This window comes from Oncorhynchus mykiss, chromosome 12, assembly GCF_057628025.1.
Source record: "Oncorhynchus mykiss isolate SJ-2025 chromosome 12, ASM5762802v1, whole genome shotgun sequence".
NCBI classification, from domain to species: Eukaryota; Metazoa; Chordata; class Actinopteri; order Salmoniformes; family Salmonidae; genus Oncorhynchus; species Oncorhynchus mykiss.
The window spans coordinates 55,681,564-55,825,742 of NC_143033.1; the positions used below are offsets into that span (position 1 = coordinate 55,681,564).

The 144,179-nt window shown below is 42.8% G+C and overlaps 4 protein-coding genes across 7 annotated transcripts in view; 1 reads left to right on the top strand and 3 right to left on the bottom strand.

Annotated features, from left to right (window-relative positions):
• LOC110537789 (RING finger protein 145) overlaps positions 1-6,870 on the bottom strand; it is a 25,829-nt gene extending 18,959 nt beyond the window's left edge. Inside the window, exon 1 of the mRNA XM_021624176.3 lies at positions 6,490-6,870. The gene's annotated coding sequence lies outside the window, so the exon portion shown is untranslated. The remainder of the gene's footprint in view (positions 1-6,489) is intronic.
• A 6,928-nt stretch (positions 6,871-13,798) lies between these two features.
• LOC110537791 (ubiquitin-like domain-containing CTD phosphatase 1) lies at positions 13,799-26,226 on the top strand. 3 transcript variants are annotated; one of them, XR_005035008.2, is made up of 12 exons: positions 13,807-14,017; positions 14,564-14,738; positions 14,990-15,081; positions 15,197-15,282; positions 15,449-15,564; positions 15,748-15,846; positions 15,934-15,971; positions 16,422-16,520; positions 16,632-16,748; positions 21,580-21,707; positions 21,856-22,104; positions 22,292-23,234. XR_005035008.2 is itself a non-coding variant. In XM_021624177.3 (11 exons), the coding sequence occupies exons 2-11, from the start codon at positions 14,585-14,587 to the stop codon at positions 21,881-21,883; spliced, it is 957 nt and encodes a 318-aa protein (XP_021479852.1). In that variant the 5' UTR covers positions 13,799-14,017; positions 14,564-14,584; the 3' UTR covers positions 21,884-26,226. The 3 variants fall into 3 exon arrangements, 2 of the variants coding, with proteins under 2 accessions (XP_021479852.1, XP_021479853.1); XM_021624177.3 differs by having other exon boundaries at positions 13,799-14,017; positions 21,856-26,226; XM_021624178.3 differs by having other exon boundaries at positions 13,857-14,335; positions 21,856-26,226.
• A 151-nt stretch (positions 26,227-26,377) lies between these two features.
• Positions 26,378-29,231, bottom strand: il12bb (interleukin 12B, b). Of its 2 annotated transcripts, none has more exons than XR_005035009.2 (9): positions 29,100-29,231; positions 28,837-28,927; positions 28,384-28,662; positions 28,117-28,222; positions 27,722-27,888; positions 27,369-27,520; positions 26,969-27,046; positions 26,803-26,833; positions 26,378-26,688 (listed from the first exon to the last, which is right to left on the bottom strand). XR_005035009.2 is itself a non-coding variant. In XM_036937824.2 (9 exons), the coding sequence occupies exons 2-8, from the start codon at positions 28,925-28,927 to the stop codon at positions 26,806-26,808; spliced, it is 954 nt and encodes a 317-aa protein (XP_036793719.1). In that variant the 5' UTR covers positions 29,100-29,231; the 3' UTR covers positions 26,378-26,688; positions 26,803-26,805. The 2 variants fall into 2 exon arrangements, 1 of the variants encoding a protein (XP_036793719.1); XM_036937824.2 differs by having other exon boundaries at positions 26,969-27,099.
• Positions 29,232-34,375: 5,144 nt separating this feature from the next.
• On the bottom strand, positions 34,376-98,873 carry ubtd2 (ubiquitin domain containing 2). Its single transcript, XM_021624181.3, has 3 exons — positions 98,555-98,873; positions 67,884-68,120; positions 34,376-38,014 (listed from the first exon to the last, which is right to left on the bottom strand). Exons 1-3 carry the CDS (start codon positions 98,622-98,624, stop codon positions 37,557-37,559), a joined length of 765 nt encoding a protein of 254 aa, XP_021479856.1. The 5' UTR covers positions 98,625-98,873; the 3' UTR covers positions 34,376-37,556.
• Between the last annotated feature and the right edge of the window lie 45,306 nt (positions 98,874-144,179).

The following is a 144,179-nucleotide window of genomic DNA, read 5'->3' on the forward strand; positions in this document are numbered from 1 at the left end:
GCATAAGTGACTCAGAAAGCGATTTAAAATGGCCACATTTTTTGATTGTGTAAACAACAGTAATTGTTTGATGGCGGGGATGCAGGGCTGTGTTCCAAACAAAACAACTAAAAGTGTGATTACTCTAGTTCCTTAACGGCACAGCTAAGGAGAGCTAAAAAAAAAAGCACTGTATAGTTGAAGACTCGTCTTGAAGTCAAATGTGCATTGAAATTACGTAGGAACTGTGCACACTTGGAGACACCAGTTAGTCCTCTCACTCAACCCATTTATTTGTCTCACATTTTAAGGAATATTTCTTATCATGTTGTTGAATGTATCAAATGCAGTGAAAAGTACAGTATATGTAAAATGCTCACAAACATTATATGAAGAAAATGTAGCCTGTTTCAGAAGAACATAATAGCATATTCTGGGTCTTCCTTGTTAGGCCCTGATCTGGCTATGCCATACAGCTGTGGGCTACACTAGTTCATTTAGCAGACAAGATTTCTAGTAAGAATACAATTGATATTTCCCACAAATGATTTAGAAGGGAGTGCATACATGTGGCTATTCTGTGTTTAACAAAGTGACCATTTGAAACAGGTCCTCCTATATGGTTAATTTAGAGTTATTTATGCAACTTTGGTTGTGATACAAACCTTAGAATCTATTATAAATCAATACATTTAGGCTAAGGCTGCATGAACAAGAAATGAGGATTTGAAAAAAAGTTGCATGAAATCCATGCGATCTGCTGTTTCTTTGCGCAAGCTGCACACATCAATCTCTGATTTATAATTTGACAAGCACTTGATAATATTCTCACCCATCAGACTATTCTCAATTTAATGTGGCCTTTACATATAGCCTACTAATATACGGTGTCTTCAGAAAGTTCTCACACTTGACTTCTCCCACATTTTGTTGTGTTACAGCCTGAATTTAAAATGGATTAAATGAAATCACTGGCCAACACACAATTTAACTAGGCAAGTCAGTTAAGAACAAATACTTATTTTCAATGACGGCCTAGGAACAGTGCCTGCCTTGTTCAGGGGTGGAACGACAGATTTTTACCTTGTCAGCTCAGGGATTTGATCATGCAACCTTTCGGTTGCTAGTCCAACGCTCTAACCACTAGGCTACCTGCCACCCCGGCATAATGTCACAGTGGAATGATGCTTTGATTTGTTTTTACAAATTAATACAAAAATGAAAAGCTGAAATGTCTTGAGTCAATAAGTATTCAACCCCTTTGTTATGGCAAGCATAAAATAAGTTCAGGAGTAAAACTTTGCCAGGTCACATGGGCTCCCAAGTGGCACAGCGGTCTAAGGCACAGAGGTGTCACTACAGACCCTGGTTCGATTTCAGGCTGTATCACAACCGGCTTTGATTGGGAGTCCCATAGAGCGGCTTATAATTGGCCCAGCATTGTCCGGGGTAGGCCGTCATTGTAAATAAGAATGTGTTTGTAACTGGCTTAACTAGTTAAATAAAGGTTAAATAAAACAAATATCTGCATGGACTCACTGTGTGCAATAAGTGTTTAACATAATTTTTGAATGACTACATCTCCACATAAAAATATCTGTAAGGTTCCTCAGTTGAGCAGTGAATTTCAAACACAGATTCAACCACAAAGACCAGGGAGGTTTTCCAATGCCTCACAATCCAAGCAGACATTGAATATCCCTTTGTGTATGGTGAAGTTATTCATTACACTTTGGATGGTGTATCAATACACCCAGTCGTCACTAAAGATACAGGCTTCCTTCCTAACTCAGTTGACGGAGAGGAAGGAAAGTGCTCAGGGATTTCCCCATGAGGTCATTGGTGACTTTAAAACAGTTACAGAGTTTAATGGCTGTGATAGGAGAAAACTGAGGACGCAGCAACAGCATTGTAGTTAGTCCACAATACTAACCTTAATAACAGAGTGAAAAGAAGAACACTTAAACAGAATAAAAATATTCCAAACATGCATTATGTTTGCAACAAGGCATTAAAGTAAAAATGCTAAAAATGTGGCAAAGCAATTCACTTTTTGTACTGAAAAAAGTGATGTTGTATTGGATTAGCTCCGAACACATTACAGAGTACCACGCTCCATAATTTTCAAGCTAGTGGTGGCTGTACCATGTTATGGGTATCCTTGCAATCATTCAGGACTGTGGATTTTTTCAGGATAAAAAAAAGATACAGAATAGAGCTAACCACTGGCAAAATCCTAGAGGAGAACCTGGTTCAGTCTGCTTTCCACCAGACACTGGGAAATTAATTTACCTTTCAGCAGGACAATAACCTAAAACACAAGGACAAATCTACACTGGAGTTGCTTACCAAGAAGACAGTGAATGTTCCTGAGAGGCCAAGTTACAGTTTTGACTTAAATCTACTGGAAAATCTATGGCAAGACTGATAACTTTTTAAAATTGTGGCCATAAAAACAGTTAACACAACGTTGCATTTAGAATTGTTATTTGTTGCGCAATAGATTAGGCAAAGAGGTCAATGGAACTCAACCAAAACAATGGAAATACCATGGAAACACATGGGAAAAATATTCTGTGGGGGAAAGATCACGAGTGTCCTCGTTGCCCTCCCGACAAAATTTGCCTAATTTGGCTATTGTTTGTGTATTTCAAACTATACTGAACAAAAATATAAAATGCAACATGTAAAGTATTGCTCCCATGCGTTTCATGAGCTGAAATAAAAGATCCCAGAAATGTTCGTTATACACAAAAAGCTTATTTCTCTCAAATTTGAGCACAATTTTGTTTATATCCCTGTTAGTGAGCATTTCTCCTTTGCCAAGATAATCCATACACATGACAGGTGTGGCATATCAAGAAGCAGATTAAACAGCATGATTACCCAGGTGCACCTTCTGATGGGGACAAAAGGCCACTAAAATGTGCAGTTTTGACAACACCACAGATGTCTCAAGTTGAGGGAGTGTGCAATTGGCATGCTGACTGTAGGAATGTCCACCAGAGCTGTTGCCAGAGAATTTTATGTTAATCTCTCTACCATAAACCACCATCATTTTAGAGAATTTGGCAGTACAGCCAACCGGCCTCACAACCGCAGATCACGTGTAACCACGCCATCCCAGGACCTTCACATCTGGCTTCTTCATCTGCGGCATCGTCTGAGGGGGTGCTGATGAGTATTTCTGTTTGTAATAAAGCCCTTTTGTGGGGAAAAACTTATTCCGATTGGCTGGGCCTTGCTCTCCAGTGGGTGGACCTATTCCCTCCCAGACCCACACATGGCTGCACCCCTTGCCCAGTCATGTGAAATCCATAGATTAGGGCCTAACAAATTCATTTCAATTGACTGACTTCCTTATATGAACTGTAACTCAGTAAAATTGTTGAAATTGTTGCGTTTATATTTTTGTTCAGTATATGTTGAGGTAAAAAATAGGATTATAAACTGGGTGGTTCGAGCCCTGAATTCTGATTGATATACCACAGCTTTCAGCCAGACTGTATACCACAGGTATGATGAAACATTTGCTTTTACTGTTTTAATAAACGTAACCGGTTTATAATAGCTATAAGGCACGTCATGGGTTTGTAGTTTATGGCCAATATACCACACCCACTCGTGCTTTAAGTATAATGCTTGTATGGATGTCAACCACAATAAAAGTTGATGTTATTGTCATCAATCAACTGCATTACAGTTAAAAATTACTGACTACCACACCACCGATTTCTGTATGCTAACTCTACTACCAGCTTATACGAACGGCATTTAGCAGTCACTTCTTCTAAACCTGAAAATGGACAACTTCTAAATGTTATGCATTGAAAACAGCCAAATATATTTAGAAATCGAACTTCATTAACCACATTGTGGGCCTATTACAATAGATCAATCATGACGGATTTGACAAATATTCACTTTGTTAGATCACATTTGTTGAATGTGAGCCAATCAGTCTTTGTAAATAAGAATTTGTTCTTAACTGACTTGCCTAGTTAAATCAAATAAAAATACCGCATCCATCTATTCCCTACTGTTTGCGCTCCACTGACCTCTTTATTGCATCCATGCGCAACGATTAATGGATACCCATTAACATCCCTATATCATTTGATGCAATATTTCATAATGGAAATAGAGATAATGGAAACAGACATCCAGTAACAGTTACATGGTAAAAGAGTTACAGACATGCAAAATAGCAATACAATGATCTCTGGATCGGTATTTCTAGGGCAAAAACGTATTCCGATCGAAGACGTAGTAAAAGTAATTAGCTGACAGTAAAAAAAAAAAACACATTGCTAGTTTAAGAGTGGAATTGTATCTATTTGCCACACAGCCAAGCATCCCAACTTGTACATGCATCGACCTGAAATACTGTAAGCATTCATGTCATATTGATGAGTTAGTTAGGTGGTGTATGGTCATGATGCTTGCCTTTGCCCTTTCACATGATCTGTAAGACAGGTTGGTTATATGTAACCTACCACATGAAAAACATGCTAATAACTAGCGGCCAATCAAAAATGCAGCTTTTGACCAATGGGTAAAATGTTAATTGTGTAGATAATCCTATAAAGAAAACCTCATGTCTCTATCATAATCCGTTCAAAAATGATTGGTGATTTTACCCTTGTAGGATAGACGGAATTAGGGTGACTAAATTAAGAGGCCAGAGAAAAAGTGGAAAATATTAAATAAATCACACCAGCTAGGCTGGATTCTGCGCAATAATTAATAAAAATGTAATTTTTAAAGATTTCTCACAAAAACAAGCATATCTCTGAAATGTCAACAGAGCACATAAAACAGGTTAGTAGCACCTTAATTTGAGAAGACGGGCACTTGGTAATGGATGAAAAGGAATAAGTGGAATGGTCTCAACATCAAACACATGGTTTTATGGATTTGATGCCATTCCATTCGCTACGTTCCAGCCGTCCTCCCATCAGCAGCCTCCACTGGCGTATACCAAGCTTTTTATTTCCCAAAACCTTTTACATTTAATACAGCTCGTCATGGTAATTTTGCTTTGAAGACGATGACCACAAAATGTAAAATACTCAAAAGTTGTTAGGAGAAACCTGCACTGCTACGTCGGAGCTTGTCGGATGGATTTGGTTATGAAATCCAACTTCTTGGAAGGAATGTTAACGAAATGTTAGAGACCCCACTGAACGATTCAGAACACGAATAATCATGTCTTGGTAAAATGTATTTTATAACATAAGGTGAAATGTTATCACCAATGTGTGTTTTCACCCACTCTGGGCAGAGTAGGTGGACACTCTATAAGAGGGATGGAAAACTTTGATGAGGGTGGGACACACACGAAATCTGAACTCAAGCAGGCCCCAGTGGTTTATGAAGTAAGAGCCAGTCTTAGTCTTTTGCGAGCCCAAAGTTAAAAATGTGTATTCTCCCCTCTTGACAGCGAGGATACTTTTGATTTAGAGTAATTTCCTGCTATGGGTCTGAGAGAGGCTGTGCGGTCCTCCATTTGCAGGCAGACACTGACGGAGTGGATATCCCATCCATTGAATTACATATAGAACTGATTCATACGAGCTCTGAGATCCCATCCCCCTGGCCCGCATTTTCAGATGGCCCTTTGAACATGCAATTATGAAACATACAGGTCCACTGTACCAAGCGTACAATTGTCTAGTTACATCACTTTGTAATTCACATTCATCTGCAATGCCCATGATGACTGGAAACGTAACGTTAGCTAACAAGACCAATTCGCATTATGATTACATAACCGAAATTGTGTGAACTATGGTTATACAGGCACCGGATTGCGTTATGTTGAGGGTTAAGTTAGCACAGCTATTCAAATCTAGCCCGACATCGAGCTAGTTACACTATATTAACGGTTTGTTGGGCTCCGAGCGTTCATGACATGAACTTTAATAACCTCGCCAAACCAACGTTTGCAGCGGCTAGCTAACCGTAATTAGTTGTGCCCTGCAAGAAGGGTGATGAATTGTCACATACTCTCAATCTCATATTCCAAAATGTACCAAACTACAACTACGTACATTTAGAGGGTCGTAAAACGAGACAATATGCTAAAAGTCAGTGGTTTAGCTAACTAGCTATGCATCACGTATGTTAGCAAACGCAGATGAGCAGAGTCGGGACGTGCGAAAAACTGCATTGATGACCCGCCTATATCAATGTAACGTTACCTGATGTTTTTAATAATGGAAACGAGCACCATGCATAGTTTAGCTAGCTAAAAAATAAAGCACGAGATCAACAGCTGCTCACGATTTAAAATAATCAAGCAACAGCTGGCTAGAAACATTGCTAGCTAACTACGCCTTATCGCAGAACTGCATGTATTGTGTCGCTAACCAGCCAGCTAAATAGGTAATGCTAGGTGCTAGCTAGCTAGCCCCTCGAGAGTCAAAACAATCCAGGTTAGCTAGCAAGCTAGCTGAGTAGCCAAGTTCGCGTTATCAACATTGCCCCACGGAAAAACAAAGAACCTACATTGCAAGAGCGACGTTGACGACGTTAAAGTGAGTTTGAGGATGCTTCTCCGGTCGAATATCAACCATTTTAACTCGGCTTCTCCCGAGTTAACGGTTGAAACGATGGGATTTCCACCATGGATCGAGTCTTCTGCTGCCGCCGCTTCTTTTCCTTATTCTATGGTATATTGGCGTTCGCACAATTTAGTGTGCATGCCGCCACCTACTGTGAGGGATGAAAACAGGATGAAAACGGAGCCTGTGTGTGTGTGTGTGTGTGTGTGTGTGTAAATAATAAGCTAAATCAAACTACTTTTCTGTTTAAAAAAAAAGTTAAACAGATCTGGAGAGCCTGGGAGGGCTAGCATTCTTATGGTGCCGTACCCTTTGCAAGTCTTCCGATGTAAACTCCTGGAGTCCCAAAAGCATTTCTGCCGCAACCACAATAATGTAGTTTCTATTACACTTGAACCATACCATTTATATCTGTGGCAATGAAAACCCCAAAATCCACCTTTTAACACACCGTTGACTGGCTGCAAAACCCTTGAGTGAGTAGGGGTGTCCAAACTTTTGACTGGTGATGAAATTGATCAAGTGGTTTGTGCACACCGACTGACCCGCATGGTCGACGGAGTGAAGAATCCCCCTCCTTCCATTCTATCGTTTTTTTAAAGAAGAGTCTCTCCCTTCTCAAATGTATTTGGGATTTGTGAAATACCCTGTAAGTGCCTTCGTGCCCAAACATTATGCCTTCTAATTGTAGTAGCTGTACTCATAATAGACAGGAAAACGATCGCCTTATGGTGAGGATAACCTTGCTGCAAGCCCAGCTTCAGACGCAATCGTTAGGCAAGGGTCATTTAAGTGTTGGAAAGGATGAAACCGCGTCTGTGTCACCAATAAGTACAGATAGTATTATAAATACCCTCGCACAGTACCCTCAACTGGACAATTTTCTCATGGCTTCTGGAAGGAAATGCTGTAGGAATGCTCAACCGGTGTCGCTCATTCGGCTGACATAAACTTCCAACCGGTTCTCCCCATTAAGTAATGAGTCTGAGGCCGAGCCTTCTCAGGTTTCTCCACCCGTTACGGGGTCTGAGACACCCGAAGCCTCCCACCATTAGCTCTGACAAATTGAAAACCCTAGTCAGTGGCTATTCCATTACCAGCAGTATTAGACTTAAAAAGAATCATCCAGCGATCATACACTGTTTACCAGTTTTAGCTCAGGCTAAGGCTAAAACTGTCAACTGTAGCGAGACTAGGGATATTGTTATCCACGTGGGCACCAATGATGTTAGATGAAACAGTCAGAGGTCACCAAACGAAACACAGCTTCAGCTGTAAATCAGCTAGAAAGATGTGTCGGCATCGAGTAATTGTCTCTGGCCCCCTCCCAGTTAGGGGGAGTGATGAGCTCTACAGCAGTCTCACAACTCAATCGCTGGTTGAAAACTGTTTTCTGCCCCTCCCAAAATATAGAATTTGTGGATAATTGGCCATCCTTCTGGGACTCACCCACAAACAGGACCAAGCCTGGCCTGCTGAGAAGTGACGGACTCCATCCTAGCTGGAGGGGTGCTCTCATTTTATCTTTGAACATAGACAGGACTCTAAATCCTCTAGCTCCACAATGAGATAGGGTGCAGGCCAGGCAGCAGGCTGTTAGCCAGCCTGCCAGCTTAGTGGGGTCTGCCACTAGCACAGTCAGTGTAGTCAGCTCAGCTGTCTCCATTGAGACCGTGTTTGTGCCTCGATCTAGGTTGGGCAAAACTAAACATGGCAGTGTTTGCTTTAGCAATCTCACTGGAATAAAGACCTTCTCCATTCCTGTCATTATTGAAAGAGATTGGGATATCTCACATCTCAAAATAGGGCTACTTAATGTTAGATCCCTCACTTCCAGGCAGTTATAGTTAATGAACTAATCACTGATCATAATCTTGATGTGATTGGCCTGACTGAAACATGGCTTAAACCAGATTAATTTACTGTGTTCAATGAGGCCTCTCCTCCTGGTTACACTAGTGACCATATACCGTGAGCATCACATAAAGGCGGAAGTGTTGCTAACATTTACCATACCAAATTTCAATTTACCCCCCCCCCCCCCCCCACCACCAAAAGACTTGAGTTTTCATATTTTGAGATTCTAGTCATGAAATCTATGCAGCCTACTCAATCACTTTTTATAACTACTGTTTACAGGCCTCCTAGGCCATATACAGCGTTCCTTACTGAGTTCCCTGAATTCCTATCGGACCTTGTAGTCATGCCAGATAATATTCCAATTTTTGGTGATTTTAATATTCACATGGAAAAGTCCACAGACCCACTCCAAAAGGCTTTCAAAGCCATCATCGACTCAGTGGGTTTTGTCCAACATGTCTCCGGACCTGCTCACTGCCACAGTCATACTCTGGACCTAGTTTTGTCCCATGGAATAAATGTTGTGGATCTTACTGTTTTTCCTCATAATCCTGGACTATCGGACCACCATTTTATTACATTTGCAATCGCAAAAAATTATCTGCTCAGACCCTAACCAACGATCATCAAAAGCCGTGCTATAAATTCTCAGACAACCCAAAGATTCCTAGATGCCATTCCAGACTTCCTCCACCTACCAAAGGACTACCAGAGTACAACAATCGGTTAACCACCTAACTGTGGAACTAAATTTAACCTTGCGTAATACCCTAGATGCAGTCGCACCGCTAAAAACAAAAAACATTTGTCATAAGAAACTAGCTCCCTGGTATACAGAAAATACCCGAGCCCTGAAGCAATCTTCCAGAAAATTGGAATAGAAATGGTGCTACACCAAACTGGAAGTCTTCCGTGCAGTATCGATCATCCTATTTTTTAAACTTAATTGAGGAGAATAAGAACAATCGAAAAGGTATTTTTGATACTGTTGCAAGCTAACTAAAAAGCTGCATTCCCCAAGAGAGGATGACTTTAACTTAAGCAGTGATACATTCATGAACTTCTTTAACGAAAGATCATGATCATTAGAAAGCAAATTATGTACTCCTCTTTGAATCTGCGTATTTCTCCAAAGCTCAGTTGTCCTGAGTCTGCACAACCCTGCCAGGACCCAGGATAAAGGGAGACACTCACGTTTTTTAATACTACAGTATATCTCTTGACACAATGATGAAAATAGTCATGGCCTCAAAACCTTCACGCTGCATACTGGACACTATTCCAACTAAACTACTGGAAGAGCTGCTTCCTGTGCTTGGCCCTCCTATGTTGAACATAATAAAAGGCTCCCTATCCACCGGATGTGTACCGAACTGACTAAAAGTGGCAGTAATAAAGCCTCTCTTGAAAAAGCCAAACCTTGACCCAGAAAATATTGAAAACTATTGGCCTATATCGAATCTCCCATTCCTCTCAAAATTTTTGAAAAAGCTATTGCCCAGCAACTCACTGCCTTCCTGAAGACAAACAATGTATACGAAGCGCTTCAGTCTGGTTTTAGACCCCATCATAACACTGAGACTGCACTTGTGAAGGTGGTAAATTACCTTTTAATGGCGTCAGACCAAGGCTCTGCATCTGTCCTCGTGCTCTTAAACCTTAGTGCTGCTTTTGATACCATAGATCACCACATTCTTTTGGAGAGATTGGAAACCCAAATTGGTCTACACTGACAAGTTCTGGTTTAGATCTTATCTGTCGGAAAGATATCAGTTTGTCTCTGTGGATGGTTTGTCCACAGAGGAATACATTTCGGTGTTCCTCAAGGTTCCGTTTTAGGACTACTATTGTTTTCACTATATATTTTACGTCTTGGTGATGTCATTCGGAAACATAATGTTAACTTTCACTGCTATGCTGTACATTTTGATGAAACATGGTGAAGCCCCAAAATTGCCCTCGCTGGAAGCCTCTGTTTCAGACATAAGGAATTGGATGGCGGCAAATTCTTTACTTTTAAACTCGGACAAAACAGAGATGTTTGTGCTAGGTCCGAAGAAACAAAGAGATCTTCTGTTGGATCTGACAATTAATCTTGATGGTTGTACAGTCATCTCAAATAAAACTGTGAACGACCTCGGCGTTACTCTGGACCCTGATCTCTCTTTTGACGAACATATCAAGACTGTTTCAAGGACAGATTTTTGCCATCTACATAATGTTACAAAAATCTGAAACTTTATGTCCAAAAATGATGTGGAAAAATGTATCAATTTTGTCTTTGGTCACTTCTAGATTAGACTATTGCAATGCTCTACTTTCCGGCTTCCCAGATAAAGCACTAAATCAAATTCAGTTAGTGCTAAACACGGCTGCTAGAATCTTGACTAGAACCATAACATTTGATCATATTACTCCAGTGCTAGTCTCTCTATGCTGGTTTCCTGCTAAGGCTAGGGCTGATTTCAAGGTTTTACTGCTAACCTACAAAGCATTACATGGCATTAGCATTACAAAAAGCATTAGCATTACATCCAATTTGGTCCTGCCGTACATGCTTACAAGTACGCTATGGTCACAAGACGCAGGCCTCCTTATTGTCCCTAGAATTTCTAAGAAAACAGCTGGATGCAGGGCTTTCTCCTATAGAGATACATTTTTATGGAATGGTCTGCCTATCCATGTGAGAGACGCAGACTCGGTCTTGACCTTTAAGTCTTTATTGAAGACTCATCTCTCAGGTCCTATGATTGAGTGTAGTCTGGCCCAGGGATGTCAAGGTGAACGGAAAGGCACTGGAGCAACGAACCATCATTGCTGTCTCTGCCTGGCCGGTTCCCCTCTCTCCACTGGGATTTTCTGCCTCTTACCCTATTACGGGGTCTGAGTCACTGGTGCGTCACTTGAGTGAAAAATGCATTCTGATCGTATAACATTTCAAAATGCAATTGTGGGAAGAACACAGCGTTGGAAGCTTAGTCCCCTCATCCCTGTCAAAGAGGCGAGGGTCTCAGCTTTCTGTAGGTATAATTTACATTTCTCAACTCTCAATATTCAGCTCAATAGCAACTATACAACCAAGATATTTGGTATGGCTTTGAGATATGGAGTTGAGTGAGGGAATAGGCCCATAGGTCTCATAGGTATTAGCCTACAACTGCAACAGTTTTTTTTCACATTATATTTACTGTTTGATGAATACATGGCTACTAGCAGTGGGTATTATATTTAGAGTTAGTGATCTAGTTAATACAAGTCCTTGCCGTTCTGCCGCTATTGGCGAGACCAAAAAATGACACACCCCCGCACAAAACTTACGTAGAAAAGATGTCGAAAATATATATTTTTTCCAGACGTAGAAGTTAGGTTCTGTTTAGGTTCAGTTATGTATACACCGGGAGTCAGAAAGCAAGTGCAGAAGATGAGTTTAATAATGAGAAATACAGATAAACAAAACATGAGAAGTGTACAGAATGTGAATTAAAACAATACTACCGAGTGACTGATGGCTACTGAGGGCTAAATAAAGGGAGAGTAATACGGAAATAATGATGTCCAGGTGTGCGTAATGATGGTTGCCAGGGCCGGTGGTTAGTAGAGCGGGGGGAGTGGGAGTCGGCATGACAGGTTCTGAATGAAACGTGAAAAATATATTTACCATATGTTTAAAATAAGGATTTCCCAGATGTTGAAATCAGGTTTGTTTTCGGTTCTGAATGAAAGTTGAAAAAAACGTATTTTCCTGCTGTTGAAAATACGTATTTTAGAGACGTTTGAAATATGTATTTTACAGATTTTGAAATCAGGCACATTTTGGGTTCTGAATAAAAGTTGAAAATAAGTCACTTATGTCATCTATGTTTGTGCAAAATCAAGGCCGGTCCAGACTGGACAAAATCTGAACTAAACATAGACGTCTATGATTGGTTCAGATTTGGTCGGGACCGGACCAAAAACCAATATCCGTGGATGTGGAAATCAAGGCCGGTACGGAACTGCATCAAAAAAAGACATACAAAAGGAGTCTGCGTCGATCCGTGCTTACTGAGGTGTAGCCTACAGTGGTGCCTGAAATGTTATTTTATGAATGCTCATCTATGTGGTAAGCATACCGTTTGTAAAACACCAAAAAACGATGTCAGGAAAGGACCAAAAAAAAGATGTCAGAAAGACGTCGGCTCCGGCTTACTGGGGTGTAGCCTACCATGTCGGCCGTTGTGGAATTTTTTGAATGCCCATCCATGTGGTAGGCCCACATGGATGGGCCTGTATTAAAAAAAATATATAAAAAAAAAAGGGCCATAGCATTGGCTTTATTAGACTTGATTCCTGTGACTTATTAATTTGGCTATTTAAGCTCTGAATATCAGCTAGTAGCTACCCAACTTTATCAGGAGTTATCGCAAGCCTATTTGCAATGTATTTTCTTTTTCGCTATGATCAGCTTGTCAAAGAGTTTATGATACAAACTTGGAACCACTGATCATGACAATGGGGTGAAACTCCTGTTACCTCCCGGTGTCTGTGACGCCCGCTGTTTGGTGCACAGCATACCCGGTGGCGAGAGGGGTGAAACAGAAGAGTCATCGTCTGTTCTTTTGAGTTTTGATGCAGAGTCGTTACCCGACAAAGTAATGATAGGATATATCAGTTATCCCGTACAAGCTTTTGTGCCGAATCCACTACGATGTTTCAGATGCCAAGTTTATGATCACAATGTAGCAGTGTGTAGGAGGGAGATTCCAAAATGTGAGTAGTGTGCAGGAGGGCATGGGACAAAGGGATGTGTAGAATCAGTGAAAGAAGTGGTATTTGTGTTAGCTGTAGGGGTGCCCATCTTGCTGGGGATCGGAAGAATCCGGTGCCAGAGAGGCAGGTTGAGGTTGACAGGGTCAGAGTTGCAAAGAAGGTGTCATGTGCTGAGGCAGTGAAGAAAGTAGAGGAAGATGGATGAAGGATGAGGGATCCTAAAATGCTCATGTGAGTAGTAGACTTTTTCCCAGTACAGAGTGATAGGCCTACAAATGAAATGTGCTTCAGTAAGGTTATCAACAGTACAACAGGAATGAAACATAAATCACAGAAAATAGGTGTCGTGGTGGTAGCTGCAAGTACTTGGGATTACGAGAATGGTGAACGTTGAATGGTAGTGTCCTATCCTCCCAGGCCGTTGGCCTGATGTAGGATCAGATAGGGTTAAAATAGTAGAATGTGTTTTGAGTGTAGGGTTAGTTGGCAGCGTAATTTTTTTATTTAATTTGTATTTCAAAGTATAGTGATTTATACTCCAGTCCAGTTGGTGGCGGTAATGCAACATTATACTGGATTCCACCCGCTGTTAAACCCCACCGAAGCAGAAGAATATTCCTTGCTAGTTGTCTCCATCTGTCGGTATTTTAGTAGGACAACACTCACAGGAAGGCGCAAACCAAGCGTGCTTGGTCACAAACCGGGCCGGGCATCATTGGGAGAAAGGAAGAATTGCTGATTAATCAACGCTGAATGAGTTTTCAGAAATCACCTACTTTATTAATTTATTCCCCATCGTAGCTAGTACGTGTTCCTGTACACCACATAAACGAAGGGTTTTGTGACACAGCGCAATTGTTTAGGTATGAATACGCATCGGATTGTCTTTGCTATTCTACAAATAGCCTAGCTAACAACAGTCCATGTATGGCAGGCCCTTGAATTAGCTTGCTAGCTAGCTTGAGTGGCTAGCTGGAGTTGGATGAATGAGAGACACGAATGCTGTGTTTTGTTACTACTGCCTGCTTGTTAGTCATGCCAGACAGTATGTGCGTTTATACAATAATCATTTAATCCGATTTTGTCTGAGTGATTGATTAGTTGCGGATAATTGCAAGCTACCTAGCTAACGTCTAGCCTACTTTACTGCATGGAATGGGCTGAATGTTGCAGCTACAAAGGTACTGCACTGATTCATTTCTGCTAGATAACCTAGTTCGCTATTTAGGTTAGGGATGGCCAAATATAGCTAGCTAACACATGGGAGCTTTATTAAACTTCATTTATCACTTATTTTCATTGCAAAGTAAACGAAGCATTCAATTTCCATTAGATTGCTATCCTGTCATGGTGTCTAGATGTAGGTAGGTAGCTAGCTAGCTGATGGATTTCATTCTGCTCTCGTGCAGGTGTCTGAGGTTTGCGCCAGCATGTCTGTGTCTGTGATCATTAAATGGGGTGGACAGGAGTACTCCATCAGTACACTCTCTGAAGAGGACACTGTGCTGGACCTCAAGCAGTCTATCAAGTCCCTGACTGGGGTTCTTCCAGAGAGACAGAAACTCCTAGGATTAAAAGTCAAAGGTAAGACCTAGCTGATGGACTCAAACGACTCGTCATTCGCTGTGATAGCCGTTGATAACAGGCTGCTATTTCGCCGTAAGCACGGCAATACCTTATTCATTCTCGACTTGGAAGACACCCGTGTCGCCTAAACTCCCATCGCTAGCTGCAAGTGGAACGTGTGATTTTTTTTTTAAATAGAAAATGTCACCATTGTGGACCTCTGCGTTGTCTTGAGTCATTGTGTTTTAATATTTCTCTCTCTATCCCAGGTAAACCAGCAGAGGATGACATGAAGCTGGGCTCACTGAAGCTCAAACCCAAGACCAAGATCATGATGATGGGCAGCAGAGAGGAGAGTCTGGTGGGTTCCTCTTCCATCTACTCCAGACAGAAGTATACCAGAAGCAATGTCGTCCTATATTTAGCATGTCAAAGACCTCGTAACACTCAATCACTTTGTGTTTTGTTTTGCGAAGGAAGACGTTTTAGCACCTCCCCCAGAGAATGATGACGTTGTCAATGACTTTGACATTGAAGAAGAGGTGATTGAAGTAGAGAACAGGTATAGTAGGACTTTGCAGAGACAACTAATTTATACTGTAGCTCCAGTAATACAAGTAATTGATTTGGCTCAAACGTTGCTTGACTCTATGGTAAGTTTTCTAAGACGTCTCATAGTTGGTTCAATGTCTTATTTTAACTGTATGCCATGCACTTTGCTCCTTTAGAGAGGAGAACTTGGCCAAGATAGCCCGCCGTGTCAAAGACTACAAAGTGGAGGAGATGAACCCACCCAGGGAAGGAAAGAGGCTGCTAGTACTAGATGTGGACTACACATTGTTTGGTGTGTAGGAAGATATCAAAACTGCCCTGAGAAAATCAGTTTTTTTCCTGGTTAAATGCATAATTACACAATTTCAAAATGTGATTTTTTTTGTTGTTGATTTTGTTTAAGAATTCTGATTATTATTGAAAGATAAGATTCTTCAAACTTTTGACTGTTTTCCTCTGATTTGTTTCATTCCAGATCACAAGTCATGTGCAGAGACAGGTCAAGAGCTCATGAGGCCTTTTCTCCATGAGTTCTTGACCTCTGCGTTCGAAGACTATGACATTGTAATTTGGTGTAAGTACCAAACTCCTTGTTTTTTGATTTTGGAAAAGTAAATGGAAAGTTCAAGTTAACTCGCCCTAATTAGTTTTCTTGTTCTAGCTGCCACGAGTATGAAGTGGATTGATGCTAAAATGAAAGTATGTATTCCCTTCTGAAATTTAGATTTTTGTATCTATCTCAGTGAAAGGGAATTTTCCAAAATGTTCAACTTCATGTTCAGCTCCAGCATCACCCCATCACCATATGTGAAAATGGCACGTTTCTATGTTTTGTAGCAAAAAAAAATTGAGGAAGATAAATGTTAACATTTTTTACTACAAAACATAGAAACGTGTAATTTTCACGTGGTGCTGAAGATGATGAAAATGAAGCAGAACATTTTTGAAAATTCCCTTTAGCTTGTTGACACTTTTCTTGGCCAGAAGAGGGCAATGTTTCTCCAAAATAGTTTTCACAGCATGTTTTCACAGCAAGACTATACAAATTGAGGATCAGTGCCTGTGTTGACCTGTAGTGTAGAGCATCAGATCAGATGTTGCCTTCCTGTTGTGTATGTGACTGTCTCACTGTACCCTCTGGTTTCTCAGGAGCTAGGAGTGACAGACAACCCTAACTACAAGATCACCTTCATGCTGGACAGTGCAGCCATGATCACAGTGCACACACCTAAGAGGGGTGTAGTGGAGGTGAGTCGTCCTACATTGGAGCATGCAACCTCATAAATCCCACTGATTCATGTCCCATTCGCCTGATGTAACTGTGTCTCCAGTTAGTCTGTCATGTTGGGTGTGTTTCAGGTGAAGCCTCTCGGGGTGATATGGGGCAAGTACAGTGAGTTCTACAGCAAGAGGAACACCATCATGTTCGACGACATTGGCAGAAATTTCCTCATGAACCCACAGAACGGACTGAAGGTAAGTTATGGTAAAACGTCCATTCATTTAATAGACCGGGTGTTTATTTTCTTCAACCGCGGTTGTTGGAGACAGACACGTATTGAAGACTGGCATTTATTACCATTCGAAATATGGAAAGTCCAGCCCACTGCATTATGATTTGCTCTTCTAGCTCTACATGTTGCTAAGAACCAGCTATTTGTCATCAATCAGTTCTATAGCCAGTTTAAAATGAGTGTATCCGCTGCATTCATTTAGCTGTGGCGGTGCGCCATGGCAAAATCATTGCTCACTACTTTGAACACCGTTCTAAAGGTTATTTAGCTGTATGCCAGCAGCATACCACACTGCAATAATACTGCTGGCTTGCTTCTGAAGCTAAGCAGGGTTGTTCCTGGTCAGTTCCTGGATGGGAAACCAGGTGGTGTTGGTAGGAGGCACTCTTTCTGGTCTAAAAAATATTACAATGCCCCAGGGCAGTGATTGGGGACACTGCCCTGTGTAGGGTGCCCTCTTTCAGATGGGACGTTAAACGGGTGTCCTGATTCTCTGAGGTCATTAAAGATTCCATGGCACTTATTGTAAGAGTAGGGGTGTTAACCCCGGTGTCCTGGCTAAATTCCCCATCCGGCCCTCAAACCATCACGGTCACCTAATAATCCCCAGTTTCCAATTGGCTCATTCATCCTCCTCCTCTCCCCTGTAACTATTCCCCAGGTCGTTGCTGTAAATGAGAACGTGCTCTCAGTCAACTTACCTGGTAAAATTACGAATAAATAAATGTGCCACTGCAGCAGCCAAACATGCCTGCGCACAAAACACAATGCACCCGTTCTCAAGACAACGCCAGTCACTGGTACGGAATACATATTAGGAACTTCATCATTCCTCCTCAGACCTCACCTAGTCAAGTCTCAGTACTGCACTAGTAAAGTCCCCCCCTCCGAAAGGTCAGACAAAACTGTTAACTTCTAATGTTTCTACATATTTTGCCATGGGGCAGAGAGGGAAGTTTTATATCTAAGCTCATGGTATTCTATATTTTTTCCCCCCCATGAGGCTGAGAGAAAACGTTGCAGTTTTAAAGCAAATCTACAGTAATTCTAAACATTTAACATTTTGGCATGGCTTATGTGTTTAATATGCTATCTGAAAGTCACCAGAGCTGACTGTTTCAGTCGTTCTACAATAAAATTACCCCCGGATCCCCCGAGCGGGAGGGTGGAAGGGGGTTCTGCACCCCTCTGTTACAAAAATGTCCAAAAATACTGAATAATACGGCTGGGACTTGCCAGGGACCTCATGATACAATATTATCACAATACTTAGGTGCCGATAGAATTAGAGATCGACCGATTAATCGGAATGGCCGATTAATTAGGGCCGATTTCAAGTTTTCATAACAATCGGAAATCTGTATTTTTGGACACTGATTTGACCAATTTTTTTATATACCTTTATTTAACTAGGCAAGTCAGTTAAGAACACATTCTTATTTTCAATGATGGCCTAGGAACGGTGGGTTAACTGCCTTGTTCAGGGGCAGAATGACAGATTTTTACCTTGTCAGCTCAGGGATTCAATCTTGCAACCTTACAGTTAACTAGTCCAACGCTCTAACCACTTGATTACATTGCACTCCATGAGGAGACTACCTGTTACGCAAATGTCTTAAAATCAATACACAAGTATATATTTTTAAACCTGCATATTTAGCGAAAAGAAATCCAGGTTAGCAGGCAATATTAACCAGGTATAATTGTGTCACTTCTCTTGCGTTCATTGCACGCTGAGTCAGTGTATACTCAACAGTTTTGGCCGCCTAATTTGCCAGAATTGTACGTAATTATGACATAACATTGAAGGTTGTGCAATGTTACACGAATATTTAGACTTATGGATGCCACCTGTTAGATAAAATATGTAACGGTTCCGTATTTCACTGAAAGAATAAACGTCTTGTTTTCGAGATTATAGTTTCCGGATTCGACCATATTAATGACCTATGGTTCGTATTTCTGTGTGCTATTATGTTATAATTAAGTCTATGATTTGATAGAGCATTCTGACTTCGCAGTGGTAGGCACCAGCAGGCTCGTAAGCATTCATTCAAACAGCACTTTTGTACGTTTTGCCAGCAGCTCTTCGCCATGCTTCAAGCATTGCTCTGTTTATGACTTCAAGCCTATCAACTCCTGAGATTAGGCTGGTGTAACCGATGTGAAATGGCTAGCTAGTTAGCGGGGTGTGCGCTAATAGCGTTTCAAACGTCACTCTCTCTGAGACTTGGAGTGGTTGTTCCCCTTGCTCCGCATGGGTAACGCTACTTTGAGTGTGGCTGTTGTTGATGTGTTCCTGGTTCGAGCCCAGGAAGGGGCGAGGAGAGGGACTATACTGTTACACTGGCAATACTAAAGTGCCTATAAGAACATCCAATAGTCAAAGGTATATGAAATACAAATGGTATAGAGAGAAATAGTCCTATAATTCCTATAATAACTACAACCTAAAACTTCTTACCTGGGAATATTGAAGACTCATGTTAAAAGGAACCACCAGCTTTCATATGTTCTCATGTTCTGAGCAAGGAACTTAAACGTTAGCCTTTTTACATGGCACATATTGCACTTTTACTTTCTTCTCTAACACTTTGTTTTTGCATTATTTAAACCAAATTGAACATGTTTCATTATTTATTTGAGCCTAAATTGATTTTATTGATGTATTATATTAAGTAAGTGTTCATTCAGTATTGTTGTAATTGTCATTATTACAAATACATTTTTTTTAAATATCGGTATCGTCTTTTTTGGTCCTCCTATTATCGGTATCGGCGTTGAAAAATCATAATCGGTCGACCTCTAGATAGAACGTGTTGGGATTCTTACGATTCTACAGTGCCTTCATAAAGAATTCAGACCCCTTGACTTTCTCCACATTTTGTTATGTTACAGCCTTATTATAAAATGGATTGAATAAAACAAAAAAATCTACACACAATACCCCATAATGAGAAACCAATAAACGGCTTTTAGAAATTTGTGCAAATGTATTAATAATAATACAATTATATACCTTATTTACATAAGTATTCAGACCCTTTATTATGAGATTCGAAATTGAGGGCATCCTGTTTCCATTGATCATCCTTGATATGTTTCTACAACTTGATTGGAGTCCACTTGTGGTCAATTAAATTGATTGGACAGGATTTGGAAAGGCAAACACTTGTCTACAACACACAAGTTGACAGTTGACAGTGCATGTCAGAGCAAAAACCAAGCCATGAGGTCGAAGGAATTGTCCATAGAGCTCAGAGACAGCATTGTGTCGAGGCACAGATCTGGGGAAGGGTACCAAAACATGTCTGCAGCTTTGAAGGTCCCAATGAACACCGTGGTCTCCATCATTCTTAAATGGAAAAAGTTTGGAACTATCAAGACTCTTCCTAAAGTTGGCTGCCCGGCCAAACGGATCAATCGGGGGAGAAGGGCCTTGGTCAGGGACATAACCAAGAACCCGATGGTCACTCTGACAGAGCTCTGGAGTTCCTCTGTAGAGATGGGAGAACCTTCCAGAAAGACAACCATCTCTGCAGCACTCCACAAATCAGACCTTTATGGTAGAATTGCCAGACGGAAGCCACTCCTCAGTAAAAGGCACATGGCAGCTCGCTTGGAGTTTGCCAAAAGGCAGCGAAAAACAAGATTCTCTAGTCTGATGAAACCAAGATTGAACTCTTTGGCCTGAATGCCAAGCGTCGCATCTGGATGAAACCTGGCACCATCCCTACAGTGAAGTATGGTGGTGGCGGCATCATGCTGTGGGGATGTTTTTCAGCGGCAGGGATTGGCAGACGAGTCGAAGCTAAATGGAATGCTGAATGGAGAAAAGTACAGAGACCCTTGATGAAAACCTCCAGAGCGCTCAGTTCCTCAGACTGGAGCAAAGGTTCACCTTCCAACAGGACAACGACCCCAAACACACAGCCAAGACGATGCAGTCTCTGAATGTCCTTGACTACCCCAGCCAGAGCGCGGACTTGAACCGAACGGACAGCAACGCTACCCATCTAACCTTACAGAGCTTAAGAGGATCTGCAGAGAAGAATTGGAGAAACTCCCCAAATACACGTGTGCCAGAATCGATGCTGTAATCGCTGCTAAAGGTGCTTCAACAAAGTACTGAGTAAAGGGTCTGAATACTTATGTAAATGTAATATTTCAATTTATAAATTAGCAAACATTTCTGGTGCAGGAACAGTCAACTAGTGCAAAAATAATGTTGCAATATTGTCAAAACAAATATATCCTGATATTTATCTATCGATTTTGTAAAAAAAAATAAAAAAAAATATCTATTACATCACAACTGAATAACACTGTTTTGGCTTTCGAGTGCATTGTAAATGTTACGAAAGGGGTGAACTAATCAGTTCTCCTCGCTGTTTACATACACAGAATTGCGTTTTGACATGCAGGGCTCAATCATTCGGCACATGGTAGAGATACAAGCATTTCCCTACACCCGAAATAACATCTGCTAAACGTGTATGCGACCAATGAAATTGGATTTGATGCTTGGACTGTTCCGGTAGAATTTCAAACAAAATGCATTGCAAGCGTAATTACACTTCATTGGGACCCAACGCTTATTAGAGACTGGCGTTTATTTGCTAAAAATGTGATGGCCGGCCCATTTATAAGAGACCAGCGTTTGTTTGAGACTCAGTATTACGGTAAGTTACCCAACCGAAGCCTACTTGAGGCTTTTGAGTTGACAGTTATTATGGCGTTAATTCTTATAGAAGCCATTTTCAATGTTTGTTTTCTTTTTTCTCCCCCTTTAGATTCGTCCATTCATGAAAGCGCACTTAAACCGCGAGAAAGACAAAGAGCTCTTCAAACTGTCTCAGTATCTTAAAGAGATTGCCAAACTGGAGGACTTCTCTTTTCTCAACCACAAGCATTGGGAGAGGTAACGTTACTGAAATATTGTTCTGTAACTAATTCAGTTTCCTGTTTTTTTTTTGCTGCTGCAATACTGACTTTTTAAAATGTTATCTGAGTGAGTCGTCGGTAGATGAAGATAGCTTTGTGACCATTGTCGTGGTGTATGTCTGCAGGTATCTGTCAAAGAAACAGAGCCAGTGAGAGCATTGCTGTGGATATGTGAAGGGATGGTCATTCCTCAACCAGGAACAGTGCTGGACACTGAAGCCCTCACCAAACTACTACTGCCTGTTTCTGACTGGGAGCTGTTTCCCATTGTATGGCTTGTTCTTTGATTTCTGTTCTTCCCCCTCATCTCTGAAATCCTTTGTTACCTTCAGTATAACAGTTCTGTCACCTATCCACAAACCGGGAGACACACGGTAAGTACTGTACACATACCGGTACACAGTTTACATTCAATGGTTTTTGTTAGGTTTCATCCAATCGCTCTTTCAGAGTAGTGACTCTTATCATCTGTAGCTATATGAACATGTTCTATACTGATACCGTTGCATATTCTCTTTCTCTCCCCCCCGGCTCTCTCCCTTATGGCACCATACCAAGTAGAGATGGTGAAGCTAGCACAGGAACTGACTTTTACTGAGTGCACCTGACACTGAGGTAGAGTTGATCAGACTTAACTAACCAGTGAGGTGGATTAGGCCTCTATTTGGATGATGTCCATATGCTGCTGCTTGTCACAGAGGTCGTTTCAGAAGGAGAGGGAAGATGTTGTCCAACAGGCAGTTTAGTTTATGTCATTGTGTACTGACATCAGCTATGCCTGCCTGGAAATAACATCTACAGTGCCTTCAGAAAGTCTTCACACCCTCCACATTTTGTTGTTACAGTCTGAATTTAAAATGGATTTCCGTAAAGATTTTGTCACTGGCTTACACACATTACCTGATAATGTCAGAGTGGAAATCTTATTTTTTAATTTTTTAAACAAATTAAAAATGAAAATCTGAAATGTCTTGAATTAGTAAGTATTCAACCCTTTTTATGGCAAGCCTAAAGTTCAGGAGTAAAAATGTGCTTAACAAGTTGCATGGACTCACTCTGTGTGCAATAATAGTGTTTAACATTATTTTTTGAATGACTACCTCATCGCTGTAGCCCACACATACAATTATCTAAAAGGTCCCTCAGTCGAGCAGTGAATTTCAAACACAGATTCAACCACAAAGACCAGGGAGGTTTTCCAATGCCTCACAAAGATTGGTAGATGGGTAAAAAAAAAGAGCAGACATTGAATTTCCCTTTGAGCATGGCGAAGTTATTAATTTGACTTTGGATGGTGTATCAATACACCCAGTCACCAAGATACAGGCGTATTTTATAACTTAGTTGCCAGAGAGGAAGGAAACCGCTCAGGGATTTCACCATGAGGCCAAAGGTGACTTTAAAACAGTGGCTGTGATAGAACTGAGGATGGATCAACATTGTAGTTATCTACAATACTAACCTAAATGACAGTCAAAAGAAAGAAGCCTGTACAAAATAAAAATATTCAAAAACGTGTCCTGTTTGCAGTAAGGCATTGCAAAAATAAAACTGCACAAAATGTGGCAAAGAAATGAACTCTGTCCTGCATACAAAGTGTTATATTTGGGGAAAATCCAAGCATGGTGGTGGCTTCATCATGTTATGGGTATGCTTGTCATCAGCCATGATTATGGAGTTTTTTTAGGATAAAAAGAAACTGAATAGAGCTAAGCACAGGCAAAGCACAAGCAAAATCCTAGAGGAAACCCTGACTGTCTGCTTTTCAACTGACATATGGAGACAAATTAGGACAAATACCTCAAACACAAGGCCAAATATACACTGGAGTTGCTTACCAAGATGACATTGCATGTTCCTGAGTGGCCTAGTTACAGTTTTGACTTTAAATCTGCTTCAAAATCTATGGCAAGACTTGAAAATGACTGTCAACAACCAACTTGGCAGAGATTGAAGAATTTTAAAAAGAACAATCCAGGTGTGGATGTATTGACTCAATGGGTTGAATACTTATGTAATCACATATATATATATATATATATATATATATATATATAATGTAGAATAATAATTTAAAAAAATATATATATATATATATATATATGTATTTTTTTTTTCTTCAAATGTTACAATTTGTCTTCCACTTTGACATTACAGAGTATCTTGTGTCGATCATTGACAAAATAAATGACAAAATAAATGACATTTTTCATCCAATTTTGTAACAACAAAATGTGGAGGAAGTCTACGGGTGTGAATACTTTCTGAAGGCACTGTATCTTTGCGTGTGGCTAAACAGTATTTTTTATTATTATTATGCATTTGACCGAATTTTGATTTGAGCTGAACACTTTTGTCATATACTCAGGCAAATGTTAAGGCCACTGAAGTTAATGAACCAAACTATACTTGCTGTAGAATGATTGAAAATAAGTTGGAAAAAGGCACTTATGATGTTTTTGAAGGTGGGTGGGAAAATTTGAAAGGCATTGTGTTAGACTCAGCACAAGCACTAGACACTAAACTTCTCAGATTTTGTATGAGGTTTATTTGGAAATAGAATTGTATTGTTTTCAGTTGGATAGTTGGAAGAATGGATATGGTTCTGAACATGGAATCAAACCCATTTGTATCTGTTACTAGTATTCTCTTTAAGAGGCAATTGAACAGTCTTTGACAGTATTTAGGTTAATTCAATATTTGCCAACATTTTTGCTTTATTGGCTCTAACGCTAGAGCATCAATGCTCTCACGTCATCCCGCAAAGTTATGCAATAATCTAAAGATCAACTGCTATCAGAGGATATGAACACGTCTGTTTACTCTGTTATTTTTCTGTTTTGGATTGTCAAATATTTATTTTACAGACCAACTTCTTTGTTTTCTTGTAAAGGACATGTTTTGCCGCCTTCATGTCAGGTGGCAAAGGTCAATTTAAATAAGCATTTCAGTTGTTAAATTAAAGTACTCTCACAGAGTTTCTAAACCCAGAGGCGCAACATCGCGAGCTTCCGGAAAACGCTTGCGAAACAGACCAAACAGACTAGGTGTTTGAGACGTCAATGGGAGAAGTGAAATAATTCTTCCTTAGCGGTACATGTTTTCTCAATCTAAAGGCACAACCTAGATTCGAGCCAATGTCTTAGGTAGTTGAACATGCTATTACTCCAACCTTGTGACAAACTGACACATTTTCAATTTTCGTCCAAAACTTTATATCGAAGGAGTGCCTTTGATTTGATGGCCTTTAGACCCGATGACGTGTTTCTAAACGAGCTTAGCTAGTCAACGTCGCCGTGACATCTTCTACGGATGTGATTGGGGATTTCTGTTGGAGAAGCTGTTTTAGCCTGTCTTCATACTGGACTGTCTTTGGTACTATCATTTACCAAGCTGTGTGCACTCTGTCTACATGCATCTTAGGCACTGAATACACACTTGGATAACCGACATTCAGTATGTATGGTAACTCATGTCTGTTGCTGAATACACACTTGGATAACCGACATTCAGTATGTATGGTAACTCATGTCTGTTGCTGAATACACACTTGGATAACCAACATTTCAGTATGTATGGTAACTCATGTCTGTTGCTGAAGCAGCACTTGTCAAACTATTATTTGTTTAGTTCTCAGCTTGTCATATTTGTTACCTCCAGTTAAGTTTGCTTCCCAGTCACATGGTTTGTAAAAGATGAGGAAACTGTGAGATGTCATTTGCAGACTGTTGTACACTCCCCTATGTATATATTTGGACAGTGAAACTAAAATGTTTCATTTGGCTCTATACTCCAGAATTTTGGATTTAAGATCATGTTTTATATGATGCAACAGTCCGTAATGTCACCTTTTTTATTTTGTGGTATTTCTATACATCTGTTTTTACTTTTTAGAAATGAAAGCACTTTATGTATCTAGCCCTCTACCCCGCCCCCCACCCACCCATTTGAAGGTGTCATAAGTAAGGACAAATTCACTTGTGTAGTATTTTGGTCCCATATTCCTAGCACGCGATGACTACATCAAGCTTGTGACTCTACAAACCTGTTGGATGTTTTTGGTTGTTTTGGTTATGTTGTGCACAATAGAAATGAATCAAATTCATCCAAAACGTCTGTACAGTCAAGCTTGATGTAGTCATGGCACGTTAGGAATGTAGACCAAATACACTTGACTATTTAATACACTAAGTGAATTTGTCCAAATACTTCAAATTGGGGGACTAGATGCATAAAGGGCATTCATTCCTAAACGGTAAAACAGAAAACACCTTAAAATAAAAGGTGACATTCTATGCTGTCACCTCATGTAAAACATTTGATCTGAAATACAAAATGCTTGAGTATAGTGCCAAATTAGAAGTTTAACTTTCACTGTCCAAGTACGTAGGGGGGTGTCGGACAGCGTGAACATGTTTTTTAACAAGCGGACACCGGATTCCTGTTGTGAACATATCCCGACTGTAAATAAAAGATGACACTTTTTAGAAAATAAACTTTTGTAGTCAGATTTTTACACCCAGTCGTCTCGTCAGTTTTTAATTAGTGTACCCATTGTAAACACTCACCTGTTCCAAGTTTCTTAAAGTCATCTAAAAATGATTTGCTTTGTTGATTCCGATGCAAACAAATGAACATGAGCGTGAATCAGTGTGCAGTAGCTTTTTATTTTTGCGTCTATTTAATCATTTATGCAAACATCTTCGTGCTACAGCAATGAAAACCGTCTTGGAAAAGAGATGAGTAACATAAATAAATGGTGTAATTACATTTCAGAATTTTTTACAAATAAATAAATAAAAATCCCAACACATGGTATACTAGCTACATTTCATAACATGTCTTCAGTATAATGTCAAATATTTGTTTCTGTACAATGACCAGCCTATTCCATATTTGGATGTTTTGGTTGAAGCTGAGTGATGGTATGTTGTCGGTCTTCATCTGGGTTTCCTTACCTTTTTACAATAGAGACAGAAATTAGACATTTTTCTACAAATGACAATTGAATTAAAAAATATATGTAAGTATTGGAATGTTTTTGATTTATGGGTGATAAGGAGCCATCAAACCTGTCAGTGTTTGTTAGGTTTATTCTTCACCCTGTTGTACAAAGACACACCAGTCACAAATCTTTCATCTTTGCACAGTTTAGTGCTGTTGATTTTTTTTACACTCTTAACTACTAATGAAGTTGTGTATTAGAGGGCAGGACACAGTGAAATAGTCTAGACTCACTCATAACGTGTCCACTGGCTCCATTGGGAGTCAACCAGGTCATCCTTTGCCCCGAGGCAGAAGCAATATTTTTTGTAGCTGGAACGAACAGTGAATTCTGTTGCATTTATGTTGGTTTCACTTATAAACACCTATCAAAGAGGAGAGATGGTACCATCACCTTATATTTACATCATTTAGCAGATGCTCTTATCCAGAGCGACTTAGAGCGACTTAACTTTAAGTGCCTTGCTCAAGGGAACATCACACATTTCACCTAGTCAGCGACCTTTCAGTTACTGGCTCAACGCTCTTAACCGCTAGGCTACCTGCCGCCCTACCTTAGACAGACCGGCCATGTATCACAGACTAGAGTGTAAATCAAGACATTGGGGATTCCAAGGATAAAATGTGCGTATACCTTTTCCTTAGAGTCACAGCTTGCCTCGTGTTGGACCACTTTGACTCGGAATGTGAGGGGGAAGTAAGGGCAGGGGCGGCTCCATGTCGCTGGGTACCCCCACTGAAATGTGTTCCCCTCCACCTTGGTGATGTCGATCTTGTCTGGTTTCACTGAGGAGGGAGGACCAGACAGAATCAATATTTCTGAAGGGTTGAATTGGATGAAGTGGGGGGCCGTGTGAATCCTATGATGTACTGAGCAACATACAGCAAGGATGAAATGAGATGTACTGTATATTAACTTATATATGATGTGACGTTGCTGTTTCCAGTGAATGAGTGTGGAGCACGTGAATCTTGGCCTTACTGTACCTATTTCTCGGATGTAGAAGGGTGTGATGGTGTAGTCCTCTAGGAGGTAGTTAGTCCTGAAGTATACAGTGAGTTTGATGCGGGACAACTCCTCAGCAAAGGGGCAACTATCCCGGTCCTGACAGGTCAGGCCTTCACCATCACTGTCTTCGGAGCAAGAGATGGTGCTAGATGAGGAACACAAATCTCCTGGTTAGCCTTGGAGCCCTCTCTCTGAGAGAAGCCTCAGGTCCAAACATAACAACAAATCATAAGCTCTTCACAGGGAGTCAATGAAGAGAGCATCTGTGCTGCGTTTCAACTTCATGCGACAAGATCAAACGATGTGAACACAAGTACATGAAAGCCGACTATTGTTTCTATTTACTATCCACTGCGTGTGTTTGAAGACTTACCGTCCTACTTGGACAAAAACAACAGCTGCTGACATCCGATATTCGGTCTTCTTCCAAGAGCAATGAAATATTCCACTATAATTTTTCGCCAAACATCTGATGTACTCTGTGTAAAAAGGTTAACCCAATAACAAAAATGATTATCTGATTCTGTCTTTCCCTCTCTCTCTCTCTCTCTCTCACACACACACACACACACACACACACACACACACACACACACACACACACACACACACACACACACACACACACACACACACACACCATCTGTGTCATGTGACTTCTCCAGGACGCGTCTCGTTCTGTTGGGTGATGGTATGTCCTGCACCAACACCAGCGTGTGGTTGAGGTAGTCTCCGGCAGCGTTGTGGCAGCTGTAGTTCCCTCCCATCATCTCCACCACTTCCACATTTATCTGGTTCCCTTTGTTTTCTAGACGCTCCTTGCCATTCCTCCAGATCACCTCTGTGTCCTGGTAGTCCCCACATCGCAGAGGGACCTGCGTCTCAGTGAAGACCTTTCGATCCACCATGACGACAAGTACTGGGAACCACATGACCACCACTGTTTTAGTATAGCCTCCATGTTAAAACACCTTTTATACAAGGTGTCTCCGAAATATGAATATTATGACAGCGGAAGTTATATAATCAGAAGTAGATAGTGTATCTGTAAAGAGAAGTAGACATAGGTAGAGATAAACAGATAAACAGTCACCATTTGGCATGAGAGTCACAATGGTCTCATGTTGGCTGCTCGATGCCATATGTAGGATGAGATACAGGATGTTGAGTAGTAACACGTTCATCTGGCAGAAAGAAAATCAAGAGCACTTTCAAGTTCTCTATTGATATTTCAAGTTCTCTATTGTCTATTGATATCTATTGGATCGAAATGCTAAGGACGTTCTCCTGAACCAGAAAAAAAGTCAGTATACTCCAATCAATAAGCTATACTGTAGTAGTATGTGCATATCTTACCTTGATAATGAGATACAAGCAGAGTGTGAGCCTGGCTGGAGTGTCGTGCTGACATGTGGACCCAGCCAGTATTTATATATCAGTGGAACAAGGAGTAAAGACAGACACGCTCAAAATAAAAAAGTCCAGCCTGTCAGGTTAGAGGAACTGACCTATTGGTATTTATTTAAATGGGATTTGAGAATGTGGTCAGTTGAAAGGTCCAATGGAGCTGTTTATATCTCTATATCAAATCACTTCTGGGCAATAATTAAGTACCTTACTGTGATCGTTTTCAATTAAAATGGTCAAAAAGAAACAAAAATAGCATCCCGGCAAAGAGCTTTTTCTCAAGCAATCATTTTGAAAGGACTGTCTGGGAGCAGGGGCGTCATGCACCCGCAAAAATCTGAGGGGGCACAAAATGCATGAGGATGGCTGGAGGGTGGTCCGTAGGGGGTAGGCCCCTCCGTCCGGAAGTTGGAGAATTTTGCATTTCTCAAACACCTGGAACAACTTTTTTCCTGCAATCTAGAGCCATAATCATTATGATTAATTCTATGTAAAAAAAAAAAAAAGTTTATTTTTCTGCATATCTAAGCATACGTCTTGAGTTGTCTGTCCTCCTGACTGGTGGTTATCTTTTAATGAAACTAAATATGCTTCTCTGTGTCTTATTTAGTAATCTCTTGCTTTTCTAAAGTCTACCAATCTTGCCAGAAAGCATGCCAGCTAAGATAGTTAGACAAGCTATCCACTCGAATTTTCACATTTTACAAACTCATATTGTGGAAATATATATAAAACACAGTAAAATCATGTTTTTGACTGCACTGGGCCTTTAATTAAGAACTCGACTACTGAATGGATGGGGGCTCTATTTTTGCAACTTCTGTGGTATGGTGACTGACGTCACTACCTGAGAGGGATGTAGCAGTGATGCAATCCATTCATCTGCCACGAGAGCGAATGACCAGGCATCTCAAGATCCCATACTGGTTTCTCTTTTTTGCAGGGGCATGACTTTGTTCTAACTTTGTGTGGGCTCCATCCTGGCTGTGCTATCATATGACAAGTCAGGTTTGCACCCCGACTTTAGACGACATTTGTGTGAAGTGACGTGAGGACAGGAATCCTGGACGTGCAGTAGGAGGCTGAGACTAAAGATGACACAGCGATGAAGGGGAACTGGAAATAGTTGGGCTGAGGTGGGAATCACGTAACACTGCCTACCTAGTATCTAACTACGCTCGAGACGTGTCATCAAGGAACTGGAACAGGGAACTGTGTCTGAGGTTCAAGCATAGCGCCTCAAGTTCATTGTGATGTAAAACATATGAAAGTTTCTGAGGGTTCCAGAGGGTTCCTGAATGTGTACCTAATAGCTATGTACTGAATCAAAAAAGAAACATCCTCTCACTGTCAACTGCATTTATTTTCAGCAAACTTAACATATGTAAATATTTGTATGAACATAACAAGATTCAACAACTGAGACATAAACTGAACAACAGAAATTTAATAATGTGTCCCTGAACAAAGGGGGGGGGTCCAAATCAAAAGTAACAGTCAGTATCTGGTGTGGCCACCAGCTGTATTATGTACTGCAGTGCATCTCCTCCTCATGGACAGCACCAGATTTGACAGTTCTTGCTGTGAGATGTTACCCCACTCTTCCACCAAGGCACCTGCAGGTTCCCGGACATTTCTGGGGGGAATGACCCTAGACCTCACCCTCTGATCCAACAGGTCCCAGACATGCTCAATGGGATTGAGATCCGGACTCTTCGCTAGCCGTGGCAGAACACTGACATTCCTGTCTTGCAGAAAATCATGCACAGAACGAGCAGTATGGCTGGTGGCATTGTCATGCTGGAGGGTCATGTCAGGAAGGGTATCACATGAGGGAGGAGGATATCTTCTCTGTAATGCACAGCATTGAGATTGACTGCAATGACAACAAGCTCAGTCCGATGATGCTGTGACACACCGCCCCAGACCATGACGGACCCTCCACCTCCAAATTGATCCCGCTCCAGAGTACAGGCCTCAGTGTAACGCTCATTCCTTCGACGATAAACGTGAATCTGACCATCACCCCTGGTGAGACAAAACTGCAACTTGTCAGTGAAGAGCACTTTTTGGAGGGATTGTGCTTTCTTGGTGTAACTTGGGCAGTTGTTGTTGCCATCTTATACTTGTCCCGCAGGTGTGATGTTCGGATGTACCGATCCTGTGCAGTGGTCTGCCACTGCGAGGACGATCAGCTGTCTGTCCTGTCTCCCTGTAGCGCTGTCTTAGGCGTCTCACAGTATGGACATTGCAATTTATTGCCCTGGCCACATCTGCAGACCTCATGCCTCCTTGCAGCATGCCTAAGGCACGCTCACGCAGATGAGCAGGGACCCTGGGCATCTTTCTTTTAGTGTTTTTCAGAGTCAGTAGAAAGTCCTCTTTAGTGTCCTAAGTTTTCATAATTGTGACCTTAATTGCCTACCGTCTGTAAGCTGTTAGTGTTTTAACGACCGTTCCACAGGTGCATGTTCATTAATTATGGTTCAAGCATGGGAAACAGTGTTTAAGCCCTTTTACAATGAAGATCTGTGAAATTATTGGGATTTTTTACAAATTATCTTTGAAAGACAGGGTCCTAAAAAAGGGACGTTTCTGTTTTTGCTGAGTTTATCTCGAATAAGCTAATGAAAGGTTTTCTTCATTTATACACTTCATATCATTGTGTAATTTGTTTTTGAATAGCTTATCCCCCCGATACTGTGCAAACCAATTCAGAGGCAAATGAACCTAATCAGAATGTATGTTTTTATGGTAAATGAAACTGTGATTGCCTTATGAAACGAGGGGGACAGAATCTCAATCTGTGTGCTCCTTTGACTCGGCCATGTGGGCTTCTTATGTCCGTACCGTTGGGATGCATGGTAGAGTTCATTAGCAGCAGCAGCATCCTCCCCCAGATAAGATGGCCTACTAATTAGCCTAGCGTTGGAATGTTGATTGTTTGGCCCTGTCCGGGGGTGTCCTCGGAGTGGGCCACAGTGTCTCCTGACCCCTCCTGTCTCAGCCTCCAGTATTTATGCTGCAGTAGTTTATGTGTCGGGGGGCTAGGGTCAGTTTGTTATATCTGGAGTACTTCTCCTGTCCTATTCGGTGTCCTGTGTGAATCTAAGTGTGCGTTCTCTAATTCTCTCCTTCTCTCTTTCTCTCTCTCGGAGGACCTGAGCCGTAGGACCATGCCCCAGGACTACCTGACATGATGACTCCTTGCTGTCCCCAGTCCACCTGGCTGTGCTGCTGCTCCAGTTTCAACTGTTCTGCCTTATTATTATTCGACCATGCTGATCATTTATGAACATTTGAACATCTTGGCCATGTTCTGTTATAATCTCCACCCGGCACAGCCAGAAGAGGACTGGCCATCCCACATATGCTCTCTCTAATTCTCTCTTTCTTTCTCTCTCTCGGAGGACCTGAGCCCTAGGACCATGCCCCAGGAATACCTGACATGATGACTCCTTGCTGTCCCCAGTCCACCTGACTGTGCTGCTGCTCCAGTTTCAACTATTCTGCCTTATTATTATTCGACCATGCTGGTCATTTATGAACATTTGAACATCTTGACCATGTTTTGTTATAATCTCCACCCGGCACAGCCAGAAGAGGACTGGCCACCCCACATAGCCTGGTTCCTCTCTAGGTTTCTTCCTAGGTTTTGGCCTTTCTAGGGAGTTTTTCCTAGCCACCGTGCTTCTTCACCTGCATTGCTTGCTGTTTGGGGTTTTAGGCTGGGTTTCTGTACAGCACTTTGAGATATCAGCTGATGTACGAAGGGCTATATAAAATAAATTTGATTGATTTTTGATTGATTGATTAGATATGGCATCCGTTTACAGAGGAATGGATTACACCATCAGACTAATTGCAAAGGAGAGGCGAGCTGTGAGCATTAGAGTCTTTCCCAATGACTTCCTCTTGGGTGGTGCTGTAGCTGTCAGGGCCTCTCTCAATGCCATACACTACAATTAATGTCACATTTGATGCATTCATAATAACGGGTTACATTGTTTGGCTTCCTGTAGTTGGATTCAGGGACATTATTGTCGCAGAGGATTGTAGCATATCGTAGGGTGAATGTGTCATGGCACGTGCTGTTTTGGGTCTACTGAGAAATAGACAAATGCCTTATTGTGAGCCCCACACCCCTGAATATAAGTAGCTAGCTGTATAACGTGAAAAGCAAAGACAAATCTGTGATGTTCCTACAAACGTCCTACATCAGCTCTGGGTTTCCCTCCCCTAATACATCATACCAGGCTTTCACATGGGCAGGGGAAATCCCCATGCTGTTTATCTGACAAAGAATTTGTAGTAAATGTATGAAAATATTACAAGGGCAAAGGTCCACAAGCTAAACAACTCATAATTGATGGCGGACAGCAGACTTTCCTCTAGCAGGAAAAAACAGGATTAGGTCCATGGGCTGCCTCATGGACAGGAGTGGATGGTGGTTTGCGTGCCATGGGTGGCCAGGCAAATGAGTATATGCACAGAATATCTAGTCTTCCTAATATGGCCATAAGGTCCCATCTCTCTCTCTCTCTCCACTGTGATAAAACCAAGTGATTTACTCTCTGTCAGCAGATGAAAGGAAATATGGAACCACAATCACAAAGCTGCTTCCCTGTTTTTCATTGTCTTTCCAATAGGTGGAATCCCACAGAGGAAGTGGAGGACATTTCTTCCTCCACAGCTGCAGACGTAGGTCAACATCCTCTAAACCCACAACAAAACGTCAGTGTACTCAAACTCTGAACCTCTATCGGGGTCGTGGTCATTAGGCACGAAATGGGAGAAACCTACATTTTACAGCTCATTCTATTTTCTATTTTAAAATCATGTTAATAATTCATATATTTTTTGGTGATAAGGCCCCACTGAGGGCCAGGATTATTACGGACACGTGATAATCTGAAGTACCCTAAAGAGCCACTAGATGTCTTGTGATAGATTACATCAAATCCTTGAAAGATACCAGGATTCTGGTAGTTTACTGATAAACCTAAGACGGTTTCCAGTAATATACCCTCCCTTTGCAACCCTATTCTTCACACCTGTGTGAAGTAGAACCCACAGCTAGTCTTCCATACAGAATAGGTCATATTCCAAATAGGCTGGTTCTGTTCTTCAAACATGACTCTAATTCCATTTAGTTCTGCTTTCTAACTGAAACCCCCAGAGGCTCTTCTATTTCCAACAACTGGTCCAATGAAATGAGAGAGAGATTGTGGAGTACAAATGTTGGTCAATTTAATTAAAAACATTCTATTTCAAAATATGCAACTAGGTTTCTGAAATGCATTTCTTGATGTGCCTTAAAACACTCATACACACAAAGACAGAAGCAGAAAAATGTTACTCAAAGTCTTAACAGCTACAGGTGTACAGGACAAGACCTCTGGTGTGACTTACAGTGCCTTGCGAAAGTATTCGGCCCCCTTGAACTTTGCGACCTTTTGCCACATTTCAGGCTTCAAACAAAGATATAAAACTGTATTTTTTTGTGAAGAATCAACAACAAGTGGGACACAATCATGAAGTGGAACGACATTTATTGGATATTTAAAACTTTTTTAACAAATCAAAAACTGAAAAATTGGGCGTGCAAAATTATTCAGCCCCCTTAAGTTAATACTTTGTAGCACCACCTTTTGCTGCGATTACAGCTGTAAGTCGCTTGGGGTATGTCTCTATCAGTTTTGCACATCGAGAGACTGACATTTTTTCCCATTCCTCCTTGCAAAACAGCTCAAGCTCAGTGAGGTTGGATGGAGAGCATTTGTGAACAGCAGTTTTCAGTTCTTTCCACAGATTCTCGATTGGATTCAGGTCTGGACTTTGACTTGGCCATTCTAACACCTGGATATGTTTATTTTTGAACCATTCCATTGTAGATTTTGCTTTATGTTTTGGATCATTGTCTTGTTGGAAGACAAATCTCCGTCCCAGTCTCAGGTCTTTTGCAGACTCCATCAGGTTTTCTTCCAGAATGGTCCTGTATTTGGCTCCATCCATCTTCCCATCAATTTTAACCATCTTCCCTGTCCCTGCTGAAGAAAAGCAGGCCCAAACCATGATGCTGCCACCACCATGTTTGACAGTGGGGATGGTGTGTTCAGGGTGATGAGCTGTGTTGCTTTTACACCAAACATAACGTTTTGCATTGTTGCCAAAAAGTTCAATTTTGGTTTCATCTGACCAGAGCACCTTCTTCCACATGTTTGGTGTGTCTCCCAGGTGGCTTGTGGCAAACTTTAAAAGACACTTTTTATGGATATCTTTAAGAAATGGCTTTCTTCTTGCCACTCTTCCATAAAGGCCAGATTTGTGCAATATACGACTGAATGTTGTCCTATGGACAGAGTCTCCCACCTCAGCTGTAGATCTCTGCAGTTCATGCAGAGTGATCATGGGCCTCTTGGCTGCATCTCTGATCAGTCTTCTCCTTGTATGAGCTGAAAGTTTAGAGGGACGGCCAGGTCTTGGTAGATTTGCAGTGGTCTGATACTCCTTCCATTTCAATATTATCGCTTGCACAGTGCTCCTTGGGATGTTTAAAGCTTGGGAAATCTTTTTGTATCCAAATCCGGCTTTAAACTTCTTCACAACAGTATCTCGGACCTGCCTGGTGTGTTCCTTGTTCTTCATGATGCTCTCTGCGCTTTTAGCGGACCTCTGAGACTATCACAGTGCAGGTGCATTTATACGGAGACTTGATTACACACAGGTGGATTATATTTATCATCATTAGTCATTTAGGTCAACATTGGATCATTCAGAGATCCTCACTGAACTTCTGGAGAGAGTTTGCTGCACTGAAAGTAAAGGGGCTGAATAATTTTGCACGCCCAATTTTTCAGTTTTTGATTTGTTAAAAAAGTTTGAAATATCCAATAAATGTCGTTCCACTTCATGATTGTGTCCCACTTGTTGTTGATTCTTCACAAAAAAATACAGTTTTATATCTTTATGTTTGAAGCCTGAAATGTGGCAAAAGGTCGCAAAGTTCAAGGGGGCCGAATACTTTCGCAAGGCACTGTATGTCCACACTCCACAGAACAACCCCCTAGAGACCTGCTAAGGTCGTAACCTCTTCTTGGTATGTTCTGAGGTCTGGCTTCTTGTCACCAGAAGATATTGTGCACGTGAACATAGCTGTACATCCAACACTTTCTCTCGACAACCTCTCAAACATGCATTTACTCTCGCTCTCTCTATCACACACACACACACATTGAATACACACTGCGCTCATAAGTATCTTAAAGTATAGTGAAGCAGAATTTCTATACACAGTGCTAGTAACACTTTGCGATGACTGACACCTCATCCCAGCACATTCAGTTCGCATGTTTTCCTTTTTTTTTTAAAAGTTCTGCACCTGTAATAACTGGAAACCTACTGTATTTCCATCTCAAGCAAATATCAGGTGCACACAGACAACTGTAGAGTGAGAGTGTCAAGTTTACACGATGGGATGTACACTGGAGAATGAGAAGGGAACTAATCTGACGCAGTGACGGCCTACTAACTTCACAAACCAAGACAGGAATTCAAAAGGTATAGTCCAGAGCATGTGATTCGTCTGCTTAAGAGTTGACTGGCAGAGCTACATGTAATGTCTGCAGAAAGAAGCTACAGGTCAAGACTGTTACAGGTAGGATGCATAACAAAGAGAGCAATAGAAGGACAGACAGCTGACTGACTAGAAGCTATAGAGGAGATGGAGAGCAGGCAGGCAGGTAAGAGGTTCTGGAACATTGACCCAGTCCTTCAAATCAATACAGAATCATCCTTGACAAAGACAAGGACTAAAATGCAACAGCAGTGAAATCAAAACAAGAGTAAAAACAATGCAAAATGAAAAAGTTGTTACTGTATATTCTTCCCCGTTCCTTATAGTTTCCCCAGATCTTAATTTTTTTGGTTGTTCAGTTTCCACTAAAAGCAAGACAAGTTTTAAAAAATAGTTTTTATAAAAGGTTGATTTGTTAAAAGTCAGGTTGGCAGGTGGTCGTGTCTTGTGGTTGAGTCTCTTCCTGCTCCTGGTTGGTTGTCTTCAATCGAGGAGGCGGAGTCTTCCTGTTCCGACTGAGACACAGACACGCCCCTGCTGCTATCCTAGCATGCCTTGCAGAATAACCTCGCCGTCCCGTCGAGGAGGGAGAAGAGGGAGGGAGGTAACACAGCTTAACAAACACTCAACTGTAAATAAACCCTTTCAATGGTTCTCTAGTCCTGTTTCAGCCCATTTGCAGACACATGTTTAATCTTCTACCTGCTTAGCTCCTTCACACACACACACACACACACTTCCACCCCTCTCTCGCTCGCTCTCTTAGACACAAGCTGGTCCTCCCATTGTGGTCCTCTCTCCTCCTGCATGCCCTCTCCGGGTGCCAGGCACTAGTTTTCCACGGGTGTGGGGTCCTGGGGTAGTGTGGCGGGCGTGGCTGGTATGGGGGTGGGCGGTGCCTGGGTGGGCAGGGGGGCGGGCGGCTGGCTGACGATCACCTGCACCACGTAGTCCCTGGAGATCTTCAACTCCTCCAGCTTCATCTTGTCCGTGAGTGGCCGGCCCGAGAAGAACCAACGCTGGGTGGCCGCCGCCACGCCCTCCACCGTCTGCAGCCGGCGCTTCATGTGCTGCACCGTGTCCGTGGTCCTCACCGCCAGACGCAGGTCCCGGCCCGTAGACAAGCGCAGGCGCAGCTGGCACTCCTGGCCCTCGCTGGGTGGCGGCTCGCTGACCTCCAGACTCTCCAGGTCACTCTTCTCCTCGATCATGTTGACAGGTGGAGACAGGCAGTAGACTGGCAGCTGGTAGCGGTTCCCCAGCTCGTCATAGCACTCAGTCAGCGCGCCTGCAGGGGGACACAGAAGGACAGAGGAACAAAGTCACTCACTCACGAAACAGAACAGACCATTGACTTCTGATTATTCACTCAGTCTGACTTAGTCAGTTCAAAATCCTTCCCTCATATTCAGAGGACTGTGAATATTGTCTTTTCATCCGTTTTGCTCGATAACGTTCTAGCTATTGCATTTCTAGTGAAATGATGTTTCCCGTACTCTCAATCTCTCGCCCCTCTGCTCGTTTTGATCAATTATGCCGTATGGGTGTTTTTTTTTATGTCATGATGATCATGATGGAATGTTGAGTTTGACAAAATAGATGAATGTGACCGAGTGAACCAGTGGAAGACTATACAGCCTAAACAGACAGACAAGTATCCCTCTGTCAACTGTAGTAGTGACACTGTGGCTGCTCCTCCTTGTGAATGGCCTGTCATGGGAAGTGAGAGTGGCGAGTGAGAGTTGGAGAGAGGGAGAATGGAGAGAAATTAGAGTTTAGTTTAGGATCCCCATTAGTTAATGCAGATGCAGTAGCTACTCTTCCTGGTGACCACACAAAACGTACAAATACCCAACAAAGTACAGAACAGTTATAGATAGACAAGAAAAACATGACATACATAAAATTCTAAATAAATTCTAGAGTTACATAATGGAAAGACAACAAAAATACTATTTACACACTATTCATAAATACAGTACATATTCATATTCTTATATTACAGTGCAGAAACAGATGAGATTTTTGCTAATGTATATATAAAAAAACAGAAATATCACATTTACATAAGTATTCAGAACCTTTACTAAGTACTTTGTTGAACACCTTTGGCAGCGATTACAGCCCCGAGTCTTCTTGGGTATGACACTACAAGCTTGGCACACCTGTATTTGGAGAGTTTCTCCCATTCTTCTCTGCAGATCCTCTCAAGCTCTGTCAGGTTGGATGGGGAGTGTCGCTCAGTTATTTTCAGGTCTTTCCAGAGATGTTCGATTGGGTACAAGTCCAGGCTCTGCCTGGGCCGCTCAAGGACATTCAGAGACTTGTCCCAAAGTCAGTCCTGCATTGTCTTGGCTGTGTGCTTAGGTGAACCTTCGCCCCAGTCTGAGGTCTTGAGCGCTCTGGAGCATGTTTTCATCAAGGATCTCTCTGTACTTTTCTCCGTTCATCTTTCCCTCCAGCCTGACTAGTCTCCGAGTGCCTGCCGCTGAAAAACATACCCACAGGATGATGCTGCCACCACCATGCTTCATCATAGGGATGGTGCCAGGTTTTCTCCAGATGTGATGCTTGGCATTCAGGCCAAAGAGTTCAATCTTGGTTTCATCAGACCTGAGAATCTTGTTTCTCATAGAGTTTTTAGGTGCCTTTTGGCAAACTCCAAGTGGGCTGTCTTTTACTGAGGAGTGGCTTCCGTCTGGCCACTCTACCTTAAAGGCCTGATTGGTGGAGTGCTGCAGAGATGGTTGTCTTTCTGGAAGGTTCTCCCATCTCCACAGAGAAACTTGGTCACCTCCTTGACCAAGGCCCTTGTCCCCTGATTGCTCAGTTTGGCCGGGCAGCCACATCTAGGAAGAGTCTTGGTTGTTCCAAACTTCTTCCTTTTAAGAATGATGAAGGCCACACTGTGTTCTTGGGGACCTTCAATGCTGCATACATGTTTTGGTACCCTTCCCAGATCTGTGCCTCAACACTATCCTGTCTTGGAGCTCTATGGACAGTTCATTTGACTGCATGGCTTGGTTTTTGCTCTGACATGCACTGTCAACTGTGAGACCTTATATAGACAGGTGTGTCTTTCCAAATCATGTCCAATCAATTGAATTTGTAGAAACATCTCAAGGATGATCAATGGAAACAGGATGCACCTGAGCTCAATTTCTATTCACATAGCAAAGGATCTGAATACTTATGTAAATAAGGTATCGGTTTTGTATTTTTAAGACATATGAAGTTTGAAAGGGAAGTGAATGAATTCCCCCGCGTGGTTCTTTTTAATAGGTGGGTGGGGTTAAAGTCTTCAATGAAACTGACATTAAATGTCCAGAATGATACATTTGTTTCTATTTGGGCGTAATGTAGCCTATTCATTTATATGCCATTGTAGGCTACTGATACAATACATATGTTGAAATGAAGATATCACTGGAGTCATTGCAAATGAATTTGTGCCACTTGTGTAGCCTACCGGGAGATGGCAAACGGATTAAATAAATAGCCCATAACTTTAACAGTTTATTGTTGCAGCCTTGTGTTATTATGAAATTATTAATGGGCATGTTTAGTTCATTCAATCGGAAGTTATCAAAGCTCTATCGCAATTGTCGATTAGAACGCATTAGATTGACGGTAACTAGTCAGATTAGGCTACAGGTAAAACAAATGTTTTTTATTAAACACTGGCCGTTGTTGACAATAATATTTATATGAATTGAATATGCTTAATATTTAATTCAGTGATTGCAATTATCACCCACTCCTCAGTAGCCTAATCCAGCAGGCTATTGGGAAACACAAGCACTTCTTATCTCGAAATTGACTCACTATTCATGTTGAATAACTTAGTCTGTTAATTGGAACTAAGCAAGCTGCTAAATTGTTTCGTTTAAATATTGCCTACATATTGCCTAGGCTACTGTAGACGATCTGAAATGAGATTTAGGCCTATCGGGGGCTATAGGCTACCTAGCTTTATATTAGCAAACCATGGCATAGTTGCAATCATAAACCCAGATTTTAGTCTGTAGCCTGTGCCTATTGAAAAGTCAATCTCGCAAATGGGCCATTTATAACGGTTTGTAGTCTTAACAGCGGGCACAATTGCCAGAAAACAGCCTAGCATACATTTTTTGACATTCGTTCTAAAAAAGAAAACATTTAAATGTTTTAATACATTAAAAGAAAACGTTTAATGTAGCTCAAGATTGTAGGTTCCCGTAGGAAACACTGACCAACACTTTTGGTTCCTACCCCTGTCACAATAACTCCTCCCTGGCATTTTCATTATTTTTCAAGTCAAACAACACTGGCTGCATTCCAAACATATAAAAAGACATCCTCCCGCCTCAGCCCTCAAATAAGGTGGACACTTCTGATGACGTATGATGAGTTGACACTTGCAGCGCAAGGGAAGAATGAATTAATTCATTTTAAAATGGATAGCCCTTGCCCAGAAATGTGTCACTCGTTCGTCCCACGGTTGTGTTTTCAGTCATCATGGAACCACCGGTAGCTATTGTGTGCTTTATATGCACTACAGTCAATTATGATCGCATTTAATATCTTGGCTAGAAGACATCCGCAGACACCGAATGTTAGCCATCCGACGATATCAGGTAAATCGAAAATGAGTGTGCCGTCAGAGATGCGCTAGCTAACGATTCCAAAAGCTACTCAAAGCAAATTTAGAACTTGTATTATAAAAACAAAACATAAAATACCGTCAAAATTGGAAAGATACGATGATATTTGGGCCATATTGCCCAGCCCTACAAACAGCCCAACCCTCCACACACCCCTTTGAATAGCACACACAGGCACACACAGCGCAAAGGCTGAGAAACAGCACTGTCGTGATAAAATGATCAAATGTGTGGAGGTGAGGTGATTCACAGATGTCTCGCAGACAGTGTAAATTTAGAGATAAAAGCCAGTCCTGTTTGGATAAAAGGTGTCTACTAAATGGCATAATATTATACGATTCACCTTATTTCCCAATCCCCTCGATCAAAGCTGGGATTCTCTGGAGGTCTCTCTTTATGTCACGCACTTTTCTGTCACATCAGCACACAGGACTAGAAAGGAAATACCAATGAATAACAAAGACTCAACGGTGTCAAGCAGGGTCTCAGTTGATCATTGTTTTATGTTGGGACAGGCCATGTCAATACTCCAGTCACCACTTGTCATACAGAGGCTACTTGACAATACGACACACTCAATAATGTCACCAGAATAAACAATGGTAACAGCACTTCAGAAGCACCACGAGACTCTCTGCAAGCATGTTGATTTGACGAGGATCATTAAGTACTGGCTTTCTACTCTCAACGGCTCTTATCACTTCATATGAGTGAGAGAGAGGGAGAGACAGAGAGGGGAGAGAGGTAGAGAGAGAGAGAGAACGAATGAAAGGAAAAAGGATTGATGAGGAAAGAGCAATCTTGAGGAGGGTGAAGAGTGTCTGTAAGGAGTTGTGTTCGCAGTGATTGGAGGGGGTGTGTTACAGTTAGCACCCCAGTTCTGTCACTCAAGATTGTGCGAGGGGCTGAGTGAGGGGGCATTGAGTGACGCATGGCTTTCTCCTCAGCGAGCAGTCAATGACAGGCAGAAGCACAACAATACAGCTTTCAGCAGTTTCTTTATCACGCCGTCTGATTTTTTGACAACACTATCCACTCTAGATGCAAATCACTTTCAAACAGCCTGCCTCTGTCTCTGTGCTGTGCAGTGGCAGAGCCCCACCTGTTTTGAACCCCACCTGTTTTGAACCCCACCTGTTTAGCTTTAAAAAAAAAGTGTTGTTGCCTGTTTTGCATGTTATTTTGGCATTTTGTCACATATCAGTTTGCAAACAATGTAAAAATAAATAAACAGAGTTAATAAAGCTGCATATAAACATGGTCCCTTTTTTGCTTTCTTTGTGTAAGGCAGCTCCAAAACGCAGGTGTTTCAGCCTAGCTCAGTGCTTTCTGTGGTGGAGGAGCAGACAGTGGAAAATACAGAGAGTATGGGGTTGGCAATTTTCTCTAGTTGCGCCGTGATTGGCTCAGTGTTCTGTCACTCATGGGGACACGACGTCGCCGCAAAATCTACAGGGAAAGCTAGAAAGTTCAAGCCCCCTTGGGTGCTGCCATAGATTTATATTTGAAGGCTCAAGGTCATTGGCCACAGATAAAATGACGTCAAATCACGTTATATCTACCGTGGCTTTGATTGGACTGATCATGTCAACATCATACTTTCAAAATCTAGCATAATGCTGAGTCCAAAAATGTATTGTATGCTGCTGCATAAATTATGTAATATGCCAGGGAGTGTAACGGTTTTCTTCCTGGGAAGGAGAGCTGGACCAAAACGCAGCGTGGTTATTGTTAAGCATCTTTAATAAAGACTAAAACGTAAACACTATACAAATACAAAAGAAGAAAACAGGAAACAACCACCCATAAAATACCCAAAGAATATGGATGCCTAAATATGGTTCCCAATCAGAGACAACGATAAACACCTGCCTCTGATTGAGAACCACTCTAGGCAACCATAGACTTACCTAGACAACTACACTGAACACAACCCCATAAATCTAATAAACCCCTAGACAAGACGAAACACAACAAATCACCCATGTCACAGCCTGGCCTAACCAAAATAATAAAGAAAACACGGATAACTAAGGCCAGGGAGTGACAGGGAGATGTGCATATTGTAGCTAAGAAAGTAATATTGTAGCTAAGAAAGTAATACTAAGTGTATGTTGTGGAGTTAGCTGTTAGTAACCCATGTGCCTCACTGTAATAATTTGGTCACTTTCTCCCCCATAACTTAGCCTACTATGTAGCCTATAGCCTGTTTTAGAGAAATGTCATCATCAAATATTGTAAGAGCTTTCATTGTCTGCTTATATGCCGCATTTATTCATCCTACGGGGAGAATAATGTAAGAATGGCCCATGTTCTGAATTCTGTCCCTGTACATTTCAAAAGTGCTAAATAAATAGTTATATTGACTACGTCCGTCTTTGCTCGCTCATTAATGTCGTAATCAAAATTACAGTTTGCCTTTTATCCACTCATTGTTCTCTTATGTATTTTTTACATTTGAGTAATTTAGCAGACTATTACTGAAATCAAACGCACAACCCTAGCATTGCAAGCACCATGCTCTACCAACTGAGCTACATGGGAGCATAGTTTGTGCATCTCAATTGTCAGTAGAAACCACATTTGTTTAAGCAAATCAGCTATGTTTTTCAAAAAGGCAGTAAATGAGGCTGAATGAACTGTTTCGCTGCCAGACAAGGCTCAGCTGACAGCCAGGTGTAGCGGTGGTAAGGATTCACTCCATGGTGTTGGAAAGAAAGCTCTGCTGTTGGGAAAGCTTTGTGTAGGCCCTAACAGTTTGTGGACACCGCTTGTCACAGTTAAAGTGCAATTAATGTATTGTTTAGTGTTGTGTAGTGGCTTTGTTGGTATGCATCCCCAATTTGTTTTTGAGTTTGCATTCTACAAACGGTGGAATAGGCAGAATATAATAACACAACAACTGATGGCAGTATCTAACTACTGTAGCTAACTAGCAGGCTAACATCTGTATCTAGCCTGCAAGCTAGAAAGCAACGCAAAAGGGATTGCAAACAGGTTAGCATAACTCTAGCCAAACAAAACATTGTTTTTCTAAATATTAGCTAGCTGGCTAGCATTTATGAGGCCAGCAACTGCGTTCCTCCAACATTATAATGAAAAGGTGCCTCTTGGTCCCAAATCAGAAGTTCTCTGGAAACTTGTGGGGGGAGTGCTGATGACGTCACCAACTGTATGCGCTTTCGGTAGCCTGATTGCGACCAGACTGAGGAGAAAACCAAACACAATGCATTCCTGACCACCTCCTGAAGTGGTCAGCCAGACCTGAACACAATCAGACCACAAGGCGACTTTTGTGCGTCCAGACTAGAGGTCGACCGATTAATCGGAATGGCCGATTAATTAGGGCCGATTTCAAGTTTTCATAACAATCGGAAATCTGTATTTTTGGACACCGATTTCAGATTTTTTAAATTATTTTTTTAAACATTTTTTTTAATACCTTTATTTAACTAGGCAAGTCAGTTAAGAACACATTCTTATTTTCAATGACTGCCTAGGAACTGTGGGTTAACTGCCTTGTTCAGGGGCATAACAACAGATTTTCACCTTGTCAGCTCAGGGGTTCCAATCTTGCAACCGCACAGTTAACTAGTCCAACGCTCTAACCATTGCACTCCACGAGTAGCCTTCCTGTTAGGCGAATGTAGTAGAAGCCAAGGTAAATTGCTAGCTAGCATTAAACTTATCTTATAAAAAACAATCAATCATAAATCACTAGTTATAACTACTGATCCAGTCTAAAAGGCAATATTAACCAGGTGAAATTGTATCATTTCTCTTGCGTTCATTGCACGCAGAGTCAGGGTATATGCAACAGTTTGGGCTGCCTGGCTCATTGCGAACTAATTTGCCAGAATTTTACGTAATTATGACATACATTGAAGGTTGTGCAATGTACCAAGAATATTTAGACTTAGGATTGTCACCCCTTAGATAAAATACCGAACGGTTCCGTATTTCACTGAAATAATAAACGTTTTGTTATTATGTGTGTTATTATGTTATAATTAAGTCTGATTTGATAGAGCAGTCTGCTTGAGCAGCAGCAGGCCCATTATCTTTAATTCAAAAAGCACTTTCGTGCGTTTTGCCACAGCTCTTCGCAAGCACAGCGCTGTTTATGACTTCAAGCCTATCAGCCTAATGGCTGGTGTAACCAATGTGAAATGGCTAGCTAGTTAGCTGGGTGTGCGCTAATACTGTTTCAAACGTCACTAGCTTTTAGATTTGGAGTAGTTATTCCCCTTGCGCTGCAAGGGCCGCGGCTTTTGTGGAGCGATGGGTAACGATGCTTAGAGTGTGGCTGTTGTCTATGTGTTCCTGGTTCGAGCCCAGGTAGGGGCAAGGAGGGGGACGGAAGCTATACTGTAACACTGGCAATGCTATAGTACCTATAAGAACATCCAATAGTCAAAGGTATATGAAATACAAATGGTATAGAGATAAATAGTCCTATAAATACTATATTAACTACAACCTAAAACCTCTTACCTTGGAATATTGAAGTCTCATGTTAAAATGAACTTTCATATGTTCTCATGTTCTGAGCAAGGAACTTAAACGTTAGCTTTTTTACATGGAACATATTTTACATGGCACACATTTTTACATGGCACATATTACTTTCTTCAACACTTTGTTTTTGCATTATTTAAACCAAATTGAACACGTTTCATTATTTATTTGAGGCTAAATTGATTTTTATTGATGTTTTATATTAAGTTAAAATAAGTGTTAATTCAGTATTGTTGTAATTTTCATTATTACAAATAAAAATCGGCCGATTAATCGGCTTTTTTGGTTCTCCAATAATCGGTATCGCCGTTGAAAAATCATAATCGGTCGACCTCTAGTCCAGACCAGTCTTTAAAAAAAATGTTTTACCCCCTTTTCTCTCCAATTTCGTGGTATCCAATTGTTTTTAGTAGCTACTATCTTGTCTCATCGCTACAACTCCCGTACGGGCTTGGGAGAGACGAAGGTTGAAAGTCATGCGTCCTCCGATACACAACCCAACCAAGCCGCACAGCTTCTTAACACAGCGCGCATCCAACCCGGAAGCCAGCCGCACCAATGTGTTGGAGGAAACACCATGCACCTGGCAACCTTGGTTAGTGCGCACTGCGCCCAGCCCGCCACAGGAGTCGCTGGTGCGGGATGAGACAAGTATATACCTAACGGCCAAACCCTCCCTAACCTAGGCCAATTGTGCGTCGCCCCACGGACCTCCCGGTCGCGGCCGGTTACGACAGAGCCTGGGCGTGAACCCAGAGTCTCTGGTGGCACAGCTGGCGCTGCAGTACAGACCTGTCTTTTCAATGCGATCTTGTTATTCTGATAGCAGAAGTGGTACGTAAGTGTCAATTGTAGACACGACCTTCAAGGATCTTACATTATAGAAAGCCTGGGCTGTGGAACAGATGATGACTGGACTGTAGCCTATGTTGTAGGGCTGCAGCATCACTGTGTGAAGAGAAAACATACGGTAGTCAAATGGTGTCACTGATATACTGTACAGTCTTCAGGGGGTTGAAATGGAGATACAGACAGGTTAGAAAAATACTATCCGTTTACCTACATGCTACCCAGACTCCTTGCTCCGGCCAAACGCTAAGCCACGGCTACGGACATTAGTTCCTTCTCAGCAGTGAGTCTGGATCGGAGTATCTTTCCGACCCTTAGTCCAGAAACCGAGCCAGAACGCACGTGGGTAAAATGTGAAAATGAAAACGTGTCATTGGCTTTGATACTCTGATTGGTTAAAGACGATTCAACCGCTGAATACTTTTTTTCGTACAACCCCCCCCTCCCCTTGAGTATCATTTAAAAACAGCTAAGCGTTTCTCTCTGTTGAAAACTATAAAGCCCATCCACCTCATAGATATAAGACTTATTTGATCTATGTCAACATGGTAGTAATGGTATAAAAAGAGAGTGAGCGATGTCTGGCCTCTGGAGACACTATCATCATTATTACTCAGTCTCCCTGTCTTTACCGAGGCTCAGCAAACAGTCCATCTGGCCCCAGTCAGCCTCTCTAGACCAGACCAGTCACTGCAGTGCAGTCAGTCAGTCCCACACAGCCAGCAGGTAGTGGGGAGAGACCTATATAGAATTTTTTTCAAATAATTTATTGGGTAAAAAAAGTCGATACTATTCACTATGCAGAGTGTGTAGTATGCTACTGTTCAGTTATGGAGATTAACTACAGCCTCTTCACTGTCAGGCATCAATCAAATCACATCAGTTTAGCTTGAAGGCCACAACCATCGGGACAAGATGAATACCTATGTAAGAATGCTCTTCGTTGACTATAGCTCAGCAGTTAACACCATAGTACCCTCCAAGCTATCATTAAGCCCGAGGCCCTGGGACTGAACCCTGCCCTGTGCAATTGGGTCCTGGACTTCCTAACAGGCCACCCCCAGGTGGTGAAGGAAGGAAACAACACCTCCACATCGCTGATCCTCAACACTGGGGCCCCACAAGGGTGCATGCTCAGCCCCCTCCTGTACTCCCTGTTCATCCATGACTGCATGGCCATGCACGCCTCCATCTCAATCATCAAGTTTGCAGATGACACAACAGGGTGGTGGGGTCTGCACAACACATCACAGGATGCAAACTACCTATATATTTTTTTTTAATTTTTACATTTATTTGACTAGGCAAGTTAAGAACAAATTCTTATTTTCAATGACGGTCTAGGAACAGTGGGTTAACTGCCTTGTTCAGGAGCAGAACTACAGATATTTACCTTGTCAGCTCAGGGATTCGAACTTGCAAGTCCAAGTGGTTAGAGTCCAACGCTTTAACCACTAGGCTAACTGTCGCTACAGAACCTGATGTCACAGAAAGGCCAAAAAGCCATATCTCAGATTGGCCAATAAAAACAAAAGATTAAGATGTGCAAAAGAACACAAACACTGGACAGAGATATGGCTTTTTCTTTGCAAGGCCAGCATCCCGGGGTCGCCTCTTCACTGTTGACGTTGAGACTGGTGTTTTGTGGGTAATATTTAATGAAGCTGCCAGTTGAGGAATTCTGAGGCATTTGTTTCTCAAACTAGACACTCTAATGTACTTGCCCTCTTGCTCAAATGTGCCTCCCACTCCTCTTTCTATTAGAGCCAGTTTGCGCTGTTCTGTGAAGGGAGTAGTACACAGCGTTGTACGAGATCTTTAGTTTCTTGCCAATTTCTTGCATGGAATAACCTTAATTTCTCAGAACAAGAACAGACTGACGAGTTTCAGAAGAAAGATCTTAGTTTCTGGCCATTTTGAGCCTGTAATCGAACCCACAAATGCTGATACTCCAGATACTAAACAAGTCTAAAGGCGGCCAGTTTTATTGCTTCTTCAATCAGAACAACAGTTTTCAGCTGTGCTAACATAATTGCAAAAAGGTTTTCTAGTGATCAATTAGCCTTTTAAAATGATAAACTTGGATTAGCTAACACAATGTGCCATTGGAACACAGGAGTGATAGTTGCTGATAATGGGCCTCTGTACGCCTATGTAGATATTCCATTAAAAAATCTGCCATTTCCAGCTACAATAGTCATTGACAACATTAACAATGTCCACACGGATCAATTTGATGTTATTTTAAATGGATAAAAAAGTTGCTTTCTTTCAAAAACAAGGACATTTCTAAGTGACCCCAAACTTTTGAACGGTAGTGTATAGCCAGCCAAACATCTTTCTCTGTTTTACTCCTGGACATGTTCTATGTGCGCAGCATAACAGGATGTGGTAATAGACCGTTTTTCTTTCCTATATATGAATGTAATGCGTTCTCAGGGAGAATGAGGTAAGTGATTGTGAAGGACACGGCGGTGCGGTGCGTGCTGAGACTAGGCGGGACTGGAGACTAATGCTCTCCATTCATCTCCTCCTATGAACTGTAACTCAGTAAAATTGTTAATTGTTGCATTTTTAAAAATGTTATATACAGTGTATTCGGAAAGTATTCGGACCCTTTGACTTTTTCCACATTTCGTTACGTTACAGCCTTATTCTAAAATGGATTAAATTATTATTCAACCTACACACAATACCCCATAATGACAAAGAGAAAAATATTTTCAAAAAATGTTGTTTTTACATAAGTATTCAGACCCTTTGCTATGAGACTCAAAACTGTGCTCAGGTGCATCCTGTTTCCATCATCCTTGATGTCTCTACAACTTGATTGGAGTCCACCTGCGGTAAATTAAATTGATTGGACATGATTTGGAAAGGCACACACCTGTCTATACAAGGTCCCACAGTTGACAGTGCATGTCAGAGCTCCGAGACAGGATTGTGTTGAGGCACAGATCCGGCAGGAACCAAAAAATGTCTTCAGCATTGAAGGTCTCCAAGAGCACATTAACCTCCATCATTCTTAAATGGAAGAAGTTTGGGACCACGAAGAGCTGTCCACCCAGCCAAACTGAGCAATCAGGGGAGAAGGGCCTTGGTCAGGGAGTTGACCAGGAACCCTGTGGTCACTCAGTCAGAGCTCCAGAGTTCCTCTGTGGAGATGGGAGAGCCTTCCAGAAAGACAACCATTTCTTCAGCACTCCACCAATCAGGCCTTTATGGTAGAGTGGCCAGACAGAAGCCACTCCTCAGTAAAAGGTACATGACAGCCTGCTTGGAATTTGCCAAAAGGCACCTAAAGACTCTGACCTCTGGTCTGATGAAACCAAGATTGAACCCTTTGGCCTGAATGCCAAGCGTCATGTCTGGAGGAAACTGGGCACCATCGCTACAGTGAGGCATAGTGGTGGCAGCATCATGCTGTGGAGATGTTTTTCAGCGGCAGGGACTGGGAGACTAGTCAGGATCGAGGGAAAGATGATTGGAGAAAAGATCCTTGATGAAAATCTGCTCCAGAGCGCTAAGTACCTCAGACTGGGGGCGAAGGTTCACCTTCCTACAGGACAACGACCCTAAGCACACAGGCAAGACAACGCAGGAGTGGCTTCGGGACAAGTCTCTGAATGTCCTTGAGTGTATACTATATATGTGTGTATTATATTAGCACTGACCCCATTTTATTTGACTGGTGGATTATTTAGTCGATAGGCTGTTGTTCAGCTGAGAGCAGTCGCATATAGATTGTCATCAAGGCAATGGTTGGCTACTTTGAAGAATCTCTTTTTTTGGTTAGTACATCATTCCATATGTGTTATTTCATAGTTTTGTCTTCACTATTATTCTACAATGTAGAAAATAGTAAAAATAAAGAAATACCCTGGAATGAGTAGGTGTGTCAACTTTTGACTGGTACTTGCATATATATCGTATCAATAAGTATCCAATACAGAAATATAATAATGGTCAATGTTTAGAATGTAATTCAACAAATAAAATGTCAAATGACTGTTGGTACTTCTATTTCCTTCCTTGTGGAATTTTCCCCAAAAGTATACAACGTTTATCATTGTTTGATTGTTTTGTGAATGTAGAACTTTTCATTTTGAATTTGCGAAGAAGGAAACTTTAATTCATATATATTTGAGCCAGGTGATGTTCTCCACTTTCTATCTCTCCTGACCCCTCCTGATGAGTCTCTCCTCTCTGGCCAACCATGTATTTTGATGGTGTCCGGTTTCAATTGCCAGGCTATGATCACTAATTCTGTATTTGGTTAAGGTTTTTATTTGTTTGGGGGTATTTTACACTGGTTAACTATTCAGCTAAAGTGGTCTCTTTCCAATGTTTGGTAGCTCTCTCTCTCTCGCTCTCTTTCTCTTTCCCATTTAGAGAAAATTAGTGATGATGGGAGGAGAAGAAGAGGTGGTACTGTACAGTGGCCAGTGAAGAGAAACAATTTATCCTTCTAAAGAAAAGCAGAAGTAATGGGAGGACAGTAATCATGAAATCAGTCAATTGAAATAAATAAATTAGGCCTAATCTATTGATTTCACATGACAAGGCAGGGGCGCAGCCATGGGTGGGCATAGGCACACCCACTGGGGAGCCAGGCCCAGTAAATCATAATTTATTTTTCCCCACAAAAGGGCTTTATTATAGAAAGAAATACTCAATTTCATCAGCGGTCCGGGTGGCTGGTCTCAGACAATCCCGCAAGTGAAGAAGCCGAATGTGGAGGTCCGAGGCTTGCATGGTTACACGTGGTCTACGGTTATGAGGTCGGTTGGACGTACTGCCAAATTCTCTAAAATGACATTGGAGGTGGCTTATGGTAGAGAAATGAACATTACATTATCTGGCAACAGCTCTGGTGGACATTCCTGTAGTCAGCATGCTCTGGTGGACATTCTTGTAGTCAGCATGCTCTGGTGGACATTCCTGTAGTCAGCATGCTCTGGTGGACATTCCTGTAGTCAGCATGCTAATTCCACGCTCCCTCAAAAGTGGAGACTTCTGTGGCATTGTGTTGTGCGACAAAACTGCACACAAAACTGTACAAGGTGCACTTGTGTAATGAGCATGTTCTTTAATCAGCTTCTTGTTATGCCACACTTGTCAGGTGGATGGATGATCTTGGCAAAAAAAAAAAAAAAAAAAAATTGTAAACAAATTGCGAGAAATAAGCTTTTAGTGTGTATGGAACACTGTGATTTATTATTTCAGCTCATGTAACAGGGGACTGACAATTTACATGTTGTGTTTTGTATTTTTAGTTCAGTATAGAAAGATGGAGAATAGATAGATGGAGATGAAAAGGCAGAGAGAGAATAGTAGTCAATATCTAGTTAGAGGATGCAACATTGTCTCTGTCCCATTATGGCATCTGTGAGAGCATGGCCAGCGCCATTGATGCCATCTCCATGTCATTTTTTCTTCTTCTACGAGTTGGTAAACAAACGCACACTTCTCTCTTTAATACACCCCCCGGGAAAGCGTCCTAAAGAGCGATGGGTCTGGCCTCCCACCAGAGCCATTACACTCAGCGCTACAACAGCTCCTCAATGACACCAGATGGCTGGGAACAATTGGACCATCAAAACGCCAGCCAAGGCCAGACGACAGGCCCACTCAATTACCACCATGCATCAGACGTAGAGGCAGTGCTGGCATGTCTTTGAGATGCCCCTTTAATGTTCACCTGAGTGTAAAGGAGCAGCGTTCAGGGGCACACGATGCCCACGGTAAAGTGTGTTCTCTCTCTCGCACAGGCCCACTGACTTAACAAGATCATCGCTGACAGAACAGGAGAGTTACATTAACCCCCTTTAGAGACACATGGGTGCTGCTTATGAAATGACGCAGGAAAACTGGCCCTTGCCAAGTGTAATGTGTGATATTTCAGAGCTATTGAATGGAGTGTTCAGCTTGTACAGGCCTAATGGCTACATGTTGCTACAGTACTGTAAAGCAATGAAGTCTCCATGGACTGGTTATGCTATAGCTATAGCAGCACTGACCCTTCTCATTCCCACCCAGCTCCATGTCTCAAATGACAACCTATTCCCTATTTAGTGCACTAGGGCCCATCAGAGCAGGGATCATCAACTAGATTCAGCCACGGGACAGTTTTATCTTGAGTGGATGGGCGGGGTGCCGGAAGATAATTACAAGTAATTATAGACTGCAACTTGACAGCAAGACCCCAAACAGTTAGAAAAGGACCTGCATAAACTTGTTCACATTTTCTGGCTGGTGCTCGCGTCGCCTTCATTGTTGTTTTCATTACTACATGATAATAACTGTGGACATGGGTGAGTTTCTTTCAAAGTAAGGGCTCACTGTATGTATGGAGCATAATATGTGTTTGTATTCCCAAAGTGGGTGGGGTTAAATCCTGCCTGGTTGGCCCTGTCCGGGGGTATTGTCGGACGGGGCCACAATGTCTCCCGAACCCTCCTGTCTCAGCCTCCAATATTTGTGCTGCAGTAGTTTATGTGTCGGTGGGCTAGGGTCAGTCTGTTGTATCTGGAGTATTTCTCCTGTCTTATCTGGTGTCCTGTGTGAATTTAAGTATGCTCTCTCTAATTCTCGCTCTCTTTCTTTCTTTTGGAGAACCTGAACCCTAGGACCATGCCTCAGGACTACCTGACCTGACTCCTTGCTGTCCACAGTCCACCTGGCCGTGCTGCTGCTCCAGTTTCAACTGTTCTGCCTGCGGCTATGGAACCCTGACCTGTTCACCGGACGTGCTACCTGTCCCAGACCTGCTGTTTTCAACTCTCTAGAGACAGCAGGAGCGGTAGAGATGATTGGCTATGAAAAGCCAACTGACATCTACTCCTGCGGTGCTGACCTGTTGCACCCTCGACAACCACTGTGATTATTATTTGACCTTGCTCGTTATCTTTGAGCATTTGAACATCTTGGCCATGTTCTGTTATAATCTCCACGCGGCACAGCCAGAAGAGGACTGGCCACCCCTCATAGCCTCAAAAACTCATGGCCTTTCTAGGGAGTTTTTCCTAGCCACCGTGCTTCTACACCTGTATTGCTTGCTGTTTGGGGTTTTAGGGTGGGTTTCTGTACAGCACTTTGTGACATCAGCTGATGTAAGAAGGGCTATATAAATAAATTTGATTGATAACCGCAGACGCGCAAGGTAAGGTCACTCATTTCATAGCCTTTATGTTATACTCAATCGTGCTTATGTAGCTAGCTACATTCTTCTATTAGCGCTGTAAAACAATGCTAATTGCGTTAGAGAGGTATTAGCTTGTGTTGTCTTTTGAAGCTACCCTGGCCTTATGTTTTCATTTGGCCTGTTTAGCATAGCTCTGCCCTGCCCCCTTGTGGAGTTTAACAGTTACTGTTTCTTACTGTTATATAACTCATATTTGTGATTTTGTCAATGCAATTTGTTATTTTTATAGCAGTGTTATGTTACTTGCTATATCGTATTCTAATAATTCCTCTTTATTCTGTACTTTCAGAAACCAGACAACAGTATTGAACATTATTTGCCAGTATCACAACTGGAGCTGGACATCTTTGGAGCTGAAGATTGAGGCCAGCGTTTGTATGTTAGTGTACACTCCTTAACAGTTTTACTGGGTGAAAACACAGCAAGAAAACACACAGGACTATATGGAATTGTCATCCATTTTATTGAAGTATTGGGTGGTGGTTGAACAACAAAAACTTGTTTTACTAGAGGGGAAAAAAACAGCTAGAAAAGACTGGCAACTTATGAATATAACCCATATTTAACCCATATTTCATATTCATGCAGTGACTGAACAACAACTGCATTTCCACCTCTAAAAGGCACAGTATCATAGTATCATAGCAGATCACCGGTCAAGTCACCTGTCAGGTCAGTCAGTCAGTAATCGCTACAGATGTGCTCAATAGTACCTGAGCATATGGTACTCCCCAAAGCATGGTGAAACCCAGAGGTGTGTCATAAGCTAAACGCGGGTGCTTTGTCAACCTCTGCTTCCTCCTTCCGGTGCCAGACCGGCAGACTAGGCAGTGTCTCGTGTTCGACTACCTTGAGCAGCAGTTTGCAGGGACTTTGCAGGGGACATTCCATGCAGTGAGGCATAGGGGATTGTCTGCAGCAGGACTACCCCCATTGGATGGGCACCGAGGGGTGTGGTGCTCCTCCAGCAGCTCTCTCATGAGGTTCTCTCTGTACTTTTGGTAGGTAATTACTTTACCAATGAGGGAGTGGGGAGGATGAGGGAGGGGAGAGGATGATGAGGCAGTGGGTAGGTGGGTAAGATATTGTCACTATAGTTGCATAATGAAACTGTATGTGAACTGTACGTCCAATTACAAAAAATACCTTGTTCAGTAATCATCTCACCTGTTAGTTGGCGCTGAACTGTGTGGCCATTGAGGTCAGCAGTGTCGATCAAATGGAAAAAATATCTTCTTATACCACTCGTTTTCCTAGTGCATTTCACAAAGCTGTTTATCATGTCAGCCTTATCCACTGCCCCCATTTTGAGGTTATAGTCAAGCACACAGTCAGTCTGGTTTAATCTCTCTCTCCCGTCAGGTGGTCCACCTTCCCTGTGGCCGACATGGTTGCTGTATGGACAGTGGAGAGGACATGGACGTCTTGTTTGTCATGCACACTTTACTGCCCGCTGTTGACCGTTCTCCTTGAACTCCACCTCCCCTCTCTGCATCTTCCTGCATCCGAATGCCGGCATCCCCTTCCTGTTGACAGGCCCCTGTGCTGTTGGAGAGCAGATTCTGGAAGAGTGTGGGACTGCTGTACCAATTGTTCACATACAAAGTGTGTCCCTTGCCGAGATGAGGAGCCGGCGTGGGCATCACAGACCTGGACACCCCAAGCCCCTCATAATGTTGGATGTCAGTGGTGGACCCTGTGTAAACTATAATGTCCTGGACTAATCCTGTCTTCACGTCACACATGACAAAGAACTTGACACCAAACCTGTGCCTTTTGGAGGGAATATATTGACGGAACGCCAGTCTACCCTTCCATAACATCAGGGACTCATCAACCCATAGGTCCTTGTATGGCACAAAGACCAAACCAAATGCTGATGTCAGGCTGGTAAGAACATTTCTTATTTTGCATAACGGGTCATTTAGGATGGCAGTAGCATTGTTGACGAAATACAGGTATTGCAGCAGAACTAGGAAAAGAGGGTGGCAAAGAAGGGAGCTGCAAACATAGGATCTGTGCTCCAGTATTCTCTTAGGGAGTTATTCTTTCTGTCACCAGGAAGGTATACATTTCACTAATTGTGGTTGTCACCCATTTAGGGAGTTTCTCCCTCACTCCTGGATCCCTCTTCTCATGTAGCTGCAAGGCATAGCGATTGGTCTCCTCTACTATGTCTCCCACCAGCTCCTCTGTCCGAAATAGCTTGAAGCCCTCTGCCTCAGAGGGAAATGGGAAGGGGCTTTGCACTCCAGACTGGGACTCAAAGCAAACTGCAGGACCAGGAGGGGTGAAATAGCCGGCGGCCTTCCAGCTACCACAGACCTCCTGTACTTCATCCACTGTCGGTCTGCCTCCACCATCATCTTCAGAAGGGACCTGGGACTTCGTCAGTAGACAAGGGGTCCTCAGATTCAGGGTTCTCAATGGCTACAAGGTTGGTGGGGCAGCTCCTCACTGTCACTGTCAGAATCTGATTCCTGACTTTCATACTCATTTATAAAAATCTCCAGAATTTCCACATTTGTGAGTCGTCTCCCCTTGAAAGACATTGCTAATGCTACAGCTTAGCTCACTAGCTACATACATAAACAACAATACCGAATGGCTCAGAGTGGGAGAGAGGGGTTACGTGACTGACTGCCGGCACGCATTACTTGTATCAATAAATCCCTATCAGAAAATGTTTTGTGCGGTAATTATTTTTTTATTTACTTTTTTATTCACTCTTATCTAGGTGGGTGAGGACAGTGTGGAGAGCAATTGAGATTGCGTCGTCTATGGATATGATGGTGCGGTATGCAAATTGGAGTGGGTCTAGGGTGTCTGGGATTGTGGAGTTAATGTGTGCCATAACCAGCCTCTCAAAGCACTTCATGATTACAGAAGTGAGAGCTACAGGACAGCAGTCATTGTGTCACGAAGCCTTAAGAGTTCTTGGGGACAAGAATGATTGTGGTCATCTTAAAACATGTGGGGATTACAGACTGGGACCAGGAGAGGTTGAAAATTACTGTGAATATGCCAGCCAGCTGTTCTGCGCCTGCTCTCAGAACGCGCCCTTGGACATGAAGATGGTGCCGGAGGGAATGGCTGCCGTCTTATCGGCTCTTAACCAACCATGCTATTTTGTTTGTTTTTCCACATGGTTTGTAACTTGTTTTGTACATAATGTTGCTGCTACCGTCTCGTGACCAAAAAGAGCATCTGGACATCAGAACTGCGAACCGCAGCCTCTGGTAAGACACGGGGCGGGGGCCTATGCATACATGTAAACAACAGCTGGTGCAAGATATCTAAGGAAGTCTCAAGGTTTTGCTCATCTGAGGTAGAGTATCTCATGATAAGCTGTAGACCACACTACCTACCTAGAGTTTTCATCTGTATTTTTTTTTGTAGCTGTCTACATACCACCACAGACCGATGCTGGCACTGAAACCGCACTTAATAAGCTGTATAGCACCATAAGCAAACAGGAAAACGCTCATCCAGAGGCGGCACTCCTAATGGCTGGGGACTTTAATGCAGGGAAACTTAAATCAGTTTCACCTCATTTCTATCAGCATGTTAAATGTGCATCCAGAGGGAAAGAAATTCTAGACCACCTTTACTCCACACACAGAGACGCGTACAAAGCTCTCCCTCCATTTGGCAAATCTGACCATAACTCTATCCTCCTGATTCCTGCTAACAAGCAAAAATTAAAGCAGGAAGGACCAGTGACTCGGTCTATGAAAAAAAGTGGTCAGATGAAGCATATACTAAAACTACAGGACTGTTACAGGACTGTTTTGCTAGCACAGACTGGAATATGTGCTGGGATTCTCCCGATGGCATTGAGGAGTACACCACATCAGTCACTGGCTTCATCAATAAGTCCATCGATGACGTCGTCCCCACAGTGACTGCACGTACATACCCCAACCAGAAGACATGGATAACAGGCAACATTCACACTGAGCTAAAAAGGTAGAGCTGCCACTTTCAAAGAGCTGGACTCTAACCCAGAAGCTTATAAGAAATCCCGCTATGCCCTCTGACGAACCATCAAACAGGCAAAGCGTCAATACAGGACTAAGATAGAATTGTACTACACCGGCTCCGACGCTCGTTGGACCACAATAGTCCCTGTGCCCAATAACACTATAAGGTAACTTGCCTAAATGACTACCGACCTGTAGTACTCACGTCTGTAGCCATGAAATAATTTTAAAAGGCTGGTCATGGCTCACATCAACACCATTATCCCAGAAACCCTAGACCCACTCCAATTTGCATACCGCACCAACAGATCCACAGATGATGCAACTCTCTATTGCACTCCACACTGCTCTTTCACACCTGGACAAAAGGAACACCTAAGTGAGAATGCTGTTCATTGATTACAGCTCAGCGTTCAACACCATAGTGCCCTCAAAGCTCATCACTTAGCTAAGGACCCCGGGACTAAGCACCACCCTCTGCAACTGGATCCTGGACTTCATGATGGGCCACTGCTGGGTGGTAAGGGTAGGTAACCACACATCCGCCACGCTGATCCTCAACACGGGGGGGGGGGGCCCTCAGGGTTGCGTGTTCAGTCCCCTCCTGTACTCCCTGTTCACTCATTACTGCACGGCTCCAACACCATCATTAAGTTTGCTGATGACACAACAGTGGTAGGCCTGATCACAACAATGAAGCAGCCTATAGGGAGGAGGTCAGAGACCTGACCGTGTGGTGCCAGGACAACAACCTATCCCTCAACGTGATCAAGACAAAGGAGATGATTGTGGACTACAGGAAGAGGACCGAGCACGCCCCCATTCTCATCGACAGGGCTGTAGTGGAGCAGGTTGAGAGCTTTAAGTTCCTAGGCGTCCACATCACCAGCAAACTAACATGGTCCAAGCACACCAAGACAGCCGTGAAGAGGGTACGACAAAACATATTCCCCCTCAGGAGACTGAAAAGATTTGGCATGGGTCCTCAGATCCTCAAAAGGTTTTACAGCTGCACCCAGAGAGCATCCTGACGGGTTGCATCACTGCCTGGTATGGCAACTGCTCAGCCTCCGACTGCAAGTTTACTAGAGGGTAGTGCGTAGGGAAGACACGGTTTCCAGATTCACGATAAACCACGGTAAAATTCCCAACGGTTAATATTACAGTTTCAAATGTTAAATTATCATTAAAACCGTGTTTGATTATCACGGTTTGAAAAACTCACGGTAAATACTGTCCAGCATCAACAAAAGTAAGCGACAGTCTGACGCAGGCGCAGAATGCAACGTGGGTTTTGTTTTGTGTAAAAACATGGCGGAAGGCAGTGACAGCGATTGGGAGATTTTTCAGCCTTCCAAAAGGACCAAATCTAAAGTGTGGTCGTATTTTGGTTTTTTTCAAGAGTGCTGAGGGAAACTTAACTGAAGATGGTCCCACTGTCTGCAGAATATGCCCCCCCCCCCCCCAAAAAAAAGTCACTGCGAAAGGGGGCAACACTTCAAATCTCGAGTCATCTTCGTGACCACCACCCACTACTTTATAGCGAATGTAAGGTAAGTTAACTTTTAGCACAATGCATGATGTGGGGACTTCAGAATGGGGGAAAATGTCATGGTTTGTCTGTCTAACTTGCTAATAGCTTGTCAAATATGTAAACTGAACCTTTCAGTGTTCCCTACTCTTGTAAAAACACTACACGTTCTGCTGCTGTATGCATTGTGTGTCTGCAGTAGAGGTCGACCGATTAATCGGAATGGCCGATTAATTAGGGCCGAAATCAAGTTTTTCATAACAATCGGAAATCGGTAATTTTGGACACCGATTTAGCCTTTTTTTTTTTTTTACACCTTTATTTAACTAGGCAAGTCAGTTAAGAACACATTCTTATTTTTTGACAGCCTAGGAACGGTGGGTTAACTACCTTGTTCAGGGGCAGAACAACAAATTTTTCAGCTCGGGGATTGAATCTTGCAACCTTACGGTTAACTAGTCCAACGCTCTAACCACCTGATTACATTGCACTCCACGAGGAGCCTGCCTGTTACGCAAAAAAGGACTGTCGTTGCTCCAACTTCTACCTAACCATAAACATCAATGCCTTTCTTAAAATCAATACACAAGTATATATTTTTAAACCTGCATATTTAGTTAATATTGCCTGCTAACATAAATGTATTTTTAACTAGGAAAAATGGTGTCACTTCTCTTGCAACAGAGTCAGGGTATATGCAGCAGTTTGGGCCGCCTGGCTCATTGCAAACAGTGTGAAGACTATTTCTTCCTAACAAAGACAGCCAACTTCGCCAAACGGGGGATGATTTAACAAAAGCACATTCGCGAAAAAAACAGTCGTTTCACAACTGTACCTAACCATAAACATCAATGCCTTTCTTAAAATCAATATACAGAAGTATATATTTTTAAACCTGCATATTTAGCTAAAAGAAATCCAGGTTAGCAGGCAATATTAACCAGGTGAAATTGTGTCACTTCTCTTGCGTTCATTGCACGCAGAGTCAGGGTATATGCAACAGTTTGGGCCTCCTGGCTCATTGCGAACTAATTTGCCAGAATTTTACGTAATTACGACATAACATTGAAGGTTATGCAATGTAACAGGAATATTTAGACTTATGAATACCACCCGTTAGATAAAATACGAAACGGTTCTGTATTTCACTGAAAGAATAAATGTTTTGTTTTCGAATTGAGTTTCTAGATTCGACCATAATAATGACCTAGGGCTCGTATTTCTGTGTGTTATGTTATAATTAAGTCTATGATTTGATAGAGCAGTCTGACTGAGCGATGGTAGGCACCAGCAGGTTCGTAAGCATTCATTCAAACAGCACTTTCGTGTGTTTTGCCAGCAGCTCTTCACAATGCTTCAAGCATTGAGCGGTTTATGATTTCAAGCCTATCAACTCCCGAGATTAGGCTGGTGTAACCGATGTGAAATGGCTAGCTAGTTAGCGGGGTGCGCGCTAATAGCATTTCAAACGTCACTCTCTCTGAGACTTGGAGTAGTTGTTCCCCTTGCTCTGCATGGGTAACGCTGCTTCGAGGGTGGCTGTTGTCGATGTGTTCCTGGTTCGAGCCCAGGTAGTGGCGAGGAGAGGGACGGAAGCTATACTGTTATACTGGCAATACTAAAGTGGCTATAAGAACATCCAATAGTCAAAGGTATATGAAATACAAATGGTATAGAGAGAAATAGTCCTATAATTCCTATAATAACTACAACCTAAAACTTCTTACCTGGGAATATTGAAGACTCATGTTAAAAGGAACCACCAGCTTTCATATGTTCTCATGTTCTGAGCAAGGAACTTAAACGTTAGCTTTCTTACATGGCACATATTGCACTTTTACTTTCTTCTCCAACACTTTGTTTTTGCATTATTTAAACCAAATTGAACATGTTTCATTATTTACTGGAGGCTAAATAGATTTGATTGACTTATTATATTTCATTCAGTATTGTTCATTCAGTATTGTTGTAATTGTCATTATTACAAATATTTTTTGTATTTTGTATTTTTATTATCGGTATGGGCTTTTTTTGGTCCTCCAATAAATCGGTATCGGTATGAGCGTTGAAAAATCATTATCGGTCGACCTCTAGTCTGCAGACTCTATTCACCCATTGCACATGATAACACGTTATGGAGTTTAGTAACCCACCCAACATATTTTGTTCATTTAAAATCCTGCAGACATCAACTTGGTTGTAAAAGTGTTCCAACAGGAGAAACACCATAGAGAATGAGTATACAGTGTAATATATGACTAGTTTACACGACTGTACTTATGTCAATATTTGGCCTCATTGCAATTACTATCACTGTCTTAAGACTCATTTGTATTTATGTACAGTTGAAGTCAGAAGTTTACATACACCTTAGCCAAATCAGTTTTTCACAATTCCTGACATTTAATCCTAGTAAAAATTCCCTGTCTTAGGTCATTTAGGATCACCACTTTATTTTAAGAATGTGAAATGAGAGAATTATTTATTTCAGCTTTAATTTCTTTCATCACATTCCCAGTGGGTCAGAAGTTTACATACACTCAATTAGTATTTGGTAGCATTGCCTTTAAATTGTTTAACTTGGGTCAAACATTTTGGGTAGCTTTCCACAAGCTTCCCACAATAAGTTGGGTGAATTTTGGTACATTCCTCCTGACAGAGCTGATGTAACTGAGTCAGGTTTATAGGCCTCCTTACTCGCACACGCTTTTTCAATTCTGCTCACAAATGTTCTATAGGATTGAGGTCAGGGCTTTGTGATGGCCACTCCAGTACTTTGACTTTGCTGTCCTTAAGCCATTTTAACATTTATTTAACCAGGTAGGCCAGTTGAGAACACGTTCTCATTTACAACTGCGACCTGCCAAGATAAAAAGCAAAGCAGTGCGACAAAAACAAGTTACACATAAACAATAACACAATAGAAAAATATATGTACAGTGTGTGCAAATGTAGAAGATTAGGGAGGTATGGCAATAAATAGGCCAGAGGCGAAATAATGACAATTTAGCATTAACACTGGAGTGATAGATGTGCAGATGATGATGTGCAAGTAGAGATACTGGGGTGCAAAAGAGCAAGAAGATAAATAACAATATGGGAATGAGGTAGTTGAGTGTGCTATTTACAGATTGGCTGAGTACAGGCATAGTAAGTTGGGCATCATGTGTCTTAGTGACGCAGAATTAAAATCGCCAGGCAACCAGAACAGTAGCCTCTGGATGTAGGTTTCCTTGCTTGTTTATAGCCTTGTACAGTCCATTAAGTGCCAGCTTGTTATTTGTCTTATCCTGGAGGTAGAATATGTCTTGTGATGCAGTGTGTTATGCTCCCTGCACTGCAGTGCTGGTATGTTTATTATATCACAATGCGATAAGACTCCACAGAAAGGGAGGACTGCTGCAGTGTGGGAAAAGTTTCCTGTGTTGTTTACATACACTTTAGCCAAATACATTTAAACTCAGTTTTTCACAATTCCTGACATTTAATCCTGGTAAAAATTCCCTGTCTTAGGTCTGTTAGGATCATCACTTTATTATTTTAAGAATGTGAAATGTCAGAATAATAGTACAGATAATTATTTATTTCAGCTTTTATTTCTTTCATCACATCACATTCCCAGTGGGTCAGAAGTTTACATACAGTCAATTAGTATTTTGTAGCATTGCCTTTCAATTGTTTAACTTGGGTCAAACATTTTGGGTAGCATTCCACAAGCTTCCCACAATAAGTTGGGTGAATTTTGGCCCATTCCTCCTGACAGAACTGGTGCAACTGGTTTATAGGCCTCCTTGCTTGCACACACTTTTTCAGTTCTGCCCACAAATGTTCTATAGGATTGAGGTCAGAGCTTTGTGATGGACACTCCAGTACCTTGACTTTGTTGTCCTTAAGCCATTTTGCCACAACTTTGGAAGTATGCTTGGGGTCATTGTCCATTTGGAAGACCCATTTGCGACCAAGCTTTAACTTCCTGATTCCTGACAACCTTACTGATGTCTTGAGATGTTGCTTCAATATATCCACATCATGTTCCTTCTCATGATGCCATCTATTTTGTGAAGTGCACCAGTCCCTCCTGCAGCAAAGCACCCCAACAACATGATGCTGCCACCCCCGTGCTTCACGGTTGGGATGGTGTTCTTCGCCATACAAGCCTCCCCCTTTTGCTCAGATGTAACTCAGAATCATGGCCGGCATATAATATCACAAGACTTTGTAGTTCCAGCTGAGATCCATCCACTCATTGTAGATCAGAGCCCGTATCAATAAAGCCTCTCAGAGTAGGAGTGCTGATCTAGGATCAGGTCCCCACCTGTCAATAGCTCTAATTCTTTATGATCTATACTTTAAAAACTTGCACTCCTACTCTGAGACGCTTTGTGGATACAGGCCCAAGACTGGCGTGTCTAAAAGGAATGCACAGTAGCGGAAAACTGACACTGGAACACTGTCAACTACCCTCTCATAACCAAACATGTAACCCATATCTCAAACTGATCACATCACCTGTATTATGTTCATGAACTGGCAGTCAGAAATGTTGATAGCTACTGTAGTAATAGAAGTATGTTGACAAGACAAAGGAGGCCTGAATCTATGAACCTGGCAGTCGGACAGCAATGCCAGTGGAGTGCTGATATGGAGAGATTCTATATTGACTGAACCCTGGTGATTGATTTTCCTTTGTGTGTGAGAGACCGAGAGAGAGGAGAGCGAGAGAGGCCTGTTTGTGAGATTCCTCCCTCCCTGCCTGTCTGCCAGTGATTGCAATGTACTAGAGGGGTGTGTTTTCCCCTGCTCTCTCAGGAGACATTGACCGCAGGCCTCAGGAATCCACAGCTGCAGCTCCACAGCACCGCATTAAAGCAGCCAGCCAGCCCAGCTAATCTACCTCTAATCTGGACAGGGGTGGGGGGGGGGGGATACACAAGGCTAATTTACACCAACCCAGTGACACCCGGTCTGAGACAAAATGGCAGACGATTGGCGGGGGAGATAAGGATGTCTCAGTGTATTATGGAGCGACCGGGGGCCGTGAGAGAGAATGGGCTCAGGAGAGGTCTTACAATAACACAGGCCAAATCCATGTTCTGATGAGGCAGCACTCTTGTACTTTGTACTGTTGGTAACCTTGCTGAGAGCTTCCCAGACACCATCTAACAGCTTCAACCATGTCATGTCACTGGTCATATAACCAGACATATAGAACAGGCAAAGCGGGGGCAGTGTTTTTCCACCTCATGAAGGGGCGTGTGTGTTTATTAGGGCTGGGCGATATGGCCTAAAAATCTAAGTTTTCTAATTTGTGCATTCGGAAAGTGTTCAGACCACTTAACTTTTTACACATTTTGTTACGTTAGACTTATTCCCCACCCCAAAAAATCCCTAATCTACACACAATACCCCATTATGACAAAGCAAAAATAGTTTTTTCAGAAATGTTTGCAAATGTATTAAAACATAAAGAGGAATATCACATTTACATAAATATTCAGACCCTTTACTCAGTACTTTGTTGAATGACCTTTGGCAAATATTACAGCCTCGAGTCTTCTTGGGTATGCTTGGCAAACCTGTATTTTGGGAGTTCTTCCATTCTTCTCTGCAGATCCTCTCAAGCTCTGTCAGGATGGATGGGGAGCATCGCTGCATAGCTATTTTCAGGTCTCTCCAGAGATGTTCAACTGGGTTCAAGTTCGGGCTCTGGCTGGGCCACTCAAGGACATTCAGAGACTTGTCCTGAAGCCACTCCTGCACTGTATTGACTGTGTGATTAGGGTTGTTGTCCTGTTGGAAGGTGAACCTTCGCCCCAGTCTGAAGTCTTGAGCAGGTTTTTAAAATCAAGGCTCTCTCTGTACTTTGCCTCGATCCTGACTAGTCACCCAGTGCCTGACGCTGAAAAACATACCAACAGGATGATACTGCCACCACCCTGTTTCACCGTAGGGATGGTGTCAGGTTTCCTCCAGACGTGACGCTTGGCATTCAGGCCAAAGAGTTCAATCTTGGTTTCATCAGACCAGAGAATCTTGTTTCTCATAGTCAGAGTTTTTAGGTGCCTTTTGGCAAACTCCAAGCAGGCGGTCATGTGCCTTTTACTGAGGAGTGGCTTCTGTCTGGCCACTCTACCATAAAGGCCTGATTGGTGGAGTGCTGCAGAGATGGTTGTCCTTCTGGAAGGTTCTCCCACCTCCACAGATGTCAGTGTGACCTTCAGGTTCTTGGTCATCTCCCTGACCAAAGCCCTTCTCCCCTGATTGCTCAGTTTGGACAGGTGGCCAGCTCTAAGAAGAGTCTTTGTGGTTCCAAACTTCTTCCATTTAATAATGATGGCCACTGTTTTCTTGGGGACCTTCACTACTGCAGAATTGTTGTTGTACCCTTCCCCAGATCTGTGCCTCGACACAATCCTGTCTTGGTTTTTGCTCTAACATGCACTGTCAACTGTGGGACCTTATATAGACAGGTGTGTGCCTCCAAATCATGTCCAATCAATTTGATTTACCACAGGTGGACTCCAATCAAGTTGTAGAAACATGACAAGGATGATCAATGGAAACAGGATGGACCTGAGCTCATTTTCAATTCACATAGCAAAGAGTCTGAATACTTACAGTGCCAGTCAAAAGTTGACACACCTACACCTACACCTACTTCCAGGGTTTTTCTTTATTTTTACTATTTTCTACATTGTAAAATAATAGTGAAGACATCAAAACTATGAAATAACACATATGGGATCATGTACAGTAAGTAGTAACCAAATGTGTTAAACAAATCAAACCATATTTTATATTTGGGATTCTTCAAAGAAGCCACCCTTGGCCTTGACAGCTTTGCACACTCTTGGCATTTGCTCAATCAACTTCAACTGGAATGCTTTTCCAATAGTCTTGAAGGAGTTCCCACATATGCTGTTCCCACAAACAGACAATAAAAATAAAAAACTTTATTCTTGAGATACAGGCACTCTTTCTCGCTCTCCTTCTCTTTCTCTCTGGGCTCTGTGTTGGTGCATGGACTTTTAAAGGTGAGCTCACCCTGTCTGCCACTGTACAGATCAAACCACTCTCCCCTGCTGTCTCTATGGCTCAGATTCAAACCACTCCCAGAGCAGCGCCAAGGCAGGCACCACACAAACCTTTTAGCAGTGTTTTTGGTGAGAGACCAAAAAAGATGAGTAGAGGGTGGGGAACCTGACTTCAAAGCAGAAGTCAAAAGAGAAGGAGAGCAGAGGGCAGGTTAATATGGACAAACACAAGGCTGACCTTAACCTTGATGGCTCATTCCATCTATTCTACAGTATCTCAGCCTGCCGGCTGGCATCTGGCTCTTTGCGGCAGTGTAACTTCAGAGCAGGACAGTTGGACTATCTTCATAGAGCTAATTGGTTCTGTTCAACAGCCGGCCTCACAATCAGCAAGGCTGCATGGGGACGGATGGATGTGTTGGTCTGCCTGTCTGTGTGTGTGTGTGTGTGTCTGGGAGGAGGGATTAAAGAGATTATGTAATATTCCTCTCCACAGACCACGGACTGACAGCTTCAGCTGGTAGGGAAGTATATGGAAGCAGGGGCCTGCTGCCTCGCATGCAGAGAAATTGGATGACAGAACTGACTGAAGCAAAACAGAGACGGAGACAACGTAATGGTGTGACGAGATAAGAGAAAGGACTCAGGAAAGCCAACCGGCATACCACCCAGCCAGCTTTCCTCTGAAGTTAAACAGGATTGGGTCTGGTCGAGAGACCACCCGTGAAGACACAGTAAGGTTGGAGAACCAGTAGGGGACAGACACTCTTTCCTCTGCTCTAAGGAGAGTCCAATGCCCCAGGGGAGTGACAGGGACCCTGCCCTGCAGAGTCCTTAGGATGAGATGTTAAACCGAGGTCCTGTGGTCACAAAAGATCCCACGGCATTTCTCTCTCCAAAATGGACACCACGAAACAGCCAGGTGTGTTAAGCCGTCAGCATGCTTCAGCTAGCCGAACAAGTGTGCTTACATATTCTCTGAAAGGACCTTCAATTGAAAAACGAGAGAAAAAAGGAGCAATAGTACCATTTGTCCATTTTGAGAAGCCGTAGCCAGTATACACTTCCTCAAAATAGTCAGAAAAGTATGACACGGATGGTGTGCAGAAAAAGAGGGCTGTGTGTGTGTGTGTGTGTTGAATCATTGTGACAGACGTAGAACAGATAGAGGGCGAGAGCTGATAGATGTGTCATGTCTGCTGTAGAGAGATGGTGTGTGTGTTTCATAACGTGAGGCAGTGTTATGCTATAACAGTGAGGGGACAGTTGAAAGAGGGCAGGGGTCTATGGAATGTGTGACGTATCGTGTGGCAGTGTTATGTTACAGGCTAACAAAGAGAGGGGGCAGATAGACAGAGCTGATAAAGGAGTAGATATGTTTGGTGTGTGTCGTACCGTGTGGCAATGTTATGCTGGCCCCGTCGATGATGGCCTGGGCCAGTTCATGGTCGTTGCTCTCGAAGGCCTGGGCGGCGGCCCTGAGCGCGTCCCAGATCTCCTTGCGGCCCTCGAAGGCAGGCGCAGTGTCCCAGAACTCATCCCGCTTACTGCGCAGCTGGCCGTCCGTCATTGGATAGTCACTCTTCCATTTGGGCTTCTCTCTCTTCAAGGCCTGGTTACGCCCAAGAGCCACTGAGAAAGAAAGAGAGTTCTAAATTTGTTTGTGTATTCATTTATGTACAGTTGAAGTCAGAAGTTTACATACACCTTAGCCAAATACATTTAAACTCAGTTTCACAATTTCTGACATTTAATCCTAGTAAAAATTCCCTGTCTTAGGTCATTTAGGATCACCACTTTATTTTAAGAATGTTAAATGATTTATTTAAACCCTTCTTTCATCCCATTCCCAGTGGGTCAGAAGTTTACATGCTATCAAATACTAATTGAGTGTATTGCCTTTAAATCAAATCAAATTTTATTTGTCACATACACATGGTTAGCAGATGTTAATGCGAGTGTAGCGAAATGCTTGTGCTTCTAGTTCCAACAATGCAGTAATAACAAGTAATCTAACTAACAATTCCAAAACTACTGTCTTGTACACAGTGTAAGGGGATAAAGAATATGTACATAAGGATATATGAATGAGTGATGGTACAGAGCAGCATAGGCAAGATACAGTAGATGGTATCGAGTACAGTATGTACAAATGAGATGAGTAGGCATAGTGGCATAGTTTAAAGTGGCTAGTGATACATGTATTACATAAGGATACAGTCGATGATATAGAGTACAGTATATACGTATGCATATGAGATGAATAATGTAGGGTAAGTAACATTATATAAGGTAGCATTGTTTAAAGTGGCTAGTGATATATTTACATCATTTCCCATCAATTCCCATTATTAAAGTGGATGGAGTTGAGTCAGTGTCAGTGTGTTGGCAGCAGCCACTCAATGTTAGTGGTGGCTGTTTAACAGTCTGATGGCCTTGAGATAGAAGCTGTTTTTCAGTCTCTCGGTCCCAGCTTTGATGCACCTGTACTGACCTCGCCTTCTGGATGATAGTGGGGTGAACAGGCAGTGGCTCGGGTGGTTGATGTCCTTGATGATCTTTATGGCCTTCCTGTGACATCGGGTGGTGTAGGTGTCCTGGAGGGCAGGTAGTTTGCCCCCGGTGATGCGTTGTGCAGACCTCACTACCCTCTGGAGAGCCTTACGGTTGAGGGCGGTGCAGTTGCCATACCAGGCGGTGATACAGCCCGCCAGGATGCTCTCGATTGTGCATCTGTAGAAGTTTGTGAGTGCTTTTGGTGACAAGCCGAATTTCTTCAGCCTCCTGAGGTTGAAGAGGCGCTGCTGCGCCTTCTTCACGATGCTGTCTGTGTGAGTGGACCAATTCAGTTTGTCTTAAATGGTTTAACTTGGGTCAAATGTTTCGGGTAGCCTTCCACAAGCATCCCACAATAAGTTAGGTACATTTTGGCCTCTTCCTCTTCCTTGCTGAGCGGCCTTTCAGGTTATGTTGATATAGGACTCGTTTTACTGTGGATATAGATACTTGTACCCGTATCCTCCAGCATCTTCACAAGGTCCTTTTGCTGTTCTGGGATTGATTTGCACTTTTCGCATCAAAGTACGTTCATCTCTAAGAGAAAGAACGCGTCTCCTTCCTGAGTGGTATGACAGCTGTGTGGACCCATGGTGTTTAGACTTGCGTACTATTGTTTATACAGATGAACTTGGTACCTTCAGGCGTTTGGAAATTGCTCCCAAGGATGAACCAGACTTGTCTATAATTGTTTCCTGAGGTCTTGGCTGATTTCTTTTGATTTTCCCATGATGTCAAGCAAAGAGGCAAAATACCTCCACAGGTACATCTCCAATTGACTCCAATGATGTCAATTAGCCTATCAGAAGCTTCTAAAGCAATGACATCATTTTCTGGAATTTTCCAAGCTGTTTAATTCTCAGTCAACTTGGTGTATGTCAACTTCTGACCCAATGGAGTTGTGATACAATGAATTATAAAAGGATATGTCTGTACACAATTGTTGGGAAAATGTATTGTGTCATGCACAAAGTAGATGTCCTTTCCGTTTGCCAAAACTATAGTTTGTTAACAAAACATTTGTGGAGTGGTTGAAAAACAAGTTTTAATGACTCTAATGACTAAGTGTATGTAAACTTCCAACTTCATCTGTACTTTAATTCTAACCATGTGATATATGGCTATACATACACTGATATGAAATGAGATCATTAACTATTGGAATATCCTGGGCTTGTACTTCTTGACCTTAAGACCTACGACCACAATTCCAGTTTCTTAACACCAAAGGTTAAGACATAATAACACTTCTAGAAACATGGTGTCATACACTGAACAAAAATTTAAACGCAACATGTAAAGTGTTGGTCCCATTTTTCATGAGATAAAATAAAAGATCCCAGAAACGTTCCATTTGCACAAAAAGCTTATTTCTCTCAAATGTTTTTGCACAAATTTGTTCACATCCCCGTTAGTATTTCTCCATCCACCTGACAGTTGTGGTATATCAAGAAGTTGATTTAACAGCATGATCATTACACAGGTGCACCTTGTGCCAGGGTCAATTAAAGGCCACTCTAAAATGTGCAGTTTTGTCACAACACAATGCCACAGATCTCAAGTTGAGGGGGCGTGCAATTGGCATGCTGACTGCAATAAAGTCTATCAGCGCTGTTACCAGTGAATTTAATGTTACTCTCTACCATAAGCCGCCTCCAACGTCATTTTAGAGAATTTGGCTGTACGTCCAACCGGCCTCACAATCGCAGACCACGTGTATGGCGTCACGTCAGAGTGCCCCATGGTGGTGCTGGGGTTATGGTATGGGCAGGCATAAACTACAGACAACGAACACAACTGCATTATATCGATAGCAATTTGAACGCACTGAGATACCATGAGGCCATCATGAGGCCCACTGTCGTGCCATTCATCCACCGCCATTGGGGCAGCAGGTAGCCTAGTGGTTAGAGCGTTGGGCCAGTAAACCGAAAGTTTGCTGGATCAAATCCCCGAGCTGACACGGTATCTGTCGTTCTGCCCCTGAACAAGGCAGTTAACCCACTGTTCTCCAAATGCCGTCAATGTAAATAAGAATTTGTTCTTAACTGGACTTGCTTAGTTAATAAAGGTTAAAAAAATAAATAATTAAAAAACACCTCATGTTTCAGCATGATAATACACAGCCCCATGTCACAATGATCTGTACAGTATTCCTGGAAGCTTAAAATGTCCCAGATCATCCATGGCCTGCATACTCACCCGGACTGCATGTCACCCATTGAGCATGTTTACGATGCTCTGGATCGAAGTGTGCGACAGCGTGTTCTAGTTTTAGCCAATATCCAGCATCTTCGCACAGCCATTGACGAGGAGTGGGACAACATTCCACTGGCCACAATCAACAGCCTGATGAACTCTAAGCGAATGAGATGTGTCGCGCTGCATGAGCAAAATGGTGGGCTCACCAGTTACTCACTGGTTTTCTGAACCACGCCCCTACCTTTTTTTTGGTATCTGTGAAATCCATAGATTAGGGTCTAATGAATTTCTCAATTGACCAAATATAAACTGTAACACCGTGAAACCTTTGAAATTGTTGCATGTTGAGTTTATATTTTTGTTCAGTATAGATACTCAATGTCCTTCAGGCTATAGGGACATTCTACTTCCACCAGTAAAATATAAAACCGAACAGGGTCTCGGGAGGAATGATCATATGGTATTAACAGGTCCTTTCACTGAGCCAAATGAAAAAAGGAAAAAAAAAAAATTGGTTAAAACTCAAAATGCACATTCCTTAGTGACAATGATTTCTATATAGGTGCAGTGTATGCTTCTCTGATCATGTCCAAAGAGAGAACAACCCCTTTCAAGCTGAGCGAAATGTGCTTTTGTGTAGATATTTGAATACTAAAACCGGTTCTGAACTTGAATGTGTAGACCCTGAGGGTTATAGACATATATTTGGACATCCCTCCACATACCCATCCCTAGTAATAGAAATAGCCCAGACCAGGTAGTGACCGAAAATGGAAAGGAGTTGGTGCATCTACAGTATGTCGAGCCTTAGTCCTGTATTTTATTAATGGCATGATTAGAGGGGATTGTTTGGGAAGGTTCAGCTACTGCTCAGCTCTTCAGACCAGTGTTGTTGACTAAGCAATATCAGACTTGGACCCCTCCTCTGTTAGGGCATCCACTGTCAGACCACCGACACTATTGTTTTGAAAATACTTCTCCACCCAAAGACCACACTAACAGAGGGGTACACTGATTCATGTAAATAAAACATACATATGGGCCCCTGACAGTTCAACACACTTAAAACACAGCATTGCGCTGCCTAGAAATTACAACCTGTATCAATGATTTCCATTCAACTATATTCAGCCTAAACCTCCAACATAACTTTGGCTGTAAATAAATGTAATTAGATTATCATAAAGCAGCCACAAAACCACATTTATGCCCAATTTTTTTTTAACTGTTCTAATTGGAAACCTCAAAAAAGAAAAATTATTTGATGCTGAATGTACAGGCCTTGCGAAAGTATTCGGCCCCCTTGAACTTTGCGACCTTTTGCCACATTTCAGGCTTCAAACATAAAGATATAAAACTGTATTTTTTTGTGAAGAATCAACAACAAGTGGGACACAATCATGAAGTGGAACGACATTTATTGGATATTTCAAACTTTAACAAATCAAAAACTGAAAAATTGGGCGTGCAAAATTATTCAGCCCCCTTAAGTTAATACTTTGTAGCGCCACCTTTTGCTGCGATTACAGCTGTAAGTCGCTTGGGGTATGTCTCTATCAGTTTTGCACATCGAGAGACTTACATTTTTTCCCATTCCTCCTTGCAAAACAGCTCGAGCTCAGTGAGGTTGGATGGAGAGCATTTGTGAACAGCAGTTTTCAGTTCTTTCCACAGATTCTCGATTGGATTCAGGTCTGGACTTTGACTTGGCCATTCTAACACCTGGATATGTTTATTTTTGAACCATTCCATTGTAGATTTTGCTTTATGTTTTGGATCATTGTCTTGTTGGAAGACAAATCTCCGTCCCAGTCTCAGGTCTTTTGCAGACTCCATCAGGTTTTCTCCCAGAATGGTCCTGTATTTGGCTCCATCCATCTTCCCATCAATTTTAACCATCTTCCCTGTCCCTGCTGAAGAAAAGCAGGCCCAAACCATGATGCTGCCACCACCATGTTTGACAGTGGGGATGGTGTGTTCAGTTGTGTTGCTTTTACGCCAAACATAACGTTTTGCATTGTTGCCAAAAAGTTCAATTTTGGTTTCATCTGACCAGAGCACCTTCTTCCACATGTTTGGTGTGTCTCCCAGGTGGCTTGTGGCAAACTTTAAACGACACTTTTTATGGATATCTTTAAGAAATGGCTTTCTTGCCACTCTTCCATAAAGGCCAGATTTGTGCAATATACGACTGATTGTTGTCCTATGGACAGAGTCTCCCACCTCAGCTGTAGATCATGGGCCTCTTGGCTGCATCTTTGATCAGTCTTCTCCTTGTATGAGCTGAAAGTTTAGAGGGACGGCCAGGTCTTGGTAGATTTGCAGTGGTCTGATACTCCTTCCATTTCAATATTATCGCTTGCACAGTGCTCCTTGGGATGTTTAAAGCTTGGGAAATCTTTTTGTATCCAAATCCGGCTTTAAACTTCTTCACAACAGTATCTCGGACCTGCCTGGTGTGTTCCTTGTTCTTCATGATGCTCTTTGCGCTTTTAACAGACCTCTGAGACTATCACAGTGCAGGTGCATTTATACGGAGACTTGATTACACACAGGTGGATTGTATTTATCATCATTAGTCATTTAGGTCAACATTGGATCATTCAGAGATCCTCACTGAACTTCTGGAGAGAGTTTGTTGCACTGAAAGTAAAGGGGCTGAATAATTTTGCACGCCCAATTTTTCAGTTTTTGATTTGTTAAAAAAGTTTGAAATATCCAATAAATGTCGTTCCACTTCATGATTGTGTCCCACTTGTTGTTGATTCTTCACAAAAAAATACAGTTTTATATCTTTATGTTTGAAGCCTGAAATGTGGCAAAAGGTCGCAAAGTTCAAGGGGGCCGAATACTTTCGCAAGGCACTGTAATCTCATAAAGGGAAAAAAAAGACCTTGATCAAATAGAATACGTCACCAACCACAGGATAGAGACGTTCGGAGTATTTTGAGAACTCTGAAAGAGATTGAAGACCCCATTGATGGAAACCAGTTCTGAATGAAATGGTCTAAATTGAAAACAGAGGAATGACCTAGCCATTCAAAATGGCAACATTTGGAAGATTTATTTTTGAAAGTCTCTATGGAATAATACCATCAGACGACCCCAAAAATATGAGAGAAAATCTCAGCTCCTTTGAACACACAATTTTAAAAAAATCAAGAACCCAAATTGAACACCAAATTACACAGGCTAAACTGTCAAAGAAAATACAAAGGCTGGAAAGGCATGTGGTCCTGACAACATCAGGAATGGAATGCTTCAACACAGTACTACTGAGCTGCAGGATGCCTTATTAAAACTATTCAACATGGTTTTGGAGAGTGGCTGCTTCCCTGATATTTGGAACCAGGGGCTCGTAACCCACATGTATATAAAAAAAAAAGGTAACAAACTAGACCCTAATAACTATAGGATGCTATGTGTCACTAGTAACATGGGGAAACTGTTCTGCTGTATTCTCAATAACCAAATACAGACCTTCCTTACACCACAATGCTCTCAGCAAAAAAAATAGTATTTCTACCCAAACACAGAACAGACCACACACACACACACACACACACACACACACACACAAAGCATGTTTATCAGAAGAGAAGAGGAAAATAATTAGCATGTTTTGTTGATTTTAAGAATGCTTTTGATTCCATATGGCATTCTGGATTATACTACAAAACCCTCCAAATAGGGAAAAGTATACAACATCAAAATGTATTTACTCAAACACATATAGTATTAAACAAACACATGTAGTATTGAACAATAAAATAACATTGTTTTTGTTGCACAAGGGCAAAGGGTGAAACAAGAGTGCAGTTTAAGTCCGACCTTGTTCAACGTCTACATCAATGAACTAGCAGTCTTGTTGGAACGATCTGTAGCCCCTGGACTCACCCTCTACGCAGATGACCTCACTCTATTGGTGACAGTAGGACAATGTCTACAGGAACAACTTAACACTCTTTGGGAATACAGCATCAACTGGGCAATCAACATATCAACTTTCAGGAAACCAAAGTCGTGATTTTCCAGTAAAAGGCCAGGATTCAGAGCAGCAGACACTCCTTCAAATAACGAAATACCATGGTTGAACATGCCCAACTACCTTGGACTAAAAATCTGTGCCTCTGGTGGATTTGGTCTGGCAGTGAATGCACTAAAAGAAACAGCCCGCAAAGCATTGTACTCCATAAAAAAAACAATTCTCAATAATCCTATCCAAATTTGGTGCAAAATATTCAAGTGTAATTTTAACTTTTGCACTATAATGGAAGCGAGGTTTGGGGTTCAACCGCTAATTACGATTATAAGCATTGGGAGAAAAAACCCAAAGAAAATCTACATACAGACATCTGCAGAATAATCTTAAATATCAAAAAGAAAATACCAGATAATGCATGCAGAGCAGAATTTGGAAGATTCCCTTTAGAATTGTAAATATAAAGAAAAGGACTAACATTTTGGCACCATTTGAAATGAAGCCCCAAAACATCCTTACAATTCAAAGCACTAGAAACCCAAGACCTGAACCCTGAAAAAACACTAAACAAACCTATTTTTCATACACAGGGAAATCAAATCACATTGTTACATAAAAACCTATTTGACAAATTGGGAAAATTACACAAAAACACAGAATAAACTCAATTGCTATTTGGCCTTCAAAAACCCCTACCCCGGCCAACAGCTCTGCACCCTCCGCAGCAACTCGAATCCCACCGTACCTTCTCCGCTTTGCAATCTGGTTTCCGAGCTGGTCATGGGTGCACGTCAGCCACGCTCAAGGTCCTAAATGATATCATAACCACCATCGATAAAAGACAGTACTGCGCAGCCGTCTTCATCGACCTGGCCAAGGATTTCGACTCTGTCAATCACCACATTCTTAAAAATCGGCAGACTCAATGGCCTTGGTTTCTCAAATGACTGCCTCGCTTGGTTCACCAACTACTTCTCAGATAGAGTTCAGGGTGTCAAATCGGAGGGCCTGTTGTCAGGACCTCTGGCAGTCTATGGGGGGAGCCACATGGTTAAATTCTCGGGCCAACTCTCTTCTCTGTATACATCAATGATGTTGCTCTTGCTGCTGGTGATAATCTGAACCACCTCTACGCAGACAACACCATTCTGTATACTTATGGCCCTTCTTTGGACACTGTGTTATCAAACCTCCAGACGAGCTTCAATACCATACAACACTCCTTCCCTGGCCTCCAACTGCTCTTAAATGCTAGTAAAACTAAATGCATGCTCTTCGACCGATCCCTGCCCACAGAATATGTGGACAACTACAAATACCTAGGTGTCTGGTTAGACTGTAAACTCTCCTTCCAGACTCACATTAAGCATCTCCAATCCAAAATTAAATCTCGAATCGGCTTCCTATTTTGCAACAAAGCCTCCTTCACTCATGCTGCTAAACATACTAGAGGTCGACCTATTAATTGGAATGGCCGATTAATTAGGACAGATTTCAAGTTTTCATAACAATCGGAAATCTGTATTTTTGGGCGCCGATATCAGATTATTATTATTATTATTTATTTGTATACCTTTATTTAACTAGGCAAGTCAGTTAAGAACACATTCTTATTTTCAATGACGGCCTAGGAACGGTGGGTTAACTGCCTTGTTCAGGGGCAGAACGACAGATTTTCACCTTGTCAGCTCAGGGGTTCCAATCTTGCAACCGTACAGTTAACTAGTCCAACGCTCTAACCATTGCACTCCACGAGTAGCCTACCTGTTACGCGAATGCAGTAGAAGCCAAGCTAAATTGCTAGCTAGCATTAAACTTATCTTATAAAAAACAATCATAATCAATAGTTATAACTACTAATCCAGCTTAGCAGGCAATATTAACCAGGTGAAATTGTGTCACTTCTCTTGCGCTCATTGCATGCAGAGTCAGGGTATATGCAACAAAAAAAAAGAAATAAAAAAAAGTTTGGGCTGGCTGGCTCATTGCGAACTAATTCGCCAGAATTTTACGTAAGTATGACATAACATTGAAGGTTGTGCAATGTAACAAGAATATTTAGACTTAGGGTTGCCACCCGTTAGAAAAAATACCGAACGGTTCCATATTTCACTGAAATACAGTGGGGCAAAAAAGTAATTAGTCAGCCACCAATTGTGCAAGTTCTCCCACTTAAAAAGATGAGGCCTGTTTTTTTCTCTTCATAGATACACTTCAACTATGACAGACAAAATGAGAGAAAAAAAAATCCAGAAAATCACATTGTAGGAATTTTAATGAATTTGCAAATTGTGGTGGAAAATAAGTATTTGCTGGGCAACACGGACTTTCAACTCCCTCCAAAGATTTTCTATGGGGTTGAGACCTGGAGACTGGCTAGGCCACTCCAGGACCTTGAAATGCTTCTTACGAAGCCACTCCTTCGTTGCCCGGGCGGTGTGTTTGGGATCATTGTCATGCTGAAAGACCCAGCCACGTTTCATCTTCAATGCCCTTGCTGATGGAAGGAGGTTTTCACTCAACATCTCATGATACATGGCCCCATTCATTCTTTCCTTTACACGGATCAGTCGTCCCTTTGCAGAAAAACAGCCCCAAAGCATGATGTTTCCACCACCATGCTTCACAGTAGGTATGGTGTTCTTTGGATGCAACTGAGCATTCTTTGTCCTCCAAACACGACGAGTTGAGTTTTTACCAAAACTCATCTGACCATATGACATTCTCCCAATCTTCTTCTGGCTCATCCAAATGCTCTCTAGCACACTTCAGACGGGCCTGGACATGTACTGGCTTAAGCAGGGGGACACGTCTGGCACTGCAGGATTTGAGTCCCTGGTGGCGTAGTGTGTTACTGATGGTAGGCTTTGTTACTTTGGTCCCAGCTCTCTGCAGGTCATTCACTAGGTCCCCCCGTGTGGTTCTGGGATTTTTGCTCACCATTCTTGTGAAATCTTGCGTGGAGCCCCAGATCGAGGGAGATTATCAGTGGTCTTGTATGTCTTCCATTTCCTAATAATTGCTCCCACAGTTGATTTCTTCAAACCAAGCTGCTTACCTATTGCAGATTCAGTCTTCCCAGCCTGGTGCAGGTCTACAATTTTGTTTCTGGTGTCCTTTGACAGCTCTTTGGTCTTGGCCATAGTGGAGTTTGGAGTGTGACTGTTTGAGGTTGTGGACAGGTGTCTTTTATACTGATAACAAGTTCAAACAGGTGCCATTAATACAGGTAACGACTGGAGGACAGAGGAGCCTCTTAAAGAAGAAGTTACAGGTCTGTGAGAGCCAGAAATCTTGCTTGTTTGTAGGTGACCAAATACTTATTTTCCACCATAATTTGCAAATAAATTCATTAAAAAATCCTACAATGTGATTTTCTGGATTTTTTTCTCATTTTGTCTGTCATAGTTGAAGTGTACCTATGATGGAAATTACAGGCCTCATCTTTTTAAGTGGGAGAACTTGCACAATTGGTGGCTGACTAAATAGTTTTTTGACCGACTGTATATGATTGCCATAGCCTGAGGGACATCCCTTGACCATTAATTCACTGAAGTATTTACATTTTATATAACTTACAAGTAATACATAGTGTAACCATCATCCATGTACAGTTTATTTATTTGTTAGCCATTCTTTTTTTTAAATCTTATTTTTTACTTCATTGAATGTGTCAATAGAAGACTACACAGTACAACAGCAGTAGTGTTGTACCTGTATACATGATTATATATGTACTATTATTACTACTACTGAAAGGAACTGAAATGCTGTACCACTATACTGCTTTGGCAATAAAGCAATATGAATTTTAACACGAATTTGAGAAAGGGAGAGAAAGAAAAAAAAAAGAGAAAAAGAGAGCGAGAGAAATCAAGAAAGACAAATGGTAGTAACAAGAAAATTGTAACAATTGGACATCATTAACATTCTGGAAACATTCAGTATAGCAATTGCAGCCTATTTACAACTTTGCCTGTTCTACAATTTTGCTTAAATTCCACTAAGGTCAGCTAAAGCACGATTTAAATGGTTTATAAAAACGACTATTTATATCCATAATAACTTTACAATCATGTTGCTGAAGTAGGCATCTGGTGCACATAAAGTGAGTGGGCTACTGTGTTGCACAACTCCTGCCTGGCTGTTTGCATTCATGTAAAGCTGTGTGAGAGAGAACAAAGAGGGTAGAGACAGACAGAGACACTCCCTCCCCACCTCCTGTTTTGGAGACTGACTGAACTTAAATAATTCCATCCCCCCCCCCTCAGTCTGCTCTGCCAGTTTGTCTGAAGTTAGAGCTGGGAGACGCACACACACACACACGTGGTCACACACGCGCGCTCACCTGCCAGTGTGTCAACAGTCAGAGCCCACAGCTCAGCCCCTGCAACATGTTCATGCATGGAGGCACACTGTAAACACAGAGCTCCATCCCAACAGTCATGATCACCCTTAAGCACTGTGCTATCAGCAGACCCACACACTGGCTGAGCCTGAGCCCTCGTCAAACATGGAACCCGTGAGAGCCCTGGGGGTGAATAAGGTGGCAGGTAGCCTACCGGTTATAGAGACCAGCCAGAAACCGGAGGGTTGCCAGTTCAATCTTGGGTCTGACCGGAAAAATATGACGGGAAGTGAGCTGGCAACCGGAGGGTTGTGGCAGCCCCCTGCTCCAACCTCTCCTACCTGTATGTGTGTCTTTTAGAGGGGTTGGGATAAAGCAGAAGTAACATTTTGGTTGGACCTTGTGTACAACTGACAAATAAATTGAACTTCATCTTAAAAACGGCTGGTTTTAGGCCTGTTCCACGGACAGACAGGGTTGCCATCCAAGCCAAGATCTTAGGCAGCCTTACATCAGCGGGCTGCTGCGCCCGACCCGCCCCAGAGCCTGTGGAAAATAGAGGGAAGGTCGGGAGAGGAAGGTATACTGGGGAAACCATCTGTCTGCTATTATTCAACACCTCGGCTCTGGGACTGACAAACAATAGCTAGAGCCCTGCCCTGACACAGAGACCTGCTCTCCTTGGGTGCTGCTGCTTCCAGCCACATGTACCAACAGCACATCGTCTCACATAGTCTCCCTCACAGCACAGCAGACATGTGTTCCATAACCGTTGCCATGGGCACCCAGCCACAGACAGAGGCAGGCTGATGTGAGTTGTTTAACGGGGACTTAGCTTATGGTATTATCAGAGAGCAGCCTCCATAGGTTTAGGGTCTCAAAACACACAGCCTCTGAGGTTAGAGCTGGGAGACAGTCGTCTGCACGCACAGTGTGTGTGTGTGTGCACTGCACACACACATTTTGCTGTGCTAATAGGAACCCGATGGTCTGACAGAGCTCTAGAGTTCCTCTGTAGAGATGGAAGAAACTTCCAGAAGGACAACCATCTCTACTCCACCAAATCAGGCCTTTATGGTAGATTGGCCAGTCGGAAGCCACTGATCAATAAAAAGGCACGTGAAATCCCACTTGGAGTTTGCCAAAAAGGCACCTAAACACTCTCAGACCATGAGAAACAAGATTTAACTCTTTTTGGATTTTGCCAACCATCACATCTGGAAGAAACCTGGTGTGAAGAATCCCTACTGTGAAGCATGGTGGTGGCAGCGTCATGCTGTGGGGACGTTTTTCAATGGCAGGGACTGGGAGAATAGTCAGGATTAAGGGAAAGATAACCAGAGCAAAGTGCTGAGAGATCCTCGATGAAAACCTCCTCCAGAGCACTCAGGACCTCAGACCGGGGTGAAGATTCACCCTCCAACAGGACAATGATCCTGAACACAGACAATGCAGAAGTGGCTTTGTGACAAATGTCCTTGAATGATCCTGACAGACCCCGGACAAACATTTCTGGAGAGACCTGAAAATAGCTGTGCAGCGACGCTCCCCTTCCAACCTGAGAGAGCTTGAGTAGATCTGCAGAGAAGAATGGGAGAAACTCTCCAAATACAGGTCTGCCAAGTACTAAGTAAAGGGTCTGGATCATATGCGATTTCAGTTTGTTTTTAATAAATACATTTGCAAAAATAGATTGATGACGAAAAAAAAACTATTTTATCAATTTTAGAATAACCTAACTGTAACCTAACAAAATGTGGGAAAAGTTGAGGGGTCTGAATACTTTCCGAATGAGCTGTATATGGTGTACTGCGTGATAACGTAGTGCACATAAAAATACCTTGAGGTTCAATTCTATGTACCTAACAAAATAAAAAGTTATACTTTCATTGCATTTTCAACTCTACATTCACAATACATTTTGGGTTACATAGCGAGTCCTCCCACTCTGGTATTGGCACGTGACTGTAGCTAACAGCACTATTACATGATAAGATTATTATTATGGACAAAAGAGCGAGATTATTTTTATTGGTCAAATGGCAGCAAAGAATCAATCATCATTTCACCAGAATAAGACACTCAATATTTATTGGAAACCAAGCTCATCACCTTGCACATTCACCACCCTGTGAAGTTCATCATCACTTATTTCATGTGTAGCCTAATAGTCCTAAACTGCATGCTTTCCCGACAAGTAGTAGTTGGAGGACCACACACACAGCGTGACTCCAAGTATACTTCACATGTAAATGTGATGGTTATTATGTCAATATTTGCACATAAAAGCATTTCCACCGACATCTCGCATAATTAATTTTACAGACAAAAAAAGATCCCACATTGAATAGCGTATTTAGTTTTGTTGACATTTGGAAAAATTGTGTTTCCAACAGGCCTGTTATGACATTTTTTAACCGACATGTACTTCAAGGTTGGATGGAAACCTGGTTATTGACATTGAAAAATTGACGTGGTTAAAGTACTTTGAGCCCGTTTTGTCTATCTATGGGTAACAGGGTTGACGTGTTATGCTCGACCCGCTCAGTTATGCTCGACCCGCTCACTTGCACTTTATATGGGTTTTTAGACTATAGATGAGGAAGTGTATGTAATTTCCTCAGTTGTAAACTGCTTTGCGATCTACTAACAGCAAAGGTTGCATTAAATATTTTTTGGTGATGCCTTTTGTTCAATTAATTCGCACAAAACATAAACAAAATCATTCATTGTGAAAGTTAATGCATGTAGGCATTCGGGGAAGTATTCAGAACCTTTCACTATCTCCAAATTTTGTCCGTTGAACTGAGTACAGAGAGATCCTTGATGAAAACTTGCTCCAGAGCACTCATGACCTCAGACTGGGGAGAAGGTTCACCTTCCAACAGGACAATGACCCTAAGCATACAGCCAAGAAAATGCAGGAGTGGCTTTGGGACAAGTCTCTGAACGTCCTTGAGTGGCCCAGCCAGAGCCCTGACCTGAAAATAGCTGTACAGCGACGCTCCCCATCCAACCTGACAGAGCTTGAGAGGATCTGCAGAGAATAATGGAAGAAACTCCCCTTATACAGGTGTGCCAAGCCTGTAGCGTCATACCCAGAGACGCAAGGCTGTAATCGCTGCCAAAGGTGCTTCAACAAAGTACTGAGTGAAGGGTCTGAATACTTATGTAAATGTGATATTTCAGTATATTTTTTTTTATAAAATGTGCAAACATTTCTAAAAACTTGTTTTTGCTTTGTCATGATGAGGTGTTGTGTGTAGATTGATGAGGGGGAAATAAAAACAATCAATTTTAGAACAAGGCAGTAATATAACAAAATGTGGAAAAAGTCAAGGGGTCCAAATACCTTTCGAATGCACTGTATGCTATGCGCAGCACTTCATTCAATTTATCGAATCAGGTATTGTTTCTTAATAAAACCACGAGTAACACCTGTCAAACAGAGATTTTTCTCAAAAAACACAGATGTCGAATCACACGGGACAAGTATTATCAGAAGACCTTGGAGTAAAGCCAAAAGAAACAGTAGGTTATTCTGTCTGGACTTGTTAATCTCCTTGCCATGTAAACATGACTGACATGGCAGATTTGGACGGGACTAAAATTTACAGATGTGGTGTTTTGTGCTCGTTCACATTACCCAAACTTCAGAAAACTTAACATGTGTAAATATTGGCATGAACATAACAAGATTCAACAACTGAGACATACACTGAACAATTTCCACAGACATTTGACTAATAGACATGGAATAATGTGTCCCTGAACAAAGGTCAAAATCAAAAGTAACAGTCAGTATCTGGTGTGGCCACCAGCTGCATTAAGTACTGCAGTGCATCTCCACCTCATGGACTTCACCAGATTTGCCAGTTCTTGCTGCGAGATGTTACCCCACTCTTCCACCAAGGCACCTGTAAGTTCCCGGACATTCTTGGGGAGGGAATGGCCCTAGCACTCACCCTCTGATCCAACAGGTCCCAGACGTGCTCAATGGGATTGAGATCCAGGCTCGTCGCTGGCCATGGTAGAACACTGACATTCATGTCTTGCAGGAAATCACGCACAGAATGAACAGTATGGCTGGTGGCATTGTCATGCTGGAGGGTCATGTCAGGATGAGCCTGCAGGAAGGGTACGATCAGCTGACGATCAGCTGTCCGTCATGTCTCCCTGTAGCGCTGTCTTAGGCACCTCACAGTACGGACATTGCAAATTATTGCCCTGGCCACATCTGCAGTCCTCATGCCTCCTTGCAGCATGCCCAAGGCATGTTCACACAGATGAGCAGGGACCCTGGGCATCTTTCTGTTGGTGTTTTTCAGTCAGTAGAAAGGCCTCTTTAGTGTCCTAAATGTTCATACCTGATACCTTAATTGCCTACCGTCTGTAAGCTGTTAGGGTCTTAATAACCGTTCCACAAGTGCATGTTCATTAATTGTTTATGGGAAACAGTGTCTAAACCGTTTACAATGAAGATCTGTGAAGTTGGATTTTTACGAATTAACTTTGAAAGACATGGTCCTGAAAAAGTGACATTTCTTATATGTATATATATTTTCTTAGTTCACTTAAATTATTAGGTCACTTTAGCCCTTTACTTGGCTCATCGCGCTCTAGCGACTCCTTGTGGCGGGCTGGGTGGCTGCGGCTGACACATTGTTTCCTCCGACACATTGGTGCGGCTGGCTTCCGGGTTAAGTTGGCTGGTTTTAATAAGGAGCGCGACTAGGCGGGTCATGTTTCAGAGGACACATGACTCCACCTTCGCCTCTCCCGAGCCCGTTGGGGAGATGCAACGATGAGACAAGATTAAAATTGGGGAGAAAAAAACAAAACTATATATATTAAATGGGTGCAAAAGGGACTCATTTCATGGAATGACCCTACTACCACCACCACAGCTACTACTACTATTGATACTAGTAATACTTTCACCACGATCATAACAACTAATACCACCACCACTACAATAACTACTACAACCATGACTCCTACTACCACTACCTTTTGCTCCAGTTCCACATTCAATATTAGTTCCTTTGTTGTGTGAGAGCGCCTGCCTGCTGTGTTCCCTGCCTACCGGGGCTTTAAGATGAAAACAGTAGATAAGTGATTCCTCATTCGAAAGAGAGGCCAGGTTTACACTCCAGCTGCAGACACAAAATCCATGCTCTGATTAGCATCACAGGCGTATTTCCTGTTCAGTGACTAATGTACTGGAACTGAAATAAGATGGGCGGGCACATTAATCTAATTTATCAGAGCCACCGTTGCATTTACAAGTGCTGTTAGTAGGGTTGCAAAGGGTAGTGAAACTTTCTGGTAAATTCCATGGGTAGTTAAGCCGGGAATTTGTGGAATTTTGCATGAATACATCAAAAAAAGGTCGCTTATAACAGTGAACCCTTTTTTTGTGGGATACACAAGGCAATTTCAGGTCTTGTAGCATATTTTGGTTAAACTATCCCCAAGTCAATGGAATTGCTACCCTCTGCATGCCCATGTGCATTCTTCCATCACATGTACAGCTGATTCTCAAGATCTTGAACACTAATGAGATGCTATTGAGCCCACACTACTACACTGTCCAAGCCAAGGACTACAGTTGAAGTAAGAAGTTTACATACACCTTAGCCAAATACATTTTAACTCCGTTTCACAATTTTGGCCCATTCCTCCTGACAGAGCTGATGTAACGGAGTCAGGTTTGTAGTCCTCCTTGCTCGCACACACTTTTTCCATTCTGCCCACACATTTTCTATAGGATTGAGGTCACGGCATTGTGATGATCACTCCAATACCTTGACTTTGTTGTCCTTAAGCCATTTTGCCACAACCTTGGAAGTATGCTTGGGGTCATTGTCCATTTGGAAGACCCATTTGTGACCAAGCTTTAACTTCTTGACTGATGTCTTGAGATGTTGCTCCAATATATCCACATAATTTCCCTCCCTCTATTTTGTGAAGTGCACCAGTCCCTCCTGCAGCAAAGCACCGCCGCAACATGATGCTGCCACCCCCGTGCTTCACGGTTGGGATGGTGTTCTTCGGCTTGCAAGCCTACCCCTTTTTCTTCCAAACATAACGATGGTCATTATGCCAAACAGTTATATTTTTGTTTCATCCAAAAAGTACGATCTTTGTCCCCATGTGCAGTTGCAAACCGTAGTCTGGCTTTTATGTGGCGGTTTTGGAGCAGTGGCTTCTTCCTTGCTGAGCGACCTTTCAGGTTATGTCAATGTAGGACTTGTTTTACTGTGGATATAGATACTTTGCACCCGTTTCCTCCAGCATCTTCAAAAGGTATTTTGCTGATGTTCTGGGATTGATTTGCACTTTCCTCACCAAAGTACGTTCATCTCTAGGAGGCAGAACGTGTCTCCTTCCTGAGCGGTATAACAGCTGCATGGTCCTATGGTGTTTATACTTAAGTACGGTTTCTAGTCATCTCTCCTCTTTCCAGGCTTTTTCATCGTTTAACTTATATGGTGATTGCATCTAAACTTTCATTGTATTACCACAACTACTGGCAAAACAGTTTGTCTTTCAGTCACCCACGTGGGTACCTGCTTCCAATGAGGAGATGGCACCTGCTTCTATAAACCAATGAGGAGATGGGAGAGTCAGGACTTCCAGCGCGATCTGCGTCAGAAATAGGAATGAGTTCTATTTTAGCCCTTGGTGTCACAGACGCTCGTTGGCGCTCGCGAGCAGTGTGGGTGCAATAATTGAATAACATAGATTTCTAAATTTAATTTGCGACGCTCGCGCACGCGACGTGTCCGGTCTGGTCAGCATGTTAGTTTCTAGACTATCATTTCACAGATGTATGTTGAAAACATTTTTGGGGGGAGATGCGATGGATCATTGGGGATCATTCAATATTCTCTTTTTGTTGTTCAGTGAAATCATCCCATGTGAAGAGTCAACTCATTTAATTCGTTTTAAAAATTTCTATTGGAAGGATTTAATCATTTGCAATTATGTCTACTTATGATAAGGTAAAAGGTTTATGATTGTCTCCATATGATATGGTAAATATATCCAATTCAAAAATCATCTACATTTAAATGGTATTATTATTAATTTGCATATATTTACATTAATTCCCATGTGTTCCCGTTAATTCCCACGGAAAGTTTCCACCTCTGAATATTCCCCAAAATGTGCAACCCTAGCTGTTAGTCACCCTGGGCAGAACAGGCATAGCCCTCCTCCCCGGATCACCAAGCTGGAACATAGAGTACCGATCACAACAGAACCATCTCAACAGTATGGACAGAGATACAGCTGCATGGGACATGGGCTGGACTCAATAAACACAGGTTGGACAACACCTCTAATACACAGCAGGGGCCCATATGGGAACAGTCTGTGACCTTAAGAGGGCCCTGACGTAACATGCCTGTAAAGAGTATCTGAGGCCACGGGATGTAAGACTGACTGATTGGCGGTGGTGTAGTGAAGGAGGTACTAGGGCCTAGGGACCTGTAGAGATCAGAGAGATGGGGTAAATCACCATTCACATTGGGCCTGGCAGGAGTAAAGAGCAATTACTGTTAGACACCAGTGTGTCATGGAGATAAAAGCATGTGGTTTAGACAAAATACATTGTGTTCCACTTAAAAATAGACCCGGCCAACATCTGTGCCCCCTAGCATGGACAGAATGAACACTCTCCTAGAGGACGCAAGATGGCCAGCTCAATAGTAGAAATGCCGACACTACCACAGACATCTAAACCCTGAACAACAGAACAGCTTCTGAACATATGCAATGGATGTCTCATTACTGAAACACACAAAGTACTAAAGAATATGCTGTGCAGTTACTGTGCCATGACCCACTGAATTAGACATGTTTTTGCAGGATTAGAACATGCGAATTGAATTTTGACCAAAATTCCAATTGAGAAGCATCTGGAATAAGATCTAATTAAATCCCAGCTCCTGTGTGGGTGAGGATAATCACAATCTATACTAAACAAAATAAAACATGCAACAATTTAATTGATTTTACTGAGTTACGGTTCATATAAGGAAATTAGGCCGTAATCTATGGATTTCACATGACTGGGCAGGGGTGTAGGCATGGGTGGGCATGGAAAGCCATAGGTCCACCCACTGGGGAGCCAGACCCAGCCAATCATAATATTTTTTTCCCCACAAAGGGGAGTTCTTACAGACAGAAATACTTCTCAGTTTCATCAGCTGCAAACAAAACAAAAACTGCTACTTAGCTAACCAAGAACTGTAATGACGTATTTGAGAGACAAGTGCTCATTGTGCAAGCTTATGTTGTTTTCTATAAACATTGGAGATGACGTAGTTAACATGTTGTCAACAATCTAAGCCATCCCAGTAAATTTTGCCCCATACTTAAGCAACCAAACCGTCAAGGGTCAACTGTAGGCAGGCTATTAGCGCATCACCCACCACCTTGTTTTTATAAAATGAACCGAGAATTTAATCCGGACGCATTTTGTAAATGATAATTTGGGGTGAAAATGTACTCGTGGTCCCTAACTGTGCATAGGTCAGAGGGTGGTCCCTAACTGTGCATAGGTCAGAGGGTGGTCCCTGAGGTGGGAGCGCTTATTTGATGTATTCTTTTGCTGTTATTGCCTTGAGGAAAATCACCTCCGTTAAATCCTTGGGTTCCCCTTTCTCGTTGGGTCTAAAGCCAAAAAGTATCCAAAATTGGGGCAGTGGCATTTTTTGAGCCATTTTCCCACCTTTTATTCCCCATCTCTCTTATCTAACTACAAAGGTAGAAGAGTTCACTCCTTTTATCACCCAAAAAGTTAGTCGGCTGTATGACCCCCCCCCCCCCCTCATGTCAAGAGAAGTGTAATGACCCTTACTCATATTGTTGTGATGTGATTTAGCAAACAGCGCACATAAAGAAAAATGTAATAGATTACAAACGGTTCTAACGGTATTGAAAAACCAGACCGACGGTACCGTCAAACATCCCTGTTTACTGTACAAGCCCATATGGTATACCGCCCAAGCGCATTCGGAAAGTGTTCAGACCCCTTAACTTTTTCCAAATTTTCTTACATAAAAGTATTTTTGTCAATCATCAAGCTACACACAATACCCCCTAATGACAAAGCGAAACCAGGTTTAGACATTTTTGTACATTGATAAAAAAATAAAATAATGAATGCCTTATTTACACAAGTATTCAAGACCCTTTGCTATGACACTCTAAATTGAGCAGAGGTGCATCCTGTTTTGATTGATCATCTTTGAGATGGTTCTACAACTTGGTTTACACCTGTGGTAAATTCAATTGATTAGATATGATTTGGAAAGGCACACACACTTGTCTATAAAAAGGTGCCACTGTTGACAGTGCAAGTCAGAGCAAAAACCAAGCCATGAGGTAAAAGGAATTGTCCGTAGAGCTCAGAGACAGGATTGTGTCGAGGCACAGATCTGTGGAAGGGTACCAACAAATGTTTACAGCATTGAAGGTCCAAGAACACTGTGGCTTCCATCATTCTTAAATGGAAGAAGTTTGGAACCACCAAGACTCTTTCTTCCTAGAGCTGGCCGCCTAGCCAAACTGAGGAATCAGGGGAGAAGGGCCTTGGTCGGGGAGGTGACCTGGAACCCGATGGTCCCACTGACCTAGCTCCAGAGTTCCTCTGTGGAGATGGTTGTCCTTCTGGAAGGGTCACCCATCTCTGCAGCACTCCACCAATCAGGCCTTTATGGTAGAGTGGCCAGACGGAAGCCTCATGTCATGACGTGCCCTGGCAGGGAGGATCATGGGGGGAGGCTCTCTCTCCACAGTTTTATGACAGGACATAAATAGTTGGTAGAATAAGACCTAAAGAACTGATATGATATAAATAACAGTCTACACATTTAATGATCGTCACAGACGACACTCACCTCAGTAAAAGGCACATGACAGCCCGCTTGGAGTTTGCCAAAAGGCACCTAAAGGACTCGCAGACCATGAGAAACAAGATTCTCTGGTCTGATGAAACCAGAATGAGCTCTTTGGCCTGAATGCCAAGCATCACGTCTGGAGGACACCTGGCACCATCCCTACGGTGAAGCACGGTGGTGGCAACATTATGCGGTATTTTGGCATTTTATTAGAATCCCCATTAGCTGTTGGAAAAGCAGCAGCTACTCTTCCTGGGGTCCACACAAAACATTACTAAACAACAGCTCAAGGACAGAACTACATTTTTTTCTTCCAAAAAGGCACACAGTCTACCGTGAGGCGTTGTGCCACGAGGTGTTGCTTTATGTTTTTTTAAACCAAGTTTGCGGTTTACTTGACCAATATGAGATGGAACGGAGTTCCATGCATTAATATCTAATACTGTATGCTTCCTTGAATTTGTTCTAGATTTGGGGACTGTGAAAAGACCTCTGGTGGCATGTCTGGTGGGGTAAGTGTGTGTGTGTGTCAGAGCTGTGTGTAAGTTGACTATGCAAACAATTTGGGATTTTCAACAATGTTTCTTATGAAAAGAAGTGATGCATTCAGTCTCTCCTCAACTCTTAAAGAAGAGAGATTGGCATGCATAGTATTTATAGTCAGCCCTCTGATTACAATGAAGAGCAAGACGTGCCGCTCTGTTCTGGGCCAGCTGCAGTTTAACTAGGTCTTTCCTTGCAGCACTCGACCACATGACTGGACATTAATCAAGATAAGACAAACCTGCAGGACTTGCTTTTTGGTGTGTGGTGTCAAAAAGGCAGAGCATCTCTTTATTACGGACAGACCTCTCCACATCTTTACAACCGTTGAATCTATATGTTTTGACCATGACAGTTTACAATCTAAAAGGTAACGCCAAGTCATTTAGTCTCCTCAACTTGTTCAACAGCCACAACATTCATTACCAGATTCAGCGGAGGCCTAGAACTTAAGGAATGATTGTACCAAATACAATGCTCTTAGTTTTAGAGATGGTCAGGCGCAGTATATTACTGGCCACCCATTCCAAAGCAGACTGCAACTCTTTGTTACGGGTTTCAGTGACTTCATTAGCTGTGGTTGCTGATGGGTATATGCTTGAATCATCAGCATACATAGACACACATGCTTTGTTTAATGCCAGCGGCAGGTCATTGGTAAAAATAGAAAAAAAGAGAGGAAGGAAGGCCTAGAGAGCTACCCTGCAGTACACCACACTTTACATGTTTGATATTAGAGAAGCATCCATTAAAGAAAACCCTCAGTTCTATTAGATGGATAGCTCTGAATCCAAGATATGGCAGAAGTTGAAAAGCCATTACACATGTTTTTTCAACAACAGGTTACAGTCAATAATATCAAAGGCTGCACTGAAATCTAACAATACAGCTCCCACAATCTTCTTTTTAAAAATGCATTTCAACCAATCATCAGTCATTTGTGTCAGTGCAGTACATGTTGAATGCCCTTCTCTAGAAGCATGCTGAAAGTCTGTTAATTTGTTTACAGAGAAATAGCATTGTATTTGGACAAACAACTTTTTCAAGAGCTGGCATCAAGCTCATAGGTCTGATGTTAGAACCAATAAAGGCCTCTTTACCACCATTGGGTAGCGGAATTACTTTGGCTTCCCTCCAGGCCTGAGGAATAAGACTATAGCCATTCCTACCATCCTCAGTAGCTTTCCATCTAAGTTGTCAATGCCAGGAGGTTTGTCATTATTGATTGATAACGCTTTTTCCACTTCTCCCACACTAACTTTAAAACTTGCAATGCTTTTCTTTTTTATGCATGAATACGAAAGCTCAATGTTTGCCCACTTTGCCAATGACGCAATCATTAAAATAATTGGCAACAACAAATGGTTTGGTGATGAATAAGCCATCTGATTCGATGAACGATGGAGTTCAATTTGAATTTTCAAATCATTTAAAGTACTCCAAAGTTGTTTTTCTATCACTCATATTGGATTCATAATACAGTTTAGTCACATCATTTCTCAATTTGCAGTAAGTCAGCCAGTCAGAGTGCCAGCCAGACTCAGCCACTCCTTTTGCCCCATCTCTTTCAACCAAACAGTTTTTCAATTTCTCATCAACCCAGTTCTAACAGTCAGTTTCCTAACAGGTGCATGTTTCTCAATAATTGGAAGAATAATTTCAAAAATTCCTCAAGTGCAGCATCTGGATTCTCCTGATTAATCACATCAGAGCAACAAATATTTTTAACATCATCCACATAAAAGTCACGGCAAAAATATTTTGTATTATTTTTGGCTTTCCTGGATATAGTCACTACATTGTGATAACTGCATCTAATGGGTACGGGTACAGCTTTAGAACAAAGTTCTACAAATGTGATCGATACATGTGGATGATCTTGTTCCTGTAGTGTTTGTAAACACCCTGGTAGTTTTATTAATAAACTGAACCAGATTACAAGCACTGGTTACAGTGAGAAGCTTCCTCTTGAGCAGACAGCTTGATGAACACCAGTCAATATTCAGGCCCCCAAGAAAGTAGACCCCTTGGTTTACATCACATACTATCAAGCATTTCACACATTACTTAGATACTGACTGTTATCACTTGGTGGCCTATAGCAACACTCCAAAAGAAAAGGCTTTAGATGTGCCAAGTGAACCTGCAACCACAACACTTTAATAACACATGATCTTATCTAAGCATTACAGGGATGTGGCTCTGAATATATACAGCAACACTTCCCCCATAAGCATTTATGTCTCTTATATAGATGTTATATTTCTACTGCTGTAGCATCAAATGAATTATCTAACCAAGTCTCAGAAATGGCTAATATATTAATGTATCTGATGTTAGAAAGTTATTGATTTCATGAACCTTATTTCTAAGGCTACATATGGGCTATTTCAAGCCCTTTCCTGGGTAGCTTATCAGAGATAGATGGATAATATGGAAAAGAGAAAACAAAGCAAGAGAAAAATATATATACATTCAGCAGTGTGTGTGCTGCGGAGTTCAGCAGCTACGAACGAACCCATTGGCTTGGCTCTGTCATCCCTTCCGGGCTTCTGGGATAGAGGGTGGATAATGAGCCAGTGGGGATGTTTTTCAGAGGCATCGACTGGGAGAGAGAAAAATGAACGGAGCAAAGTACAGAGAGATCCTTGATGAAAACCTGCTACAGAGTGCTCAGGACCTCAGACTGGGGTGAAGGTTCACCTTCCAACAGGACAACGACCCTAAGCACACAGCCAAGACAACACAGGAGTGGCTTCGGAACAAGATTCTGAATGTCATTGAGTGGCCCAGCCAGAGTCTGGACTTGAGCCCAATCAAACATCTCTGGAGAGACCTGAAAATAGCGGTGCTCCCCATCCACCTTGACAGAGCTTGAGAAGATCTGCAGAGAATGGGAGAAACTCTCCATATACAGGTGTGCTCCTTGTGGTGGGCCAGGTGCCTGCAGGCTGACCAGGGCGCCAGTTGAACGGTGTTTCCTCCGACACATTGGTGCGGGTGGCTTCCGGGTTAAGCTGGCAGGTTTTAAGGAGCGCAGTTAGCTGGTCATGTTTCGGAGGTTGCATGACTCCACCTTCGCCTCTCCCAAATGACCATCCTACCCATGCTAGATTACAGAGACACCCGTTCTGCCAGTCACATTCTGTTAAAGGTCCCCAAAGCACACACATCCCTGGGTCGCTCGTCTTTTCATTTCGCTGCAGCTAGCGACTGGAACGAGCTGCAACAAACACACAAACTGGACAGTTTTATCTCAATCTCTTCATTCAAAAGACACAATCATGGACACTCTTACTGACAGTTGTGGCTGCTTTGTGTGATGTATTGTTGTCTATACCTTCTTGCCCTTTGTGCTGTTGTCTGTGCCCAATAATGTTTGTACGATGTTTTGTGCTACTACCGCGTTGACATGTGATGCAGCCTTGGTGTGTTGTTGTCTTAGGTCTCTCTTTATGTAGTGTTGTCTCTTGCCGTGATGTGTGTTTTGTCTTTTTATAATTTTTGAAATCCCAGCCCCCGTAGGAGGTCTTTTGCCTTTTGGTAGGCCGTCATTGTAAATAAGAATTTGTTCTTGACTGACTTGCCTAGTTAAATTTAAAAAATGGTGTATGCATGTGTGTTTGTGTTGGTATGCGTGTGTGTGTGATTGTGTGTGCTTGCGTATGTAGTGAATGTGTGTGGGTTGTGTGGCAGTGTCAATGTAGTGTGTGTACAGTATATGTATATGGTCTAGTGAGAGTGTGTGTAGGGTCAGTGCAAGATAGTTTGGGTACCATTAATAGACTATTTAGTAGTCTGGCTATTTAGTAGTCTTATGGGTTGAGGGTAGAAGCTGTCTCGGAGCCTGTTAGTTCAGTCCCAGGGTCCCTAGCTTGGTGATGAGCTTGAGGGGAGTATGGTGTTGAACGCTGAGCTGTAGTCTATGAACAGTATTCTCACAGTTATTTCCTCTCTTGTCCAGGTGGGAGAGGGTGGTGTGAAGTGCAATTGAGATTGCGTCATCTGTGGATCTGGTGGGACGGTATGCTAATTGGAGTGGGTCCAGGGTGTCTGGGATGATAGTGTTGATGTGTGTCATGACCAGCCTTTCAAAGCACTTCATCATTACATATGTGAGTGCAACAGGGCGATAGTCATTTTAGCAGGTTAAGTTAGACCTCTTGGGAACAGGGTGGTCAGCTTGAAACGTTGGGATTACAGACTGAGACCAGGAGAGATTGAAAATGTCTATGAAGACGCCTGCCAGCTGGACTGCACATGCTTTGAGAAAGGGCCTTGGTATTCAGTCTCAGCCCTGTGGTATTCAGTCTCAGCCCTGTGGTATTCAGTCTCAGCCCTGTGGTATTCAGTCTCAGCCCTGTGGTATTCAGTCTCAGCCTTGTGTGTTTACACAGGTTAAGGGTTTGCTCACAAATCGGCCACAGAGAGAGCTCATAGTCATCCGGGAAAAACAGGGGCATTCCACGCAAGGCAGACTATTATATTCCTCGAAGCGAGCATAAAAGGAATATAGGAGTTGCCCAGTGACGCAGAACTTGTGGCTGGGTTTCCCTTTGTAATCAGTTATCGAATGCAAGCCCAGCCACATACAACGAACGTTGGAGCCGGTGTAATAGGATTTGACCTTCCTCCTGTATTGTCCTTTTGCACGTTTGATGTCTCGGAGGTCAGAGGTCTTGAATACGTCCTTGTCCCATTCCTTGTAAGCGGTAGCTCTAGCCTTTAGCCCCGTGTGGATATTGCCTGTAATCCATGGTTTTTGGATACGTTCTTATAGTCACTGCGGGGATGACGTTGTCTATGCACTTTTTGATGAAGCCTGTGAGTATTGTGGTAAACTCCTCAATGCAATCGGATGAATCCCGGAACATATCCCAGTCTGTACTAGCAAAACAGTCTTGAAGCCACGCGTCTGCTTCATCCGACCACTTCCGTATTGAGCATATCACTGGTACTTCCTGTTTGAGCTTTTGTTTGTAAACAGGAAGCAGGAAAATGGAGTCATGGTCAAATGTTCCAAAGAGAGAACGAGGAGAGAGACCTTGTATGTGCTTCTGTCGGTAGAATAAAAGTGGTATTTAGCGCCCCTAGTGGCGCAGGAGACTTGTTGGTAGAAGCGATGTAGGGCGGTTTTAAGTTTCCCCGTGTTAAAGTCTCCGCCCACCAAAACATTGCCTCCGGGTGAGCAGTTTCTTGTTTGTTTATGGCTCCATACAGTTTGTTGAGTGCCAGAGTGGTGTTGGCTTGTGGAGGGATGTAGACAACAGTGATAATTACAGATGAGAACTCTCTTGGTAGATAAAAAAGGTCTGCAGCTTACCATGAGGTATTCTATATCAGGTGAGCAAAAGCTCAAGATTTCCTTCACAATTGAAGCAGAACACCAGTTGTTATTTATGAGGGGGAAAAAAAAAAGAAAAAAAAAAACACTACCTCCTTTTAACTTCCCTGAAGCCACCGTTCGATTCTGTCGCTGCATGAAGAATCCATTGAGTACCACGTGCATAGCGTTATCAACCAGCCACGTCTGAGTAAGACATAATATTGCAACTTTTCAAGTCTTGCTGATGGACAAGCTTCGGTCGAGAGTCTCCCATCTTATTCTCGAGTGACTGGACATTTGCCAATATAACTGAGGGGAATGCCATTTGATTCTCTCTTCGCCTCAATTTCACCAGGACTCCACCTTGTCTACGCATGTAGCGTTTTGGTAGCCCATGGAACAAAGGAATAGGGTCCGGTACGAACAGTGGAACAGCTGAGGCCGAGTTGTAGTGGAAGTAGAAATTGAGGTTAGTAACTAACTGTCGATCTGATGTCGAGAAGTGCTTGGCGGTCAAGTGTGATAATAGTATGAACTGTACAAAAAAAGTAAAGATAAACACAAAAGTAAATATATAGCAAAGTTGGAACTCGTAAGATGTCACCCTTCTCCGTTACTGTATCGCATAGGGACAAGTAAACCAAATATCTTGTTTGTATTGTCCTAGGATTCTAAGCCCACGTCGAGACTTGCTAGCGATTGCTAAAGTGACTTGTTTTAGCAATTTTAAAACCATTTTCCTGCAATTCTATATTGTTCTCAACAGGGAATCCATGTGTACTTGACAGAACACAACCTTTTTTCTTAGGTTTTTGCCACAATAAATTAAATTCAAAGCATAGATTGGACTAGTTTTTCTAGCTTGATTAAGTGATTGATTTGGTAGGGTTTCAGACCTGCCACTTTGACTCAAACATCATGCCCCCTCACTGACAATCCCACCCACAGTGATTGATTGAAAGGCCAGTGTTAAAAGGGATAGTTCACCCAAATTACAAATTGGTTGCCTTACCCTAAGTGTCCACAGCGTCAATAAAATACATCATTTGATGAACAAACATCATTGTGACAATTCATATCTTGCAGTAAAACTCTAAATATGGCTTTAATCTCAAGAGAAGACAGATTTAATGTTAAAAGATGATATTATCAAATAGGCCTGGACGATATCCAAAACACCACATTGAATTCAGTCATTTTAAATTATAAAAGTCACATCTTCCTACTCAATACTGCAACTCATTTTTTACCAATCAGGGAGATAGTCGTTAAAGTAGTATTCAATAATTTAGCTGTGTATTTCGGATGGAATCAAGGCATTAGAATGTACCACTAAAAGAGAGCTCGTTCTGATACATGGTTAAAACTGAATCATTTTGATCTCATGGATGGTCAGTCCTTACATCCATTGCCCTGTCTATGAATTTGAGAGTGGTTTTATTTCTCAAGTCCCTCCCTCAGCTATTTACCAAAACTAGGGGTGGAGTGATGGCTTTGTTGTTGTTTGAACTTTGGATTGGCCCTTTAAATAAAATAAAAAAGACATTTATTTAAAAACTTGGTAAAAAAAAAAAATCATAGAATATTTTGACAACCCTGTCTGTAAACTTTAAATTTATATAAAACTCAACTGTTTATATTTTTCAGTGACTAAGACAGATGTCTCATGGTAGGGTGGGATATGGAAAATAGGTCAACTTTGAGCACCTTTTTTTTTGTTGTTTGTTTTGGCGTTCAGGTCCAAAAAGTCACTTTCTGACCACTTCTACCATGGACAAACATGTTTGGAAGGTTCTGTCAAATCAAAAGGGGTGCAGTCAGAATGGGATTGAATTCATATAGAACAACCCCCCTGGGTTAAGCCTTTTCCTGGATGAATCCCTGTCTTGCTCTCCTCATCTCGCTCTACATTATTATGTAGAATCTTGACAGTTGCAAGTTACATTAGCTCCACAAACGTTCAGCAGTGTACATTTGGTTACAACACAAACATCACTAGCCTGGGTGCATGCCAGTCTGTTTCTGCGCTCTTGCCAACTCCTCATGGCAAGGAGTGAAATGTTAGCTAAACTAACAGGTACCCAGGCTAAAACTTTGCTTCCTGGTTATAGCAATATAACAGTGTGGGCCTAATAACATGTGGTAGGTAACACAGTGATACCAAGACACTGTTGCATCGGGAGGCCCACCTCAGGGACAAGTGCATTGCCTCGGTGTGCCATGCAAACATGAAGAAGATACCGGTTATCTATGCAAGGAGACAACATTTACACTTCTTATTTGTGTGCCGGTACAAGCCTCATCCCCGCAACCACAAGCTCAATCAAACCACGTTACAATCATAACAATAACAACATATGCAGCATTAGACACCGGAAATCCCGACTAGGTGAGGAAACAACAACGTGAAGTAGGGACCCGAGGGTCATAGGAGACCAACCAGCAGATTAATACCAGCCTCTCATTCACAAAGCCTTGGATACAGTGTGCTACACGGTGGCAACAAAAAAAACATTAACTATGCGTCATTGAGATATGCAGATATTGGTTAATGTTGAATACAGAGATAAAGTACAGTTAATGGAGACGTGAACGGGCCAAGCGGTGGCGTTCTCTCGAAATCTAGACCCACCACCACCGGTGTTTTTGGTGCAACCCCCATCCTCTTGAGTCCTGCAGTTAGTTGAGAATAAAAATTGTACGCTCCCCCACTTTAGAATGTCGACCCCCAAGAAAAGACACATGAAAATGAAACAGAATTGGGCTACAGGATTGCAAAAAAAATGCATCTGAGAACACAACAAAGCACTATTGTTGTTTGTGTTGACCATTATGATTTTATACATTCGTGAGCCAAACGGTGACCCACATTTGACGTATTATGTAGCAAGATAGCTAGCTAGCATGCTAACCGGCTGGCTAACTACAACATCAAACGCCTTCATTCAAAGCAGACAAAGGCAGTCATTTAACACCGAACAGTAGGCATCTTCAAGATCATAAAATGTTGCCTAGCTATGAAGCTATTAGCACGGGGCCAGATGGGCTATCGAGCTGAAAAGTCGTGGCCGCCACGATGTTCTAGGCGGCTGTAATAAAGGAAGACACCCGGAGGCAAGACGCATGAAATTGGCATGTACCAAAAAGCACCGACTACAGACCAAATACCACCCCGACGTTATGTAACTTATTTCCTACCTCCAGTTCCGTCAGAGTTTTCGTTTAGACTGCCTGAAGAATCATGGTGACTGCCCACACAACCACCCATGGATGTTTTAACTGCGCTACCCCCGCAGACCCTCTTATTTTCTTTTCCCCCTTCCTCAACTCTTCATCTCAGAAAATAAATTGACAGAGAGCGAGCATCCGCTGGGAAGAGGCGGAGTGAGCACACATCACAAGGTGACTGCTTCTCACGAAGAAAAGAGGGGGACTGAGAAAGGGAGAAATATAAGTAAGGAATGGGCGGGTGAGAGGGGAGGACAAAGGGAGAAGACTCTGGGAAACCACTCAGCATAGTGTAACTGAGATGGGAACAGGTTATCTATAAGGTCCAACTCCAGGTGTCATAAAAATTTAAAAAAACACCTCCCCACCTTAAAACATATTTACACATGAAACTCCCTTTCTACTGTAAAAAAAATAAAAATTGCTCCCCCTCCCCCCTTTTTTAAATTTAAATAGGCAAGTCAATTAAGAACACATTCTTATTTACAATGACAGCCTACCCCAGCCAAACAATTGTGTACCGTCCTATGGGACTCCCAATCACTGCCAGATGTGATTCAGCCAGGGACTGTAGTGATGCCTCCCTCTTGCACTGAGATGCAGTGCCTTAGACCCCTGCACCACATGGGAGCCCATTGAATTAAAGGTGCTTATTTACATTTTTGCATTGTAATTTCAGAAAATGTCCATAATATATTTGGCATTATGATAGTGTTAAACAGTATTACTTACCCGCCAGTGTTGTGATTGGTTGTGATAATCGCCTATTGATTTCTCCTGCCAGAGCAGCATCTGTAGTCAAAATCGGAAAGCTGTTCTGACTTCGTGGCTGTGTTATCTAGTGGAAATCATTCTATAATTTCCTGGTTGCTAAAATTCTACACTGTTTTCTCAATTTCAGTTTAGCCATAATGATTATGGCCCCAGATTGCAAGAAAAAGCTGTTCCAGGTGTTTTAAAAATGCATCCTCATGTACATTGTGCCCCCTCTAAAACAATGAGTACATGACGCCCCTGACTGTAGCGACACTGGTGTTTAAATGTGGATATCGACTTTTCCACGTAAACTAGCTTTTGTGGCACTGTCGATGCTACGCAAGGCTATGGGCCAGAAGGGTGATGGTTCGCCGACCACCATGAACAAGACTCTCCCTGTCTGTCTCATTACAATACAATCAGAGATGACTGCAAATAATTATCAGCTAGGGGTGAATCAGATTTTCAACATTTTGATGCTATATTTCTAATTATTATTTTAACAGGTTTCTGTGCCAATGCACCACACACAATCAATAAGCAATACATAACTCCATACTGATTACCGACTTCGGGCACTTCAACATCATGGTTTGAGTTTTCAACACCACAATCAAATAGGCCTAGAGTGTATCAATCTCAACAAACAGAAAGTACACATTTCCGTTGGACCTTGCATGCAATCGACCAATAAAGTGATCTTGATCTTAATGTCTCTTTCCTTTTCTCAAATGACAGGTGCACAGTTTGGATGCTAGAATTGTACATTTTAAAGGTTAAAGGAAAAATAGTTGGACTATATTGAGGCGTTATGGCTCTAGGTGCGCGAGAAATAGCCGCTCCGGTCAGAGAGGACGCAGATTGCGCATCCTGAATAACTGGGCCTGCTGGTAACATAGGAATATGGGGGGCACATTATTATAAAACGATTTGAGAGAATGATGGTACACAATTGACAGCGCATCTCAGTATCAGAAGTAAAAATACAACCAGACTGTCCTACTCCCGCCCAATATGCAAAGATACATATTTTAGTTTAGTAAGGTAGAGCACAGTATAGAGTACAGTCAGGGTTTGGGGAGTAACGGATTACATGTAATGGGTTACAAAAAAACGGTAACTGTAATCCGTTACGTCACCAGCAAAAATATTGTAATCAGATTACAGATACTTTTGAAGAACCAGATAATTATTTTGAGGATTACTTTTAAATTCAGAAAGGATGTTTGCGGAAAAAAATATTTGACACTTCTCTGTTTTCTCATTGACATTCAAATCAGCATTGAAACAAGACACATGTAAATTTGATCCACCTGAGCAAGTCTGACCACATATCAGAGACCACTATGATGACACACCAAATGGGTTTGATGGAAAAGAGCGGGAATAGGTTTTCGTAGGCTGTTCACACATCTAAATGTGTATTTGAACCCAATAATGGTTCAATTCAAGAAGTTTAAGCTGCCTGTCAATCATTGTTTTTTAAACCAGTGGACAGCCACTAAAAAATGCACTCTTTCAACAGCTGCATAGCGGGGATCCCAGCCGATGGAATATAAATGGGGCTTTTAATCTAATTCATGCAGATTAACACAAAAAAATCCACAGGTCTAATGGACACATGCTCAAACTCGCACATTTTTGATACACTTAAAGACACAATCTGTAGTTGCTACATCCATTTTTGGACTTATAAATTATATATACTATATATTAATATATATATATATATATATATATATATATATATATACATTGATTCTTGAAGAATATAACTTTTAAATGCCTCATGAGCTTAGTTCAACTGTCACTCTCCATGAGAACCCAAAATATAAGCATGTATTTATCCAATGTTTGTAAACATTGTAAATGTAAACAAACACTGTATAGACTCATAACATGGTTAAAACAACCATTTTGATATCATGGATGGTCAGTCATTGTATCCATTGCTCTGCCTATTAATCTGAGAGTGGTTACGTTTCTCCATGCCCATCCCTCAGCATTTTACCAAAACAGAGACCATTTTGTTATTGTTGCACCTGTGGGTTTGCCCTTTAAACAGCTGCATATTGTCAAGATATAAAGGGTCACCAACAAAAAGTTAAACAATAGGCCAATAGCAAATGCAGCATATGGCATTCATTGTTCACATGTAAATAGCTATTTTCAGTAGTGCTCAAAGCATGCCATTCCATGAGCACAGCATTTATTTTTAAACTTGAATCAATGATCCCAATCAGTCCTCCATGACAACAAAATCATAAACAACGGAGTAGGGCTGGCTAATAAGTATTTCGTTTTGGGGTCATGCTCAGGTAAAACAATTTGGATAATCTATACTTCCATATTTCCAAGTCCTATTCTTGAAGATCAAGGGGTATAACATTTATTGGAATGAGTGGAATTCTGATATACTTGGCTTTTAATGTAACAATATAATTTAATTGTATTATTATATGTAGTAGAAAGCGATGCTTTAAAAGAAGCCTACATAACCAACCCACAAAGGAAAATTTAACATCCATATATGGCCAGCTATGTAAACTTTAACATTGATTTATCCTGCAATAGATGTCGTTCAATTGAAAACATATATTTTTGTCTTCTTCTAATTCCTCTTAAGGGGAAAGTAATCTAAAAGTAACTGAATGTAATCGGTAAGTTACATTACTGATTACAATTTTGGACAAGTAACTAGTAATTGTATTGGATTACATTTAGAAAGTAACCTACCCACTCCTGACTACAGTACGGTATGGTACGGTAGAGTACAGCTTTTTCAGTACAGTACAGTACAGTACATTAGAGTTTATTCAGTAAAGTACAGTACAGTATAGTTTAATTTAGTAGAGTACAGTGCTGTAGAGTTTAATTCCATAAAGTAGAAGTACAGTACAGTTTAGTTCAGTAGAGTAGATTAGAGTAAAGTAGGGTACACTATACTTAACTTTTCTGTGCTCTTCTGTACTGTACTGTGCTGTGCTGTCCAAACTTGTCTATGATTGGTTTAGATTTGGTCCAGAACGGACCAAATCGTTGCCAACTTTAGACGTCTATGTTTGGGCCAAATATAGGCCTGCCCGGACTTGATGTCTGTGGATGCTGAAATCAAGGTCTGTCTGACCGGACCAAATCTGAACCAAACATAGACATCTATGTCTTTTGGTGTGGAAATCAAGGCCGGTCCGGACTGCACCAAAAAAAAGATGTCCGGTCCGGGCAGCACCAAAAATGGCGTCCAAAAGACGTCACCGTTGGTAAATGCTTAGCGGGTGTACCTTTCTAGATCTTATAAACTGTTAAGAGTAGACCCATACAACTGATCCAAATGGAGTGAAACAGGGCTTTTGTGCCATTATTCAAATGACATTTTCACTGCAGTTTACAGCCTAGAGTAGAGTTTTGTACTCACTTGAAAACAAAAATACAATTATTCATTACATTGTGGTGTTGTAGGCTAGTCTATGTATTGTCCCGGAACAAGATCAATAGGGGAGCTTTATGATCTGCGTGTCTCATGTCTTCACTGTTCTTTCATGCGCAAACGACGCAGCTGGCCTCTCCGCTGCCTATCAGCTATTCCTCTGTGTTCTTGTGGATTTATATAAAAAATTGGTGCAGCTTTGAATGATTTTACCTTTGGTCTGATTGCTAGTTAGCCTATTGCAGATCTGGACAAACTATTCACCTACCACTATTGTCACTATGATTGGTGTATAGAGGATAGACAGTATAGTAAACATGTGGAAAGGCTTAGTGCATATGGGGAGTACCAAAACACCTTGACAGGGGGAGGTGCATGCAAGCAGATGAGTATATTTGGCTACGATGGAAGACATTACATAGTAAAACCTGCAAAATGGTGAATGTAAACCAGGGAAAAAATGTACTACCCTCCCTTGTGCCCCATAAAAAAACACACACAACCCCCTTCCCATAAACGTAGATATGTCCCTTACAAAGAGCAGTATGTGAGTATGTATGTGAGAAAATACTGATGAGGCAGATGTTGTTGCAACATAATTACAAAAGAGCAGCCAGAGGCTGGAAAATCAGAATATTTAGAATAATCTACAACAACTCCAGGAAAATCCTGGAATGTTGGCTCAAAGTTTTCCAACCTTCTCTGAGCCAAGTTCACCTGATTATTTGCCATAGCAACTAAAGACAAGAGACTGTTGAATTCACTTGGAGATTCCATGTAAACGTTGGAATGTGGGTAACACTCCAAAATTGACACAACTGACAGGATAATGTCAAATTCCTTGAAGTGACCTACATTTACACTCCTTAGAGGTGCAACATACAGAATGAACAGCGGACAACAGAAATATGTTCCCAAGGTCTTCCCTTGCATTGCTTATTACAGTCTAAGCAATGAAAGAGTGAATGTGCACTGTAATTGAGTGCCATATCCATCAGGCATGAAAACATTAATTTGAAAATAATAAATCATAATGTTGTCTGCTCATGCTGTGGGTGCGGCTGGCATTCCTTTAGCTGCAGAGACAATGCCTCCACCCAATTTAAACAATAACTCATTACTGACTGAGGAAAACCCTCCATTACCACAGAAAGTAGACCAATACATGGAATGGATTCTGAACTTGTTATATGGCGCCCTCTTGTGTTGGTGTCCTGAGGCAAACATTGGTGATCGAGAAGGTCTCCTGCATGTCTGCCATTTATTGAAAGAAAAACCTGGATTGCAGAACTTTTCATCATAGAAATGTGTCAAACACTGGGCTTAAAACAAACATTTCTCAAGATGTTTGTATGTCAGCTGAAACCCATTGAAGAATACCAAGTAATCATTGTGGAAGTTGATGTAAAACGGACAAAAGTTGTAAAAACTCCACAGCCTGGCACCCTGCCTTCAAAGGATAACTCACAATACTTCAGAGACAAGTCCAGAAAGCCCAATCAGTTAATGGATTACATGATTAGACACTGATATTTGCAGACGATATACAGTGCCTTCAGAAAGTATTCACACCCCACTCTTCATATTCTCAAGCATGGTTGTGGCTGCATCATGTTAGGGGTATGCTTGTGATCAGCAAGGACTAGGGAGTTATTTAGGATAAAAAAGAAAAGGAACAGAGGTAAGCACAGGCAAAATCCTAGAGGAAAACCTGGTTCAGTCTGCTTTCCTAGAGACACTGGGAGACAAATTCACCTTTCAGCATGACAATAACCTAAATCACAAGGCCAAATATACACTGGTTGCTTACCTAGATGACATTGAATGTTCCTGAGTGGCCTAGTTACAGTTTTGACCTAAAATCTATGGCAAGACTTGAAATAGCAATAATCAACAACCAACTAGTCTGAGCTCTGAGAATTTTTAAAAGAATAATGTGCAAATATTGTACAATCCAGGTGTGCAGAGTTCTTACAGACTTACTCGAGAAAGACTCACAGATCACGTATTTACAGTATGTCAGTGAGATATTCTGTGTATCATCATAATCAAATTTCTACTAGAGTGGAGGCTGTTATTGCAGCAAAGGGGGGATCAACATCATATTAATGCCCACGATTTTGGAATGAGACGTTCAACAAGCAGGTGTCCACATACTTATGGTCATGTAGTGTATCTTAAGATGAATGCACTCAGTGTAAGTTGCAATGGATAAGATCATCTTCTAAATGACTGAAATGTCATGTTTTACATACAGATCTCATATTACAATACAAATACAAAATAATTATATTGATATCACAAAATGGATCATTTGTACATTTCAATATTCAAAATTTGTCAAATCTAGTAGTACTACTTATTTCTTTGAGAGTGAGGCGGATACTGTATAGCATTTTTTTTAAACAGGATTATTTGTCTCTGAAATGAACAAAGGGAAACATGTGTTTTTTTAATATCAGGTACATCTGTAATATTATTAGTATATTGTGCGTTGTAATTTTCATGTACTCCTGTTGTGGTACATTTTTGATTATGTTTTAACTGCAGTTACCCCAGTCAACAAGCCCCATACCAGCGAGCGTGCAGAGAGTAGAATGATCTGTCGTGGCTGCAATTGCAAGAGACACTTGTATCAAGCTGAAAAGAAGACGCACATGACAATCAGAGAAAAGGAGGCAGTTATCATTACGACACTCATTATTGTGACCAGATAACACAATCAATCTTCTAAGCCTCATGCTTGATCTTTGATTGAATCTTTATGCTTGGTACTTTAAAATCAGTTTTTGATTCAGTAAGCAGCTTATCCTTATCATATCCTCACTGCCAGTCATTATTCTTATTGCCTAGTCATATCCAAGGACATTATGGGAAGCACATATTCAGCTGTACAGAGATTAGTGTGAGTAGCGTGTCCCAGGACCCTGGGTACAGGAGCTGAGGGCTTACATCCATTGTTTCCTTTCAGTTAATCACTTCCTGTTTGATGATGAATGGCTGAATGAGTGTGGATAATGTGATGTCCACTCAGATGGCATTTGATGTGACTGGGTCTCTGTTACACTCTGAGAGTTTTCTGCTTTTTTAAACATTAAGAGAGGAAATAATAGTCGCCTGTGAATAGCCATGACATTATTTTGAGGACTAGAGAAACAAAAGGGGTAAAAAAAAATAAGTAAATCCATCCAATTGAATAGAGATTCTATCCATTACGTAAAGCAAGGGAGGACGTGAAGGAAGAAGAGAAGTAAGTAGCCTAGTTGGGGAAGCCACAGGGTCTTGTCAGACTACACCCTGTGTCAGACTACTACCCGAATGGCCAGAGATGTCAGTGAGTGTTGTTAGCTTTGCTCTCATTTCCCCTGTGAACGACACTGGGCAAAGCAAAGCGTGACAAACTGACCTGTTTGTCAAGGCGTAGGTGTAATAGGTGGCAGGGAAGTCAGGCACAGGAGAGTCAAATGGAGTATAAAATTGAGTCTTTTAATAAAGTCCACGGAGTATGCTCCATAACACTAAATGTACATAAACACACAAACATGGGTACGAAGACCCCGACGCGCACCTATACAACAATCACACTACACTGACAATAAAACAATCTCTGACAAAGACATGAGGGGAAACAGAGGGTTAAATACACAACAGGTAATGAATGGGATTGAAAACAGGTGTGTGGGAAGACAAGACAAAACCAATGGAAAATGAAAAAAGGATCAATGATGGCTAGAAGACCGGTGACGTAGAACGCCAAGCACCGCCCGAACAAGGAGAGGCAACGACTTCGGCAGAAGTCGTGACACTGTTTTAATTTTTTGAATCAAAACAACTTTATATCGAAGGAGTGACTTTGATTTGATGGCCTGCACATGCGCAGTTCGGCGAGAGAAAACCGTTAAACCCGATGATGTGTTTCTATGCATGCCAACATCGCCATGACATCCCATACAAGTGTCATCTGGGATTTCTATTGGAGAAGCAGTTTTAGCGTATCTTCATACTGTACTGTCTTTGGTGTAATGGTTTGCTACTTTATCTGTGAAATGCAATCAATGGGAGCATGATAGGACAGATAGGAGTCTATGTCCTCTTTTGACAGCTAAAGGGAAGCAAGTTTAACCCCATCTCTAGTTACATAATGTGTCCCCTTTGTGGGCCAAATTATCCTCATTTAACTAGTAAACATACGGTCATAAAGGCCTTCTCATGTCCTTTTCATGTTCTCATCAAGCGTTCTGACAAAGGGACTGTGAACGGAGCTTGCTTGTAGCTGAACACATTGATTGGTTAGCAGTAAGCCTGTTATATTGGGACTCTGTTCAACAGTGAAGTGTGTTGTTGCACGGTGTACCCACCATAACAAAGACACATTTCCATGGATACATAAATATGTGGTCAGGTAATTGAGAAGAATTTTGCATCTGAACACTCTGACCAAACATTCGTCATTAGTGGACGCCCACGGCTTTTCCTGAATTGCCCTGTTGATGCAGCAAGCAATCCAAACACCATAACTATGTCAGAAGATGTACAACCCACTGGTTGAATCAACGTTGTTTCAATGTCATTTTTCTACATATTGTGACATGGAATCCATGTGAAAAATACATTGGATTTGAAAAAAAGTAATCAACAAGTACTGTTTTCATTTCATTTCAAACAGCGTTGGGCCCTCGGTGTTGGGCCCTCAGATTCTCAGCTCCTACTGCTGCACCATTGAGAGCATCTTGAATGGCTGCATCACTGCTTGGTATGCCATTTGCTCGGCATCCTGACTGCAATGCACTACAGAGAGTAGTGCGTACGGCCCAGTACAACAGTGGGGCCGAGCCACCTGCCATCCATGATCTCTATACCAGGAGGTGTCAGAGGAAGGCCCAAACAATTGTCAAAGACTTCAGCCACCCAAGCCATAGACTGTTCTCTCTGCTACGGCACGGCACGTGGTACCGGAGCACCAAGTCTGGAACCAAAAAGCACCTGAACAGCTTTTACCCCCAAGCCATAAGACTGATGAAAATTTCATCAAATGGCTACCCTGACAATTTACATTGACCACGTTTATTATTTATTTATTGACCTTAATTGGAGTGGCAGGTAGCCTAGTGGTTAGAGCTGTCACGACTTCCACCAAAGTCGTTTCCTCTCCTTGTTCGGGCGGCGGTCGGCGTCGCCGGTCTTCTAGCAATCGTTTTGTCTTGTTTTTCTACACACCTGGTTTCCATTTCCCTCATTATTTGTTGTGTATTTAACCCTCTGTTCCCCCGATGTCTTTCTGTGGAATTGTTTGTTGTAAGTGCTTGTGCACATGTTTACTGCTTCTTCTCAAAGAAGCAGCACGCCCGGCGGAGCGAAAGTATGACGTGGAGGACAAGGGAGCTGTTGGCTGTCGTCAAGGCTCTGAAGGCGTGGAGATATTGGCTTGAGGGGGCGAAACACCCCTTTCTCATCTGGACTGACCACCGCAATCTGGAGTACATCTGGGCGGCGAGGAGACTGAACTCTCGCCAGGCAAGGTGGGCCATGTTTTTCACCCGTTTTGTTTTCACCCTCTCTTACAGACCAGGTTCCCAGAACGCCAAGGCAGACGCACTCTCCCGGCTGTATGACACAGAGGAGTGGCCCATGGATCCCACTCCCATACTCCCGGCCTCCTGCCTGGTGGCGCCGGTAGTGTGGGAGCTGGACGCGGACATCCTTACCCGTTCCACAATGGCCGTGGTCGCACCTGTCGGTGGATTTCCTTACTGATCTTCCTCCCTCACAAGGGAACACCACAATCCTGGTCGTTGTGGACTGTTTTTCTAAGTCCTGCCGTCTCCTCCCTCTGCCCGGTCTCCCTACGGCCCTACAGACTGTGGAAGCCTTGTTTACACACGTCTTCCGGCACTACGGGGTGCCTGAGGACATAGTGTCTGACCCAGTTCACTTCGAGGGTCTGGAGGGCGTTAATGGAACGTCTGGGGGTCTCGATCAGCCTTACCTCGGGTTTTCACCCCGAGAGTAACGGGCAGGTGAAGAGAGTTAACCAGGATGTGGGTAGGTTTCTGAGGTCTTACTGCCAGGACCGGCCGGGGGAGTGAGCGTTGTTCATGCCCTGGGCAGAGATGGCCCAGATCTCGCTCTGCCACTCCTCCACTAACCTCTCCCCCTTTCAGTACGTACTGGGGTATCAGCCGGTTCTGGCTCCTTGGCATCAGAGTCAGAATGAGGCTCTGCGGTGGACGACTGGTTTCGGCATGAGACATGGGATGCCACTCATATTAACCTTTAGTGCGCCGTGCTGTGCCAGAAAACCAGCGCAGACTGTCACCGCAGTGAGGCCCTGGTGTTCGCACCGGGAGACCGGGTCTGGCTCTCGACCCGAAACCTGCCCCTCTGCCTGCCCTGCCGGAAGCTGGGTCCGCGGTTTGTGGAGCCATTTAAATCCTGAGGAGACTGAATGAGGTGAGTTACAGGTTACAGCTTCCCCCCGATTACGGTATTAACCTCTCGTTCCATGTGTCTCTCCTCAGGCCGGTGGTGGCTGACCCGCTCCAGGTGTCTGAGGTGCGGGAGGTTCCTCCGCCCCCTCTGGACATCGTACTCCGTTCGATCCATACTGGATTTGAGACGTCGAGCGAGGGGCCTTCAGTACCTCGTGGAGGAGAGAGAGAGGGGAGGAGAGATGCTGGGTTCCATTGGAGGACGTGTTGGACCCTTCAATGCTGCGGGAGTTCCACCGTCTCCATCCGGATCACCCTGCACCTTGCCCTCCGGGTTGTCCCCGAGGCGGGTGTTGGAGGGGGTACTGTCACGACTTCCACTGAAGTCGGTTCTACTCCTTGTTCGGGCGGTGGTCGGCGTCACCAGTCTTCTAGCCATCGTCGATCCACTTTTCATTTTCCATTTGTTTTGTCCTGTTTTCCTACACACCTGGTTTCCATTTCCCTCATTATTTGTTGTGTATTTAACCCTCTGTTCCCCCCATGTCTTTGTGTGGAGTTGTAAGTGCTTGTGCACATGTTTAATGATGCACGTCGGGTTTTTTGTACCCCATATTCTGATGTATTTTTATGCCGTTGGGTTTTGGATTAAACTGCTCTGGCTACTACCTAGTTCTGCTCTCCTGCGTCTGGCTTCCCTGCCACCAGTTACGCACCGCTTTACAAGAGCTTTGTGCCAGTAACCGAAAGGTTGCTAGATTGAATCACTGACCTGACAAGGTAAAAATATGTTGTTCTGCCCATGAACAAGGCAGTTAACCCACTCTTCCTAGGCCGTCATTGTAAATAAGAATTTGTTCTTATCTGGTTTGCCTAGTTAAATAAAGATCAAATTACATAATTGTTATCTAGACTCTACTCACATATACTACACTGGCACTCTAACACACACTTTCACACTTCACATGCACTGCTGCTACTCTGTTTATTATACTGTATATCCTGATCGCCTAGTCCCTTTTAACCCTACTCACATGTACATACTGCATGACCTCAATTACCCCAACAACCTCGTACCCCTGCACATTGACTTGGTACAGGTACTCCTTGTATAAAGCCACGTTATTGTTTTTATTGTGTTACTATTAAGTAGTAAGCATTTCACTGTAAAGTCTACACCCGTTGCATTCAATAAAATGTTATTTGATTTAAGAAAAGTTAGAGGAGTTACTTTCTACTATTCAATGTTATTTAGGTAGTCTACTCAAATAGGTATGGAAGCTGATCAATGTCTAAATGGGTTGACATAATAGCTCAGCTGAACTGAACAGAGTACATACTGTAGCGATACGAATCTGGATGGTAGACTTATTCTCAATGAAGTGCATTACCCCTCATATACCAGTAGGAGTCACTGTTAGAGCAGAAATCATTGGACTGTGGCTTCACATTTTACTTCAATCTCTTTATTTAGGTTGATGGCATGACGTTGAAACTATGACGTTGGTTCAAACATACCATTTTATTATATCTACATTGAAACAATGTCAAATAACATACAGTATGTCGAATCAAATTTAAAATTCTACATAATTTCTATTCAATTTCTATTTCTGTCACATTTTCATGGTTCTGATTATTATGTTGAATTAATTTGATTTAACAACCTGTCAATGTATTTAAGTTTTAACGTAATATTTCTGTGGAAAACAGAATGTTAAATGTGTACACTAACCATTATTGATTATGTCTAAAGCATATTCAAAGTGAAAACTTAATCTGAATTTCTTCAGAGGGATCGATTTCCCTTGGTAATGTCAACAAAGGAGTCGATTATTGACTTCAGGAAGCAGAGGAGGGAACATAAAGCCATGGATTATGGCACTGAGCTAAAAGGTAGAGCTGCCGCTTTCAAGGAGCGAGACTCTAACCCGGGAGCTTATAAGAAGTCCCGCTATTCCCGCCGATGAACCATCAAACAGGCAAAGCGTCAGTACAGGACTAAGATCTAATCGTACCACACCGGCTCCGATGCTCGTCGGATGTGGCAGGGCTTGAAAACGATTACAGTGTAGAAAGGGAAGCACAACTGTGAGCTGCCAAGTGACACGAAACTACCAGACAAGCTAAATAACTTCTATGCTTGCTTTGAGGCAAGTAACACTGAAACAGCATCAGCTGTTCTGGATGACTGCATGATCATGCTCTCCGTAGCCAATGTGAGTAAGAACTTTAAACAGGTCAACAATCACAAAGCCGCAAAGCCAGATAGATTCTCAGGACGTGTACTCCGAGCATGCGCTGATCAACTGGCAAGTGTCTTCACTGACATTTTCATCCTCTCCCTGTCTGAGTCTGTAATACCAACATGTTTCAAGCAGACCACCATAGTCCCTGTGCCCAAGAACACTAAAGTAACCTGCCTAAATGACTACCGACCTGTGGCACTCACGTCTGTAGCCATGAAATGCCTTGAAAGGCTGGCCATGGCTCACATCAACACCATTATCCCAGAAACCCTAGACACACTCACTTTGAATACCGGCCCAAACAGATCCACAGATGATGCAATCTCTATTGTACTCCACACTGCCTTTTCATACCTGGACAAAAAGAACACCTATGTGAGAATGCTATTAATTGACTACACCTCAGTGTTCAACACCATAGTGCCCTCAAAGCTCATCACTAAGCTAAGGACTCTGGGACTAAGCACCTCCCCCTGCACATGGATCCTGGACTTCCTAACGGGCCACCCCCAGGTGGTAAGGGTAGGTAACCACACATCCGCCATGCTGATCCTCAACAGGGGGGCCCCTCAGGGGTGCGTGCTCAGTCCCCTCCTGTACTCCCTGTTCATTCATGACTGCAAGGCCAGGCACAACTCCAACACCATCATTAAGTTTGCTGATGACACAACAGTAGTAGGCCTGATCACCAACAATGATGAGACAGCCTATAGGGAGGAGGTCAGAGACCTGATCGTGTGGTGCAAGGACAACAACCTCTCCCTCAACGCGATGAAGACAAAGGAGATGATTGTGGACTACAGGAATAGGATGAGAGCTTCAAGTTCCTTGGAATCCACATCACCAACATACTATCATGGTACAAGCACACCAAGACAGTTGTGAAGAGGGCCCGACATAACCTATTCCCCCTCAGGAGACTGAACATATTTGGCATGGGTCCTCAGATCCTTAAAAGGTTTTACAGCTGCACCATCGAGAGCATCCTGACCAGTTGCATCACTGCCTGGTATGGCAACTGTTCAGTCTCCAACCGCAAGGCACTACAGAGGGTAATGCATACGGCCCAGTACATCACCAGGGCCAAGCTTCCTTTCATCTAAGACCTCTATACCAGGCAGTGTCAGAGGAAGGTCCTAGAAATTGTCAAAGACTCCAGCCACCCTAGTCGTAGACTGTTCTCTCTGCTACCGCACGCCCAGTGCGTTTACCTCAATTACCTCAACATCAGTGTCCCTGCACATTGACTCTGTACCCCTGTATATAGTCCCGCTATTGTTATTTACTGCCGCTCTTTAATTATTTGTTATTCTTATCTCTTACTTTTTTTTTTAGGTATTTTCTTGAAACTGCACTGTTGGTTAAGGGCTTGTAAATTAGTATTTCACTGTAAGGTGTTGTATTCGGCGCATGTGACAAATAAAATTGGATTTGATCAATGGAACTACAGTAGAGATAGTCAGCAGTTTTAAGTTAATCAGTATCCACATCACAGAGGGATTGACATGGTCTAACAACGTCATCACTCTTGTAAAGAGGGCGCAACAGTGTCTCTACTTCCTAAGGCAGCTGAAGAAATTTGGCATGCCACCCGGGTCCTCTCCAAATACTACCGCTGCACCATTGAGAGCGTCCTGACCGTTTGCATCACAGCCTGGTACCGGTATTACTCTGTCCACGACCGCAAGGCTCTCCAACAAGTAGTGAAAACGACCCAGTACATCACTGGGATCGTGCTCCCATCCATCCATCCATCCAGGACATCTACTCAAAACGGTGCCTGAGGAAGGACCGCAGCATCATCAAGGACCCCACACACAAGCTGTTCACTCTCTTACCATCCGGCAGACAGTATCAGGGCATGAGGTCTCAGAGACAGTTTCTATCTTCAAGCTAAACAGACTACTGAACACTTGAACTGGACTGACCACCTACACTGACTCTCCGTATCTTAGAACACATGCATCTCTCTCTCTCTCACACATACACACACACACACACACACCCTCAATCCCCTTCCCCAAAACACGTGTAAATAAATTGTGCCTTCCTGTAATATACTGTACTTATATTAAAATGTGATTCTATTCTACTGAGCCATTTACTTTATGTTCATATTCTTATATTTGATTATTTCTTATAGTTGTTGTATTGACGAAAAGGAACCTGCAAGTAAGCATAAGGCCATTAAATGTTTTTAATAATGTGACACGTTCACAGTCATCCCAGTGAAGGACTTTTCTGGAAACTTCACCTGTGTCAAATAAGAGACCTGCACCCCAGCATTCAGTTTTTTCTCTCGCAGCATCATGATATTAAACGCTCAACTCTTTTGGAGCTACTGTCCCCGCTGTGTTCCTCAGGGTGTACGGACACCGGGTACGCAGACGCTGTAGCTTCTACACTGACGACCACCGCTGCACTATGCGCTGTCGTGTTCAGGGTGTAGGGCGGCTAGCGTCTCCACTCGACAATTGGGATCTACGAGGCCTTCTCCCCAGCCAATTTCTGCGGCTCCTGTCGCTGATCGGAGATACGGTAGCAGGGGGTTCTGACCGGCGCTCATCATTGGAAGCTCAATGGTAAGGAACATCTCCTTGCCAGGGATTCGAACCCTATGCTATCCGGGTGCAAAAGTTAAGTATTTCACTACGCTACTTCCTGAAGCATAAGCCAAAAATACACAGACGGATACTGTTATAGTACATGTAGGATTTAATGACACTAAGTTGGCCAGCTCTGAACTGCTCAAAAGTGACTCCATGGAACTAATTGCAAAAATGGAGATACCTAAACAAGCGTCCCATTATAAACGGTCTCATACCCACGATAAGACGTGGATAGGGTAGATTCAGTAGGTTGCTATCACTTCAGGTCTGGCTAAAGAGTTCTTGTAACGCTGTCAATGTTGTCTTTCTTGATAACTTTTACACTTTTTGGAAAGAGAAAATATTCTACAAAGAAGATGGAATTCACCCAAACTGTCTCGGGGTTATACATTGCAAGGCCATTTTAAGGCTGCTCCAAGAGACTGACTGTAATATAACCCACATTCTACCCAGGTTATCCCAACCATCATCACACATCAAACTGTTTCTGATGTTAAATACTCCACTCCAGTCAAGGAAATCTACATTAACAACATGATTAGGATCGGGCCCTTGTTTTCAATTTCCTCCTAAAATGACATACCCAAATCTAACTGCCTGTTGCTCAGGACCTGAAGCAAGGATATGCATATTCTTGATACCATTTGAAAGGAAACACTTTGAAGTTTGTGGAAATGTGAAAGTAATGTAGAATATAACACATTAGATCTGGTAAAAGATAAATACAAAATAGAAATGTTTTCTTATGTTTTTCCCCATCTTCGATTTGCAAGAGAAGGGCTATACATTGAGATAGGATTCTAGGTGTATTTTACAAGATGACAGCCGTGTGTGTGCAAAGTTTCAGACTGATCCAGTGAAGAATTACATCACTACACAATATGTTGTATCAAGTCTGCCAGGAGTTTGCTCAAATGTGCCAAATTAGTCAATTTATACATTTGCAAGTACATAGCTATAGAGAACATACAAAAAGGCTATGGTAATAAACATTTTAAAGTTTACACACACCCAGGAATATCATACATGATGGGTCATTAGCTTCCCTACAGAAAATACACTAACCTTCAGACATCTAGATGGCCGCGAGGGGGTGGGGGTGGAGCCAAAGACAGCAGTGGGGTCAAACTGTAGACCCCAGTTCCTACATTTGAATAAAAAAAATGATTTTATCAAACAAAACTTTGCTATGTTTTATCTCTGGGACCCTCAGGATGATAAATCAGAGCAAGATTACTGAATGTAAGTACATTATGTACCTTCAGAGGCGAATGTATCAAACCAGTTGACGTGATAAAAGTGTTTTGTTGTTGTGCACTATCCTCAAACAATAGCAATGGTATTTTTTGTTGTTGCTGTAGTAGCTACTGTAAATTGGACACTGCAGTTAGATGAACAAGAATTTAAGCTTTCATGTCTATGACCTGGAAAATTGTCTATTGTTAACAGCGTCATTCTAGTAACGTTATCGCATATTGAGCAACAACTGTCCCGGTTTAGGGACACCGATCCCGTAGAGGTTTTAATTTCAATAGGGTTTAAGCAGCAGGTCCATCAGGGCAGGCTTTATTAACCTTATTTCTATTCCTAATGAAATCTCCGGACTCACTTAATGATCAAGTTTTAATGACCTGGTTAGGGTAAATGTGGATACCGCTGCTGTTTTTAAGTCTCGCAAAGTTCTGGGTTCGTTGCAATTAAAATATGCGAAGTATGATGTCAAAGATGGACTTGATCGATATCTGGACGCATGACACGCACACAGACATCCTCGTGTTAAATGATTCGATCATGGATAAGGGCATTGACTTTGCTAATTACAACATTTTAAGATGTTAGGGGTGTATCTGGCTCCAGCAACCTACTCTATCGTCGAACCAAATCTACGCAGAAACCCAAAACAGGCATTTATATCCTCTAAACCCCTCCCTTGAACAGACACATGTCCAATTTTTATTTCCAATTTATTTAACCTTTATTTAACCAGGTAGATGAGTTGAGAACAAGTGTGACGTAGATGTCCACGGGCAGCATTTGGTACTTTAACGCACGCACACATTCATCACTCCTCCCTGCTCCGTTATCAGATAACAATGTGGGTCGACACACAGGTTCACTTCTCTATCTTAGTACATACATTTCACACTTACTTCAGTAACCAGTTATGGGATAGAGAAATAAACAGACAAGTGGTCATATTTAATATAAGCAATATTTATTACACTTATCGATGCTATGGATGAGCGCGTTTGTTTGTTTGTTTGTTCTGTTCCTCTCTCTCTCCATCTCTGTAGCTTCCGGGTATGCTGATTAAGGACCTGAGCTAAGGGAATGGGCTGACTTTGTAGTGCCTGTCCCGAATGGCTCATTAATGTAAATGGGCATATTGAAAGACACTTTGTCAGTAGTGATGTAATTTTGTAAATGTTATATTGGGATATTGTTTCATAAAAAACGTGTTGCAATGTATATACTTTAGTATGTTTAGTGAATGGAAAATGTAGGTTTGAATAGGTAATTGCTTAATTAATTAGTGTTAATTATTCTGAGGGGAGGGGCTAGTCCTATAAAAGGAGCCTCTCTCAGTTCATGGAGAGACATTTTGGATTGTGCTGTGGATGGGGCAGCATTGTTTTTAGCTGTCCCATAAAGGTAAATGATTGATGGCAGTAGTGTTGTTTTTGTTCTGGAATCACTATGTAAATAAACACCCTTGCACAGAACTTTTGCGGCTCCTCCATCTTTTTATTTTGATAGAGGTTAGGTTTTCCAGTTTAGCCTTCTGGCCTACTCTACGTGACAACATTCTCATTTGCAACTGCGACCTGGCCAAGATAAAGCAAAGCAGTTCGACACATACAACAACACAGAGTTACACATGGAATAAACAAACAGACAATCAATAATACAGTAGAAAAGTCAATATACAGCATGTGCAAATGAGGTAGTATAAGAGAGGTATAAGGTAATAAATAGGCCATGGTATTATTACAATATAGCAATTAAACACTGGAATGGTAGAATGTGCAGACGATGAATGTGCAAGAAGAGATACTGGGTGCAAAGGAGCAAGATAAATAAATAAATACAGTATGGGGATGAGGTAGATTGGATGGGCTATTTACATATGGGCTATGTACAGGTGCAGTGATCTGTGAGCTGCTCTGACAGCTGGTGTTTAAAGCTAGTGACGGAGGTAAGAGTCTCCAGCTTTAGTGATTTTTGTAGTTTGTTCCAGTCATTGGCAGCAGAGAACTGGAAGGAGAGGCGGCCAAAGGAAGAATTGGCTTTGGGGGTGACCAATGAGATTTACCTGCTTGAGCGAGTGCTACGGGTGGGTGCTGCTATGGTGACCAGTGAGCTGAGATAAGGTGGGGCTTTACCTAGCAGAGACATGTAGATGACCTGGAGCCAGTGGGTTTGGCGATGAGTATGAGGCGAGGGCCAGCCAACGAGAGCGTGCAGGTTGCAGTGGTGGGTACTGTGATAGACTGCATCCAATTTGTTGAGTAGAGTAGAGTGTAAAATAGTGATTTAATGACATCACTATTTTAAATGACATCGCCAAAGTCGAGGATTGGTAGGATGGTAAGTTTTACGAGGGTATGTTTGGCAGCATGAGTGAAGGATGCTTTGTTTGCGAAATAGGAAGCCGATTCTAGATTTATTTTTGGATTGGAGATGTTTAATATGAGTCTGGATGGAGAGTTTACAGTCTAACCAGGCACCTAGGTATTTGTAGTTGTCCACATATTCGTAGTCAGAACCGTCCAGAGTAGGTATGCTGGACGGGCAGGCAGGTGTGGGCAGCGATCGGTTGAGGAGCTTGCATTTAGTTTTACTTGCATTTAAGAGCAGTTGGAGGCCACGGAAGGAGAATTGTATGGCATTGAAGCTTGTCTGGAGGTTAGTTAACACAGTGTCCAAAGAAGGGCCAGAGGTATACAGAATGGTGTCGTCTGCGTAGAGGTGGATCAGAGACTCACCAGCAGCAAGAGTGACCTCATTGATGTATACAGAGAAGAGAGTCGACCCGAGAATTTAACCCTGTGGCACCCCCATAGAGACTGCCAGAGGTCAGGATAACAGGCTCTCCGATTTGACACACTGAACTCTATCAGAGAAGTAGTTGGTGAACCAGGCGAGGAAATCATTTGAGAAACCAAGGCTGTTGAGTCTGCCGATAAGAATGTTATTGACAGAGTCGAAATCCTTGGCCAGGTCGATGAATAGAGCTGCACAATAGAGCTGCATGTCTCTTATCGATGGCGGTTATGATATCGTTAAGGACCTTGAGTGTGCCTGAGGTGCACCCATGACCAGCTCTGAAACCAGATTGCATAGCGGAGAAGGTACAGTGGAATTCGAAATAGTCGGTAATCTGTTTGTTAACTTGGCTTTCGAAGACCTTAGAAAGGCAGGGTAGAATAACACATAACTAATAGCCAATGTAACTGGCTTCCTCATAATAACCACATAATTACCTCATAATAACTCAAATGACACAGACAAGACATGACAAACGGAACTTTGACACATCGTGGGAAGTATGAACAAAGGAAAGTATTAATAGAATTAAACAAACATATTCTCTAACTCGTGAGTGTTTACAATGATTCTGTGCACCAAAACAACATTTCACTGTTGTAGGCAGGAAACAGGTAGCCTAATTAACTGCATTTATGTGTGGAACTGACTATTCGAAAATACTTTCCATACAAACATTTGCCTAAAGAACTGGGCATGAGCTACAAACAGTAGCTTACTGCTAACAAAGGAGCTAAAAGAAGAATATAGTCGTGCTATATAATGATTCTAGAAAGAAATGGAAAAATGTCTCATTCGCACACTGGCCCAAATTCCTGGAGTGCCCTTAGGCTCTACAGCCCTTATTGCTAATTCTGTCTCCTTCACCCTGTCTCCTATCCAAAGGTGATGAGAAGAGTTGAAGGAGAGATGAGTGTGGAATTCTTTCCTAGCCACCGTGCTTCTACACCTGCATTGCTTGCTGTTTTGGGTTTTTAGGCTGGGTTTTTGTACAGCACTTTGAGATATCAGCTGATGTAAGAAGGGCTATATAAATACATTTGATTTGAATTGAATTAACAATGGCAAGCAGTGAAAGGATCCTGATTTATTGCATGTGAAAAAGTGGACTTTATATACTTATTGCAAAGGTTATAAACTCTACAGCACAAGCAGAGAATACATTGGAGAACATTGGCATCATTGTGAGTGCAGAGTGCAGCTGAATGCTTTTTTGGTACCCGTGATTTCACAGCCGAAGCCTTGCAAGTAATCCTTTCTACGAATTTCCACCCTCACAAGTCTCTGAGACCGTGTAGTCAGATGTATTTTGTTTGTGTAATGCTGTTTCTCTTTTCTGCAATGGACTTTTATTTTTTCTCCAGTTCACTACCCGTACAGTAGATGGCGGCATGCACATAACATTTGCGGGTTCACCATTATACCAGAGAAGAAGAAGAGCCATCGACCACCCATCAGGCCCAGCTGCTTCTTGTGGTGCCTGTCTCAATTTTTTTTTCTTGCTCTTGTGTTAACACAGATGGCCTCAGATGTAGCCAGTTGCCCTTCCCATGTGGACCCTGTTCCCTGTTGAGGAAGGAGATTAGTTATTTACTTAAGAAATAGTTTTTCTTACTGCTTTCCCTGGCTTGTCGCTGTCTCAGTGCAGTTGTCCTTTGTGGCTAATGGTTAGCCTATTATTGTGCCTGTATGATATCTGGCATCAAAACCTTACACTTCTGAAGAAAATCCAAGAGAACCCTAGAAACAACAAAAAAGGAAGCTATACTGTTAGCCGCACACTAACGTCGGTTTCCCTGGTGCCGTTGGATCCGTATTTGGGCTCAGCTCAACAGCCAGGGTAGCTCGCTGTGTAGCGACTTTAGAAGGGGTGAGTGCAACAGCGTTAAGAACGTGCTGTAAACTCACTCCACAGCTAGCTTGAAATGTTGACGATGGAGCTATTCAGTTTCCTTTTGTGTAGCTCAAACGGTTGGTACGTTGCCAAGGACGGTCAAGTGTGTTTGTGAGCAGAGGATCACTGGTTTCAGGCCGTTGGGGACAGGGACAGTGGAGAAAGATATCCTGTGAGCCTGTCCTGTCCACATTTCAGTTGCAGGACCTGTACTGAGCTGCAGGCCTTTTGTGTCTGCCTGGAGCCAGAGTGCCAAACTTAATCTGACACATTTCAAAAGCAAACCCCTCAATGTCAGCGCTCTCTCAATCAAGCTTGATTATTAAATTCCTCAATTTATCCATCAGTGTGAAGGCCCTGGTGTAAGTGAATTGGGTGATAACTCACGAAATTAGAACAAAAAACAAACATGGTTTTGGCGATATTCATGACATTTAATTCATTCAATTACTGTAAATATGCCAGCTGTTCTGTGCTTGCTCTGAGAACGTGCCCTGGAATACCATTGGTCTCCACGGCCTTGCGGGTGTTGACCTGATTAAAGATCTTGCTTACGTTAGCCTCGGAGAGCAAGATCAGCCAGTCCTCTGGGTTGGTGATGGACCTCACACTCGGTGCAATGTGGTTATTGTTGAAGCATGCAACAAATGCATTGAGTTCATCTGGTACAGAGGCATCATTGAGCTGGGTCTTCCTTTGTAATCCATAGTAGACTGTAGCCCCTGACACATGTGGCGGGCAACGGAGCCTGTGTAGTATGATTCAACCTTATCCCTATATTGTCCTTTTACTCCTTTGATGACTCTGCAGAGGTCATAGCGGGACTTTGTGTACTTGTTCCTGTCCTCGGTTGTAGCCTCAGGGTCCTCTACGATAGCTCTGTGTGCGGTAGCCCTGTCCTTTAGTGTGGTGACAACCTTGGTGTTAATCCATTTGTTTTGATAGGGGAAGCAGGGAACCCTCACCGTGGGGATAACATGGCCGATACATTTTCTAATGAAGCCGGTGATGGAGGTGGTTAGCTCATTGATGTTATCGGCGGAGTCCCGAACATATTCCAATCAACAGTAGTGGTTGTGGTTGAAACCCCAGGAGGTTGGTGGAACCTTAATTGGGGAGAACGGACTCGTGTTAATGACTGGAGCAGAATCAGTGGAATGATATCAAATACATCAAAACACATGGTTTCCAGGTGTTTGACACTTTTCCATTTGCTCTGTTCTGGCCATTATTGTGAGTCGTTCTCCGCCTCTCCTGTGGTTGAAACATTTGGTTTAGGTGCACCACAGCCTCTTTCAATGGCCCCTCAGGGAGACCTTTAAATGACCTTGTTTTAGATAACATATCTAGTGATTAGGCATGGCGTGGGGGCACAAAGCTCCCAAATAATGTTATCACATGGGGCAACAGATCATGCTGAGTCTTCCTTCCTCGTGGTAAATAAACAAGGTAGTCTGTGCTTTTTCCCTACGGTTGCTGAACATCACATTTGTCATCTGACACTGAAGATAATGTGTTGCCTTTGTGTGTCTTTGATGCTCATGGCTGTGTTTGAATATGATCTTCTCATTGTAAAAAAAAAACTTTTGTACAGTATCAGCTCTTTTTTTACGGACCATGGCAAATAGGCCTACAGCGTGACGGACAATATAAACAGCTCATTTAGCAGATTCAGATCTCACTTCATACAATGATCTTTTATTGTTGCGGCCATGTTAATTAATCAAGTTGCAAAATGGGATATTTGGATGCTGTGATATTTTAAACGGATTCTTCTAAGATGTAAGACTTGTGTTGTCCAATATTGTGCACATTGAGGCTCTTATAAGAGTTAACATCAACAGTATTTTTGAACATTGAGGAGTAACAGAAATGGGGCAATAATGATGATGAAGCATCCCTCCTCTGGACCTGTCCTGGTGCCAGGCGTGTCCTGCCAACACCAGCCATATGTTTAGAGGGGTGATATTGGCATGCACAGACCAGATTGTATGCATCAGCCACATTACTTTTCCTGATAAACATTATCCAGTCAAGAGTATGAGTGGCAAAACAGGGTCGATCAACCTCCTTTATAGATATGTTTGCATCAAACAAACGTTGTGGCTCCTTTGAAATAATGAATTACTGTTTTGTCTTTGTGATTAACATATATTTAATTGTGTATTTGTGTCAGGGTACTGTATCGCATAATGACATTGGAAACATTGAGTTAAGAAAATTCACTTTCCCCCAATGCAGATCCACATTTGGAATAGTCCTCCTACTGTATTATTCATCTGAGGAAGTTGTTTGAAGAGAAGAGATGCTAAAGTATACAGCTAAAGTATAAAGTATAAAATAAATGATTTAAATGCTGAGCTAAATCGTAAGCTAAAACAGAAATGGGAAAATTATATGATTTTATACTAATAGAATTACTCAGAGAAAGAGATTTTGTCTAACAAGTACTATTTTTTTCTCTCAAAAAGGTAGTGGTCAAAGTGATTGACAGCCCTGTGTTTTTTTTTGCCATTCAATGCTTCACTTTACATGTACATTTTAGTCATTTAGCAGACGCTCTTATCCACAGCCAATGTTTTGGAGAACACATTGTGAGGAATCCTACACCATTTCTCCATACAGAATCTTTCCAGATCCTTGATATCCATTGTCTGCACGTATGGACTGCCCTCTTCCATTCAAACCACATGTTTTCAAAGGGTTTCAAGTCTGGAGACTGAGATGGCTATTGCAAAATGTTGATTTTGTGGCCAATTGACCATTGTTTGTGGATTTTAAACCCTCCCTTTTTTAGAAGAAAATTGTACTTAACATTTTTTTAAATCTTTCTCGTATTGGTATAAAATACATTTCAAATTTGTTTCCGTACAATATAGAGTGCCTTCAGAAAGTACCCCTTGACTTATTCCACATTTTGGTGTGTTACAGCCTAAATTCAAAAGGGATAACATTTATTTTTCTCACCCATCTACACACAGTACCCCATAATGACAAAGTGAAAACATGACATTTATAAAGTTCTGCAAATTTCTTGAAAATGAAATACAGAAATATCTAATTTAAATAAGTATTCACAGCCCTGAGTTAATACTTTGTTGAAGCCCCTATGGCAGCGATTACAGCTGTGAGTCTTTCTGGATAAGTCTCTAAGTGTCACGACTTCCGCCGAAGTCGGTCCCTCTCCTTGTTCGGGCGACGTTCGGCGGTCGACGTCACCGAACTTCTAGCCATCGCCGATCCACTTTTCATTTTCCATTGGTTATGTCTTGTCTTCCATCACACCTGGTTCCAATTCCATCAATTACATGTTGTGTATTTAACCCTCTGTTCCCCCCATGTCCTTGTCTGTAATTGTTTGTTGTCAGTGCTTGTGCACGTTATGTTCTGGTATGCGTCGTGTTATGTACCCATGTATTTTATTGTTCTGTATCCAGTGGGTTTTGATAATTAAACTTAGCCGTTGGAAACACAGTTTTGTTCTCCTGCATCTGACTTCTCTGCCGCCAGTACGCACCCTTGACAGAATTACGGACCACTACTATGGAGTCAGCAGGAGCAGGTACCCCGGTATTAGGGGTGGAGGAACATGTCCAGGAGCAAGCAGCAATGCGCCAACATCCTGGCACCGTCATGGACCGCTTTGTCCAGACAATGGACCGCTGGGAGAGACAGGAAGTTCTTCCAGCGCCTCCACCAGCACAACCGGGGTCTCCACTGAGCGCCCCTCTTCATCCTGGTCCCAGCGGGATTCGTCTCTCCCTACCCCAGGAATACGATGGGAAGGCTGCGAACTGCCAGGGGTTCCTTCTCCAACTGGACCTATACCTGGACACCATCCACCCGGCTCCGTCGGGTCTTGAGAGGGTGTCTGCCCTCGTCTCATGCCTCACCGAGAAAGCCCTGGAGTGAGCCAACGCCGTATGGAGAGAGGGAGATGCGGCGTTGGACCAGTTTGACGAGTTCACCCGGGCAGTCTTCGACCATCCGCCCGAGGGTCGAGCTGCGGGTGAGCGCCTCTTCCATCATAGACAGGAGACTAGGAGCTCCCAGGAGTTCGCCCTAGAGTTTAGGACCCTGGCTGCCGACGCGGATGGAACGACAGGGCCCTGATTGACCATTATTGCTGCAGTCTGGGCGAGGACGTCCGTCGAGAGTTGGCTTGCAGAGACACCATCCTTACGTTTGACCAGCTGGTGGACCTGTCCATCCGGCTGGACAACCTGCTGGCTACCCACGGACGTTCAGATTGGGGTCTGGTGATTCCATTCACCCGCACCCCCTCTCTGATACCTATGGAGCTGGGAGGGGCGGTGCTCAGGGAGACCGGAGGGGGTTCCAGCTCGTGCACCATCTGTGGCCGCAGAGGTCACACTGCCGGTCAGTGCCGGGCTGGTTCCTCTGGGGAGGTAACAGGAAGGGCGCTCCTCGAGGTAACAGGAAGGGGGCTCTGGCGTCACCCCAGGTGAGCCGGCAGCATTCTCACCCAGAGTCCTCTGTTGCTCAAATGAGTTTTCCATGCATTCCCAGCATAAGGCGCTCGTCGATTCAGGTGCGGCTGGGAACTTTATAGATAGTGCGTTCACCTATAGTTTAGGGATCCTGTGACGATCGTCGTTGGTGGAATTAGACCATGATACAGCGTGGGGTAGGTTAATCATATTCTTTAATGATAACCAGAAAAACAAGAAAGAGAAAATCAACGAAACGTACAGCCTTGTAGGGCTCAACCGCAATAATACAAGGACAAGATCCCACAACATAGGTGGGAAAAAAGGCTACCTAAGTGTGATTCCCAATCAGAGACAACGATAGACAGCTGCCTCTGATTGGGAACCACACTCGGCCAAACACAAAGAAATACAACACATAGAAGGTTCTCTAAGGACAGGGCGTGACAGATCCCCATTGTTCCCGTGGCTGTGCCCTTCCCCGTTCATGCCTTAGATAGTCGACCATTAGGGTCAGGTTTGATAGGAGGCCACCGCTCCTCTGGGCATGGTGACGCAGGGAGAGAATTAGGAGAGAATTAGTCTCTACCTTATTGACTCTCCTGCATTTCCCGTGGGGCTAGGCCTACCCTGGTTAGTTTGTCATGACCCCAGTGTTTCTTAGCCACAGAGGGCTCTCACAGGGTGGTCGCGGGAGTGCTCGGAAAGGTGTTTAGAGGTTTTTGTTGGTGTTACTACAGTGGAGAGTCCAGACCAGGTCTACACCATGCGCATTCCCCCTGAATATGCCGATTTGGCTCACTCAATTAATTGTGCGTTAAATCTCCTGGTAGACGCTGCACTTCCCAGTAGTCACGTGTATTCCCTCTCACAGGCGGAGACGGCGGCTATGGAAACATATGTCCCCGAATCCCTGCATCACGGGTACATTCGGTCCTCCACTTCACCCGCTTCCTCAAGTTCATTTTTTGTGAAGAAAAAGCAGGGAGGTCTGCGCACGTGTATTGACTATCGAGGTCTAAACCAGATCACTGTGAGGTACAGTCACCTGCTACCTCTCATAGCCACAGCGATTGAGTCAATACACGGGGCACGCTTCTTCACCAAACTAGATCTCAGGAGCGCTTACAACCTGGTGTGTCTCCGAGAGGGAGATGAGTGGAAGACGGCTTTCAGTACCAACTCAGGGCACTATGAGTATCTCATCATGCCGTACGGGTCGATGAATGCGCCATCAGTCTTCCAAGCCTTTTGTAGACAAGATTTTCCGGGACCTGCACAGGCAGGGTGTAGTGGTGTATATAGACAACATTCTGATATACTCCGCTACATGCGCCAAGCATGTGTCCCTGGTACGCAGGGTGCTTGGTCGTCTGTTGGAGCATGACCTGTACGTCAAGGCTAAGAAATGCTTGTTTTTCCAGCAATCCGTCTCCTTCCTAGGATATCCCATTTCTACCACAGGGGTGGAGATGGAGAGTGACCGCATTTCCATCACGGTAAAGGAGGTGCAGCGGTCCTTAGGGTTTGCCAACTACTACCAGAGGTTTATCCGAGGTTTTGGTCAGGTAGCGGCTCCTATTACCTCACTGCTGATGGGGGGCCCGGTGCGTTTGTAGTGGTCAGTTGAGGCGGACAGGGCTTTTAGTCACCTGAGGGCTCTGTTTACCTCAGCTCCCGTGCTCGTCCATCCGGATCCCTCTTTGGCGTTCATAGTGGAGGTGGACGCATCCGAGACTGGGATAGGAGCGGTGCTCTCTCAGCGCTCAGGTACGCCACCAAAGCTACACCCCTGTGCCTTCTTCTCGAAGAAGCTCAGCCCGGCGGAGCAAAACTATGACGTGGGGGACTGGGACCTGTTGGCTGTCGTCAAGGCTTTGGAGGCGTGGAGACAATGGCTTGAGGGGGCTAGACACCCTTTTCTCATCTGGAGTACATCCGCGCGGCGAGGAGACTGAACCCTTGCCAGGCAAGGTGGGCCATGTTTTTCACCCGTTTTGTGTTTACCCTGTCCTACAGACCAGGCTCCCAGAATGTGAAGGCAGAAGCATTGTCCCGGCTGTATGACACAGAGAAGCAGCACATGGATCCCACTCCCATACTCCCTGCCTCCTGCCTGGTGGCGCCAGTAGTGTGGGAGCTAGACATGGACATTGAGCAGGCGTTACATGAAGAGCCACTCCAGTCCAGTGTCCCGCTAGGCGTCTGTACGTCCTGTCTGCTGTTCGTGACCGGTTGATCTATTGGCCCCACACGTCACCCTCCTCTGATCATCCTGGGATCGGTCAGACAGTGCGCAGTTTGAATGGGAGGTACTGGTGGCCTACCTTGGCTAAGGACGTGAGGGTTTATGTTTTCTCCTGCTCGGTGTGCACCCAGTGTAAGGCTACTAGGCACCTCTCCAAGTCCTGTTGTCTCATTCCAGCAGGTATATCTCACTGATCATCCCCAAAGCCAACACCTCATTTGGCCTCCTTTCCTTGCAGTTTTCTGCTGCCAGTGACTGGAACGAATTGCAAAAATCGCTGAAGTTGGAGACTTTTATTTCCCTCACCAACTTTAAACATCAATTATCTGAGTAGCTAACCAATCAGTGCAGCTGTACATAGTCCATCTGTAAATACCCCACCCAATCTATCTACCTCATCCCCATACTGTTTTTATTTTATTTACTTTTCTGCTCTTTTGCACACCTGTATCTCCACTTGCACATCATCATCTGCTCATTTATCACTCCAGTGTTAATCTGCTAAATTGTAACTATTCGCTCCTATGACCTATTATTGCCTACCTCCTCATGCCTTTTGCACACACTGTATATAGACTTTTTCTTTTTTCTACTGTGTCATTGATTTGTTTATTGTGTTATTGGCTTGTTTATTGTTTACTCAATGTGTAACTCTGTGTTGTTGTCTGTGTCACACTGCTTTGCTTTATCTTGGCCAGGTCGCAGTTGCAAATGAGAACTTGTTCTCAACTAGCATACCTGGTTAAATAAAGGTGAAAAAAAAATCCTCTGCCCGGTCTCCCTACGGCCCTACAGACCTCGGAAGCCCTGTTTACACACGTCTTCCGTCTTCCGTTCATGGAGCATCTGGGGGTCTTGATCAGCCTTACTTCAGGTTTTTACCCCGAGAGTAATGGGCAGGTGGAGAGAGTGAATTAGGATGTGAGTAGGTTTCTGTTTCATTTCCTATTGCAAGGACCGGCCGGGAGAGTGGGTGGCGTACGTGCCCTGGGCCAAAATGGCACAGAACTCGCTCCGCCACTCCTCTACTAACCTCTCTCCCTTCCAGTGCATACTAGGGTACCAGCCGGTTCTGGCACCTTGGTATCGGGGTCAGACCGAGGTTCCTGTGGTGGACGACTGGTTCAGGCATGCGGAGGAGACATGGGAAGCCATCCGTGTCTCCCTTCAGCAGGCCGTGACGCGCCAGAAGAAGAACACAGATCGTCACCGCAGTGAGACCTCGGTGTTCGCACCGGGTCTGGCTCTCGACCCGAAACCTGCCCCTTCGCCTGCCCTGTTGGAAGCCGGGCCCGCGGTTTGTGAGGCCATTTAAAGTCCCGAGGAGAGTGAACGAGGTTTGTTATAGGTTACACCCGATTATCGTATTAACCCCTCGTTCCATGTGCCTCTCCTCAGGCCGGTGGTGGCTGGCCTGCTCCAAGAGTCTGAGGTGCGGGAGATTCCTCCGACCCTCTGGGGGGAGGGGGGCTGGCGTACTTCGTTCCATGTTGTGTATTTAACCCTCTGTTCCCCCCATGTCCTTGTCTGTAATTGTTTGTTGTCAGTGCTTGTGCACGTTATGTTCTGGTGTGCGTCGTGTTATGTACCCATGTATTTTATTGTTCTGTATCCGGTGGGTTTTGATAATTAAACTTAGCCGTTGGAAACACAGTTTTGCTCTCCTGCGTCTGACTTCTCTGCCGCCAATATGCACCCTTGACACTAAGAGCTTTTCAAACTGGGATTGTGCAACATTTGCCCATTATTCTTTACAAAATTATTCAAGCTCTGTGAAATTACTTCTTGATCATTGCTAGACAATCATTATCAGGTATTGCCATGTTTTTTCAAGTAGATTTAAGTCAAAACTGTAACTCAGGCCACTCAGGTACATTCACTGTCTTCTTGGTAAGCAACTCCAGTGTAGATTTGGCCTTGCATTTTAGGTTGTTGTCCTGCTGAAATCTGAATTAATCTCCCAGTGTCTGGTGGAAAGCAGAACCAGGTTCTCCTCTAGGGTTTTGCCTGTGCTTAGCTCTATTCCGTTTATTTTTTATCCTGAAAAACTCCCCAGTCCTTAACGATTACAAGCATACCCATAGCATGATGCAGCCACCTCTATACTTGAACATATGGAGAGTGGTACTCAGTAATGTGTTGTATTTGATTTTCCCCAAACCTAACACTTTGTGTTCAGGACAAAAAGTTAATTGCTTGATCACATTTTTTGCAGTATTACTTTATTGCCTTGTTGAAAACATAATACATGTTTTGGAATATTTGTATTCTGTACAGTCTTCCTTCTTTTAACTCTGTCAATTAGGTTAGTATTGTGGAGTAACTATAATATTGTCCATCTTCGGTTTTCTCCTATCACAGCCAACTCTGTAACTGTTTTAAATTCACCATGGCCTCGTGAAATCACTGAGCAGTTTGCTTAATCTCCGTCAACTGAGTTAGGAAGGACGCCTGTATCGTTGTAGTGACTGGGTGTATCGATGCGCCATTCAAAGTGTAATTAATAACTTCACCATGCTCAAAGGGATATTCAATGTCTGCTTTTTTATTTTTACCCATCTACCAATAGGTGCCCTTCTTTGCGAGACATTGGAAAACCTCCCTGGTCTTTGGATGAATCTGTGTGAAATTCACTGCGCGACTGAGGGGCCTTACAGATAATTGTATGTGTGGGGTACAGAGATGATGTAGTCTTCAAAAATAAATGTTAAACACTATTATTGCACAGAGTGATTCCATGCAACTTATTATGTGACTTGTTGAGCACATTTTTACTCCTAAACTTATTTAGGCTTGACATAACAAAGGGGTTGAATACTTATTGGCTCAAAACATTTCAGCTTTTCATTTTTAACTAACTGGCCTCCACACAATACCCCATAAAGTCAAAGTGGAATGATCATTTTATTTTTTTCAAAAAAAATGATCACAAACATTGTGATTCCACTTTGACTTCATGGGGTATTGTGTGTAGGCCAGCGACAAAAGAAAATCTCAATATAATCGATTTTAAATGCAACAAAAAAAAGTCAAGAGGTGTGAATACTTTCTGTAGGCACTGTAGCTCAGTATTTGAATTGTTTATTTTATACAGTAATTTTGGCTCATCTTTGTCAAGGATGTCAAATCTGTACAATTTCATCTACAGTATACACTATTTCACTATTTCTTCCACAGCCATGCAGGCAGGACGCAGTTTTACAGCAGATACGTCCCACAGCCCAGTGTTAACCATCAGATGAGGCTGATAAAAACCAAAGTACAGCTCTGACACGGGACACCCACCCTAATTATCAGGGGTGTGGTGGGTGAGTAAACCATAACCGCCTCTCACTGTCATATATTTAAATTGGGGATCACACACAGCCAATAAACAGCCAAGCCAACGGGCCTTATTGACTTCCTGTAGTCAGTGTGTGTGTTTTGAATGTCAGGGGAGGACAGTTATTATTCTGACTTGCCTCCTCCCGCATACTCAGAGTGGTAGAGCATTACATAATACTCTGTTTATAAGGTAAGTCAACACACTGGCAAAAGGAATAGAGAGATATGAACATTTCCTCCTGGCCATATAGATATGAAGAGTTCAAAGTGCTTAATGCCACATCTGTGGGTTAGTTTGTAGTTGGTACTTTCTGTATGCAGGTATTTATAGTAGTGTTTACTTATACTGTATAGATCAGGGAATTGGTTTTATAGAACAACTGTGAGAAGGCCACTTCTGGTAACTTTTTAAAAGGACATTCTACTCCAAAATGCATGAAAATGTAATTATGTTGATACTGTCTGAAACATAACTGATGCACGCCAATGCTTGCTCTGTTTGACACAAATATGTTTTTAACTTGTCACTCTGTTCTTAAAGGGATAGTGTGAGATTTTGGCAATTGAGTCCTTTTTCCACTTATCAAGAGTCAGATGAACTCGTGGATACCATTTTTATGTCTTTGCATGCATTAAAAGCAGTTGAAGGTAGTTACACATGCCATTGTCTATGGGAACAGCTAGCTGTTTCCATAGGTAGCTGTTCCCATAGCTAGCTGTTCCCATAGACTTCCAGTCATTGCACTAACACAACGCTAGTTAGAAACTTCCTTCAAACTGCACGCAGAGACATCTGACTCTGGGTAAGTAGAAAAAGGGCTTAATTGCCAAAATCTCACACTATTCCTTAAAATCGCATCTTGGCAGAAATATATATATATACACTGAGTGTACAAAATATTAGGAACTCCTTCCTAATATTGAGTTGCACCCCCTTTTGCCCTCAGAACAGCCTCAATTTGTCGGGGCATGGACTCCACAAGGTGTTGAAAGTGTTCTACAGGGATTCTGGCCCACGTTGATTCCAATGCTTCCCACAGTTGTGTCAAGTTGGCTGGATATCCTTTGGGTAGGGGACCGTTCTTGATACACACGGGAAACTGTTCAGCATGAAAAACCCAGCAGCGTTGCAGTTCTTGACACACTCAAACCATTTCGCCTGGCACCTACTACCATACCCCGTTCAAAGGCACTTCAATATTTTTTCGTCCCCATTCACTCTTTGAATGGCACACCTAATCCATGTCTCAATTGTCTCGACGATTGTTTCGATTTAACTGAGGAAACACTAACAGACCATCCATACTACAGCCTACAGATAAAGTAAGTGTCCATGCACAACATTACTGTCTGATTGGGCTCCTGGAATGTTTGGGTGGCTGGTCAACACCATAACTGATGTGTGAAGTCTAAATTAATCCTGGTCCAAAATAGTTCTGGTTTATGCCCAAGACGTTGGTCCCAAGTACCATGTATTGTGACGTACAGTGTCTATTTATTGTACAAAAACAATCTACTGGCAAGCTAACATTATATAGGCTATTTGTAACTTGTAAAGTGAACCGTGTGTGTGTGTGTGTGTGTGTGTGTGTGTGGTAAGCCCAACGAAGCTGACTGTAGACGATAGTCGGCCAGGGAAGTCGGGGAAGGTGCATCCGCGGCAGCTGAAAGTCGGACACTGTAGTGGTTTTCCAACAGCAAGGCTGAGATCAACATGGCAGTGTCAACATAGCTGCTATTTTTAAGGTTTTTATGTACGAACGTCAAAATAAACTTTTCTATACCCTTATATCCCACACTCCCAAACTGAAAACGTGTACAATTATTTGATTAGAGCGAGGTCTCCAATATTAATTTAGTTTGTATCCCCTGTGGCTTTAGAATCATGGCAAAGTTGGTTCCTGTTTCAGCCATGCCTATGGCCACGTTCGCATGGGTCAAACAAAAACACCCTAATGATTGGTTGACAAATAACGCCTCCCACAATTCAGGTGATGGCTGCATAGTGCGAGCGAGCATGTAGTGTGTGTGTATGACTGTGTTTGACTGTATGTGGGTGTGTGTTGGAGCGTGTATGCTAGCGAGCGTGCCGTGTGTGTTTGACTGTGTGTGTGTGTGTGTGTGTGTGTGTGTGTGTGTGTGTGTGTGCGCGCGCGCGTATGCAAGTGTACATGAGTGTAGATGTGGACAGTAATACAGTATGTTTCTTTGTGTCAGTGTAATAAAAATGGTGAATTAGGCCACTAAACAACTTTGAGCTTAGCAAACACGGTATGGTTGTCAGCCCTTCTTGCGTTGCTGGTTGTAAATAGGCCACTGTTCAAATCAATACGTATTTTCCTGATAGGGTCCCACTGTGTTGCTGCTGAACAGAATACTCTGTACAATGATGACTGTATTGAGCTCAATGTTGTTTACATTCCCCTCTGAAAAATGAAACATTTGTGTGAGATGGTTATGAGCGAGCTGTCCTTTTAAGGCTGACGTGTGGCACCATGCATGCATTCTCAGAGAGCTGATACATATGGCTCACGTAATAAAACCTTACTGCCTACTTTATGTTCTAACCTAGGGGATCATTTTACCTGGCAGGGGAAGGAGAGGTGTACAGTGCCAGAGCCCTGTGGCGGGGTGGCGGCACTCTGTAAAAGGTCACTGGAGGACTGCCAGCTTGGCTCTTTACATAACACACTAAGCCAATGCTACACTGTCCTCAGCTCAGCAGAGAGTCCTATTGGTTTCTGTAGTCATTCTCCATGGTAGACACCCACCCAGTGTAATCTGCCTCCTCTCCACCCCTCCTGTCTCGTCATACTGCCTGACTGTTCTCTCTGAGGAACAAAAGAATGCAACACCCTGGCTGCTGCACATGTTGGGCTCTGGCTGGCCTAATGTAGTACTGTCTTTGACCTGTAGGGGTGGTAGTGGTCATGCACTCTTTTAAGGAAAGGGGGATACCTAGTCAGTTGTACAACCGAATGCATTCAACTGAAATGTGTCTTCCGCATTTAACCCAACCCCTCTGCCATAATCAACATCCACATCTTCAGTGCCTGGGGAACAGTGGGTTAACTGCCTTGTTCAGAACAACAGATTTTTACCTTGTCAGCTCAGGGATTCGATCCAGCAACCTTTCAGTTAGACAAAAATAAACAGCTTCATATTATTTAAAAAAAAAACATGTAATGCGAGCTCCATCCTTATGATGCAGTTGACTAATTCCATGGATAGAGAACAGAAGATCATAGCTTTTGAATCTCACTGATGTGGTGCCATTTGTATTTTTTATGATTAATGCCTGAGCAAATGCATTGCCTGTGTCCTATCTGTGCTTGGAGGTCAAAACAGTTAACCCAAACTAGTTAACCCCCAAAATGTATTGAAACATGTTCTCCGATTTTCATTTAATTACCTTCTAATAATTTCCATTCTCAGAACGTTAACAAAACGTCCCAAGAAAACCCTAGTAAAACTTTATTTGAACCTCCCTGCAACCTTAAAATGAACATTCCGAGAAGACACTAAATGTTCACTTCCATTCTCAGAACATTTAAAAAAAAATCAGTTTTACCAATCACGAATCTTATGGCTTCATTCCCAGAACCAATGGGAAACCAAAAACATACATTCCCACAACTTCCAAGGAACCAAATAGCTGGGTTGTCAAATGCTAGCTGGGTTGTCACCTATAGCATATATTGGGCAATGCTCGAAGAAACATGTGTGCATTTAAGTGCAGACAGATGAGAACCTTGACAACCCCACCCAGGTAGTGGCAGTGCTGGCAACACTAGCATGTAACCCATGGGGAGGGGGGTCACACTCAAACATTCAGAGAGAGGGCATTATTGTAGACCAGGTGGCACAAAATAATCAAAGGTCTGACTGCACAGAGATGCTTGGGAAAATGGCCACAATGGGGGACTAGCATGTGTATGTTTCAGGGGAAGGGGGTGTATCTGATCTCCATCACCTAGGACTTGACAATTGTTAATCAAATCTCCCTATGTTTCCCCATTTTTGCTACATTTTGCATGCCTTTTCAAACAGCTGCAACTGTATATGCATTCGTAGTTGGGCTCTGGGATGGAACAACTTTTGAGCATCTGAGTTCACTGTTGTTTGTGGGGGAAAGGGGTTGAGTGTGTATGAGTGTGTGTTTGTTTGTGCCTCAGCTAGCTCGTCGGGATTCCACACCTTAGCTGGCTCGAGAGGTTTTCTTGCCTCGGTTTTCCTCAGCAGGCGCCCACCCCACCTCATGCCGGCCCATCAGGCTCCCACGCCTCAGTCGGTTCATCGGGCTCCCACGCATCAGCCGGTTCACCAGGCACCCACGCGTCTGCCGGCTCGACAAGCTTCTACGCCTCAGCCTCTTTGTCTAGCGCCCATGCCTCACCCGGCCCGTCAGGCTCGCCCAGGTGGGACGCCTGCTCCCACTCTCACTCTCTGGCACTCGTGGATGCCAGGTTCCCTTCATTAGGTTGCCCTGTCACCATCATTACACGCAGCTGTGCAATATTGGTCTCACCTGGACTACATTACTGTTGATTACCCCTCTACAGTGGCTTGCGAAAGTATTCAACCCCTTGGAGTTTATTTTTTATTTTGTTGCCTTACAACCTGGAATTAAAATTGATTTTTTGGGGGGTTTGTATCATTTGATTTACACAACATGCCAACCACTTTGAAGATGCCAAATATTTTTTATTGTGAAGCAAACAAGATATAACACAAAAAACTGAATTTGAGCATGCATAACTATTAACCCCCCCAAAGTCAATACTTTGTAGAGCCACCTTTTTGCAGCAATTACAGCTGGGGTATGTCATTATAAGCTTGGCACATCTAGCCACTGGAATTTTTGCCCATTCTTCAAGGCAAAACTGCTCCAGCTCCTTCAAGTTTTTTATTTCATTTTTATTTCACCTTTATTTAACCAGGTAGGCCAGTTGAGAACAAGTTCTCATTTACAACTGCGACCTGGCCAAGATAAAGCCAAAGCAGTGTGACAAAAACAACAACACAAAGTTACACACAAATAAATGTACAGTCAAAAACACAATAGAAAAATATATGTACAGTGTTTGCAAATGTAGAAGATTAGGGAGGTAGTAAGACAATAAATAGGCCATAGATGCAAAATAATTACAATTTAGCATTAACACTGGAGTGATATATGTGCAGATGATGATGTGCAAGTAGAGATACTGGGGTGCAAAAGAGCAAAAAGATAAATAACAATATGGGGATGAGGTAGTTGGGTGTGCTATTTACAGATTGGCTGTGTACAGGTGCAGTGATCGGTAAGCTGCTTTGACAGCTGATGCTTAATGTTAGAGAGGGAGAAAGAAGTTTCCAGCTTAAGTGATTTTTGCAATTCGTTCCAGCAGCAGAGAACTGGAAGGAAAGGCGGCCAAAGGAAGTGTTGGCTTTGGGGATGACTAGTGAAAGCGCGTCATGGGTGGGTATTGATATGGTGACCAGTGAGCTGACATAAGGTGGGGCTTTACAGAGCAAAGACCTATGGACCTGGAACCAGTGGGTTTGGCGATGAATATGTAGCAAGGGCCAGCCAACATGAGCATACAGGTCGCAGTGGTGGGTAGTATATGGGGCTTTGGTGACAAAACGGATGGCACTGTGATAAACTACATACAGTTTTCTGAGTAGAGTGTTGGAGGCTATTTTGTAAATGACATTGCCGAAGTCAAGGATCGGTAGGATAGTCAGTTCTACGAGGGTATGTTTGGCAGCATGAGTTAAGGAGGCTTTGCTGCGAAATAGGAAGCCTATTCTAAATGTAATTTTGGATTGGAGATGCTTAATGTGAGTCTGGAAGGAGAGTTTAGTCTAACCAGACACCTAGGTATTTGTAGTTGTCCACATATTCCAAGTCAGAACCGTCCAGAGTAGTGATGCTAGTCGGGTGGGAGGGTGCGGGCAGCGATCGTTTGAAGAGCATGCATTTTGGTTGCCATGGCGCCGACAGAGATGGCCGCCTCGCTTCGTGTTCCTAGGAAACTATGCAGTTTTTTGTTTTTTTACGTGTTATTTCTTACATTAGTACCCCAGGTCATCTTAGGTTTCATTACATACAGTCGAGAAGAACTACTGAATATGAGATCAGCGTCAACTCACCATCAGTACAACCAAGAATATGATTTTTGCGAAGCGGATCCTGTGTTCTGCCTTTCAACCAGGACAACGGAATGGATCCCAGCCTGCGACCCAAAAAAACGACTCCGTAAAAGAGGGAAACGAGGCGGTCTTCTGGTCAGACTCCGGAGACGGGCACATCGTGCACCACTCCCTAGCATTCTTCTCGCCAATGTCCAGTCTCTTGACAACAAGGTTGATGAAATCCGAGCAAGGGTAGCATTCCAGAGGGACATCAGAGACTGTAACGTTCTTTGCTTCACAGAAACATGGCTCACTGGAGAGACGCTATCGGAGGCGGTGCAGCCAGCGGGTTTCTCCACGCATCGCGCCGACAGAAACAAACATCTTTCTGGTAAGAAGAGGGCCGGGGGTGTTTGCCTTATGGCTAACGAGACGTGGTGTGATCACAGAAACATACAGGAACTCAAATCATTCTGTTCACCTGATTTAGAATTCCTCACAATCAAATGTCGACCGCATTATCTACCAAGATAATTATCTTCGATTATAATCACAGCCGTATATATTCCCCCCCAAGCAGACACATCGATGGCTCTGGACGAACTTTATTTGACTCTTTGCAAACTGGAATCCATACACCCTGAGGCTGCATTCATTGTAGCTGGGGATTTTAACAAGGCTAATCTGAAAACAAGACTCCCTAAATTGTATCAGCATATCGATTGCGCAACCAGGGCTGGAAAAACCTTGGATCATTGTTATTCTAACTTCCGCGACGCATATAAGGCCCTGCCCCGCCCTCCTTTCGGAAAAGCTGACCACGACTCCATTTTGCTGATCCCTGCCTACAGACAGAAACTAAAACAAGAAGCTCCCACGCTGAGGTCTGTCCAACGCTGGTCCGACCAAGCTGATTCCACACTCCAAGACTGCTTCCATCACGTGGACTGGGATATGTTTCGTATTGCGTCAGATAACAACATTGACGAATACGCTGATTCGGTGTGCGAGTTCATTAGAACGTGCGTTGAAGATGTCGTTCCCATAGCAACGATTAAAACATTCCCTAACCAGAAACCGTGGATTGATGGCAGCATTTGCGTGAAACTGAGAGCGCAAACCACTGCTTTTAATCAGGGCAAGGTGACTGGTAACATGACCGAATACAAACAGTGCAGCTATTCCCTCCGCAAGGCTATCAAACAAGCTAAGCGTCAGTATAGAGACAAAGTAGAATCTCAATTCAACGGCTCAGACACAAGAGGTATGTGGCAGGGTCTACAGTCAATCACGGACTACAAGAAGAAAACCAGCCCAGTCACGGACCAGGATATCTTGCTCCCAGGCAGACTAAATAACTTTTTTGCCCGCTTTGAGGACAATACAGTGCCACTGACACGGCCTGCAACGAAAACATGCGGACTCTCCTTCACTGCAGCCGAGGTGAGTAAAACATTTAAACGTGTTAACCCTCGCAAGGCTGCAGGCCCAGACGGCATCCCCAGCAGCGCCCTCAGAGCATGCGCAGACCAGCTGGCCGGTGTGTTTACGGACATATTCAATCAATCCCTATACCAGTCTGCTGTTCCCTAATGCTTCAAGAGGGCCACCATTGTTCCTGTTCCCAAGAAAGCTAAGGTAACTGAGCTAAACGACTACCGCCCCGTAGCACTCACTTCCGTCATCATGAAGTGCTTTGAGAGACTAGTCAAGGACCATATCACCTCCACCCTACCTGACACCCTAGACCCACTCCAATTTGCTTACCGCCTAAATAGGTCCACAGATGATGCAATCTCAACCACACTGCACACTGCCCTAACCCATCTGGACAAGAGGAATACCTATGTGAGAATGCTGTTCATCGACTACAGCTCGGCATTCAACACCATAGTACCCTCCAAGCTCGTCATCAAGCTCGAGACCCTGGGTCTCGACCCCACCCTGTGCAACTGGGTACTGGACTTCCTGACGGGCCGCCCCCAGGTGGTGAGGGTAGGCAACAACATCTTCACCCCGCTGATCCTCAACACTCCACAAGGGTGCGTTCTGAGCCCTCTCCTGTACTCCCTGTTCACCCACGACTGCGTGGCCATGCACGCCTCCAACTCAATCATCAAGTTTGCGGACGACACAACAGTGGTAGGCTTGATTACCAACAACGACGAGACGGCCTACAGGGAGGAGGTGAGGGCCCTCGGAGTGTGGTGTCAGGAAAATAACCTCACACTCAACGTCAACAAAACTAAGGAGATGATTGTGGACTTCAGGAAACAGCAGAGGGAACACCCCCTATCCACATCGATGGAACAGTAGTGGAGAGGGTAGTAAGTTGGGGCAATGAGGCAGTGTATTTAGAGGGCAAGTTGGGCAGGATGATATCTAAGTGGGTGCCCATCGTTACGGATTTAGGGTTGTACCTGGTGGGTTCCTTGATAATTTGTGTGAGATTGAGGGCATCTAGCTTAGATTTGTAGGACGGCCAGGGTGTCAAGCATATCCCAGTTTAGGTCACCTAACAGTACGAACTCTGAAAATAGATGGGCGTTAATTAATTCACATATGGTGTCCAGAGCATAGCTGGGGGCTGAGGGGGGTTTATAACAAGCGGCAATGGTGAGAGACTAGATGGGGAAAGGTGGATTTTTAAAAGTAGAAGCTCAAATTGTTTTGGCACCTGGATAGTATGACAGAACTCTGCAGGCTAGCTCTGCAGTAGATTGCAACTCCGCCCCCTTTGGCAGTTCTATCTTGTCGGAAAATGTTATAGTTGGGGATGGAAATTTCTGGACTTTTGGTGGCCGTCCTAAGCCAGGATTCAGACACGGCAAGGACATCAGGGTTGGCGGAGTGTGCTAAAGCAGTGAATAAAAGAAGCTTGGGGAGGAAGCTTTTGATGTTAACATGCATGAAACCAAGGCTTTTACGGTTACAGAGGTCAACAAATTAGAGCGCCTGTGGAATGGGAGTGGTTCTGGGAGCTGCAGGGCCTGAGTTAACCTCTACTTCACCAGAGGAGGAGTAGGATAAGGGTACGGCTAAAGGCTATAAGAACTGGTCGCCTAGTGCGTTCTGAACAGAGAGTAAAAGAAGCAGATTTCTGGGCGTGGAAGAATAGATTCAAGGCGTAATGTACAGACAAGGGTATGGTAGGATGTGGGTACAGTGGAGGTAAACCTAGGCATTGAGTGACGATGAGAGATGTTTTGTCTCCAGAGGCACCAGTTAAGTCAGGTGAGGTCACTGCAGTTGTGGGGGGTGGGACAAAAGGGCTATCTAAGGCATATTGGAAAGGGCTGGGGGCTCTACAGTGAAATAAGACAATAAATCACTAACCAAAACAGCAATAGACAAGGCATATTGACATTAGGGAGAGGCATGTGTAGCCGAGTGATCATAGGGTCCAAATAGTAGCAACAGGTGAGACAGGGAGCCGCTTCAGTAGGCGCTACTACACTAGGTGAGCTGGAGACACGGCGATTCAGACAGCTAGCGGGCCAGGGTTAGCAGATGGGGCTTCGGCGATGTCACAACAGAAGAGCCTGTTGAAGCCACCTCGGACGATTTCGTTGGCAGACCAATTGTGATGGATCGGCGGGGCTCCGTTCGGCAGTAAAGGGTCAAGGCCAATTGGCAGTAGCCCAAGAATTAGCTCGTGGACCTCTTCGGCAAGCCGGGAGATGGGCCTAGCTCGAGGCTAGCTCAAGACCTGCTAGCTTCAGGATGGGTTCCACTGTTGTACTGCAATCTTTAAGTCATACCACAGATTCTCAATTGGATTGAGGTCTGGGCTTTGACTCGGCCATTCCAAGATATTTAAATGTTTGCCGTTAAACCACTCAAGTGTTGCTTTATCAGTATGCTTAGGGTCATTGTCCTGCTGGAAGGTGAACATCCGTCCCAATCTCAAATCTCTGGAAGACTGAAACAGGTTTCCCTCAAGAATTTTCCTGCATTTAGCTCCATCCATCATTCCATCAATTCTGACCGGTTTCCCTGTCCCTACCGATGAAAAACATCCCCACAGCATGATGCTGCCACCACCATGCTTAACTGTGGAGATGGTGTTCTCGGGATGGTGTTCCCGGAATGATGAGAGGTGCTGGACGCTCTTCTGTAAAGCCCAGCTCTGTGGAGTGTACGGCTTAAAGTGGTCCAATGGATAGATACTCCTATCTTAGCTGTGTAGCTTTGCAGCTCCTTCAGGGTTATCTTTGGTCTCTTTGTTGCCTCTCTGATTAATGCCCTCCTTGCCTGGTCCGTGAGTTTTGGTGGGCGGTGTCTCTCTCGGCAGGTTAATTGTTGTGCCATATTCTTTCCATTTTTCATAATGGATTGAACGGTGCTCCGTGGGATGTTCAAAGTTTCGGCTATTTTTTATAACCCAACCCTGATCTGTACTTCTTCACAACTTTGTCCCTGACTTGTTTGGAGAGCTCCTTGGTCTTCTTGGTGCCGCTTGCTTTGGTGGTGCCCCTTGCTTAGCATTGTTGCAGACTCTGGGGCCTTTCAGAACAGGTGTGTATATATACTGAAATCTTGTGACAAAGTGACTTGTGACTTAGATTGCACACAGGTGGACTTTATTTAACGAATGATGTGACTTCTAAAGGTAGTTGGTTGCACCAGATCTTATTTAGCGGCTTCATAGGAAAGGGGGAGAATACATATGCATCCACCACTTAAGCATGCACCACAAAAACAAGTTCTTTTTTTCATTTCACTTCACCAATTTGGACTATATTGTGTATGTCCATTACATGAAATTCAAATAAAAATCCATTTAAATTACAGGTTGTAATGCATCAAAATAGGAAAAATGCCAAGGGGGATGAATACTTTTGCAAGGCACTGTATATCTGTCTGGTCCTCAATTTATTCCCTGTGTCAATTTTGTTAATTTTGTTGGTGCATGTGGGGGGGGGGGGGGGGGGGGGGGGGGTGTCTTGTGGTGGGGAATGGAATAATTGTTTTATTTTTATTTTTTCTCGGGGAGGGACTGTTGGGGAGATTTTGAACGGTTGAGGGGCAGCTCTTGGGGAACTGTGGGTGGGGATCTTGGAGGGCTGGTGGCCTGGCAGTTGGGAGCTTGGGCCGGTGGCTGATGGATCGCTGGTTCGGGCCCTCATATTTGACCTTGTGGGAGATCTGTCGACATGCCCTTGAGCAGGATGTTGACTATGGTTGCTTCTGTGTGCCGCTCTGGAGGTGAGTCTGATAGATGACTGGTGTGATGTGGTTGTTGAGCGGCTTTACTGCAAGTATATTATATGTTTTAAATATAAAAATAAAATTCAAACGTTGGAGGAAAAACTAAAAGACACGGAGGAACTTATTCAAGAAAGATCAAGTGTAATATATTATAAATATAAAGCGAACTGGATGGATTGTGGGGAAAAATGCACCAAATTATATTTTTTATCTTCAACATAGAAATTCTACCCAAAATTATTTACTGAAACGGAGTCACCCAGGATTCACCAAACAATGTTTTGAAAGAGGAAGTAAAGTACTTGAAGCATATGTTTTAATTTCAGTTTCTTCTATCTCCACTAACCGAAGCTAATTGTATTGATTTTTTTATGTTAAATTAACAGCTGTACAGAAAGACTCATGTGAAGGCCAAATTACAGGGTAGGAACTTCTTGATGCAATTAAAGCCTTTAAGTCCAGGCAACCTCCAGGGCTGGATGGCATACCAGTGGAGGTATACCAAACCTTTTTTGATATTCTCAGAGGACTGTTATTAATGTTTTCACCACTCCTATGTTTTAACCAATCCCATATGAATGGTAGATTATCAGACACTCAACAAGACAGTCTGATTTCATTATTACTGAAACAGGATCCAAGTGGTAAATATAAAGATCCAGCCTATTAAAAATAATGTGAGGTCTCTTATACTTCAATGTTGGAATGCACAAATTCGAGCAAAATGGGCTTAATACTGAGAGTAAAGACAAAAAAACAACCATCAACATATTTCAACATTGTTACTTTATTGTAACATACATTGTAACATTGTTACTTTAGTGCAACATGTATTTAAACATTAATATTACAACTTTATTGTAACATTTCATCTGGTTCTTTAATGCAATATTCATTGTAACATTGTCATTGTGACATTTCAGTGCAACATTCACTAACAACTGTATAGCAGTCGTGTGATTCATTCCCAGTGAACATAAAGGTAACTTTTAGGATAGAGGTAGCCTGTAGAATATGCATTCAAATAGAGGGCTACACTTAACAAAATAATATACAGTTGAAGTCGGAGGTTTACAAACACCTTAGCCAAATACATTTAAATGCAGTTTTCACAATTTCACAAATCCTAGTTCCCTGTCTTAGGTCAGTTTGGATCACCACTTTATTTTATGAATGTGAAATGTCAGAATAATAGTAGAGAGAATGATTTATTTCACCCTTTATTTCTTTCATCACATTCCCAGTGAGTCAGAAGTTTACAATATACAGTATTAGTATTTGGTAGCATTGCCTTTAAATTGTTTAACTTGGGTCAAACTTTTGGGTAGCCTTCCACAAGCTTCCCACAATAAGTTGGGTGAATTGTGTCCCATTCCTCCTGACAGAGCTGGTGTAACTGAGTCAGGTTTGTAGGCTTCCTTGCTTGCACACACTTTTTCAGTTTTGCCCACACATTTTCTATAGGATTTTTCTATAGGAGTGAGGTTTGTGATGGCCACTCCAATTCCTTGACTTTGTTGTCCTTAAGCCATTTTGCCACAACTTTGGAAGCATGCTTGGGGTCATTGTCCATTTGGAAGACGCATTTGCGACCAAGTTTTAACTGATGTCTTGAGATGTTGCTTGAATACATCCAGATAATGTTCCTCCCTCATGATGCCATCTATTTTGTGAAGTGCACCAGTCCCTCCTGCAGCAAAGCACCCCCACAACATGATGCTACCACCCCCGTGCTTCACGGTTGGGATGTTGTTCTTCGGCTTGCAAGCCTCCCTCTTTTTCCTCCAAACATAATGATGGTCATTATGGCCAAACAGTTCTATATTTGTTTCATCAGACCAGAGGACAATTCTCCAAAAAGTACAATCTTTGTCCCCGTGTGCACTTGCAAACAGTGGTCTGACTTTTTTAATGGCGGTTTTGGAGCAGTGGCTTCTTCCTTCCTGAGTGGCCTTTCAGGTTATGTCGATATCAAGTAGAGGCCTACACTGAACAAAATCCAATTTTACTCTGAATATAGATAATTGTGTACCTGTTTCCTCCAGAATCTTCACAATTGATTGTGAATTGATTGATTGATTCACACAAAAGTACATTCATCTCTAGGAGACAGAACGAACGCGTCTCCTTCCTGAGCAGTATAACAGCTGCGTGGTCCCATGGTGTTTATACTTGCGTTCCATTGTTTGTACAGATGAATGTGGTACCTTCAGGTGTTTGGAAATTGCTCCCAAGGATGAACCAGACTTGTTGAGGTCTACCATTATTTTTCTGAGGTCTTGGCTGATTTCTTTGGATTTTCCCATGATGTCAAGGAAGGAGGTACTGAGTTTGAAGGTAGGCCTCGAAATACATCCACAGGTACACCTCCAAATGACTTCAATGATGTCACTTTGCCTTTCAGAAGCTTCTAAAGCCATGACTTCATTTTCTGGAATTTTCCAAGCTGTTTAAAGGCAGGGTCAACTTAGTGTATATACACTTCTGACCCACTGGAATTGTGATACAGTGAATTATTAGTGAAATAATCTGTCTGTAAACAATTGTTGGAAAAAGGACTTGTGTCATGCACAAAGTAGATGTCCGACTTGCCAAAACTATAGTTTGTTAACAAGAAATTTGTGGAGTGGTTGAAAAACTAGTTTTAATGATTCCAACCTAAGTCTACGTTAGCTTCCGACTTCAACTGTATGTAAGAATACTGTTCATGGACTATAGCTCAGCCTTCAACACTATAGTACCCTCCAAACTCATCATTAAGCTCGGGGCCCTGGGTCTGAACCCCGCACTATGCAACTGGGTCCTGGACTTCCTGACGGGCCGCCCCCAGT

Bases quoted from the DNA above. Each gene is read 5' to 3' on its own strand.
- LOC110537791 (XM_021624177.3), top strand. From the start codon at position 14,585: ATGTCTGTGTCTGTGATCATTAAATGGGGTGGACAGGAGTACTCCATC. The intron at 15,082-15,196 runs GTGGGTTCCTCT...TGTTTTGCGAAG, and splicing joins GCAGCAGAGAGGAGAGTCTG to GAAGACGTTTTAGCACCTCC. The intron at 16,521-16,631 runs GTGAGTCGTCCT...GGTGTGTTTCAG, and splicing joins CTAAGAGGGGTGTAGTGGAG to GTGAAGCCTCTCGGGGTGAT.
- il12bb (XM_036937824.2), bottom strand. From the start codon at position 28,927: ATGAACGTGTTACTACTCAACATCCTGTATCTCATCCTACATATGGCA. The intron at 28,663-28,836 runs GTGACTGTTTAT...TGTGGTTCCCAG, and splicing joins TGTGACTCTCATGCCAAATG to TACTTGTCGTCATGGTGGAT. The intron at 27,100-27,368 runs GTATACGCACAT...CCTCTTTGATAG, and splicing joins GCTGTGACTCTAAGGAAAAG to GTGTTTATAAGTGAAACCAA.
- ubtd2 (XM_021624181.3), bottom strand. From the start codon at position 98,624: ATGGGTGGTTGTGTGGGCAGTCACCATGATTCTTCAGGCAGTCTAAAC. The intron at 68,121-98,554 runs GTAGGAAATAAG...TTTCTTTCTCAG, and splicing joins AAACTCTGACGGAACTGGAG to TGGCTCTTGGGCGTAACCAG. The intron at 38,015-67,883 runs GTACGACACACA...GTCCCCCTGCAG, and splicing joins CAGCATAACATTGCCACACG to GCGCGCTGACTGAGTGCTAT.